Genomic DNA, 144,179 nt, shown 5'->3' with positions numbered 1-144,179 from the left:
TTGTAATGCTTTTTAAAGAAGTATCTAATGCTCATCAAGGCTATATTTACTTGATCAAAAATACAGAAAAAAAACGTAATATTGCAAAATGTTTTTACAATTTAATATTTTTTAATTTTAATATACTATAAAATGTAATTAATTTCTGTGGTGAATTTTCCTCAGCTGTTACTCCAGTCTTAAGTGTCACATGATCTTTCAGAAGTCATTCTAATATGATAAATTTATTATGTGATTTATCAATGTTGAACACTTGCTCCGTCAACTATTTTTGTGGAACCTGTGATTATTTTTTTCAGGGTTCTTTGTTTAATAACAAGGTTAAAAAAAACCTTTATTCAAAATATAAATCTTGCCTAACAATGTAAATTTGTGCTATCACTTTTTATTAAGTGAACACATTCTTGGTGAATAAAAGTATTAATTTCTAAAAAAAAAAATATATATATATATATATATACACTGACCCCAAACTTTTATTTATTCAAAACTTTTTTTTTTTTTTTTTTTAAACCTTGTTATTGAACAAAGAATCCTGAAAAAAATAATCACAGGTTCCACAAAAATAGTTGACGGAACAACTGTTCAACATTGATCATTCGCATAATAAATTTATCATATTAGAATGATTTCTGAAAGATCATGTGACACTTAAGACTGGAGTAACAGCTGATGAAAATTAAGCTTTGCATCACAGAAATAAATTATATTTTATAGTATATTAAAATAAAAAAAAAATAAAAAATAAAAATTAAATTGTAAAAACATTTTGCAATATTACTGTTTTTTTTCTGTTTTTTTTTTTTTTTTTGATTAAGTAAATATAGCCTTGATGAGCATTAGATACTTTGATACTTTGTCACATATAAATTCACAACACTTACACTTCCACTGCATCTTCTCACATGGACCTGTGAAAACAGAGCATAAGTAAACTTTTAGAAAAAGTTGCAGATAAAATTCCACTGTAAAAGTTAGGCACCAAGTAATGATCTTGTATATTCCAAGTTTCGATAAGTTTACAGCTATATAAAAAATCACTAATGCAAAACTTAAAGTAGCATTTTTTCCAATTAGTTTAAAATAAAAAATACACACGCTAGCATTAGCCACATGGAAAGCACGTGTAAGTTACATGGACTCTTAACGTTACGTGCATGAGTACGAACCAGCAGAAAAAAATAACTAAGTTAACGAAATAAACACGTTGCAGCTAAACTGTGAGCATACAAAAAACACTCTGGATAATGTTACGATATATGAAATGACAAAAAATAGCTGAATTAAAAGTTAACGTTATATCTAAACCATGAACCGACAGAAAAAAAGCGTCTATCTGCACATTAACACTTTGTCATCTTTTTAGAGTTTAACATCGGTCCATATTTTGGGTTAGCACTTTTTTTCAGAAAGATATCTGCAGATAATACTCTTTATAAACTCACCGATTCACGTTGTTTTCAAAGATGAACCGTTTGTTGCGTCTCTTCAGTGAAGCAGCTCTGCTCACTCGACCTGCTTCAAAAATCCCCTCCCCCCTTTTCAAAAACGTAACATACTGAGTGATGTCTTCTTAACTTGATCAGTGTAGTCAATTATTTGTCTAAATAGTGCAAAGAACTACTATTTTTTAGCAGTGACAACTTTTTTAAAAAAAAACAATAAAGAATACGTAATGACTGCTTAGATTTTTTGGTTTAGACAAAATCCGGGTTAAGAGTGTGGGTTCAGCCCATTGGGTCATTTTTTTGGGTTGTTTTTAATATTTTTACCTAGGTGCTGGGTTATTTTTTAAACCCAAATGCTAGGTTCAACTTGTTGGGTCATTTCATTGGGTTATTTTAAATATTCTTTACCCAGGTGCTAGGTAGTTTTTCTGTAACTAAGCTGCTGGGTCATTTTTAACACCGGGTTATTTTTCTACCCAATCGCTGGGTTGAGCCTGTCTTTGACAAAACAACCCAGCTGCTGAGTTACAGTCAGAGTGTGGGCTTTTTGAGTCCTCTAGTACAGGAGAGAGCCGATTTGGTGTACTACTTCAGCGAAATAAAGGTTTGTATACATTTTATTTCCTTTATAAAGTCTTTACTGTGCTGTAAATTGTATTATTTTACGCAACATAAGGACGAGATGTCAGTCAGCTGCGTCACTTCGCATTATGGAAAGGCCTTTTGCCTTGCATAAAATAAATGGATTTTATTCGTTATAGTACTGAGTTTAATTTAATTTGATGTTAAAATATGTTCTCTAATCTCATTACTGTTTGTTTATGGGCAAGTTTTGGAGTTTTGGAACTTACAGAGAGCAGTTAAAAGCAATTAAAAGCAATTACAGAGAATAGTTGAATACACTAAAATTGAAATGCTACTTTTAAGTGTTATATTTTTTAATGTCTTAAATGCTTATTAAATGAGTTTAAATGTATGTAATATTGTAAACTATGCTTTATTCACCCAAATAAATTCAATTTGTCTTATTTTGTCCATGTGTTCTTGCTTAATAATAAATGTTCATCCTTTGATTATTGCTGTTGCCTCTAGTAATTCTGTTTGTTTTTGTAAGTTCCAGTCCATTTTAAGCCAGTAATATAATAATTTTTAAACAATAGTTGACTTAAAATAACCCAGCATGTTTGGTAAAAACATTTAACCCAACCAGCTGGGTCAGAATAACCCAGCATGTGTTCTGTACAATATTTACCCAGCACTGAGTTGCCAAATAACCTAAGTTGGATTGTTTTTAACCCAGCACGAACCTTTATTTCGTTATTTCGCTCTCTCCTGTAGAGGACTCAAAAAGCCAGCACTCTGATTGTAACTCAGCAGCTGGGTTGTTTTGTCGGAGACAGGCTCAACCCAACGGTTGGGTAGAAAAATAACCCAATATTTCATAACCCATTAAAAATGACCCAGCAGCTTAGCTACAGAACAACTACGCAGCACCTGGGTAATACTAAAAATACTAAAAACAACCCAATAAAATTACCCAACAAGCTGAACCCAGCATTTGGATTAAAATAAAATAACCCAGCATTTTTTTTAGATTGTAACATTACAGGTGAACCACTAATGTCACATTGACTATTTTAACATGTACTTTCTACCTTTCTGGGGCTTGAACATGTCAGTTGTGTTGCTCTCTATGCAGGGTCAGAAAACTGTCGGATTTCATAAAAATATCTTGATTTATGTTCTGAAGACTCATGGGTTTGGAACGACGTGAGGGTGAGTAATTAATGACAGATTTTCTTTTTTTTTTTTTTTTTTAGCTTTCTGTCCTCTCTGAATCAAACACGCCTTTTTCTCTGAAGGAAATTACATAATGATTTTCTGGGAAATCTAATCCCATCTGAATAGGAATGTGTGTAATTTCAGATGTAGTAATGCATCTCTTTTATTTTGTTGAATACCATAATCAAAGCTAATGCTCTGTTTGTGCCTTCAAGAATGTATGGATCTTTAAATAGCAATTAGTGCAAAAATGAAAGTATTGCTGGCATTCATTTGAAATAAAGAAACTGAAAACAAGAGTCTGATCAGAGAAACCATTTAGAACAGCCATTAACTGCGCTTACATGGACGTCAGTACTCTAATTATTTATCTTATTCTAAACACAACAATATTATGAATAAGGTGTTTAAATAAGTTATAAGTTGCTTTTCGAATATTCCTTTCACGTTCCTGTTTAACGTGTTATAGTACATAGATTGATTAATGGCACAGGTCATTACATCCAATAAACAAGACATCATCCAACATCTCAACAGAAATTGTGTTAAAATTGGAATATTGTTGTCCATGTACTGACTGTAGCAGAAGTATATGTATGATCTTCACTTGAATTTCTTAAAGGAATAGTGCAATATTACAACAGAAGACTCATATTTGGTTTGAAATTAAAAGTGGCTTAGTTACAAACATGCAGCTTTTTGCTTCACAAGATATTCATGTACAGGAGTGGTGTGGATTACTTGTGGATTATTGTGATGTTTTATTAGTTTGGACTCTCATTCTGACGGCACCCATTCAGAGGATCCACTGGTGAGCAAGTGATGCAATGCTAAATTTCTCCAACTCACCTATTGTACATCCGGCCTGATTCGTTTTTTTGGCTGAACTATTCCTCAGAACCTAAAAGATCATTAGAAGAATTCTAACAGAAAGGCTTTTAATGATTTACTCCAGAAATATATTCATAGTGCATATCTTTTGAACAGGCATGAAGTGACAGCACCAGGCGAATAAAGTGTGCTCACATTTGTGTATTCTCTCCTATGCTATGCATAAATAATGTTTTATAGGTGCATTCACTCAAGCACCCGCTCGCCTGTGTGTTTGTGTGCAGTCTTGCATGAGCCAATATGGGCTGATGTGTATGTGTCTGTAAGCATGCATGTGCCCTCTGCTCTGTGCGTGTGTGTTTTATAAAGGTATATGAGGTCAGTGTTATGCACGGGAACTAGACAAGAACACAGGGATCCCATGGTCCCCTGCAGGCCCCTTGACACGCTTGACATCTGCCTTTCTGGCTAATGCCTGTAATCGACTGAGCAACTTCCAAACAGCATCTAAGCAACATCTGAACAATGTCCCAGCTGAACTCTCCTTAGGGGCTGAAGTCTGTGCTCATCTCACCTGCCACTCAAATGGATTGTGCTCTGTTTCACTAACATGATAAACACACCTCACACAACAGAACAGGACGAAGGGCAGAAAGAAAATGTTCGGCATCAGAGAAACGAAAGGAACGACGAGACCAAAGCAAGAGGATGATGAACTTGAGATTAACTTTGGCCACGTACACACTGCAGCTAAATTCGCTTGTCGGTTCACATTTGTGCTAAGTCCTGTTCTGTACACACACAGAACAAGTTAAGTAATTTACAGCAGTGGTGAATGCATTCTACAACCGAATTAGCTCCAGAAAAATTGAGGTAGTGACAACTGCATATGGGTCATTGACAGATTTTCGACAGACAATTTTATATTAAAATCAATTCCTTAACATGCTTAAGATTTTTGTGGATGTTCTTACAGTGTTTAGAAACAAAGCATCTGCATTTATTTTGAGTTTTTGTAAATAATGATCTTATATTTTTGTTTTATAATTTCAGAGATGCCTTCCTAAATCACTGTAAAAAAACAATTTGTTGAGTCAACTTAAAATAATTTGTTACCTGGGTGCCTTAAAAATTTTATGTTCAGTTTAGTCAGAAAAAGTTTATTTAACTTGAAATGTTAAATAAGATAAATAAGAATGTCATGCTAAGTGACAACTTAGAAATTTGAGTTGATTCAACTTAAAATTTTAAGGCAGCTGCGTTACTTACCCAGCTTTTAAGTTTAACAAACACAAATATCTAAGTTGTTACTTAGTACAACTTAACATTTTATGTTAACTAAACTTATTTGAGTTGACTGAACGTAAAATTTTAAGGCAACAGGGTAACAAATTGTTTTAAGCTGACTCAACAAATTGGGGTTTTTGTTTTTTTACAGTGATGTAGTTAGCAGATTTATATTTCCTGTAAATTGCATAAAGCTGATAAAAGTGTTTTAAAAATAACATTCACTTAAGCATACTGTAGCAGTGATTTATATTTCAACCACAGCAATTAGATATTTTATTTTTAATTTAATACAGTTATTCCTATTATCGGTCGCACCACATGATGAGTGGTTACTCCAAATGAAGCAAAGGCCTTATATCATTAAAAATCTATTTAAAGAGAGGTGTGAAAAGTGTAGCACATGGCATTAACAGCAGGCATTTCCTTAGCCCCAGTTATTTCTCAATTTTCCTCAATCTCGACTGCTTAATTGACCCTTCGCCAGGAGTTTGATTAAGAGTTTGACCAATCATAACAGCAAATATGCTGTTTTGTCCAGCAAACAAACCAGACAGGAGAGTAGATTAATGGCGGTGAACTTGAACTTGAAAAATTTTGTTTTTTCACAGGTTGAAACAAGATACCTTCTGATGTTCATTCATGTTTATTTCATGTTATAACTAATAAATATTAGGAGATGATCGGTTCATGCGCTGCTTGAACTAAGGTGCTACAGCGATCTATCACTACACATTAAAGTGCCACAAAACAGTATTTGTTGTTTGAATTAAAAAAAAGACAAAATTTGAACACGTACACTGTTTCATGCCTAAATTAACCAGCTCTGTCTTGTATGTCAGTGCATTGTCAGTGTCCACTTTGCTCTGTGATCTATTTTTCACTGCACGACAACATGATGTGTGGCATAAAAGTGCCATGGTTTGTCGGACGTAGCAACATTAACTGGGGGCGGGGGGTTCTTTGTGAAGGGTCAATTTAGAGTAGCAGGAGGTTGCTGGCTCAGATTCTGAGATTCTGAGATGACATCTTCAGCCGCAAATCTGGGACATTTATCTATAATAGAAAACACTCTACAGTGGTCGCACCACATTATATTTGGTCGTACCACATTATTTTCAAATTTTATCAAAATTTACAAGCACAGAATTGGCCACCTAAACAAAACAAGCTAGCTTCCCACAAAAGGTCACTATGAAATGTATAATAAAACTAAATACTTGTAAAAATAACTTATATTCATTGTTTTTTTTGAGGACATGCTACATGATATCCAAATGTGGATGTGGAACTACATACCAGCCGTTAAAGGAGAAGTCCACTTCCAGAACAACAATTAACAAATAATTTACTCACCACCTTGTCATCCAAGATGTCTTCTGTCTTCAGTCGTAAAAAGGAAAGAGGAATACTTTTTTCAGAAAAGCTTTTCATGATTTTTCTCCATATAATAGACTTCATTGGTGCCCCAATTTTGAACTTCCAAAATGCAGTTTAAATGCAGCTTCAAAAGCCTCTAAATGATCCCAGCCGAGGAAGAAGGGTCTTATGTAGCGAAACGATCTGTCTTCTTTTTTTGAAAAATAAAATTTTGTATACTTTTTAAGCACAAAAGCTTGTGCAGCACAGGCTTTGGGATGCACGTCCACGACACTATGAATTAGTAATGGGTTGTTCTTGAATGATTCTTTCATTATGAACGAATCTTTAATGTGTCGTCTCGGGAAGTGATTCGTTCAGTCACGCATGCGCAACCTTCTATTAGATTCTGTACTAGAATTATTTCACCTCTTTTGAGTCTTCGGGCTTTTTGTGTCGTTCGTTCATCTTATGGGGCTGTCACGTGATGAACAAACGACTCAAACCCAAAAACTTGTCAGATAAGAGGTGAGGTGAGCTAATCATAGACTAAAGACCCAGGTAAACAATGAATCAATCTTTTCTGTTTCTTATAGCACTATAGTTTTGTCTTGTTTGTAGTGTGATCAACGTTTGTGTAAGCAGTTAATTATATTTTGCTAAAATTAACGAAATTACTTGAAAAAAAGATTTGTTTATTTTGCTGAACAAGACTCAAAGGTCTGGGTTGATAAAATGATCCGAACTTCCCATCACTACTACGAATCACGTCTAAGTTCATCGTCTGTGTACTGAGTATGTCGATTTTGGAAGTTCAAAATCGGGGCACCAATGAAGTCCATTATATGAAAGAAAATCCTGAAATGCTTTCCTTAAAAATCATAATTTCTTCATGACTGGAGACAGAAAGACATGAACATCTTGGATGACAAGGGGGTGAGTAAATTATTTGTGAATTGTTGTTCTGGAATTTCACTCCTCCTACAAACCTACTTGATGCTTCTATTGGTCATTGGCAATTGGTATATGATGCAAAGTCCTATCTTTGAATGGATTTCAACATAAAAGTCCCAAAATATTAGTTTCTAATCTGAATTCATTTAATTTCAAAGATATTTCCAAAACAACAGTTATGGCTGGACGTTGCATCACATGATATTTTTACACTTTGAATAACAAAAAAATGCCAAATCTTTTTTGAAAAGGTAAAGTGGGTCCATACATGGGAAAGGCATACTTCATATATATATATGGCATCTTTTTTATGCATTTAAACCATTTTTTAACTGAAAAAAATGCAATCGGACAGAAAATTTAGGCGTGCACAGAAATTCTGCACAGTGTGTACAGAACCAAACTAAACTTCTACTATAGTGGAGAGTACTATATATATATATACATACATACATATATATAGCAGTAGAGAAAGTAATTTTCATGTCTAAAATGTAAGTTACTTAATATTACCTTGTTTATTTATCACACTTGCATTCATGCTTCTGGTCTCAATATAAGTCTGATTCAGTTCAGTGAGTTCAGTGTTTAGTTTTCTAAATTTGTACAAGTGCAAAAAAGTGCAAAAAAAGCACAAATGCACTAAGATACCTTTCACTGACTGCTTCACCTCCACAATAATGGCAAAAAGACGAGTTCTTTAATGTTAGCCCTCATCAGCCAGTGCTCATTTCTGAGCGTCTGACCTCCGTTCACCTTCTCTGCACTCCTTTCTGATGGAACCTGTTATGATGTCCAGAGAGATTACAGTTCTGTACCATTCACATAAACTCTAGTCAATAAATGAATCCCTGCTGCTTATAATTTGATGTGATGATTCATTATTGTTCCCTAAGCTCATCTGAAGTAGATGCACCTTCAGCTATCACTTCTAATGATATCGAGAACAGCACTTTTATAACTGCTGTTATTATGGGTCACTCATAAATGCAGCCGCAAGCATGCAAGCAAATAAACCAGATGTGGTAAACGTCCTTGCCATTAGTCTGATGGCAATAACACAGAAGATTGCTGCCAAAGAGTATAAGCGTTTTCTTAACGGGTGAATGTTTTCGCATTACTGCACATATTGACAAACATTTTCTGGGTCATTTAAGAGGTTTTTTTATATTTTACCACAAATAATCATGTTTTGTGACTGATGCTCAGAAAACAGAGAACCATACGGTTGACACAGATTTTATGTAAACCAAATGCTGGTGGTTTTGCCATGAATTTAGTTTCAGAAAATTAGACGTAAATCAGGTTTTTATTTCAGCCAAACAGCTTAACAAAAGAGGTGAAGGAAAGATAGAAGTAGGTGGGACGAAAGTTCTCAAAATTAGTTGGATCCACATTTGCACCACAGAATAAAAAAAAAAAAAAAAACATCTTTACATCTCAGAATTCCACCTTTTTCTTCTGAATTCTGACTTTATATCTCACTATTCAGTTTTTTCCAGACACAAATAAAGTTGAAAACGGTAATTGTGACATTTTACCTCGCAATTCTGACTTTTTTCTTTCAGTTTTGAGAAAAAATTACAATTGTGAGATATACATTTAGAATTCTGACTTTTTCCCCTTGCAATTCTGCTAAAAAAAGCCATAATTGTAAGAGATCAATTTATTCTTCACAATTTTTTTCTTGCAGTTTTGAGAAAAAAATAGAAATGTGAGGTAAACATTTAGAATTCTGACTTTTACCCTTGCAATTCTGATAAAAAAGCCAAAATTGTGAGATAGAAATGTAGAATTCTAATTTTTTTCCTCACAATTTTAAGAAAAATGTCAGAATTTTGAGATATAAATTTAGAATTCTGACTTTTTTCCCCTCACAATTTTAAGAAAAAAAGTCAGAATTGTAAGATATAAATTTAGAATTCTGACTTTTCCCCTTGCAGTTTGTCATGGCTGTGCCGTCAGGAACGAAGGAGAAACGAGCACTCGACGCACAGGAGATAATTCCACAAGGACATTTAATAAGTAAATACTTCAAATACTCTGGAGAAACGTAGAATCACAGGATACACACAACCACAGACACTTAAAGACCAGACAGGGAACTAAACACAAGGTGGAACTTAAATACACAAACTAATCAGTACATACAAAGGGGATGACAATGAAACAATCAGGGCGAAACAAGGACGGCGTGACTCAGGTAAGGAGAGGGCTGAGTCCATGGAGCACATGGTGAATCACAACATACACAAACACACAGTGACAAAAAGGACACGTGACACAGTTCTGATAAAAAGCCAAAATTGTGAGATAGAAATGTAGAATTCTGACTTTTTTCCTCACAATTTTAAGAAAAAAAAGTCAGAATTGTAAGATATAAATTTAGAATTCTGACTTTTCCCCTTGCAGTTCTGATTAAAAAAAAAAAAAAGCCAAAATTGTGAGATTTTGAGCAAAAAAATGGAAATGTGACGTAAACATTTAGAATTCTGACTTTTCCCCTTGCAATAGATTAAAAAAAAATAATAATAATTTTGAGATAAAAATTCAGAATTCTGACTTTTTCCCTTGCAATTCTGACAAAAAAGCCCAAACTGTGAGAGATACATTTATTCCTCACAAGTTACAAGATTTTTGTCTTGCAGTTTTGAGAAAAATTAGAATTGTGAGAGTTTAGAATTAGTTAAAAATTAGTTGTGAGATTTAGAATTCTGACTTTTGCCCTTGCAATTCTGATAAAAAAGCCAAAATTGTGAAATAGAAATTTAGAATTCTCACTTTCTCCCCTGCAAAAAACTTAGTCAGAATTCTAAATGTATCTTTCACAATTTTGGCTTTTTTGTCAATTCTGATTAAAAAAAGCCAGAATTATGAAAGCTACATTTAGAATTCTGACTTTTTTCCTCACAATTCTGAGAAAAAAATCAGTTCACATCTCTGAATTCTGACTTTATATCTCACTGTTCAGTTTTTTTCCAGACAATAAAATTGAAAAAGGTAACTTTGACTTTTTATTGCACAATTCTGACTTTTTTTCTTGCAATTGCGAGTTTATATCTCACATCCTTACTTTTTTCCTTTGATTTTTACACTTTCATCTTTGAATTCCGAATTTTATATCTCACTATTCAGGTTTTTAAATTTTTTAAATTTTGGTTTTATTAACATTTTCAATTGCTAATTAGTTTTACATACCTCATTATTTTATATGAATACAATCTGGTTGGTCATTCATGTGCCAAATACATCCAGTGCCACTTGAAGACGTCGATAAACCGAAGGCCATTTAAAACAGGACAAGACCTTCAGTATGTACTCAGCTTTTTAAAAGAAATTATATAGACACACACAAAAAAAAAATTGCAAAAAAAGTAATAACACTGCACGACTGCCACCAATAAACCTATAAAGTTTAAGATCACATTAGGTCTCTGTCCATGAAAAGCACATACAGTACATAGCTTACAAGAAAAGAGTGTGTCAATATAAATGAGGAGAAGTAATGTAAGTCACGGTATTAGCAACCTCCATAAAGTTTCCAGTGTCTAATGCATCATTCATTTATAAAGTTCACCACAGCTCTCCAGGGAATCAGGAAACTTTAAATCAAACGACTCCTCTGAAGTCATTTGGAATCAGAGGAGTTTGATGATGGTAGTTCTACAACCTACAATGACTAACGACTTAAATCGCTCAATAAATCTACCTGTGACGTTAATGTCTTCTCTCCTCATGACTTCTCACAGAAGGTACTTCATCATTGCGCCGTAACAGTCTCCCATATGCACTCTGAGCCGTTATAATTGTGAAATTAGCTTTGTGATTATGCCGTAGGTGCACCTGAGGCGTGTCGTGGAACCGCAGAGCTGAGGGTTCTGTCGGGAATATATTACTCCCACAGTGCTCTCAGCTATGGAAGTTTGAAGGTGGAAATTTTATTTTAGATTGCATTGTAATGACAAGCAGAGAAGTCTTGGGTGATAGGAAGTTTTTTTTTTTTTTAAATGATGCACTGAAAATTAACTGCAGGAAGTCTTTTAGTAATAAAAGTCACTGGCTTGGCTTTAGGGCCCAGACTTTACATTGGACATCAAGTAGTGACCAATCACTACCAAAAATGTATATCAAAACAAGCCTTACCAATGCTGCACTTATTTGAAAATCACGGTTTTCTCATAACAGTCAGACCACGGCCTTAGGAGAAAAGTTTTCGTAAGTATCTGGTGAGACATCAAGACATTATTTTAGGGCTTGAGGTATGTCACAGGTTGTGGTATGACTAAGAAGCCAGCAGGTTTGAAGTAAAAACATTAGTAACACATCACATATGCAAGAGACCGCCGTACGGTCGAGCAGAACACGACACACCGCTGAATTATGTCACATTGGTGCGATGGATGAGATGGATTGAATCATTTATCTGCCAAATGAGAAGAGGGAGACTGGGAGGAAGGAGGGGGCAGAGAAAAGATAGATGTCAGATGTGTGTATGTGTGTAAAGAGAAAGGAAAATATTGAGTGGAGCAGCGGTTTCGGTGACACTGAAGTAAATTTCTGTCAGCGATGGAGGGAAAGGAGCTGTGGAGGATGTCAGGTCTGGTACCTCGTCTTTGCAGGACGAGTCCATCAGATCAGATCTGAGTGCTGACAGACTCTTTTCAGTGGGTGAACACACGACTACACAAATTTCTACCTGAGTCATACTGAAGAAACAGGATTATGGACTGGACCAGGGGTCTCAGACTGTCAGGGGCCACCTCGTAGGACATGATGTGTGTGTCACCATTCCTAAATTTCTAAAACCATTGTGAAAAGGTATTTTTTCTTGGCTGTTGACTGTATTTTCTGATGTATGGAGTGGTAAAATGAGATATCCAAAATGTGAAACCACCCTATTCACCTGTGTTGTCTTGCCTTTACAGTTTATAGAATGCAATGCAAATTAATTTTTTAAATAAAACACTATTTTAAATGCTCGTTAAATACACTGCCGTTCAAAAGTTTTAATGTCTTTTAAAGAAGTCTCTTATGCTAAACAAAGTTCTACTTATTTGAAAAATAAATAAATAAATAAATAAATAATGACATATTATTGTAATTTAAAATGACAGTTTTCTATTATAATATTCTTTAAAATATAATTTATTTCTGTGATGCAAAGCTAAATTTTCATCAGCATCATTACTTCAGTCTTCAGTGTCACATGATCTTTTAGAAATCATTCTAATATGCTGATTTATTATCAATAATACTTTTTTTTGGAACCTGTGATTCTTTTTTTCAGGATTCTTTGATGAATAGAAAGTTAAAAAGAACAGTATTTATTCAAAATGGTAATCTTTTCTAGCAATATCTTCAATATCAAAGTCTTTACTATCACTTTTTATCATAAGGCATCCTTGCTAAATAAAAGTATTCATTTCTTTCAAAGAAAGAAACAGAAAAAATGGAACGACCTCAAACTTTGAACGGCAGTGCATAGTTCCAAAAAAATTCTATTTTACATAAATGCTGTTCTTTTTAACATTTTATTGAAAAAAGTATCACAGGTTCTGAAAATATATAAATAGATAAATTACAAAAAAATTCTATTTTAAATAAATGCTGTTCTTTTTAACATTTTATTGAAAAAAAGTATCACAGATTCTGAAAATAAATAAATAAATAAATAAATAAATTAAACAGTACAACCATTTCCAACATTGATAATGAATCGGCATATTTAAATGATTTCTGAAGGATCACATGACACTGAAGACTGATGCTGAAAATTAAAATTTTACAATTTACGTGTAAGTTCCATGGAGTAAATATGTAATTAATTAAATAGAATTAAAACCTAATATTGCTTAAATTAAGCTATTATTAAAAATATTATGCTGTCACAGCCTGTAATTTTTATTTATTTATTTATTTATTTTTTATCCTAATTGTGACATTCTGGCATCATAGACTTTTTCTTTTTTTTTTTTTGTCTTTGTAGACAAAATAAAACTTTTCTGTTATCAATATGAAAGCATTAACATATTAATACATTACCACACTGATCAATGTTTATCTGATCAATGTTCAGAAAATATGAATTTTCTGTTATGAATATCAAAATGGAAAATCTTATATTATTACAGTGTTTTTACAGAAAATATGAATTTTCTTTTATGAACATCAAAGTGGGAAAATATTAATATATTATCATACTGATAAATGTTTTTACATAAAATATTCATTTTACATGATGAATATCAAAGTGAGAAAATGTTAATCAATTATCTGCAGTAACTTTAATTTTTTTCCCCAAAGCTTTAGTAAAAATGGCACCATTTCCCAGTAATGACCCATAATGCTGCACTCAGCTGCCCAAGTGTTTCTAATGGACAAGTGCAGTGATTTATGTTGCACAATTCTCTTTTTTTTCATATAACATCTCCATTACCAAACCGCATTAGAAACCACACACACACACACATTGTGTTCTGGCCTTGCTGAAGGATTAGTTTCCTCTCCAAGTGCTGATTGATTTGTCGGAGCACAAACAAAACTCTTTTTCTGCTATTACGGTAACAGAAACAATTTAACAACCCAACAATCTTCGAAGCAATTCCAGCATCAATCAGTTGGGGCATGTTTTTTGAAGAGCGGGTTTCAATCATACCAAAGCACACAGTCTGGTTTTCTCTACAGTGCTGCCTCGTTCGTGTTTTATATTCCTTGCAAATTAACCTTTTGCTGCACCAGCCAACTGGTGGGCAACCCTGTGTTATTTACTTACCAAAGCCAGTTCTACTCACATTTTGCTCTGTGGTGAAAGTAATCTTAGACTCTGCGGGCAGCATTTTCTAAAGAATAATCAAGAAAGACATTCAAGCAGCAGAGTTTACAGGCCTCTCGTTCTTGCTGTGAATGCCCACTTGGTGTGGAGTGAAAGGTAAGCGATATGCGAAGGGTGTCCCTGTCTGGCGTAGCTTCCTGGACAGAGCAGGCCAGAATGATATTGATTTAAATTTGGCAACACATTCAGATCCATCAGCGCCTGACAAGTTAAATCCAATTTTCAACCTCTCCATGTCTGTCACTATTGTTTTCCGTTAAGCTGGACGTATAAACATTGAGAGGTTGTCTACTTACTGGAAAGGTTGTAGTTTCAGCAATAGGCTAAAATAATCACAGATGTGTCTATACATCTAAAGAACTGAAGATCAATTAGCATGATCATAAAAACTCTGGCTTTTTTTTAGTAGAGTTTACTTTTGATTTTGTAACAGGTTGCTGAAAGTCAAATACGGATGACCTCAAAGCAAACAGAAATGGACTAGAAGAAACCAAATACCAATTTCGATTTTACAGGGTCTTGTTTTTCTTGCTTGTTTGCAATAAAACAATTCAATGTACTATGCAGACTCAACTGTGCAGCTCCCTCTCCAGTCCACCCACACTATTTTACTAAACTAAAATTGCAAAAATAACTTGTCATTGTTCCCTAATGCACTGAACTCTGAAATAAAGCATCAAGCTACATGGCACTGCGTAGGTGGTACGGCATGAAAAACCAAAACACAGGCTGATCTTGTGTGTCTACATACATCAAGGTGCATAAAACGAAGGCATATCATTCAGAGAATAATCATCATGGTATGAACATTAGATATTCTTTGCAAATTTAATGATAGGAAAATTACCTTTTCGTCATGCATTTCATGTGGAGGCCAACTGGTGCATGGCAGTTGTGTTAAAGGATGTCAAGACCTTCATGTGAAGGTCTTTACAATGCAGTTATTTTCTGAACAATCAAAATGACCTTTTTTCTTGGTTATGCATTAATGTCAAGGAAACATTCCATTTTATAATTTGCAAACATTATGTAATTTTTACTTTTGAATGTTCTTTGAACATTCTAAAACTAAACTACAATTAAAAACATTTCAGAAAAAAGCATTCCATTAATGAGATTTAAAAATAACGTTTTGTTCTTACATTATGAGAACATTATTGAACAGAGAACTTAATACTGAAAGAAAAGAGAATCTTTAAAGAGAATCTTGTCAGAACGTTCTGAGAATGTTCCCTGTTAGCTGGGATCATTGTGTATTCCATTAGTTACATCTGCACCTGTTTCCAACATCAGAAATGTTCAGAGCAAAAATATCACATTATAACTCAATATTCAGCATCTGTGAAAAGCAAAGTTTAACAACACTGAAGCTGCATCCGTCTACGTGCATTTCTCCGACAATACAGATAAAACCGTAATGCATGAGTCAGGCTTTCAAACGGCTGCTGGCTTGAAAGGAGATACGCAAACACACACTTTGTGAAGACGCGACCGTGGAGTGTGTGTGTGTTCTCGCTTCACAGATGCAGTTCTGTTCTTCTTCACTCTTCATGGCTGAGCAAATAATTAACGAGAAACAGGATGGGTTTTGCTTTTCGTGACGCGCACAAACACATTCAACTCCTCCCCTCTTAACACGACCTAGATTTGAAGAGCTCATCTGGACAATTTGCATGCAAATGATGTGTCATTTTTCTTCTGATATTTATTACTTATCTTCGCATTTGCAAGTCTGTATTAAAAATCTCAGTGTGGAGCGAAAAATTACGGGAGCTGAAGCAAGAATGATTATTCTCAGAGGCTGTGAAACTACTGCGCAATTTGACGTTGTTATTATTATTATTATTATGTGGATAGGATGTAGACTTTTCTTGTTAGTTGTTGATGAGGTTTTGCAGAATTCCTGATTAGATGAGTTAAGAAGCTGGCATGCTAGATGACCTAGTAACTTCAGTAGACTTCAGTCAGGGTAGTATGGAAGCCCGTTTCTGCCACTGAAAAAAAAACAAAACAAAACATAATAATACTAATAATAATCGCAACTTTTTATCTAACAATTCTGAATTTTTTTCTTGCAATTGCGAGTTTACATCTCGCAATTTTTACCTTTTTTCCTTAGAACTGCGAGATATAAACTTACAATTCTGACTTTTTTTCTCCGAACTGAATGATATAAACTCACAATTTTGAGAAATAAACATTATTTTTTAAAAAAGAGATACTTTAAAAAAAAAAATATATATATATATATATATATATATATTCAAAATTGACCATATGCACGGAGCGTTCTTTAGAACTTCCGCGTAATGATAAGCCAGCTCGTAAACTTCCGGTGAAGCTCATTTTATATGTGCTATAAGTGGAGACTCTTTAGACTCCTCTCCTGCGTTGTTCTTATCAGAAACTGAGAAAAATAATAACAGCAACATCGTAAATAATGATAGCGGCATAAACATTCAGTTTCATTTAGTTATTTAACAACATATAAAGAGCCTGGAAATCCCAGAAGGGTACCATGACACATAGTTGTACATTTAAATGCTGACAGCTAAACACTATCATAACTGTTTAGACTAATGTTAGTAACCATCGATGCTTCTCTTCAACGACATCTTAATAGTATTCTTGATAATCAATAACTTTCCGTCATAGTCATGAACACATTTTTAAAATCTTGTAATATTTTAAAGCCTTTATTATTTTTCAACTCTACAGCTGTGCAGTAAAATTCACTTCAAAGATTCACTTTTTATTCATAAAGACGAGATGAAAAAGTGTCTTTTCACAGAAAACTATGAATTTTTAAGATGATATGAAATTACCCTTATAACCAGAAGAAGGCAGTGGATCACTCATTGGCTGTAGCTGCCATTTTAACTCCCTAATTTTTTTTCAGTCTTGCTTTTTGATTTATTATAAAATTACTAGTATAACAAATTTTAGTACTTTTACCGCACTTAAGTATACTAGTATAGCAAGTGCGGAAAGTCAATAAAATAAATAAATAAATAAATAAGCTCAGACACAAACAGATTATAAGGGTGAATTATTTAAATACTTATATATAGTTCACGACAAATTAAATAAGTTAAATATGAATGGTATAAGAATTAAATAATGCATTCAATATGAATCAATACAAATTTGAAATATTTTACATTTAATTTAATAAATACATCTTTTAAGCTTTATCTTTAATTGTAAAAGCTATTAAATAGCCAATAAACCAACACAAAATTGTTACTGTTGTATGTTACGGAGTGAAGGATGCGTGAAGCGGGCTGATCCAAATGCGAGGTTTTATTTATAAACTTAGACATGGTCATACACAGGCTTAGATCGAACAGTGGCAAACAGGTATACGGAGGGCAAGACATAAGAGCAATCCAAGACAGGCGAGGGTCGATCAACGGTGAACATAATCCAAGGAGCTAGGCAAAAGGGGAATCCGATACACATGCGAGAGTTCATACGAGGAGCAAACAGAGTCCAAAACGCAAGGGAAAGGGTGAAATCCACGACAGGTGAAAAGTCCAGGGCAGTATATATAACAAGGCGAGGATACAAGACTCGAATAACTAGAAACAGGAACAAGGCTAAACTAGAAAACAGGAATGAAATAGACTCTGGATAAACAAAGTGGCTCCGTACAGTTGCTTACACAACAAGAGTGCTAAACGCAATACAGTACTCGGCCCATAGTGAGAGGAAGTCCAAGGCTTATATAGAGTCTCTGATTGGATGCAGGTGATAAGCGCAATGGGTGATCGTAGAATGGGGAACGTAGTCTAGGGTGTAGTGCAACAGTCTGTGTAATGTGAATGTCAAAGCAACCGCTGGTGCGAGCGGACTGGCGTTCAGGATCAGATTCATGACACTGTAGTTTTCTTACTCTGAATTTAGTCTTAATCATTTAATGTACGACTCTGTTTTTGACATCGTTTTGTCAGATGTTTTGTTCGGTTATTACTGTCAATCATAGCAGTGACTCGCGCATATTTAGCGGATTTACTCACATAATTTTTTACACTCGCGTTTGTCATTCTTGTATCAGTATACATAGACATTTGGTCCTCTTAGACAAACAAAACTTTTCTTCGAATTGTAAATGGATTATGTATAGAAATAGAAAAGCAAAGGACACTCCTATTACAGCACAATACAGTTGACCGGAAATGACTGAGCTGGCTTGTCTAAAACAAGAAAGTAATCCATGCATATGATCAGTTGCAAGTTTATAACTCACAGTTCTGACTTTATAACACACAACTGCGAATTTACATCTTGCAATTCTGACTTTTTTTTTCTCAGAAATGCTTGATACAAACAGACAATTCTGACTTTTCTCTCTCGGAATTATGAGATATAAACTCGCAGTTGGGAGTTATAAAGTTATAAAGTGACTTTTTCTCAGAACTGTGTGATATAAGCTTGCAATTTTGAGAAATAAAATCAGAATTGTGAGATACTCCAGGGTTGCCAGATTTTCACAACAAAACCCGCCCAATTGCTACTCAAATGGTTGGTTTTAGAGGGGTTTTGGCCACTTCCTTAGCTGGCCAGGCTGGGAGACCAGCTAAAACCAGCTACTTCCAGCTTAAACCAGCTAAGACCAGCCATCCAGCCTAGACTGGTTTTAGCTGATTTTTTCAGCAAATATCTGCTTCTAGCTATTTTTAGCTGTACAAAACAGCTCCTTGATTTTGCAAACTGTTGTGTCTTGAATTATTTTTATGTATTATCTTAATTATGACCACAGTGGTATGTAGTGCAGACAGTTTTACCGTTCACTGCACGTTGTTATTCTTCTCACTATTTCCCTACAGTGGCTAATGAACCTGAAGTTTTGCACAGTAAACAGCTCACTTCAACATTGAAAAATAAGGTGGATACCGTGCGAGCCCTTGTAAATAAGATTGTAAGTGTATCCCTCACAGCCTTTTTCATCCGTGTTAAATACACAATGACGTCTGACTAGCACTTAAACACACAAGAACCTCACACTGATAAATCCTCATTTAATTGCAATGGTAATTCTTCCTTGTTAGCAGATAGTGCATTAATCCTACTTTCTCTGTAGCCTTAAAACATAACTACATACAGCAGCACTTACCACTGACCTTTACATCTCAAAACCTTGTTAAAGATGTTGCTTTTATTTGAATTAATCAGATCTCCCAGGTGCTAAAAATAGACCAGCATTTGCCTTGGCAATTAAAGCGCTACTTGAGCTAATCAGCCTAGCCGAAACTACCGGAAAAGCCCAATTAATTGAGCTTGTGAAATTGTAATCATAGTTTCATTCTCGTGGCGTTGAAGCCAAGTAAACTGCCGCACATTCATTTGGCTTTATTTTCATTAGCTTGCTTGATAGAGCAGCGACTAGCAGCGGAAACAGTAGCCTTTCCGTTTCACTTAGCTTTCCATTAAATCAACAAATTAAAATGGCAGGGTACTGATCAGTCAAGCCGTTGGTTTAGCTGCAAAACTGGTTAAATGGAACTTTAATGTGGTCTTTTAAACAAGCAGTCGCAAAACCATTGCAGCACTAATTTGCTCGCAGCTAATGGGCAAAGGCATTTGGATGATCGGTCATGGAGATCCATCTCGCAGTCGCTCAATCCCCAAAAGCATTCGATAACAAATCTAGCCAAGCCAAAAGAAAAAAAGACACAAGAAAGGCAATCATTTATTTGAAGCGCAGCGCACTCGCCAGAGAGGCCACAGACAGTGGCGACAGCTACACAAAAACATTTGAGCGCCTTTTAAAGGCAGACGGGTGGATCTGTTATGCTGCTGACATCTTAACCGTCAGACATCTATCACATCCGTTGAAATGACTCTCCTATTTGTGAGCACCAGCTGACGCACAAAAGACAACAATCTGTTTAGCGTGGCACTCGCTGGGCGTACGGCGGGCCGCCGCTGTGCTCGTTCGGCGGAGTAATGAGGAAGAGTTTGCGGTTATTTGTGAGTGACGGTTCTCACTTTGTCATCGTGCTGCGTGAAAGAGGTGGAAAATAGTCTACATGGAAAAAGTGGGAGAGAAAATCTGTGTAGAGAAATTACTTGACAAATCAAACTGTCACTTTGTTCAATAGTTCAATCCATTTGATCATGTGACTTTTTCTTTCTTCTGTGAACCACAAAGGATGTTTTGCAGAACGGCACAATAAAAGTAGATGGTAAAATCAGGCTCTTAAAATAATTTAAGCTTTGTGCTCCAAGCCTATGATTGACGCAAAAATATTGTGCCAGAGTCATTATTTGGAAATAAAAACCAAAAAGTGTATATTATTTTATATTTATATATTTATGTAATTATATTATATATTTATTTTATTATATGTAATATTACATTTAAATATATATATATATATATATATATATATATATATATATATATATATATATATATCCAAGATTTAGACATATATATTTCCAAGTCTTTGATTGACAAATATTTTGACTGAATGAATAAATACTTTTTTTTTTTTAGCAAAGATACAATACATTAATAAAAAGTGACAGTAAAGACTACACATAGTTTTTACATGTTTTTTTTTTTAAAGAAGTTTCTTCTGTTCACCAAGCCTGCATTTATTTGATCCAAAGTACAGCAAAAACGGTAAATATCTGAAATATTTTTACTATTTAAAATAACTGTTTTCTATCTGAATATATTTTAAATTGTAATTTATTCCTGTGATTTCAAAGCTGATTTTTTAGCATCATTACTCCAGTCACATCATTCTAATATTCTGATTTGCTGCTCAAAAAACACTTATTATAATTACTATGTTGAAAAATGCTGAGTATAATTTTTTTCAGGTTTGTTTGATGAACAGAACGTTTAGAAGAACAGCATTTAAATGAGAAAGAACTCTTTTGTAACATTATACATGTCTTTATCATTTTTTAATCAATTTTAAGCATCTTCATTCATTAAAGTATTCATTTCATTTCTATACCCCTATAAATGTTTCTTGTACAGCAAATCAGCATATTAGTATGATTTTTGAAGGATCATGTTACATTGAAGACTGTGATTGTGAAAATGTAGCTTTGATCACGGGAATAAATTACATTTTAAAATATATTCATATAGAAAATTTAAATAGTAAAAATATTTCACAATATTACTGTTTTTGCTGTAGTTTGGAACAAATAAATGCAGGCTTGGTGAGCAGAAGAGACTTCTTTAAAAAACCTTAAAAACTTACTGTTTAATAACTTTTGACTGGTATGAAGCAGCAATATAATTTTAAAATATAATTAAATAGAAAACAGTTATTTTAAATAATAATATTTCACAATGACTTTTACTGTGCTTTCAATTCAGCCAATCTCGTGGCTGAAAAATGACAAAAGGCTTAACTTGACTTTACTTGACAAATGATTATTTATGAGCTTTAAGTCGTTAAATTTGGATTTGTGTGTCTTGGCTTATTCAGAGCCTGAAATCTCATCTTTAACTCCCTCCTCATGGTGGCATTTTCAAAAATGTCACAAGTGAAAATCATATGAAGTCTCTAGCGTGAGCAAACCGAAGCCACACTGCAATAACAGCGGAAGCTTCTGTTCCTTCTCAAGGGTGAAGAAAATCTCCACAAGCACAGTTACGTAATTGCTTTTTTTGACCTATACGACCTTGTGAAATACATGACAATCACACATTCCTCTAAAGAAGGACAGAAGAGCTTGAAATCCTTAATGCCAGCAGCACATTTGCTTGTAAGATTTGATTCTTAGAATATAATCCTCACAGGCTTCCAACAGAGTCCCAGTCAACAAGTTCAAACACTAGTTTAGCATTAGTTGGCTTTGGCAAGAAAAACGCAATATTAAAGGGACATTTCAACCAAAAATGAAAATTTGATGTTTATCTGTTTACCCCCAGGGCATCCAAGATGTAGGTGACTTTGTTTCCTCAGTAGAACACAAACAAACATTTTTAACTCAAACCGTTGCAGTCTGTCAGTCATATAATGGCAGTCAATGGAATCCATGGCTTTGAAAGTCAAAAAAACATACACAGGCAAAACCAAATGAAACCCTGCAGCTCATGACGATACATTGAGGTGTTAAGACATGATACAATTGGTCTGTGCAGAAAACTGAACAGTATTTATATAATTTTTTTACCTCTAATCCACCGCAATGTCCAACTGTCCTGAGTGCGTTCACAGCAGCCGGCACGTGACGCGTCAGCGTGCTCTGGCATATACAAGAGCAAGCAACCATAACTTCAGCTGATCAGGCTCAAAAGTTGGGAGTTGGTAAAAAGTCAACAAACCCGGATGAGTTTGCGCAAGCAAACATAATCTTTTAGTTTATAATCGGTTGCAACAATCAGGATAAGCACAAGTAATTATCATTTTGAATAGCTGCCGTACCCACAATCTCACTGTGTAAACTAATGTTGTCACAACACCAACATTTTGACTTCGATACGATACCTGACTAAAATATCACGATACTACTACTGAACCGATACTATGAAAAAACATAGAACAACAGGAAAAGTAACTGAATAATAGATGATCCAAATGGAGATCATAGTTATTTTATCTATTAAAACAAAGCATTTCATCCCCCCTTTAAAAAAAAAAAAAAAAAAAAAAATAATCACATGCAAGTGCCACTACACAGGATTATGGTGAACAACTACCGAGTCTACAGGTATGTAGAGTTCTTTGCTATATTGCTAATAGCTTAAAGGATAAAGCCAAATCTTATTTCATGATATAGTCATTTTATTTCACAACAACAATTTATTTTATGACATAGTCATTTTTTATTATTTTATCTTTGTTATTAATAATAAGAACCTAGATGCAAGTAACAAACGAAAGGACAACTACAATAAAACAAAGACACAGATGAAATAAAGAGGGCCCTATGAAATTCGTTTTATTTTTTCCTAAATTCCATTTAAATTTTTCTAAACTCTATTTTAATGGTTACATAAAAAAATATTTATCAAAAAGAATGTCTAATTAATTAAAATAATGAAACTTGCAGAATTTAACAGCAATTTACTAAAAGTTGAACAAAAATTACATGTTTTTAAGGCCTTATGACAGGGGTGGCGAACTCCGGTCCTGGAGAGCCGCAGACCTGCAGAGTTCAGCTCCAACCCTAATTAAAACTCACCTGCCTGTTGCTTTCTAGTAACCCTTCAGACCATGATTAGCTTGTTTAGGTGCGTTTGATTAGGGTTGAAGCAAAACTATGCAGGGCTGCGGCTCTCCAGGACCGACGTTCGCCACCCTTGCCTTATGAAATACATTTTATTATTTTTCCCAAGTTCAGTTTTGTTTGTGAATCTCTGTTTTCCACTAATTTTCTGGATTCTATTTTAATCATTTCATTACATGTTAATAATCAAAAACATGTCTAATGAATTTATAAAGGATAATTAGATTTGATAAAGAATAATTTATTATAGGCTATTTACTTCTTTTTTTTTTTTTAAGAAATACCGCGTTGTGTATTTTCTGGCAAATATTTTTTCTGGTAAATATTTCGATTGTTTTAATAATATTTTATTATTAGTAATAGTACTATCTTTACATTAAGTAATATATTAATATATGTCTGACTGACAAGTTAAACCGAACTTTTATTTTGTCGGGTTGCTGTGAAGACCTTTAGGGTCTTCATTATATGACGATAGTTTTCCGGAAAAGAAACGATAAAATGCTCATGAGGTGACTCTCAGAGCAGTTGTAGAGATTGTTCACGTGTTCATGTACTCATATATTGAGGCGGCAGAGGCTGAAAACCGTGAGCGTCACGTGTATGTGTGTAGTAAACAAAGCTGCGTGTCTGCGCCATTCTCTAACACAGACATGCAGAAATAGGCTCTTATTAAAATGCATTCTTAAAGTACTGGTACTAGTAAAATGTGGAATCGTACAATTTTTAAAAGCAGGGTATCGCGATACTTTTTAAGTATCGGTATATCGTGCAACACTAGTGTAAACAATAGGTGTGTTCGACTTAACGCAGCGCTGTGCAGCTCGATCAAATTGTGACTTGTTAGAAATTTTGTCCGACTTGAGGCGGCTCCAACGCCTCGTGACTGTCACGTGTGGCATCAAAGTACTGCGATAGCGATTCGAGAGGAGCCGGCTGACTCAGCTGGCGCAGTTTCATCAGAGCGGCTGCAGGAGCTCTGATGACCACATGGCTGTTTCACGATTGGCCAGATTCACCGCATGACAACGATCACGTGTGTTTTGGGTTTATTCTAACATCCTCAAGTCCGATAATGCTGACAAATCTGTGTTTTTAGAACAGTAAAAGTGTTTTTACTGTAGCTGCAATGTTATATTGAGTCCGATTTATCATAAAACATGGATAAAAGCATAAATAACCCCACTTTATTAGTATTTAAATAGTATATGTTCATGTTGATCATTATTCTTGTTCAGATGGCGCTGTATTAAGCAGTATATGAAACGTATTTGTGTTGCTCTTGAAAACCCTTTTTGAAAAGTCTGTGTATTTGACCAATATTGTATTTAATTCACTTCGTCTGTGTTAATGCATGAAAATAACGGGAGAGCTTCACTAACGAAGGAAGTGTCCGACTTGACGCCTCCGTTTTCAATTCCGCCCCCGACTGCTCTCGGCTACTCTCGTTGATCACCTAATGAGTGAGGTATGCGCACGTGACTACTATGCCAGAGCACGTTGACACGTCACACGCCGGCGGTGGATCAGAGGTAAGAAATTATATAAATACTGTTGAGTTTCTTGTAAAGACCGATTGTTTTGTGTCTTCACACCTCAATGTATCGTCAAGAGCCGCAGGGTTTAATTTGGTTTTGTCTGTGTATGTTTTTTTGACTCTCAAACCATGGATTCCATTGACTACCATTATATGACTGACAGACTACAACGGTTTGAGTTAAAATTGTTCGTTTGTGTTCTACTGAAGAAACAAAGTCATCTACATCTTGGATGCCCTGGGGGTAAACAGATAAACATCAAATTTTCATTTTTGGGTGAACTATCCCTTTAAGATTGTGTTTATGGGATTTTTGTAGATGTGGAGACATATTAACACCCTGCAGTTTTAAACAGCCATTGACAGATTTAACAGCAGCGTGCATTTGGCCTCTGACGTTTAAATTTACAACGTAGGCATGCTGATGAACTTCATGTTGAAAATTTGGCTTCATGTTTAGGCTTAAATAACCTGTAAAGCTTGCAACTTGACAAAGTCAATACATAAATTTGCTCTAGCCTACAGTAAATGAAGTGCCATAGCTCGGTATTGTTAGACAAGAGCTGTCATTCACTGTCATTGGGCTCCTCTGGTGCTGACTGATGAAGGATAACGACCTCTTCCTCTTCTTCCTCGCCCATTTTTAGAACTCCATTTAAGGGTTATTCTTTAATCAGTCAGAATGAACCGTCTGGTGCTGCTCGGGAAAACAGCGGCCTGTCAGAACCGAGACCTCATCTGGATTCCCCTGCCCTCAATTTCATGTGTGACGCCGGGTCACGTATGAAAAACCCAGGATGCCTTGTTCTGCAATCTGGTTTGACAACCAATACAACAGGTTGGGCTTTGAAAATACTAGTTTTAAAATCCCATAAAAGGGAAGAACAAAAGGTGAATCTGACAAAGCGAAACAAATGTCTTGGGCATATTTCACCCCAAATCAAAAGGAAAAAATGAAATCACTTTTGCATGAAGAAAATGAAGCCTATTTTAAGATCTCTAATATACTTTGCATTCATATTTTCATTATTATTCAAGCATAATTGCAGATTCTCAATTGCATACCAGTACAACATTAAAAAAATTAAACAATGCAATACAAGAAAGGAGATTCATGTATTTGGATTGCACATATTATTTTCATTTATTTGGATTACACAGTTTTAACATAATCTAATAAACTTAATGTGATGCATATTTGTCAGTCATGCATTAATGCATTATATTTATTTATTTATTTTTTCCATTTACATTAACAAGAATTTTCAGGGAAAAAATGTTACATTAATTGTCACAAAACAAGCAAAAATTGCATTGCAATGAAAAAAAAAATCATATTGGTTCTAAACGTGCTCTTTTATCTATTGAAGCAAAATGTAACTCATTATTTCTTTCTTTTAGCATGACCTGGACAACGCTCTTGACAGGTTTCATATTTCGTATGCTGTGCTCTGGACTGAGGCTGTGCACTTTATTAACTGAGGTCAAGGCAAAGGGATTAAATAAATAAATAAACTCAGACTCAAACCGTTCCTGACCTAATTGAGGCACTGGCTTAGAAATCGTTGGTCATTAACTTCCTGCCCTCAGTGTCTTGCTAATGGAATTGTCTCATGGATTTGACGGTGGATCTCAGATCTTTGGAGTAGATGAGAATTAAGCTGCAGTGCAGAGAGAAGCCTCCTCCACTAAAATCAATCTGAATGGGGAGTTAGCTGAAGTATTGTGTGTCACGCTTATAGTATTTTGTTCCTCTGACCCAACTGTAAAGTCTTGGAGGGAAATCCCTGTATCTGATGATGTAATTCCATGAGCCCATGTCCTGAAGTGTATATGCTCTTGTCTTAAAAGAATAGTTCACCCAAAAAATTTTAATTTCCATCCAATGTATAGATGAGTTTATTTCTTCATCAGAACAGATTTTACAGAATTTTGGCTAGAAGCGACCATTTAAATTTAAAATGCTTTAATGATGGATTTGTTTCATAGACATAAGCAGCTTTTCACTTCACAAGATGTTAATTGATAAACAGTATTTGTGTGGATTAGTTGTGGATTATTTTGATGTTTTTATCAGCTTTTGGACTAATTCTAATGGCACCCATTCATTGCAGAGGATCTATTGGTCCAAATCTGTTACAATAAAGAAACTCGTCTACATCCTGGATGGTCTGAGGGAGAGTACATATTCCTACAATGTTTTTGTAGGTGTACGCTAGCGTATGTATACAGTCGTATGCGTAGCTTTTCGTATACTCCATTTAATGTTGTGTGTGAACGCGGACGGTTGACACATGCGCTCTAGAAAGCTTCATCCCTGTCCAGTATCTGGTGTACATTCTCCAATAAACCAAAGCTAAGCTGTCTCATACCCTCTCACTCACAAACGTCAATGTGAGTGTCTGTTGTTGTTGTAGTCTTCACTATTTTGTTGTTGTTCTGTCTCTTTAGTTTCGTTTTCTACTGTGAAACAACAGCCTGGGACAGTGTTGCCACCCTGTGAAACAACTAATTACTGTAATATGTGACCTGCACAGACTTTGCATTTTGAAACTGAAATTCACAGATCCTTTTTTTTTTCTAGGATAGCAAAATCTAATCCGTTTTTAAAGGGAAGGAGAAACAGTATGTAGACTGCATCTTTTGCGGTCTTTTTGCAGTTAAATTCTTTCCAGTATTTTAAAGGTACGTATTATGCCCCCTTTTTACAATAATATGTAACATAAGTCTCAGGTGTCCCCAAAATGTGTCTGTGAAGTTTCAGCTCAAAATACCCCACAGATCATTTATTATATAATTTGACATTTTGTGGAGTGGAAGCAGAGAGACGCTGTTTTCATACATGTCTCTTTAAATGCAAATGAGCTGCTGCTCCCCGCCCCCTTTTCCAGAACAGGGCTGTGCCATTACAGCTCATACCTCAGATACTCTACCAAAAAACATCTGTTTGGATTTAATTAATGTCTATTGTGCTAAAATCGTGCGGTTTAAGCCATATTAGTTTAAACTTCTGAAATAGGGTTTTCTAAGTACACACATCTGAAGCACGCACACAGAAAGTGGAGTACTAAACTACACTACTCTTTCATGTCTTATTCCGCTTAAACTGTCAAATACACACAAGTTAATGTTAAAAACACACAGGAGTTACAAAAACAGTGGGTTATGTCTGTAAAAGTAAACAGCTGGGAAATAAATCGTATGTTTATATGAGATCTATGTGTCAGCATCGTAATATACAGTAAATAAATCAATAAATCCACTGCTCTCTTGTCTCTTCTGAGGCTGGGACTCTAAATTGTGTTCTGTGCTTGTCTATGCAGCCAATGACAGAACAGTTAGCATACTTTGCTTGAACTTTTCTCATGGCGTTAGAGCTGGTACACCATTGTCGCTTGCGAAAACAAAATGCCGGTACCATGGGTGGAAATATGCAGATTAAGGGGTGGTAATATTATAATAAGATCCCCTTTCTATGTTACGGGGGGGAGCGAAATGTGAGCGGCTCATTTTTCACAGGCTTGCAGAGAAAGGCTTACCAAAACAGAGTTACTGGGTTGTCCTTTTTTTTTTTTTTTTTTTTACATTTTCTGGGTTGGTAGATGCACCAGGGACGCAATTATAGCATTTAACCATGGAAAAAGGCATATTTTCATGATGTGTACCCTTTAATAGATCACAGTTTATACCACACTGTTTTGCTCAAGATCTTATTATGATCATTATGCACAATGGCAAATGTACAAGAATGTAAAAGAATCAGACATGAATATATTTGTTCTAGTTGTTTATTTAGCAAGAAGCTGTTGAAAGAGTAAGTATAATGATGTTTGAAAGAGAAAGTACCAATATTTTAGAAAATGAGTCCCAGCAGTTAAAGGACTAAAGCGGTTCAGTTGTTGGTCGTGTGCCTAAATTCACATTTACATTATAGGAAACAACATATTCATTATATAGAAGGATAACAGACATTAGTGAGAACTATTGATTTTTCCCCACATTTTCAATTAAAGGAATAGTTCACCCAAAGTGAAATGCAGTCATTTACTAACCTTCATGTTGTTCCAAACCCGTATGCTGGTGTTTTTTTCTGAAGAGCGCAAAAGAAGATTTTCTGAAAGATCTTCGTGCAGCTTCATAGTGATCTTGTCTGTAAACCTCTAAAAAGTACACAAAAACACTATAAAAACAGCATACGCATTTAGAGCATCATGTAAGTGGGATAAATTAGATCTAAAATTTATTTTTGGATGGAATGTTCCTTTAAATAATCAGTTGTAACACATCAAGAAAAAAAACATTCTGTTTAAAACATTCCATCGGAGAACATGAACCACTGGCACACGAATGTTTCATTCAGGGTGTATTTGCCTCGTCTTTCAGCAGGACAATGACAGAGAGCTATACATTCTGTGTGTGGAAAGCTCTTTTCCATGCCAGGACGTTTACGTGTCGCCTCTTCTTTTTTTATTGCTCAAACAGTTTATGCATAACAAAGATGCAACCATTATTCAGTACAATCAAAGCAATGAGAAAATTAAAGCAGAGCTTTAAACTATATTATAATAACACGGAAAATAGATTTAATATGATAGCATGTCAAATAATACTGAGAAATAAAGACAATAAATATAATTCAATAAATATATTATTAAATAAACTTTAGCTAAAAATATTGAGAAACATATTGACACTTTAATATGAACTCTTAAACATTAGAAAAGTATATTTGTTTTTTTTATAATGAACAAATTAATAATAAATAGTGATAAATAATCATAACAACAATGTATACCATTTCAAAACAATTTGATCATTTTCTATAGAGCCAAAAAGGCCGCAGCATGCTTAAATGAACATCATACATCTTTCCCTTAAAATAAATAACTTAAAAGTTTGCCTGAAAACTCTGCAATGCTTGTTATTATTTTTTTTCTCCGTGTATAAAACTGTACAAACAGACAACATAAAACAGGCTCATGGTAAACCACACACAAGTGTACAACAACACCTACATGAACACATATTCCTTACATATATACAAAAAATATGTTGTCTACTCTGTGACAGGCAATTGAAATTTGCAGAATTCAGTGACACTGATATGATGTTACTGCATCATATTTTGAAGCACACTGAATTTTAAGAATATTTAGCTTCATTTTGGAGGGTAAACAATTGTAAACATGCAGCAGTTGAAGCACTTCGGTCTTTTGGTCCAAAAAAATCATTGTCTGTAAGAGTTCAATTACAGGAAAGCACAGTGGCAAAATGAGGAAATTACTGAACATGAAATCATCATGTCATTTTATAACATGTTCGCTAATTTCCTTAGCTCCAGCATGAAAGATGAAGTGTGTCATTTCTGCATCATTAGCGGCACCAGACAGATTCTAGTTTCTAAACACTCCCCTTGTCTACCATTGGTTGAAAAACAAAAACATATCAGACTGTGTAAAGTTCTTAAAGTGCCACAAAGCCACAGTGTTTTCACTCTTTAAGAAGGCAACATACAGATGTCTTATCATTTTTACATTGAACAAGAAGAAAGTATTTAAACATCAAAAATGACACACTTCATCTTTGATGAAAGGGTGTGAGGAAAGCTCAACTTGCTGTTGTATTTATAGTTAATTCATTCATATGTAATTTAAAGGGGTCATCGGATGCCCATTTTCCACAAGTTGATATGATTCTTTAGGGTCTTAATGAAAAGTCTATAATATACTTTGGTTAAAAATTCTCAATGGTTGTGTAAAATAACACCCTTTTTACCTTGCCAAAATCAGCTCTGCAAAAATCATCCTGTTCTGGTCGAGGCTGCTTTAAATGTTAATGAACTCTGCTTGCCCCGCCCCTCTCTTCTCTCTGTGGAGTGACGAGCATGTTTACTTTAGCTGCATTTAGCTGCTAAACTTGCTAACTAACACGTTATTAGGAAAGTTGATGGCAGAGATTCACAAAAAAAAACCTTACACTCACTCTGGATCACGAATGATTCGAGCGAACATAGACGCGTTTGTGTAGATAGGGAGGCACATTCCCTTCACAAACAAACTTAATACACTGCATCTTCAGCGGCTCAGATGTCGGGAGTAAATGACGACCACTAAGTTGATTATTACATCCAGCAACACAACACCTCAATCGCTCAATCAGAGATATTCTTGTCTAATTTACATCCCTGCTCCGACATCGAATCAATGGAGGTCAGACTATTACAGCTGATCTGAGGTAAGACGCTCATGTCAATCAACTATCATGGGAGTGGCCTCTGTCGGTCTGACGCCACAACGACAGGCATCTGAGAATGGCTTGATTTGAAAAAGGGGATATTATTTTTACAGATGATAGGGTAGATTTGTACATACACTGCCAACACACATTAATGTTTAAACAACATGAAAAAGTGAATTTTGCATCTGATGACCCCCTTTAAAAATAATGAACAAAAACCTAGAAAATACTGCATTTATGAACAATCATCAAACTTTTTTGGAAATTATCCTAAAATATTCTCAATCTCGGGACATGTGAGATGTAGATGAGTTTGTTCCTTAATCAAAACAGACTTGGAGCGATGAACACTGCTTGTTCACCAGTTTGTCCTCTGTAGTGAATGGGTGCTGTCAGAATGAGAGTCCAAACAGCTGATAAAAACATTGCAATAATCCACAAGTAATCCACAAACTAAATGTTTGTAATAAACAAATCGATCATTACAATAATACTACTTTCTCCGGTGAAAAAGTTGTCTTGTCTTCAGTCTGCAAAAGCAAAAACAGTCCAATAGTGACGGTTTAAAGTTAAAATGCATTAATAATGGATTTGTTTCTCATAAACACGCAGCTTTTCACTTCACAAGATCTTAATTAATGGACATGATTCATGTGGATTACTTCCCTCACCAAAAAGTTGTATACTTCAAGTTTATTTTAATAAGTACACTTAAGTAAAATTAAAGTATATTTTTTAGTATACTTTCTGTAGTAAGCATACAAATATCAGTGTATTAGTAGTATACTCGTAAGTGTACTATTACAGTACTCCTTGGGACTAAATTGGCCCACTTTCTAGTATATAAAAGTATACTTTTAAGTATATTTTAGGTATAACAGTAGTAAACGTTGAGTACACAACTAGTTTGCATCAATGCTTTTAGCTTGTACTGCAGCTATACTAAAAGTGAACTTATAGGTATACTGATAGTTTACTAATTAAATACTTGTACACTGTAAAAAAACAACAACAACAAAAAAAAAACAATTTGTTGAGTCAGCTTAAAATAATTTTTACCCTGCTTAAGTTCAGTCAACTAAAATAAGTTTAGTCAACTTGAAATGTTAAGTTGTACTAAGTAACAACTTAGATATTTGTGTTTGGTAAACTTAACAGATGGGTAAGTAACCCAGCTGCCTTAAAATTTTAAGTTAATTCAACTCAAATATCTAAGTTGTCACTTAGTATAATTTAACATTTCAAGCTGAATAAACTTTTTTTGAGTTGACTGAACTTAAAATTTTAAGACAGCCAGGTTACAAATTATTTTAAGTTGACTCAACAAATTATTTCAGTTTTCTTCTTCACTTTTTTGGAAATTCTGTACAGAAGATGTGTACTAGTGCCCCTTACCATATAACAATGAAAACATTGATTCTAGGAGCACAAGTATAGCTCAAATATATTTAGACTTTTGCCTAAGTCAAGTATACTTAAATGTCATTTTAAGTATATTTCTGAGAAGTACATAAAAAGTTTCCTACTTTTTGTTTAAAATAAGTATACTAATAGCACACTTGAATAAACTTCTTTTTTCGTAAGGGTTGTGGATTACTGTGATTGTTTTTATCAGCTGTTTGGACTCTCAGTCTGACGGCACCCATTCACTGCAGAGAATCCATTGGTGAGCAAGTGATGTAATGCTGAATTTCTCCAAATCTTATTTTTATATCATTTTATATAATGAAATAAATCCCCAATGGGTAAAATCAAATCCCAGCTTGCATTTTACTGTTGTTGAGTAATTTTACTCCAAAATAGGGCACATTATGGAAGTAATATGGCATGCAATTGCGGTTTCTTCTTGACTTCGGAGTTCAGGTTGAATGAGCTTCCCACACAACCCTGATACATGCTGCTGCATTAGAGACCTTTATAAAGGGATATAGTCAAAGAACTGACAGTAAACGGATCTTCCAAAATGCCGTTAAAGGAACATTCCTGGTTCAATAGAAGAAAATAAAATCACATACGGTGAAGATACAGCAATGTGTGTAAACGGTTGATTTCATGTTTTTTTTGTGTATGGGCCCAGCACAAATATCAGACCATAAGCACAAAAGAGCTTGGTCTTATAAAAAAATATTAATAGGCTACTCAAAAACAAGCACCGTCACAAAAAAGTTGAACTTGTACACCAAATAAATAAATAAATAAATCACTATAATTTGCTAGTCTATATCACAGATAGAGGTCCAAAGTCAGATTCTCACAGAGCGAAACACGTCAAACCGAACGTAACACGTCATGTTCATTTTCACTACGTACATATGTACAAAGGCAAATGTCATTTCAAAAGCACTGCTGAAAAAGCTGTAGAAAAGAGCGACGAGAGATAGAGAGAGATAGAGAAAGGCATCTTGCAACAATCCACGACACGTCTGTGTGGAGCAGATGGGAAAGAGCGTCGGAGCGTGATTATATGCAGAGTCCCTGGGTGGTTTTGGCCTAGTCTTTAGTCCTGCTTAGTGGAACCCGTCGCAACCTTGGACGCCGTCTAATTAGAGGGCACCATGTCTTTGATCACGGGTTCTCTGTTCAAATACGTCGCCCAGTAAACCAGGTTGAATGTCCCGAAGAGAACCGGGAACATGATGCGGGACATGCGGTCGATTTTACTCACGCTGTTGAAGGTTTTCTTCGCCTCGGCCGGCTTGCCGTCGGCTTTGGCCTTTCCCTGTTCGGCTACGCTTCCCTTGGCAATGGTGGGGAGGACCGTGTCCTTGGTGATGTTGGGGGCGTAGTTCGCCACCGCGACGGCATAGGCGTTGTTCTTCTTGATGACTGAAGCTTTCTCCTTTTTCTGTAGGAAAAAAGTGAGAGCTTGTCACTTTTTAAAAGAAACACATTTTTCAGTCCTGTTTGCCGTGCTTACTGCAATTGTATTTTATAACCAATTATTTTATTACTTGTTCTCCAATACAAATATCGAAACATTCTTAAATCAATATATATTTACTTCAGAAGCACAAAAACTGGTGTATACACTACCAGTCAAAGGTTTTTGAGCAGTAAGATTTTTAATGTTTTTTTTTAAAGAAGTCTCTCATGCTCACAATGCCTGCATATCTTTGATCCAAAATGCAGCAAAAACATTAATTTCATGAAATAGTTTTACTATTTAAAATAACTGCTTTCTATTTGAATATATTTTTAAATGTAATTTATTCTTGTGATCAAAGCTAAATTTAAGCATCATTACTCCAGTCTTCAGTGTCACATGATCATTCTTCAGAAATCATTCTAATATGCTGATTAAAAGTGATGATAAAGACATTTATAATGTTGCAAATTATTTCTATTTCAGATAAATGCTGTTCTTCTTTCTATTCATCAAAGGAACCTAAAAATTCTGCTTAGCTATTTTCAACATAATAATAATAATAATAATAATAATAATGTTTTGGAGCAGCAAATCAGAATATTAGAATGATTCATCTGACTGGATGCAAAAAATTCAACTTTGAAATCACAGGAATAAATTACATAAAATATATTCAAATAGATATATTTGATAAATAAAATATTTCATGATATTAATGTTTTTGCTGCATTTTGGATCAAATAAATGCAGGTATGGAGAGCAGAGGATACTTTAAAAAAAAACATTAAAAATCTTTTGAATGGCAGTTTATGTATGTATAAAAATTAAGAAATTAGGTGTTTTTTCTTTAAACAAGTGAAACATCTACCAAAAAAAAAAAAAAAAAAAGTTTTCTTTAACTCATTTATTTATTTATTGATTACCCCACTGGCAGACACTTTTCTTGTTTTAAGCAAAAAGTCACTTAATATTTATACAAAAAATTAAAAAAACAAAACAAAACAAAACAAAACAAAACAAAAAAAACACAAAAACAAACAAAAAAATCAAACAAGCAAAAAACTATTCTATATAAATAGGTAGAAATTTATTCATGTTTAATGAAGCAATGACCTATTCATCCCTCGCTGAACTGCAAATTATGTGAATGCATTACCAAAAACAACATATTATACATATTAAAATATAAGTATAAATATTGCATATAAAAATTAATACTAAAACCAATAAAACTTTTTTTCCCCCCGTAAGCATGACAAAGCAGATATTAAATATAAATATTAGAAGAAAAATGTTAAAAACTTAAAAATGTAGGGGGAAAAATAAATAAATAAATAAACAAATTATATATATATATTATTGGACAACATTGGGCAGGATGCTAAAAATTCATTTTGTATAAACAGCACAATTATCACATTTCAGTGAAAAAAAAAAATAATAATAATAATAATAAGCCGATATAAGTCTAGATTAGACACATTCCTGAATAAAACAGGATTTACAATGAGAAAAAAGAATCACACAGAATAAAGCTATATTTAATGTAAGTTTACTAAAACAATACAAAAAGCTACGTATGCTCTTTACATTCTTTAACATACTCTAACAGCTTGTACCACCTAAGTGAAGAAGAGGATTGACTACTGTCCACACTGACAGTATTCAATCTGCTCTGTCCTGTTCGTACAACAGGAGACTAATCTCAGTCTCAAACATGGATGTCAATCCCAAACACTGTGGGAATATAGCCCGTTTGTTTGTTATACATCATCCACTTGCCAGGGGAAACCACACAAGTTGTAAAACATGAGCGGTATTATGATGAGGAGTTGATGGAACAACTGGAGGTGTCGAGGATGAGCAGACTCATGATGAAGAACGGGCGGAAGATTCATGATTCAATAAGTTCTTGTCATAACAGCAGCAGGAAAATTCAGCTGTGCCGGCGCCACTCACACACAGAAAAATAACAAGATCCCACACACGGCAAACAGTCATTAATAACAACTTTCTATCTCCATTAACGTGCTCACACACACACAAAGAGGCACAGAGACACATGCAATTCACACAGACAGGCCTGGGTAATATAGGTTGCAATTTTTTATGACCCAATATATGCATTTATACAACAGTTCTTTCTGGTCCTCAGATCTGATTGGCTGATAAGAGTGCGATATTAGAGTCCAGCAGAACACCAAAAGCCATTTCACAGTTTGTAATCCAGTATAATTTTATAAATACTGTTATATACTGTTTTTGTGTCACTGAATGTAGTTTTAAGAGGTTTTCAGACGAGAATGTTGTTTATAGTTCAAATATGCAGTTTGTTAATAAAGATAACGTCTATTTGAAAATCTGTGTTTTCAGACATGTGAGCTCCAGATGGTCAGCGGCCATTCTGCGCACATGAACCCACACGTCGGCTAGATCTTCTGGAATTTACAGCTGGCTCTGATGTCTCTGTAGTGGTTACACATGAGATATAATCCATTATGGGTAAATCTGATGGTAGTCTTTGATCTCATTAATCTATTTTTTGTTCCAGAGAAGACAGTTTTGGCAAAATCTCATGTCTGTGTATCTTCAGTGCTGTATATCAGAGCACTGCCTTTGTACTTTTGACTGAATTGCAAAGCAACTTTTATGATGACTGTTGTTTCTGTTGTGGTTTATTAAATATTATTATTCAATAAATAATATTTTATATAAATAACAGTATTTAATAATAGTTAGTATTGAGAAACAGTGCATGTTCATGATGGTGATTTTAGTTACATTGTTCCGCCATTAGATGGTGACAAGAGCCTGTTTTTATGAGTCAGAATTAAAGGGTTTTTTAGTTTTTTGTTTTCTATTTTTAGTTTCAACAACAGATTGACGCAGCGAACAAATGCACTGAGCAGCAAAATCACCCTTAATAGATGACAGGATATTAACGTTACAACAAAGACAACGCTTTCCTCAGCAGATATTCAAACTGATGTTTATTGTGAATACGAGACCGTTCTGAAGAATGAATGCTGCATCAGATGCAGGTAATCACACTCGCTCAGTCCATCTCTCTGTCATAATACTCTATGTAATACAGAGAGCTTTTAATACAGTAATACTTAGTAAACTTTAGTAATACTTACTAAACTGACATTTTTGAATTTGTAACAGAGGCTTGGGCTCAGCTGTTAAACTGTCAACTTAAGATTTGAATCCGTAGCAGAAGGAAGTAGTTCTGCACAAAAGAGGGCTTTTAAAGACACTTCGTTGTTATTTTATGTATTTACACACTTATAACTGTTGTATAAATGCAATATCACACCTGTAGACGTGAGATATGGGTGTATATCGGCACGCTGTGATTACCTACTGCACTCGGCCTGTGGCCTCAGTGACATTGCTTATATATATGATGTTTTATTAACAAGGTTCGGGAGGAGCGCGTCAGATACCTAGCCTAATTAACACAACAGGAGTCCACTCAAGTCAATCAACGCTATGCATTCAAATACAGCTGACTTACCTCTATCCTTTTGACGTTTTATCAGCATCCCTCCACCACCCCATCTCCTCACTCCGAGTTCTCACTACACCTAAGGGGGGTTCTCTGGGTTCGGGCCATTCCCGAGCTCGGAGCCCTTCCCCGGACAGCACGCCAAACATGCATTACTATACTCCGGCTAATTATATGTAAGCGTGAACTCGTGAAATCTATATCTATCTATTTATCTGTTAGGGCTACAAGATAAATCGTGACAATACTGTAATCGAGTATAAGAAAAACTGCGATATTCATCTGCACATCTTGTCAGTGAAGCACGGTTTTGTGATCAGTAGTAAATCACCATTAAGTGAGTTTTAAGTAAAAACATGTTATTAAATTTGGTATTTTCAAATTTCATGCTTTCAGATTTAGCAGCATTTACGTTACTACACTAACCCTAACACCAAGAAGCTATGCAAGCAACTTTATTATCGCAGCGTGATTCGATAATATCGATGTATAATATCGATGATATTGTCGGTGTGGTTTTGCGTAGCTTGTCGGTGAACTACGGCTCTGTGTATTGACGCTGCTCTATTTGAAAGCAGGCACGTGATGGAGATTTACTGCTGATTACAGAACCGGCTTTGATGACAAAATGCGCATGGATATCGCATACGATTTATCGTGCAGCCCTACTATCTATCTATCTATCTATCTATCTATATATATATATATATATATATACATACATATATATATATACATATATATATATATATATAGTAGTCAACATTTGAAGTGGATCAAAAAAAGTTACTCAAAGTTGTCCTAAGACAAGAACAGGTATTCTTTTTAGTTTTAGGATAAATTTAATGAAAGGTTTTGATCCACTTCAATTGTTGACTACTGTACATAGATAGATATATATATACATACAAACACAAAGTTCTCTCATGAAACTTGAGATGGGGCAGGCCGATAGGTTCTAACTCAATCTGACATAATGACATAATTATTCACATGGCACAGCTGATTGGTTTATTTTCTTATCAGCAGCCAATGAGCTTGCTGCTGTTTGCTGTAGCAGTTGCAACGCAATTCAGAAACCCTCCACCTCCCCAGCTCCACCTGTATAGACCTGGTACTGGGTAATATCATGTATGTTATAAATTAATGTGCAGCAGCAGTATTTCTTACATGCTCACAGCAGCATTTCTGTGGATGTACTGGCAGTAGCAAGTTTCTGTACTTGCTCTCCCGCAGCAGCAGCAGCAGCAGTGTAGCAGATCTATTCCACCAAGACCAAACACATTAACACTGCCATGTATATTACCATGCTAAACTCTCCAAGAGTCTTCATGACAGACATAATTTTTTTTTTTCCACAGGTATCCTGTTTCACACGGAAACACGTCACAAATGGTTTGTAAATGCCATTTCATGTTGACTTTAAAGTGAAAGTCCTGCCCCGAGTGCTATGAGATGACACAGCAGTGAAGCAGAACTGACTCGCGCAGGTGTTTTGATGGCGAATGCGCTGAACGTTCAGTCTGTTTCTCCAGCTGGGTTATCGGCACATGCCTGCAGGCCTTGCTCCCATTCCCAGTGCTTCAAAACGCCACAGACAGACCTCCACCTCCCCCTCCCCAAGAGCAGCACCTCTCCTTGACGCGCTGATGAATGCGCCGCTGGAAGCAGCACTGCGGTAATTAACGAGACTGACAGGAACTAGTAATGCATCAGTCTAAACGCAGGATGGTTACTAAGCAAGGGGCGTCTGATACACTGTCACCTCACCTCACACCCTTGAAATTCAGAACTTAAACAGTGTATGATCACTGGAAATGAGGCTGACAGCTTGCTGCTTCTTAGAAGCCATTTGGATACCTTGAATGAAATCAGTGAAGATCTTCTAAAGGTTCTGGTTGGGTTGAGATTCAGTTTAGAGTGCAGTACCGTTTGGTAGCATCTAAAACCATTCAGACTACTTGTCTTGTTTAGCTGTGTATGTTAAAATGAACACTGACAACGTGAGCACATATTGTCAAACAGCCCTCAGTGAAACAAATGAAATGACACTTTAAAATCCCACAGAGCCTATTTCATGCTTAAATAATTTATTTATATGTTGTTTTAGAAAATTTATGTGGCAGAGTCTGAGTAAACAAGTCAGACACAATGTGTATATGTGAAGTGTGTTTCTGTGCCGCTTGGAAATGAATCTCACACAATCTATGAAGAAAATAAGCCAACAAATAAATAAATACATTTAACTTATTTAGCATAAATAAACAAATCTATCCATCCATCCTGTTTTTAGCTATTTAAAATATTTTTAATATTAAACCAAGGAATGGACATCTATTTTCTGTGACTGTGACAGAGGAAGACAGTGCCAAAATCTGCATAAACATGCCAATTCTACAGGCTGTCATTTCTGATTGGCTTACTGACCTTTAGTGGGAAGAATGTGATTTGTGGAGATTTGAAGGCTCATGAATAAGCAATGATCTTGTGCTACAGGTCTGACTAGGGGAAGGAAGAAACCCTATGACACTGATATTAATCAATCTCAGATAATGAGAATAAGATTCCAGATTTGATTTTGTGGACGTGGTGACGGATGGAAAAGAAGTCTGTCAAAAAGACAGGGTGACTGTAAATTTCAGGGCTGACCTCACTGGATTACAATAATTCTTTGCAGAGCACTAAAATCTCAATAGTCATTAAAATCATTTGACTGGAAAATAGCACATAATGCAGTTTTGCTTGGGCTTCATTTTAACTGACTGTGCTGTCATAAATCTTGTCTGCAAATAAATGTCCAGTATATGCTGGTCTTGGATCATCTTTCTCCCATTATTGGTTTATAAATGAGTTTTAAAGTATTAAAGTTTGGAGCGTAACTGTTCCCACACTGAATTTCAAACAAGACATTTAACACCATATCTGCACCATGAACTACATCTAGAGCATAACATCATGGATTTTTGATCTCAGCAGTAAACAACCATCTAGTTACCATCCTAGAACACCCTAGAAACATCTAGAACATGTTAGCAACCACATAGCAATGCCCTTGCAACACCTTGAATTCATAAGCAACCCACAGCAACACCAAAAAAAAGTGAACAACCCCATAGTAACACCTACCTGTAGAACTCATTAACAACCCCATAGCAACACCTAGAACATGTTAACAACACATTTTTAACACCTTGAACTCACTAGCAACCCCACAGCAACACCTAGTACATGTTAACAACCACATAATAAAACCTAGAACATGTTAACAAGCACTTTGTCACAGAACTCGTTAGAAACCCCATAGCAACACATAGAACGTTAACAACAAAGCAACAGCTACAACATGTTAACAACCACTTTGTAACACCTAGAACTCATTAGCAACCCCATAGCATCACCTAAAACATGCCAGTAACCACATAGTAACATCAAGAGCTCATTAGCAACCTATAGCAACACCTAGAACACGTTAACAATCACTTTGTAACACTTAGAATTGATTAGAAACCCCACAGCAACACCTAGAACATGTTAACAACCTTATAGTAACACACAAAACATGTTAACAACCCCATAGCCACATCTAGAACGTTAACAACCATGTTGTAACACTTAGAACTCATTAGCAACCCTTCTGCAACACGTAGAACATGTTAACAATCACTTTGTTAACAACCATGTTAACAACCATGTTAACAACCATGTAGAACTCATTAGCAACCCCACTGCAACACGTAAACATATTAACAACCACTTTGTAACACCTAAAACATGTTAACAACCACTTTGTAACACATATAACTCATTAGCAACCTCACTGCAACACGTAGAACGTTAACAACCACTTTGTAACACTTAGAACATGTTAACAACCACTTTGTAACACGTAGAACTCATTAGCAACCTCACTGCAACACATAGAACATGTTAACAACCATTAGTAAAACTCAGAACTAATTTGCAACCCTGAACATGTTAATAACCGTGTTGTAACACCTAGAACATGTAAATAACCACTTTGTAACACCTAGAACTCGTTAGCAACCCATAAAACCCAGAACATGTTAAGAACCACACAGTAACACCTACAAACTCATTAGCAACCCCACAGCAACACCTAGAACATGTTAACAACTGCATAGTAACACCTAGAACTCATTAGCAACACACAGAACATGTTAACAACCATTTTGTAACACCTAGAACTCGTTAGCAACCCATAACAACACCTAGAACATGTTAAAAACCACACAGTAACACCTAGAATTCATTAGCAACCTCATAGAAACACCTAGAACATGTTCGTAACCACACTGGAATGCCCTAGCAACACCTAGAACTTGCTAACAACCTATAACAAATCCTAGAACATGTTAGAAACCACAGGCAATTGCACAGACAAGAACCCCCATAGCAACACCTAGAACACATTAGCAACTGCATAGCAATGTTCTGGCAACACTTAGAATTTATGAACAACCCACTGTAACCAATAGAACATTAGCAACCACATAACAATGCCTCAGCAACACCTCAAACTTGTTAACAACTTATAACAAAACCTAGAACATGTTAGCAACCACAGGCACAGGCGATCACCACCTACATTTTCTTTATAAATTACAAAATTTACATTTTTCTTCTGTAATCAATCAGTCCAGATTGTTTGCATGAATAATCACCACTGAATGTGTACTAATTAGATTAGATGAACCCTCTGTATAATCTGACCCTCTTTAGTTTCCCCCAGCTCAAATGAACAGGATATGGGTGAAGTCTGCAGTGCTCCATGATAAGATCATAATGGACTAATCCATGCTTATCTCATTCTGACCTGCAGCAGAAGTACAGCAAGCCGCATGTATCATAGACAGCGCATGATTCTATCAGCATGGTTTTACAGTCAGGATATCAGTAAATTGCTGGAGACAAAATTACATTGCAGATAAAGACAATGAAGTGAGATCTTACAGCTGTTGTTTGGCATGTAATATCAACCCTTATCTATTTTAGAAAGGTAGAGTGTATTAAAAGACACATTTTTTTTCTAAGGTGCCCTAAACAGAAGGAGAAACATACTTGAAATGCAACAATATCAAAAATAAATAACTAAAAAAGAAAGTAATGAATTACATGCAAAAGCATTCATGTATCAGCTTTGTCTCAGAAGTTTCTTTGAAGATTTATAAAATACACTATAGTCGATTAGATGAATCTGACGAGAAAGGTTTTATATGGAATTCATATTGTGATCTCAGATATGTGAAACATCCGAGAACCAGGCAGTTCAGTAAAAGTCTCTGTTAAAAAAAACCTCAAAAAACAAAACAAAACAAAACAAAACTTTTTGAAGTTAAAATTATTTATTAAATCTTTTGAGAAAACACTTTAAAAAAGTGAATTTATGTTCGCAACCATCCCTTTTATGTATGTAAGCCCATTTCTGCCACTGAGTTAAAAAAAAAGGTTATTGCGACTTTTTATCTCACACTTCAGACTTTTTTTATTCTCAGAATTGCATGATACAAACGTGAGACATAAACTTGCAGTTGTGAGTTATAAAGTCCAGTTTTGAAGGGGAAAAAAAAAATACTGACGTTCTCTGAATGTGAGAATGATGTAACTTGCAATTGCATGTTAAAGTCAGAATTGTGAGATATAAACTTGTAATTCGGACAAAAATCAGAACAGTGAGTTTATATCTTGCAATTCTGACTTTATAACATGCAACTGCAAGTTTATATCATGCAATTCTAAGAAAAAGTCAGAAATGTGAGTTTATATCTCGCAATTCTGACTTTATAACACACTTTTGCAAGTTTATACCATGCAATTCTGAGAAAAAGTCAGAACTGTGAGTTTATATCTCGCAGTTCTGACTTTTTTTCACGCAAATGCAAGTTTGTATCTCACAACTCTGACCTTTTCACGCTATTGCAAGTTTATATTTTGCAATTCTGACTTTAAAACACGCATTTGTAAGTTTATATCATGCAACTCTGAGAAAAAAGTCAGAATTGTGAGTTTACATCTAACAATTCTGACTTTTTTGTTCACAATTCTGACATTTTTTCTCAAAATTGTGAGATATAAACTCGCAATCCTAAAAATTAAAAATATGTCCGTCAGAAGTCAGAATTGTTAGAATTATGAGTTTATATCTCACAGTTCTGAGAAAAAAAGTCAGAATTGCCAGTCTGTATCATGCAAATCTGAGATAAAAAATTTGCAATTACTTTTTTTATTTTTTATTCAGTGGCAGAAATAGGTTTCCATATTTATGACTCATATAGCATGATATATGAGAATATAGAGCTCGTATGAGGAGGGAAATCTCTCTCTCTCTCTTTTTTTTTTAGAGGCCCAAACTAAGCAAAAATATGCAATTGGGTGCAGATGCTTTTATTTATATGGCCAAATAAGATGAAATTCTAAAAGCTTGTAATGTTAATTTAATGATATCTTTATAACAGTATAGCTGAATAGTAACATAAAATGCTATACACATCAGTCGTTAATCATTCTCTACCAATAATATGTCATATTGTATTTTGAGAAGTAGGCCTAATGAGGTGGTTCACAATGACTGATGGGTAAATGCCTCTCCACTTTCTGTGTAAATGTGTTCTCTATGCTATTTGCAGATTGAGTTAATGCCCACCCTATGATTTGTAATCACATTTAAGATAGTCAGTTGATATGTATCCGTTGTGTGAGATTATATTGACCTCTTTCACCTGATAGCTTGTAATGTAAATCAGTGAGATCTTTGTAACAGTATAGCAGACAAGTTACATAAAAGGATACACACATCAATCGTCACTCTATATCTTCCAATAATATATCTTAGTAAGATGTAATGCTTAGTTTTATGATCAATGCTCTGTAGTTTTATTATAGGGCAAATCATATAATGCAATGCAAAACAATGATTGAAAGATGAACAAATAAACATTCATAAACAACAAAATCTTGATGATCATATTTGAACATTTTAAAATTATTTTTCTAAAAAATGATGTCTGGATAATCAAGAACACCTTAGTTGCTTCAGTCCAGTAAGTGTTTATCATGAAACATTCCTACAAATATCAAAGTTGTTCTTAAGATTTCACAGAAAAGACATGTGAACCACAACCTGGAGGTTGATGTATTTATAAGCATACTTAAAGGTATTTTACTTTCAAAAAAGTAAACTATCAATATTAATAAGAAGATAGCATATAGTATTAACTGCAATTTTTTTTCTTTATTGGACAAGGTAACTCCACATCAACCTAATGTGCTCTTGAATTCCCATCAGTCACTTCATTTTCCCCGAGACGTCACATCACTCACAAATTTACCGCACTGTCACCACGTCAATCAATCCGATGCATCTGCCACCCCGCCCGAACAACACAAAGCATGCTGGGACATGATTAATGATAATTACCTTGTCATTGACCACGCTCTTGCCATCCCAAGCCCAGCCACGCTTGGTGAAGTAGTTGACGGTGGCGAACTCAATCAGGGCAGAGAAGACAAAGGCGTAACACACTGCGATGAACCAGTCCATGGCTGTGGCGTAGGCTACTTTTGGCAGGGAGTTACGAGCGCTGATACTCAAAGTGGTCATAGTCAGCACAGTGGTCACACCTGACGGGAATACAAAGAATGACAACACGATGCAAATTACTACGATATATGAATGGAGAGCTCTATTCAACTCTTGAAGTTGGAATTTTAAGTTAAACTCTGAAGAAATCTTGCATCACATGAATGCAGCAGCACTTGATTCCATCATTACATGAAAAATAAAACCTGTTTAGCAAATGTTTGCAGAGACAGGTGAGAAAAACATGGTTTTGACCATCATCAATCACAGACACATGAAAACAAAAGCTGTATTGCGTAGCATCATGAGTAAAAATGGAACAAGAAAATATAATTTAAAACAGAACAAGAAAAATAGATAGACGGACAGATAGATAGATGGATGGATGAATAGATGAAACTTGTGGAATTTTTCAAACTGGTCAAAACGGTTCCTAAAAACATTCTACATATGCCATATATCCTAAAATACATAAATAAATAAAAACAATAAATTAATAAAACAATAAATAAACAAATAAATAAATAAAATGTATAATAAAACTATGAAAAATGAATAAAAATAATATAGAAATTAATTAATGTATATAAAAATAAATAAAGGAATAAACAATAAGTAAAACAATACATGAATGAACAAGTGGACGAATGAATGAACAAATGAATTCATGAATTATTATTATTATTTATTTATTTTTTCAAACATTTGGAACTAGTCGAAACGCTTCCCAAAAACATTCTACATCTGCCACTGTTTGTAAAATACAGATAAATAAATAAAATAATAAATACAAAAAATAAATATATAAGCAAATAAATAAAACAATAAATAAATGACTAAAACATAAAGTAAAACACTGAATGAATTAAAATGGATGGATGGATGAATGAATAAATAAATAAATAAATAAATAATTTTTATTTATTTTTTTCTCAAACTTGTGGAATTTTTCAATTTTTTCAAAATGGTTCCTAAAACATTCTATAGTTGCCATATGTCCTAAAATACAAATAAACAAATAAAACAAAAAATAAATAAATAAATTAATAAAAATAAAACAATTAATAAAACAAAAAAAAAAATGAATAAAATAATAGAGAAATTGATAAATATATAAAACAATAAATAAAGGAATAAAACAATAAGTAAAACAATGAATGAATGAATGAATGAATGAATTAATATTATATATATGTGTGTATATATATATATATATATATATATATATTTTTTTCAAACATTTGGTGTTTGTCAATCTAGTCGAAACTTTAGATAATTCCCAAAACATTCTACATTTGCTACTGGTTCTAAAATACAAATAAATAAATAAAACAATAAATATATAAGCAAATTAAATAAATAAAGCAAGTAAAATAAATAAATAAAATATTGATAGAAAAAAATAGAGAAAATGGATAAATATATAAAACAATAAAAAAAACAATAGAAAAATAAGTAAAACAATGAATGAATGAATCAATGAATGAATGAATGAAGGATGATTATTATTTATTTATTTTTTTCAAACATTTGAAATTTTTCAAACTAGTCGAAAGTGTTCCCAAAAACATTCTACATCTGCCACTGGTTGTAAAATACAAATAATAAAATAATACATACAAAAAAAATATATAAGCAAATAATTAAAATGACAAATAAAACAATAAATAAATGACTAAAACAATAAGTGAAACAATGAATAAATAACGAAAATAGATATTATAATAGATAATACTAGATAAAATAATGATACAACAAATAGTAAAACAATGAATGAATGAATGAATGATTATTCTTTTTTTTCCAAACATAGTCACAATTTTTCAAACTAGTCAGAAGTGTTCCCCAAAACATTCTACACCTGCCACTGCTTGTAAAAACAAAAAAAGAAAGAAAGAAAGAAGGAAAGAAAAAGAAAGAAATGAAATGACAACTAAATAAAACAATAAATAAATGAATAAAACAGTAAGTAAAACAATAAATAAATAAATAAATACATACATGTTGGAATTGTGAAATAAATTGTGGAATTTTTCAAACAAGTCAAAACTGTTCCCAAAAACACTCTACCTCTGCCATTGGTTGGGAAATACAATAAATAAATAAGAAATTAATTAATAAAACAATAAATTACACAAACACAAATAAATTCATTAAGCACAACAGATTTTTTATGTCAAGAGCAACACATCACCCACAGGAGAAAGTATTTTAACATCACAAAAATTACATCACGATTAATGACTTTGAAAGCCTAAACGTCTCTAAAGCTTGAGTCTGTAAGGACCCTACTGTTATATCTTCAGTGCACCACATTTTTTCCAGTCTTTGGGCTTCTAATCATCTAAAAACACAACAACCCTTTGGCCTCTAAGTGCCTGAATTACTCTCATTCTTTTACATTCCTGTTCCTTTCTAAGAACTCCACTGTGTTTACCGAAATGAAAGTATTTTTAGAAAGCGCATAGTGAATTACAAGGAAGGGCTTGAATAATTTTGTTTTTGAGAGGAATATTACAAGAAGATGACAGCCTTGTTCGGTCGTGGGACCGGGGAGACAATAACCTTAATGAGAATCCTCCGGCACTTTCACGACTTTCGGTTTGCAGTGCTCTGAACGCTCTCAGCTGAGACTCGGTGGCATCGTAAAGGGATTGTGGAGAGGAACCTGTGCGTTCCTGACTCTTGCCTGATCCAGGTCTGAAATGACAGATCGGCCTGACAGACGGCAAGCTTGGGGACGCCGATCGCGACCGAGCACGTAAACAAATGCCTCCAATTAATTTCCATCGCCGTCAAACTCTTCAGCATTCAATCCCAGGTGGGACGAGCATGACAGCAGTTTGAAACGGGCTGACAACCACAGAAGCACAGATAGGGATTGTAGGATGGATCACCTTCCCCTGACTGTCAGACACCTTCAGCCATAATGCAGATATCCATCCAGTCACAAAGTAGTCAGTGCATCAGTCAGAACTTAAAAAAGACACTACAGTGAAAGTAAATGGCGGAAGAGGTCAATATAATCTCACACAGCGGATACATTTCAACTGACCATTTTAAATGTGATTATAAATTGTAGGAAGTGCATTAGCTCAATCTGCAAATAGCATAAAGAACACATTTACACAGGAAGTGGAGAGACATTTACCCATCAGTCATTGTGAAACACCTCATTAGGCCTACTTCTCAAAATATGACTAAAGTAAATGGTTACTAGGCAAGTAAAGTGCACCAGTTATGTGATTATACTTGTATTAAAAAATGCATACAATTAAATTTGAAAGTAAAAAGACACATACTAATTTATAAGTAATTGGTCAATTAACTATATATATATATATATATATATATATATATATATATATATCTTTTATATTAAGCATCACAACCGTTAGTTGTGCTGACAGTTTAAAGAGCAACAGTTATGATTTAAAAAATTAAATAAATATAAATATATACAGACAACATATATAAAGCAAACAAAATAAATAAATAAATGAATGGATAAATAAAATAATAATTAAATGAATAAAACAATTAAAAAATAATAAAATAATAAAAGGATAAATATCAAAATAATAGAGAAACTGATAAACATATAAAGCAATATGTAAGGAAAATATATAAAGCAAATAAATAAATAAATAAATTAAATACTTAAATGAATAAAACAATAAAAAATAATAAATTAATAAAAGAAAAAATTAATAAAACAATAGAGAAATGTATAAACATAAAACAATATATAAAGAAAAAATATATGAAGCAAATAAATAAAATAATAATAAAAAGAATAAAACAATTTAAAAACTAATAAATTAATAAAAGGTTAAAAAATAAAATAACCAAGAAATTGATAAACAAAATAATTAAGCAAAAAATAAAAAATAAATGAATAAAACGATAAAAATAATAATTTAATAAAAAATAAATAAAATAATAGAGAAATTGCTAAGCATAAAACAATATATAAAATAAATAAATAAACAAAATAATAATTAAATGAATAAAATAATAGAGAAATTGATAAACACAAAAAACTAAACTAAAATAAAATAAATACAATAATTAAATGAATAGAACAATTAAGAAATAATAAATGAATGAAACAATAAAAAATACATAAAATAATACTGAAATTGATAAACATATAAAACAATAAATAAAGGAATAAAACAAATAAAACAAAGAATTATATATATATATTCTAGGTCTGCCACTGGTTGTAAAATACAGATAAATAAATGAAATAATAAATAAAACAAAAAATATATAAGCAAATAAACGACAAATAAATAAAGCAATAAATAAATGAATAAAACAATAAGTCAAATGTAAATGAAAATAGAATTAAAATACAATTTTAAACAAATAAAAGTTAACAGTAAGAAGAAGACACACATTTGCCAAATCATTGCTTTATATTAAAACTCACAGCAGTCAGTAAGTACTAAATTTAGGGAAATAAATAAATACTAGTCAAGTGTTTCAGTTTAAATTGAAATAGTTCCATGATTTGTAATAAAAAAAAATACAATTTGACAGTAAAAAGACACCTGATGTGTAAATAAATAAATAAAGTAGATTATACTGTAATTTACTAAATATGGAGTCTATTATACAGGTGTACGGGGAGCAGTGAAAAATACGCAAGAACCCTGATTGCCTGGGTAGCAGGTGATTTGCTTGCTGAAGTGTTCAAATCTTTAATCATCTCATTCGTTGAGACGCTGTCAGACTCTAAACCGCAGGATGGAGGAGTATCAGTTTTGGCATGGAGAGAAATGTAATGGAACACACTTCAGCACTTCACGGAGATGAAAGGAACAAACTCCAAACCGCCTGAAACGACTTCAAATGCTTCTGTTGGCACTTTTTAAAAAAAAGCAAAACACCATCTGAAAAACCCATCATCCTAAATTTAGGTTACAAAATGGCATGGCGACCAGCAGAATGACTGAATTTTGTGTAATTATTTTTCAGTTTCCATCAAGTATCATTATCAACCAAGCTGCAATAAACCCAGCTGAACCTGTTAAAAAATACCATCATACATGACAAGACCACCCACTTTTTTCTCCACTGGAAAGTTAAAGGAACAGTTTACCTAAAAATTTAGACCATGTAGATCAGACAAAGCTAAATTACAGATAGAAACAATAGTTTGAAGTTAAATCTTAAAGATGGAATTGTTTATTACAAACATATAGCTTTTTAGTTTGCAAGATGTTAATTGATGGACTGCAGTGGTGTGGATTACTTGTGGATTGTTGTAATGTTTTTAATCAATGGTTTGGACTCTGACGGCACCCATTCACTGCTGAGGATCCATTGGTGATGATGAAGAAACATTTAATTTACATTATGGATGGCCTTTTTTTAAAAATGCCCCAATTAAGCCATTTTTCATGTTACTAATATTGTTTTGGGTCTTCTGTGAGAGGTGTACATGCATTCAAGATTATCATTTTCATCTCCAGTGCCATGTTGTTTAACTAGCAAATGACGAGGTGTGTTTGATTGCGCCATTGACCAACTAAAACCTGATCTAAGGCCAATGGCTCAATATTTTTTCTTTTTTCATTTATTTAAAGGGTGCATTAGTAATATGCACCTATAGGTGGGTGCACAACGAGCGTACATTCTGCTTATTACACACACAAGGACGTGCACCAGCACACAAACATGCCAAATATTAAAAATAAGAGGGTTACAGTGTAAAAGATTATTATTGTGTATGCTATAACTTTGTGCATGAGATCCATTTCCTATCTGGAGAAGCATTCAGTGTTTGTTCTAGCAAATTCCGCCATGTAAATAGTGAATCCGCCATAGTGCAAGTGCAACCGGCTTTTAAAGGGAATGGGAGATGAGACTCTGGTTTATTGCACTTTATGACCATAACACACCCATGACTCATTAAGAGAACAGATACAACCCTTTTGGACCATGCGCCTGATGCGCAGAACATTTTTTTCCCGTCATTAAAAGAGAAGTTCACTTTCAGAACAAAAATTTACAGATAATGCACTCACCCCGTTGTCATCCAAGATGTTCATGTCTTTCTTTCTTCAGTCGTAAAGAAATTATGTTTTTTGAGGAAAACATTTCAGGAATTTTCTCCTTATAGTGGGCGTCTATGGTGCCCAAGAGCTTGAACTTCCAAAATGTAGTTTAAATGCAGCTTCAAAGGGCTTTAAAGATCCCAGCCGAGGAAGAAGGCTCTTATCTAGCAAAACGATATATATATATATATATATATATATATATATATATATATATATATATATTTTTTTTTAACCTAAAATGCTCCAATTTCAAAAGCATCCTGCATCGCTGCAGAAGTATTGACCCAGTGTTTACAAAGTGAATGTGTAAAGAAGATCAAACACCCTTTACAAAAAAAGGTAAAACAGCGATGTAGAACGATTTTGAAGTTGGAGGAGAAAATGAGATGGAAGTTTTTTGACATACCCTAACTGTATTGAATGCAGAGAGTAGACGCAGAGCTAGACAAGACGAGCATTTGAGGTTAAAAAGTATATAAATTTTATTTTATTTTTTAGAAAATGCATTGAAACTGCATATTCGATACTATATGGAGATAATTCCTGAAATTTTTTTTTTTCGTGGTAAACTCTAAAAATAGTTCAATCCAAAATGATTGTTTAGTGTAAAACATGCTGAAGATTAGCAGATAGGCTGTCGATTCATTAAATGATAAGCCGCTTCCTCTAAAAAGTGGTTTATTCAGAGTATTGAAGCCTCTCTTCCATTGACATCCATTCAAAGAAAACAGCCTCTGGTCTCTTTTTCCCACGTACTGCCAGACCGGAAGCGTTAGCTTTAGCCGTTACACTTTTTCAGCTAACGGTTGCAGGCCTGCCATCTAGTGGCTTTGGCCAAGTCTCTCTAAACCCTTCCTTTCCATGATCCTACTCTGCTCTGATTGGTCAGATGGCCCAGTCTGTTGTGATTGGTCTACCGCGGACAGCACATGTCAGAAACGACACGCCCATTGCCATAATTCCATATTTTGAACACTTGATAGAAAACATAAACATTTACTATTTATCATACTTACAAGTTGTGATTCAATGGAACCAGCTGGTCCAAATAAAATGGATACTGAGTCATCTTTCAAGAGCAAGCATTTTGTGAATCTGAATCATTGAACTCCCCAAGATTAGAGAAGCCGTTATCAGTAAAATGACGTGTTTGAGGGCAGGTCAAGTTGTTCGTGGCCGGTCAATGTAGAACGTAGGTGGGAATTATGCAAATGTATTACCCTGTGATGTGTAGCCATCGCAGAAATAGGATTCAAATTACTAACAACTCGTTCAGGCTATTCGGAGTTGATTCTTCCTTTTGGGAAACAATTACTTTATTTATTGTGGACTTTCGGCTACATTTAACACTGCATAAAAGGCAGTATTTGAAATAGGTCACTTTAACAAATTTTCCTTTCTAGGTAAACTACACTGTAAAAAACAATTTGTTGAGTCAACTTAAAATAATCTGTAACCTGGCTGCCTTAAAATTTTAAATTCAGTCAACTCAAAAAAAGTTTATTCAACTTGAAATGTTAAATTATACTAAGTGACAACTTAGATATTTGAGTTGAATCAACTTAAAATTTTAAGGCAGCTGGGTTACTTACCCATCTGTTAAGTTTAGCAAACACAAATATCTAAGTTGTTACTTAGTACAATTTAACATTTCAAGTTGACTAAACTTATTTTAGTTGCCTGAACTTAAAATCTGAAGGCAGCAGGTGACAAATTATTTTAAGCTGACTCAACAAATTGTGTTTTTTATTTTTTACAATGTATTCTTTTAAACTATGCTTTAATTTTCTTAAAGGATTTGACTGCATTTTGACAAAACGAATGTTCTTCTCTCATTAACTTGCACGTCGCTCCAAATCCATATGACTTTCTTTCTTCTGTGAAGCACAAAAGAAGATGTAGTGCAGAATGGCTGCTTATTTCCATTCAACAAAAGCAAATGTGTATAGACGTGCTGTCAATCTCTGAAATGAACAAAAGAGATTACTACTGAATTAGTCCACATGACTCATGCACTAAGCTTTCTAAAATCATATGATAGTTTTGTTTAGCATTTCTTCAAAAAAAACACTTCAAACCTGTCATTCACAACATGAAAAACCAAGGCATTTGGCATCACTGTCGACAAACCTGGTGCGGTGTGTTTTTTTTAGAGACCATATTTGAACTAAACGCGTTTGAAGATTTGAGCATTGTCGCTGATGGCAAGATTTTCCGCAAACGGCTTCGTAATTTTGGTGTGCTTCTTTCACAAAGATATTGCATCACATCAGAGGACTAGAGGATGTACCGCATGAGTCATACGGACTGATTTTATGGTGCTTTTTTGTTATTTTCAGAGCTCACAAGCCCCAGTCCCCATTATGAAAAGCACTCTGGGCATTCCAGCGATATAACTGCTTTTGTGTTTCATGGGTTTGCAACAACATGAGGGTGAGCAAATGAACAGAGTTTTCATTTTCGGCTGGACTAATCCTTTAACACTTTCCTAATGCAACAAACTAAAAAAAAAACCACACGGCCGTGCCGTGTACATACAAGCTTCATAATAAAGTATACATTAGATAACGCTCCGAAGCTATTTAGCCTGGAGCAAGTTTTCAATTATGTAGCTCTCGACCGCCTTCATGCTTATCTGAGCTCCATTTTAATGATATTCTCTCTATTTCAACTTTAATATCTCAACACCTCATAAAACTCTAATAAGCAATCCACAACATGGCTGTCATAGCGCTTTTTTACATATTCATCTGATGCTCTACAATTAACGCACACCATTAATACACTGACTTTTCAGGGTTATTATTTGGCAAGGCAGGATTTCTTTTAGGAGCACTAACTTTGAACATTTACGGTTGTTTAAAAGGCTTGTATAATAGTACGAGGAAGATAAGAGGCAGAAAGACAGACTGGGACAGCTGAAGAACTGCCAGAAAGACTCCGGGGACAGAGAGAGACACCGATAGAGAATAAAGACAGAGAGAGAGAGACAGACGGTAGGGGCAGAAAGACATCTGAACCTATGCCAGTAAGGCTCATCTTCTCAACGTTACCTGCTTAGCAACACAGAGCTCAGGGAATCTCCACGGTAACCGAATTGTTCCGTACCTGAGCTCCATAAATCCTTACAGAAACGCTCAGAAAGGACCGGCTTCCCCGCTAAAGTCTCTAATCTAGGGCAGAGGACTCCAGAGCCAGTGGCTCCCGGGGCTCCTTGTGCATTTTATGGCTTGAAGGTCACCTCTTCAGCTACAATAGTGTTTCTCAGTCCTGATCCTGGAGCACAGTGAGTTTTTGGATGTTTTCAATACCTAAAATAACCAATTTAGGTCATAGAGACTCTATTAGTGAACCAGAATCAGGTGTACTGCTATAGTGGAAAAACATGCTCCAGTTTTTTTTTTTTTTCTACCAAAAAGTCACGCTTTGTATTTCTTGACTATTTTCCATCATCTGTCATAAGAAATAAATAGCCTGTTCATAAACGGGTCCCCAGTGCATCTACCAATCCAGAAAATGTGAAAAGGACGACCCAGTAGCTTTGTTTTGGCAAGCCTTTTTTTGCAAGCATGTGAAAAAAACACGAGCTGCTCTTATTATAATATTATTATAATATTACACATTTCCACCCACTGCACTGCTATTTTGTTTCCACAAGCTCCAGTTTTGCCAGTTCTAATGCCAAGGTAAAAGTTTAAGCAAAGCATGCTAACTGTTCTGTCTTTGACTGCACAGATGAGCACATAAGAGAGGGGATTTATTGATTTATTTACTGTATATTACGCTGCTGCCATACAGATCTAATATAAACATGTGACCTTTTCCCCAGCTGGTTACATTCACAGACATAACCGACTGTTTTTGTAACTCGTGTGTTTTTAACAAACGTTTGTGTATTTGGCAGTATAAGTGCAATAAGACATGAAAGAGAACTTAGTTTAGTACTCACATGCCATGTGACAGCACGTTTCTTTGCACGTCCTTTAGATGTGTGCGCTCAGAAAACCCTATATCAGAAGTTTAAACTAATATGGCTTAAAAAATGCATTATTTCAGCATGACAGATGTGATAATCAAAACTAAACATGTTTTTTGGTACAGTATCTGAGGTATGAGCTGTAAAGGTACAGCCCTATTCTGGAAAAGGAGGCGGGGAGCAGCAGCTCATTTGGATTTAAAGAGACATGTACGAAAACAGCATGTATCTACTTCCACTCAAAATAGGCATTTTCAAATTGATATAACACATGATCTGTGATATGTATTTTGAGCTGGAACTTCACAGACACATTCTGGGGACACCTGAGACTTTATATTAAATCTTGTAAAAAAAAAACACCCTTTTTTTCTTAGTATGAAGGATATTTTATTATCTTAATGGGGTCATCGGATGCCCATTTTGATATGATTTAGTGTCTTAATGAAAAGTCTATAACCAGGGGTGCAAACGTTTTTTTAACCTGGTTCTCATAAGTGTACCTGGAGATTTGGTTTGGTCCTCACACTGCACATAGTGTGACCCATTACATATAACTAAAAAATAAATTAATAATAGTAATAATAATATCGACTTTATTTATATCATTTTTAAAAAAAAAAAAAAAAAAAAATATATATATATATATATATATATATAATATACAATTAGTATAATAATAAAGTGTGGTAATACTATCATATTTTAAAATAAAAAAGGAGTATTAAATAAAAATACAAATATTATCTAGTAAACTTAAAAATAAAATGAGAATATTTCCTTTTTATATGAATTTTCATTATTTTCAAATCTAAAATTAGCAAGCTTTTATTTTGGCGGGTTGCCGGCAAGTAGATATATGGGTTTAGTGCTGCCGAACGAAGAGTGTCAGTGAAGCGCATTGGTGAATGAAATGTCACATTTTTGCATTGGGCTTTGAAAACGGCAGTAAATAGCCTAAAGCTTTCAGTTTGAGAAATCTTATACAGTATTACAGTTTGTCAATCTAAAATGACAATTGTGCATTAACAGCTGGGAACCTTGTTGGTACGTGAATGCACACTCTGAACTTACACAGCGCATTCCTTATTTTGGGCATGCATGCAGACTTGCAGACCACTTATATGCACCCCTGTCTATAATATACTTTGGTTAAATTTTATCAATGGTAGTGTAAAACAACACCCTTTTAGGTGCATGACCCTTTAAATGCTAATGAGCTCTGCTCACCCCGCCCCTCTCTTCCGTGGGGTTCTTTATTATAAAGCGTTTGCTTTTTTCACACTTTTTACTTATTTAACCTATAAATGGACCACATAACATCTGGGAATCAAAGTGTGGGATTCACAAAACTATTATTATTTTATTCCAGAAAATTAAAAAGACTTTCTACAGATAGCCAAAACATCTCTTCAGTTTCCCCCTTAGAAATGAACAGGTAACTATGGTAACTGGGATTTTTCTATACCAATTAATATTTTTTGACATACATAAATTATATATAGACACACTACATACAGCACATATATCTATTATTAGAATTGCAAATCTAGACTCAATCTCAGCTATGTCAATTAATCTAAGATCAAACCTCCACATCTTTATGGAGCTCAGTATGACCTTAGTCCTCCATTAATCTGTCACAGTAAATTAATTTATGCAGATTTTCTGCATCAGTTCGGCTTGAGGCCAACAGTGCATCATAAAAACCTGCCAAAGTCAGAAAATCAGTTTGGAAACTGCGGCTGTGTAAAAAGTTTTCAATCGTAATCAACCATTTTATTCAAAAACACACTCAAAAAAATGGTTTCTGGTTTTTACAGTGCTTTCATAATATTAAAACACCTCACATTTGGATTTCAAGTAACAATATATGTAAAAATAGGCTTTTATGAATCAAAAAAGGGGTTTTGAGCCATTTGAACTGCTGTAAAACTAAAAACTGCATGCTCATTGAGTTCTTTTTAAAGTTGTCAGAATTTATTATGCTCTCACCTGTTTTTTTTTTTTTTACTTTCGTCTTTGCAGTACTAATATGGTGTCATATTTCACTTCTTTGAAGTAGCGTCCAAAGTTTGAAATATTTAAAAAACCCAAGTCATTCTGAGGTTTGTGATTAATTTTGAGATTCACTCAGAGATTAAACTTACCGAAAACAGTCCGTGCCGGAACAGACTCTCGGTTCAGCCAGAAGGACACCTGGGACAGGATGACGGTCATGATGCACGGCAGGTACGTCTGAATCACAAAATAACCGATCTTCCTCTTCAGGTGGAAGTGGGCCGTCATCACAGTGTATTCACCTGTAAGGAAATAAGAGAGTTATGGGAAACAGTGCAAAATAAGACTGAAAAATTGGCTTTGTTGAGTCAATAACACCAGCTGGCAGGAATATTTTGGATTCGCAATGTAATACATGGTTTAAACCATAATATAAGTACATTAATAATTAAATAATGTGAGCGATTTAAGTTGGACGTACAAGCGGTTTATTTATAAAGCTCAGTGACTTTCACATGACAACTTTACCTCAGTGGAAAATTCATCTGTAACACTTTAGTATATTGATCAATTCTCACTATTAACTAGTTACTTATTACCATACCTGTTATTAGCATATTGGCTGTTTAGTAGTACTTATAAAGCACCTATTTTGCACGACCATACCTGAACTTAACAACTACTAGGCTTATTAGTGAGAACTATACCTTAAAATAGAGTCTGACCAATTCATCAATCAAAAATTCATCTAGACACATTTCTATAAATATAAACTGCATAAATTTACATGAAATTGTATTTTAAAGAAGATATTAATGTTCCCTTCAACCAACAGTTTACCCAAAAATGAACAATTTCTCATTCTCGGATCATCCAAGATGAGATGAGTTTATTTCTTCATGAACAGATTTGGAGAAATATATCATTACATCACTTACTTACCAAAGGATCCTCTGCAGTGAATGGGTGCCGTCAAAATGAGAGTCCAAACAGCTGAAACATCACAATAATCCACATGACTCCAACCAATCAATGTCTTGTAAAGCAAAAAACTGCTTGTTTGCGAGGAACAAATCCATCATTAAGACGTTTTTAACTTCAAACCATTGTTTTCAACTAAAATATGAGTCAAAATATTGCTTTCTCCAGTGAAAAGTTGGTTCTTCTGAATCAGGAGAGAAATATGCAAACACTTGTTTACAAGCAAAAACAGTCCAAAACAGTGCAAAACTGATATGTCAGTGGATTTGTATGTGAGAGGACAACAGGGGATGGACTTTTTCACTGGATGAAGCAGTGTTTTTGACAGATGACTTAGCCAGAAGCTATGTTTTGAAGTTAAAAAAAAAAAAAAAAAATGTTTCACAATGCATTGGCTTCATGTGGATTATTGTGATGTTTTTATCAGCTGTTTGAACTCTCATTCTGACGACACCCATTCACTACAGAGGATCCATTGGTGAGCAAGTGATGCAATGCTAAATGTCTCCAAATCTGTTCTGATGAAGAACCAAACTCATTTACATCTTGGATGGCCTGTGGAAATTTTCAGCAAATTTTCAGCAAATTTAACTATTAAACTGCTTCAATGTATTTAAGAACTTCTGCAAATGGTTGACTGTGATTGAAGTACTTGTAAAACTGTAGTTAGATTAATACTGAGCATCAAAATCTTGATGAATCATGATATATTGACTGGAAAATATGTTTAGAGGGAAAAACAGCTAAATAATTCCTTTGTGGAGTCAACAAATGATGTAATATTAATGGAATAATGCAAAATACAGTTTCATGATCAGTAAGAAATATTCATGGCTGATGAATTTCCCCAATTTGCTCACCATCAGAAAGTGCTGACAAAAATCTAATTTTGGATTCTGGTGGGAAATCATAAGAAAAGAGCGTGCAAAATGAGAGCAGGTGAAGAAGCGGCACTCTGTAAATAGAACATCAAAGAGCAGGATTATGAAACGCATATTGCGAAGAAGGATATTCTGAAAGCTGATGTCACAAAGCAGGGGAGGGAAAGATAAATGTAATTATAAGCCGGGAGCTTTTTGAGGGATGCCACAATTACACCTCATCTCATGAAGCCTTGGATGAAAAGATCAGGTCAGTACGAAGCGACTCTATGGAGGCAGTTTGTTACCGAGCAAAATGGCATAAAGAGAGAAAATCTCCTCGACATCATCATGAGGTTTTTAACCTCATTATCACAGAGCATTATCCAAACCGCTCAAAGAGACAAGAAATGTGGCAAGCCGCCTGGAAAAGGAGAATCTCTATCGGCAAGTGGCCCGCAAGACAGAGAGAGAGAGAGAAAAGGAAGGCATAACCGAAAGATGGAGGAAGACATTGGTCGCCCATGGCAACAGAAGAGAGAAATCTATCTGACGCCTTTGGATCTTGGTGAGGACGCCACGCTGGTGCCATTTGGCAAAAGGGGGGATCTCCTCGTCCTTTCTGCAGAAGGAAGCACAGACGGATTTTAGCCAGCTCTAATCCTGCAAAACCCACTCTTCTCTTTTCGTGTTCAAGTGCACACGGCACCCTCTCAGAGTTTGTTTCCTCCTTTCACGAGCACCCGTTAGCTCAGCACGGAGCCGCGGTGGGGAAAATAAGCACAGATGAGGCTGAGCCACGTCTGATTTAATTTAATTAACAGCAGTCCACTAGAGAAGCGGCGTGATGAAATGTAAATGTGCGTAGAGAGAGACACAAAAAAGAAGGTGAGAGTTCAGGCCTGTATGTGTGTGAGAATGTGTCTCTACTGAATAAAAACATAGTATTTAAGAGACTGTTTCTTTATTGTGGAGAACAAAATAGCTTTCTTTTTCCAAAGTTAGTGTGCTGCCGACTTTGGCAGGATTTTAAAGCATCATATGCACACTCTTGACACGAGTGCTGGTCCAAATATAGGCGGCAACTTTGCTGGCTTCTTGGATTGCTTATTGTGGCCAAGTTCTGGCAGCATCACATATATCCCAGAGTTAAAACGGTAACACTTTACAATAAGGTGGCATTTGTTAACATTAGTTAATGTAATAACTAACATAAACGAACAAACAATACATTTATTACAGTATTTATTAATCTTTGTTAACGTTAATAAAAATACAGTTGTTCAGTGTTTGTTCATGTTAGTTCACTGTGCATTAACAAATGTTAACAAACACAACTTGTGATTTTAATAAAATGCTGAAATTAACATTAATTAAGATTAATAAATGCCGTAGAAGCATTGTTACTTCTTAGTTCATGTTAACTAATGTAGTTAACTATTATTATCTAATGAACTTTAAAACATGTTTGTTAATTGTTAAGATAAAGCTCAGGCAAAGTAAAATACAATATTAGACCAAAAAAAAAATTAAAATGACAAGTGTTGCTTTGCCAATCAACTGAAATAAGCTAAAGCACTAAAGGAACTAAATACATAAAAACTAAAATGGTAATAAAGCTATAATAAATAATAAATAAAAATAAATTAAACAAACTAAAAATGTAAAGATAAATAATAATAAATAAATGAATAAATTAATAAATAAATGATAAAAACAGATCATTTTTACTTTAAGGAAAAAAAAAATGTAATAATTGCCTTGGCAGCATAAAATAACAAAACAAAACAAAACAAAAAAAACAAAACAAAACAAAAACTAGAACCTGAACTAAAACTGAAATAAAACTAAATTAAACTTAAATAGCTATATTAAAACTAATAATACATAAATAAATAATATGTAATATAATTACATACAAAGATAAAATTACTAAAAAATAAACTAAAATTACAACAAAAACAGAAACTATGGGCTGAAAAAAATAGAGGAGGAAAAACAAAAAAAAAAAAAATTAAAGCACTAAAATCACTAACTGGAGATAAATAAAAATTAAAACTGAACTAGTACTAAAAAAAACTTAAATGAAGTAAACTAATAAAAATGACAAAATAAACTAAACTAAAAATGGTGGCAATTAACTGAAATAATCTGAAGAACTAAAAAGGCTAAATGGAAATAAATAAAAACTAAAACTGAAACTAAAACTAAAATGACACAGAAAAAAAAAAATAAAACCTAATGTTAAGAAAACAGTAATACAAATGACTATTTAAACTAAATAAATTAAAATAAAATGAACTGAAACAAACTAAACTGAAAATGTAAAAATAAAGCTAATTCAAAAAAATTAGAAAAACTATAATAGTATACACAAACACACACACAAACACAAAATCACACATCTGATGGTGCAAAAAAATCTAAATATTGAGAAAATCGCCTTTAAAGTTGTCCAAATGAAGTTCATAGCAATACATATTACTAATCAAAAATTAAGTTTTATTATATTTATGGTAGGAATTTTACAAAATATCTTCATGGAACATGATCTTTATTTAATATCCTAATAATTTTTGGCATAAAAGAAAAATGTTAAAGAGAAATGTTAAAAGCCAAGTTCTGTCACAAAACTCTAGATGGCACATGCTGATTGGTTAAGAAACTCCTCGGCACAAGCTGATTGGTTCATGTTGAATATGCAGCCAACGAGCTTGCTGCTTCACATTTAAATGGCTGGTTAGCATTAACTAGAGCAGTTCACAGCACGTTTTCAGAGATCCTCTGAAACCCTCCACCTCCCCAGCTCCACCCGTACAGATCTGCTACAGGTTATTATATATATATGCTCCGTATAGATCTGCTCGGGTTATTATATGATCTATGAGCAGCAATAATTTATAACAACAGCAATAACCAACAGCAGCAGCAATTCAGCAGTAGTGTAGCAGATCTATTCCACCAAGGCCAAATACATTAACATTGTCATATCCATCACCATGCAAAAATCTTCAGAATGTTGTCATGATAGAAATATTTGTATTCATTTCTGATGAAAAAAGGTTAAATATATAAATAAAAAGCACTATTTGTGCTATGCATTACATCTATTAGCGTATGTTGTTAGCTTAGCAGCATGTTAATGTTATAGATTTCATCTATCATTTTAGTGAGGATTTTGTCTATGTAGTCAACATACAGCGCGGCAGCTCACTAGGTTTTGTAGCAGAGCTAGCGTGTGTGAGTGTGTGTCCGAGCTGCAGTCTGTGCACCGTGAAGATGTTAATTAAAGCGTGAAGATGACGATCAGTCACAGGAGGTCACAGGAGATGCCATGATTCCAGAACATACACTGGCTCTGTTCCAAACACTAGTGAGCTGCTCTGCTGTCTGCTATTTACATAAGCAGATGCTTTATAAAACAGCATCATAATCAAAATCAAACCACGTGAGTGGCTGAAATAAAATGCTCTACAAATACAGTAAGTCCACTGACACTTAATTAAAAATAATGGTTTGTTTATTGGCATTGATGGTTTCATGAAGAACCTTGAATCATGAAAGTGGATACTTTAAAGTGGAAAGAGTGAGCGTGCATGATGCCTAAAAATGTTGTCTAGATTCAGTAGGCAGCTCCCTAGGGTTTGGAGCGGAGCTAATATATCACAGCAATGCTATGCTTGACACAAAGATTCTCATTAAGGAGCCTGACCTCACCCTGACCTGAAGACCAACGCAGGTAATAACAGGAGAAAGACAATTATTTTTTTACACATCATTTAATGAGGACAAAGAAATGGCCCTCTGAGACACGACTACAGGGAGGGTGTTTTAAAAGGGGTGTGACGCAGCAATAAAACATCTGCTGAAAACTGTCTTTGAACACAATGTTCAGCATTCAATCAATTATCCTGAAAAAAAATTTTTCTTACTCAGTAATTAATATTTTTGTCTTTTTTTCCATGTCTAAAATTCAACAGATTAAATCAACACACATTTACACAAAATCAGGTCTTGTTTTCTGAAAAATGTCAAATTAAGTCATCTCTCTGTTATCTGTTGACGTATTTTCTTACCCCATGACAGCTATTTTTCATAAACACTTTAAAATAAGGCCCAATTAAAGTTAGTTAATTAATCAGCTAACATTAACTAAGAATGAGCAATACATCAACAATATTTATTCATCTATGTTAACACTAGTTAATAAAAGTACAGCTATTCATTGTTGGTTGATGTTAGTGCAAAGAACGGTTAAATAATATTAAAAAGCACAACAATACATATTTGATTTTAATAATTTATTAGTATGGAGGAAGAAACCCGCACAAATAAATTTAATAAATAAACAAATAAATGACTTGATAAACCATATTTTAATAATTTATTAGTACATATAAAAAGATGCAATCCCGCACACTATCAGTACTTGCTAAATATTGAAGTTTATTGTCACAAGCAATGTTTCGGTCCACTGACCTTCATCAGGCAATAATTTATTAGTATAAAGTAAAAAACCAACATACATACATACATACATACATACATACATACATACATACATACATAAATAAATATTGTGGAGGAAAACATTTTAATAATTTATTAGTATGAAGGAAGAAACCTACACACATAAATAAATAAATGACTTGATAAACCATATTTTAATAATTTATAGTATAAAGGAAGAAACCCACATACATAAACAAATAAATAATTTATTAGTGTGGCGGAAGAAATAAATAAATAAATAAATAAATAAATAAATGACTTGATAAAACATTTTAATAATTTACTAGTATGGAGGAAGAAACCAGCGTAACTAATAAATTATTAAATTAAATTAAATGTTATTATATATATATAATTTAATTTAATTTAATTTAATTTAATTTAATAATTTATTATTAGTATGGAAAAGGAAACCTGCACAAACCAAGGAGATGTCAGTCCCAGAATGCACTGCAAGAAATTTTTGCAGTGTGAAAAAAAGCAAATTATTGTGGTATTAACGATTTCCATCGCTAAAAGAAAACTGTGGTTGGTCGCTTTTACATGTTTATCAAACAATATGTTCATATCAGAGTGGGTGTTTTTTGGCCATAATTGGTCAAAAGTCTGATTATGGCCCGCCTACACAGAAAAAACAAAAGCATTGCACTGCTAATTACCGCTAGCGAGCGTGTATTGCCCTCTCTCAAAGCAACCGTGATTCTGATCGTCATGGTGATGCTGCAAGGGCTCCAGATGTCTCAACTTCTAAGCACGATGTCAGTGACAGTATGCCAACCTCATTTGATCTTTCCCCTTCTCTCTCTCTGTCTCTCATATTCCATCTTTTCACAGGGGAAACCCAGAGACTTTGATGAAACTATCACCATCAAGCATGTTCACCAGTAATGATCTCACAAAAACACAAAGATTTCAAAGAATTTGAATATTAGGGTCAATTAAATTTATTTTGTTTTCTGGGAAACATGCAAGTATTTTCTGTAGCTTCTGAAGGGCAGTACTAAATGAAAAAAATATATGACATTTATCTTCATGCTATTCAAAAGTTTTCACCCCCCGGCTCTTAATGCATCGGTTTTCCTGCTGAAGCATCAGTTGTCCTCAGTGTTAAAAAATGGATCTCAAAGCACACAGTCATAGTTGGAAAGGGTTCAAATACACAAAAATGCTGAAAAACCAAAGAATTTGTGGAACCTGAAGGATTTTTCTGAAGAACAGCAGGCAGTTTAACTATTCAGGACAAACAAGGAACTCACGAACAACTGCCACTAAACCAAAAAAAAAAAAAAACAGTTGTGAATCTTTGAATTTTTTTTAAAATTCAACTATTATTTTCTCTTGTGGACTTTATGTAAACATCTTTTATGTGAAATATCTAATTCAGGTCAGTACTAAATAAAAAAAAAAAAAAAAAAAACATATTTTGTATAATCCCTCTTATTTTGGTTAAATAATTAACACTTTGCAGATTTTGCAAGGTGTATGGAAACTTTTGACCTCAACTGTATATGTTTTATACAGTTGAGGTTAAAAAATTAAGCCTATAATTTAAGGGACAATTAAAGGGTTAGTTTACCCAAAAATGTACATTCTGTCATCATTTACTCACCCATGTTGTTCAAACCCGATCTCTGTCAGTGAGGTCAAATATTTGGAGCCCACTGACTTTCACTGTATGCACAAAACAATGCATTTTTCAAAATATCTTCTTTCATGTTCCGAACGTCCTATTGGTTTGGAACAACATTTGTTTTTTCATTTTTGGGCAAGCTTTTCCTTTAAGCTCTGCAGCACTGTGACAATATTTTTATCATAATTAAGCATTTTCTCCTCATTATTCTCATTACTGTAACGTGTTTGGGCATTTTACTGACAATTTTTTTGTGTAATTCTCATTACTCTCAATGTAACTTCTCATTAGATTGTCAATATAACACACTGCTTGATTTTCACGAAAATAATGTCTTAAAATCTTAATGGTCTTAAAAATAGGCTTCATGTTCTTTAAGCAAAATATCACTTAAAATATATTCTTACCTGATATTTGCGATGAAATTATATGACCAGGACAGAAGATTTACTCATTGATGCACTAACGCTGAGTGCGTGTATTAAAGCCAAGGCAAGCCTGAATAACACATGGGCGTCACGCACCCTGACATCATGTTTAAGTGCCCATCTGACCCTGCGCCTTCAATTGCACTTGGTTTTTGTAAACACACCCCTTCATTGCATCATTAATCAATGCGAATCCACACACACACACACACACAAACCTGGAGTGGTTTTACTCTAAGTGGTTTCCAAGCCTGTGCCCTCAAGAAAGAAAGGTATTAAAAAAATCCTTCAGATATTACGAACACTCAAGTGTGCAAAATGCAGTGCACACTCAAGTGTGGCAGATGACCCAATTTCCTTCACACTAGACGGCATGTTCACGCTGTTGTAATGAATGATTAATCTCACATCACATGATGGGGACTTACAAGAGCCTCGGGAGAAAAGGCCCAAAGGCTCACGCATGTGTGTTTTAATGCACACATTTGTGCGTGTTTGTGCGAGCGAGTCGCCAGTACCGGTTTGAGTACATCCACTTGCTATGGATGATGTAAACAGAGCTTAACAAATGGATCTGAGCAGAAGACAGCAATCCCGCAGGACATGGCAAGCAAAGCCATTGCTCCGGCATGGAAATACTGTCTTAGGAAATGAAACGGAAAGAGTTATTGAGCATATTTGAGCCTAATGAATAGAATTAAGACTCCTCTCATTACCTACATGTCCTCACAACATCAGAAATGCAAATTCTTACATTAATTACTCACTCTCATGTTGCATCTTCAGTTCACAAATCAAGATATTTTTGATGAAATCCAAGAGCTTTCTGACCTTGCATAGATAGCAACGCAACTGACACGTTCAAGGACCATAAAGGTAGTAAGGACATCGTTAAAATAGTCCATCAGTGGTTCAGCCGTAATTTTATGAAGCTACGAGAATACTTTTACTGTTGTGCAAGAATAAAATCCCAAATGTCTTTATTTTCTTATAAGCTGTGAGTATGCTGTCCATTCGCTAAGTTAATGTTGTAAACACGACATGAAGTGTGTCTTTTGGGTGTTGCTGTTGTACAGTCCCTCTGGTTTCTCTGTGCTCATCTAAAGTGGAATATCTTGTACGTGCTCTGGCCTCGATCTCACCCCACGTCGAGGATATGTTCGCTTTACTGAGCTACCAAATGCCAACACACAAAAAATGTCACTGCAAAGCAAAGATGTGCATGAGAGAGAGAGAGAAAGACAGCGAGTGCGAACCACAGGAAGTGACAGGCAGGGTTTGTTGAGTCTTGCCCAAGGATTGTGTTAAAACACATAGCAGATTTAGCTGAACAGAACGAGTGTGTGCTTGATAAACTATGATAGAAAGAAGGACAAATTTGCTGTGACATGAGACAGTCCTTCAGAATCATCCTTCTGTGTGTGTCTGTTCACTCTCTGCGGGTTACAGAGCTTTTGTTTAAGGACAGACTTTACCAAAATGTCACTTCTGTCATCATTCACTTACTATCATTGACTTTGGAAGAAACCTTAAAGAATCTCTGCTCTTTTTCCCTCTAATGAAAGCATATCTATCAATCTGTAAGTGTCTTGACTCACCAGTGCTGGATCTGATGGTTTCGTTCCCCACGGTTTGTCCCAGCAGGTCATACTGGTTTAATCTAGAGCTCTCCTCTTCTACCACCACAGAGTTGGATGCATTCTTTGTCCAGGTGTACGTCACTTCTGTCGTTGTGTAAGCATCTGTAGGAATGATTTTAGTGGAACCACAATTAAAACTTTGCAGATGATTGTTTCAACCTTTTAATCAGTACAAAAATGACACTCCATGCTGTTACTCACAGCTGCCAAATTTGAGAGGACAGGAGTGGAAGTCCATGGGGAAATCTTCAAGATGCATCGGACACTCAGCATGCACCGTCAACCTGTGATTTACATTCACAAACACAATAAAAGGAGACATTTTATGCCACATGTATACACACATACAGTCAGATTGGAGATCAAAATTAGAGAACAGTATTTTTTTCTGAAATACTGTTAATCTTAATTGCTCAAGATTTGAAGGAATATTAGCTGTAGGTACAGTATATCACTGTTCTACTAACATGTTTGACAAAATAACCATGGTGTTTCAACAACAACCTTTTTGTGGAGAACACAGTTATCAAAATTAGAGAACAGAAACTACTGTGGCACGAAAGAAGATCACAACTAAAACTTTGGAGGGTTACAGCTGTCAGAAATTAGTAGGAGGTGTAGAGGCCCTTGCTTTGAATGACTTCAGCACATCTGTGCACTGGTGTGGTCTTGGTCCACTTCTTCCACTCTCTTCCATAATTTGGTGACTGTTGTGGGTTTCTTAGCCATAACGTTGTCACCAAGGATTTTCTAGAGATTTTCAATCAGATTTAGATCATGACTCTTTGCCAGCCGTTCCATTACTTCATTTTTTTAGCTTTTAAGGAACTGCTTCATCTGTTTTGCAGTGTGACAGGGACATTGTCTTGCATGAAAATTGCAGGCTGATTGGGCGATGAACAGGAAGGAACTGCATGTTGCTGAAGGAGGTTCTGATAAATATTTGGATTCAGTCTGCCATGTATCTGTATAAGAGACCCAACTCATGCTGCAGAAAACATCCCCCAAACCAAGACACTTTCTCCTCCACCTTTCGCTGACTTCTTTACACATTTTGGGTTCAGTGTGAGGTTGAACAAAATGTTTCCCATCAGACACAAATAAATTAATCTTGCTCTCATCACTAAGGTGAACTTTGGACCAGTTCTCCTTTCTCCACACAACATGTTCCTCAGCAAATGTGGGCTTAGGCTTTTTAATGTTTCTGCTGATGAAAGGCTTGATCACTGCAGAGTGCGCTTTCAGCCCGACTTCTCTTAAACATGCTGATGCAGATCCTTGCCCTGTTTAACACTGAACTAGCAAGCAATTCCAGCTGCAGTGTTGAACGATTTCCCATTGCGAGTCTTTGCATTATCCCGTCTTCTCATGCATTTGTCTTATGTGGATGACTAGCTTTTTGGGAGACTTGGATGAATTAGTGTCATTGTAAACCTGCAATGTTTGAGAAATCACAGATTTGGAATGACCAACTACTCTTGCTATGGCTGAAAGAGTCATCCCTTTGGCCTTTATCTAGACAACCTCCTGTCGCAGGTTTTCAGACACCTTAGAACGGCTCACTGTCTTGCAAAGTCAGTGAAAACTAGAAAGTTAGGCTGCCATTTAAAAAGGGTTTGTCAGATAATTAAGGAAATTAGCACCAGGTGCCAGATTAACACCGATAACTGTAAGTGTTTTCTAATTTTAATCAGAGATTTTATACTGTACTTCAGAATATATTTAACTCATTAAATATGCTTAAAAACTGCACATTTACTCCTGTTAAGATAATTTCAAATAGGACTAAGGACTAAGCAGTGACCTCAAAATTTAGGAAATTGTAGGTTGTTCTCTAATTTTGATCTCCACTGTATATATATTTATTTTAATAAAAATGTGACCCTGGTCGTGTAGCACGATATATATTCTGCAATAGCCAACAAAACATTGTATGGGTCAAAATTATTGATTTTTCTTTTATGCCAAAAATCATTAGGATATTAAGTACAGATCATGTTCCATGAAGATATTATGTAAACATTCTACCATAAATATATCAAAACTTATATTCAGAAATATGCATTGCTAAGAACTTTTCTCAATATTTAGATTTTCACCCTCAGATTCCAGATTTTCAAATAGTTGTATCTCGGCCAAATATCACCATATCAGTGGAAAGCTTATTTATTCAACTTTTGGATAATGTATAAATCTCTATTAAAAAAAAAACATATTTCATTACATAAACAGTTTATACATAGAAAAAAACTGAATTTTCAAATAATCAAAATATCCACCATTAGCAGCTATTACAGCTCTGCATAATTTGGGCCTAAATTCATTGTATTCTAAACTTAATTGGCAATCAATTATTGAAGGTATTAAGCTGTCCCAAAAATCTTTTAAAAAACTGGGCCAAGTTTAAACCAGTAACCAGGCATCACAGCTGGCAAAGGGGCATGTCTGACTTTGACATGTATATATTGCCATTATTATGTAATCAAAATGAAAATTATTATTGCTGGTGTTCAGTGATAATGTCAAGTTACTTTAATGTCTTTACACCAAAAAATGATTAAACAAGAATAAATAACATTTGAAAATATATTCAGAAATGGAATCGTTATTTCAGAGAGTAACAATATTATATAAGAGCGTTAAATCACTGAGATATTAAAAATGCTGCTTAATTGTATATTCCCAATAATATTGTGAATATTCAATAGATCAACAATCCCCTATTACTAGTAGTCCTATAAATGAAAGTTCATTTTTGCATCCATTTCTCCTCTGTTTCACTCTGTCTGCTGCTTTCTCTTTCTCAGTCTCTCTCTCAGTTTGCCTCCTTTTTTCTTCCTGCGCTTCACGGCTGAGTCAGACTCTCATTGATTTGGCAGCGGCAAGGAGCATTTGTGCTCACAGGAAGAGCTGGGAGCGAGAGAGCGATTTAGAAGAGAGAAAAAAGCAAAAGAAAATTGAGAGGGTACGTGTTGGAGAGTGTCATGATGTGTTCTGGAGCGGTGTCGCGATGAACAGAGGCGAGAGCGAGTCATTACGAAAGGCCGTGTTGTTTAGGGCTTGTATACACGACACACGACAATATGTCACAGATTCTGCTCTTCCTGTTTCATCTGCAGGTAATTAAGGAGATTGATGAGGATGTTCGCAGACTCTTGAATATGTCGATTATAATGAGAACTGCACTTTACGAGAAAGTCGCTGGTTTCAATGAAATCTGGTTTCTACGAAAATGTATCACATTTCTGAAAAGAGATAAAACATGTTAATTAGTGGCTAAATAAATACGGCCGTCTGTCATACTGTGGGAGCTGGTGAGGGATGAATTATTCTAATTCTAGGGAGTACAAGGTTATTCAGGGATTTACATGAGGAATGACTCCATTTGCCTCCCACAATATAAGCTAAATGGAACATTCACCAAAAAGTATAAATTCTGATAACATTATGTAAGGAACAGATCAAAATTAAAGTCATTATTCACTGAAAATTCACTGGAGGGCAAGATTTCTTCAGTTTGGGTATGTTCCTTATTCTAAAAAAAAGACATGGATTATAGTTCACAAGATCATAGGCCAGATCTATTTTTTGACAGTGTGTACAGACAATATGACCATAAATCTTATATTTGTAAGGCTGATCCGACTGTCAGACTTAATTGTACAGTAATATTAAAGGTTTAAGACAATATTCAGTTTTGCATAAAAACAAAACTTGAATTAGCATATTTTCACCCTCAGCAAGTTGTATGCTGTCCGTCATTTTCTCCGCAACAACGTGTTGTAAGCAGTGCAGGTGTTAGTTTGATATAAAAGTGAACATGAGTCTTTATTTTCTCCTGACATTAGAGTCACTGAGAACACAATGGATTACTTTTGTTTTTAATGGTAGTGAACCACCGAATACACAAAAAACAGAAGAGAGGGCAGTAGCTCATTATCATTTAAAGAGACATGCACCGAAATCAGTTGGTTTGAACAGAGCTGTTTCTGACAAGGTATAAAGGGTGTTATTTTAATCAATCATTGAGGAATTTTACCTAAAGTATGTTGCTGACATTTCATGAAGACCCTAAAGAATCATATCAACTTTTGGAAAATGGGCACACAATGTCCTCTTTAAAAGCAGAGCACTTTCCAAATGATTTTATGAGTGGTAACTTTCGAAGCCCTTGAAAAAAGCAGCACTCAGTACAAATAACACCTTGCTTACCTCATGGTGTACAGCAGGGTGCCGTCATCTTGGATCCGCAGCAGTTTGTTGGGCATGGTCATGTTGTGTGCTACAGATTTCTTTCCGTTGTGAAAGAATGTGTCTGGAGTCCAGATCTTACTGGCCATCAGGTTGTTCAAGCGCAGAATATTCATCGGTCCCTCAAACTTCAGCCGTTCATCCTTCCAGCTTTGCCTGAAGAACACATCAATAGTGTACTCCTGCAAAAATATGAAACAACAGCACATTTTAGATACATTTTATAGTTGTGTTGGATATTTTCTATTCGGATGGTGTTTTGTTTGTGTTAATTGAGCACACAATACCCTCTTACACTGACTGACTGGCAGTAAATTTGCTGTTGTGTTCACAATCCAATTAATTGGACAACCTGCGTTTGTGTTCTTCTTCAAGCAAAGTCTGTGAATGCAATTCAGATTCAAGCATTTTCTTACCCTCAAATGACCTGTGTGTAACATTTTCTATCCACTTATTTTTGCTCTGTGGATAAGCGCGGTTTCCCAGCTGATTTGCAAATGGAGTTTACTGCATTTGAGACTCAAGCACTGTAGGGAAGAGTCAATCGCTCAAACCTTTAACTAGTGCTGAGGGTGATCAGATCCCACTCTCGGCTTCATAAGAGAGATTGTGCTGCCCAGAGATGTCATTATGAAGCTCATCACGGCTGGTAGAACAGGGAAAACTTTTGAAATGCTTTAAAGAAGGATTACAAGAGGGCTTTGGCTTTAGATTGGGAGGTGAAAAGGTAACTGAGTTCTAACAACCAACAAGTTTCCAGCAACAAGCAGTAAGGCCAGAGTGAATGTGAAACTGCTGTGTGAGTTGACACAATCGCAGCTAATTAAGACACATTTCTGTAAAACTGTAAAGTGCTTTGTTCTCAATTGTTTCTATATGCTATTAGTATGTCATATGGATACTAGTCTTGCATAACTAGAAATTTAGACTGACAGTGGAAGGTCTGGGAACCTTGGCCACACTGGTTGTTTTACCTGTCAGTCATTGAATCACGTTTCGTTTTGTGCCGTGTCAGGTTTAGGGGAGTGGAAATGTCCCCACAATAATAGACCATGTGTAGATCTCTATGCCACGAACGTTACATATTTCACATACTTTTGAAACTCCAGTGTTTAGTTGTTCCTGATAAGCGCTTATTGTCACAGTTGTAAACACAACGGCTAAAAAAAAGACAATAGAACATCACAGAAAATTTGAATGGTTTCCACTACAAATACCATTACAATCCATCAACTTTTAACCATTAAAACCATTAAAAAATGATTTTCTGTATTGTGTTTTGGGACATATTCCATTAGAATTTAATGGTTTTAACAAGCCACCAATACAAGGTGACCAATTACCAGCAAATACCAACAGGGTTCATTACAGTTTCCACTAAAACCAATACAAGTCCCATTATAACCAGTAAAACCATTACAAATTTTGTGATGGTGTCTATTGTTTTTTCAGCAGGGTCTTCTCCTGTGAGGGGGTTTGGGTACGAATCATGGCATCTTTGTTTCCAGACGGAACATTAAAAAACACAACATACACGTTTCCTGGAAATTTCCGTAGAATTCAACCAATCGGATGACGACTTGAAACTCCTGAAGTGTTTCCTATTTTGTGTGCCATATGCATCAGACATTCAGTCAACGGTCCATGGATGTGACGTCTGAGGCTGAGACTACATGGATACTAAATATTAAAATATTTATAAGCAGTGCTGACAGTATCTGTTCTTTGTTCGTATGTAGTTTATGGGGGATTATTTTTGTTTCAGTGTTTTGAAAAATATAATAAAAAAACAAAATCATAAAAATGAACAAAACTGATGTTTAATATTGATAAGTGGAGTGGAATTTTGCACCAATAAGATTTCACTGTGGGCGTGGCTACTAAACACTTCAAAAAGCAGATCTTTTATTAAGAAAAAAAAAAAAAAACCTTAACCGAAAAAGAAAAAAAAAAACATATATTTTTAAAAATATTTAAACTATCTTAAAAAATTCAGCTAGTTAACAAAGCAGCATTTCTCATTTTTATTAAGTTTAACTTGTATTAAATAACAGCAACTTAAATAAAAAACCTACTACAAAAGACAAAAACTAGGGATGTAACGATTCACTCAATTCACAATGCGATACGATTCACAATACTGTTGAAATTTTATAACGCAAATAAATAAATAAAATCTTCATATAAATGAACTAAGGCTATGCCTGTGCTCTTTTCATTTAAAACTAGAGGCAACTATTATATCTTTATCATGATCCAAACAAAGATACTGCATACATGGAGCACGATCATTTTTTAATCTAAATTAGATTAAAAAATCTAAACGCAAATTCTCTCTCTGACAGCAGGTGGCGCTTATGGAACAGCAGCAGTGCAGAATTTCCTTAGTTACTGCTGTAAACAAAGCAGCGCTGCACTTATAAACACTACTTTAATTATGCAGAGGTAATATGAAAAAGAAAATACGATCTAAACTTTTCTAAAGATAGCCAGTTCCCCTCAGAGATACATTCATACAAACTCCTTCCCTCAATAGTATCGCAATTCGTTTACATCTCAACCGATTTGAATCATCGGCTCAGCTTGCGTTGTTACATCCCTAACAAAAACACAGGAAATTACTACAATTTTGACCAATACAAAAATTCGATTCTGACACTGACACTCTTCTAGACTACAAGCAAATCTGAGCTAAAAGCAGATCGACTATAAAGAATTCTACAGTGAAAGCAGTTTAGTTCTAATTTTAAAACACTTTCAGCTACAAAACAGCTTAAACTAGCAAATCTTAGTCAAAGCAGTTCTAGACTAACAGAAACTACAGAGGAAATGAAAGCATTTCAAGAATAAAAGCAGTCAGACTAGAATCAGTCCCTGATTTAAAACCAGTGCTGGGCTAAATTAAATCAGTTCTACACTGAACGTTCCAGACTTAGAGTTATTGTTTAAAGCAGCTCCAGACTGAAGTGTCACACTGTTATAGAGAAGCACTGCGACAGAAGTTTTACGACTGCTCAGGCGGTGTCCGAACACTGCAGGGACTGTAGCCAGATTCCTCCTGCCGCTGCAGGTGCTGTTTTTGATGGATGTACAGCTCATTCTCTGGCACGTCCCTCGGATCGGGACGTTTCATCCAGTCAGCATTCTGCAGTGGTTATGGCCATCTAATTTCAGTCAAGGGGCTTGTATTGTCCCGGCTGAGAAGGTTTATATGAACATTCATTAACAAGTAGAGATGAACATGAAACCCCACCAGCATGCCATCCCTGCACTTACATTATTAGACATACACCCACCACATGTACATGCACACGCACACATATCAGGGAGTAAGGGAAATAAAGATAAGTAGGTGGTGAGGTCAGGAGCGTTTATGAGATTGCTTCACAGGTGCTGAGTATGCATTTACATTAGATTAGACACACTGAAGAAAGCTACTGCTCCTCACTGTATGCCAAATAAAAAATATAAAAACAATGCCATTTGTTACCAAAAAACAAGCTAGTCTTTAAAAAAATCACTAGTCATAAAAGGTTGAAACGACACAAGGGTCAGTAAACAATGAGCTAATCTGTAAATCTTACACAACTAACAGCAGTATGTAGACTGAAAACCGTTTTATAAATGAAAGCATTTCAAGAATAGCAGCAGTTGTAAAGAGGAAACAGTTATACTATACTGAAGGCACATGGAGACTGAAATGAAGGCATTTTAAGAATGAAAGCAGCCTGACTCAAAACATTTCTATATTAAAAACCGTGTTAGATCTCTGGACTAGAAGTTCTAGTGTTCAAGCTGTTCTGGACTGCAGACAGAAGCACTGCGACACAAGCCCGAAGTTTTATTACTGCTCAGACACCATCAGAACACTGCAGTGACTGTAGCCAGCTTCATTAAAGATGTGTTGTCTACTTTGCATTATCTTTAGCAGACAGTGCACAGACGATCTCTAATCCCATTCAATTAGGACACCAAACACACAGTGCATGTAATATTACTAACTTTGCTGAGGTGCTACTGAATCTTCTATAATGCCTTAGTGCTTTACCATAAAGTAGTTTTTAGGGCTGGGTGATATGATGATATAAAAAGATGAAACAAGTGATCCTAGATTAATTGCATTTACGGCGAATCCCATGAAAAACATGACTCACGATGAAAGAGATGAAAGATGAGAGATTGAAAAACAAGCTTAAACGGCATGTTTGCGATTGCATTTTTTCATCACATTTGCTTTTGTGACACGGAAAAACCAACGTCACATAAAACGTACCATATGTACGTTCATCTGTTCATGTACGTACACAACCCTGGCATAACGACGATCGTAGAAACAAGCATAAATGACACACAAGCATATTAAAACAAAAACCAACACAGATAAGTTGTGTAAAAACAATGCAAAATCAACATTACTCACCTATTAAAGGGGTCATCGGATGCCCATTTTCCACAAGTTGATATGATTCTTTAGGGTCTTAATGAAAAGTCTATAATATACTTTGGTTAAAAATTCTCAATGGTTGTGTAAAACACCCTTTTTACCTTGCCAAAATCGCATTTAGCCGCTAAACTTGCTAACTAGCACATTATTAGGAAAGGCGATCGCAAAGATTCATAAAACACCCCTTATACTCACTTCTGCTGTAAGTGAAGCTGGATCATGAATGATTCGAGTGAACATGGACGGATATATGTAGATTGGGAGGCGCATTTCCTTCACAAACAAACATAATCTACTGCATCTTCAGCGGCTCAGATGTCGGGAGTAAATGACGACCACTATGTTCATTATTACATCCAGCAACACAGCACGTCAATCGCTTAATCTGAGATATTCTTGTCTAACTTGCATCCCTGCTCCAGCATCGAAACAAAGAGGATGGACTGTTATAGATGATCTGAGGTAAAACACTCATGTCAATCAACTATCGTGGGAGCGGCCTCTGTGGGTGTGACGCCACAACGACAGGCATTTGAGAATAGCTCGATTTGAAAAAGGGGATATTATTTTTACCGATTAATTAAAAACCACAGCATGGATTTTTATCATTCTAGGGTAGATTTGTACATGCAACACACATTAATGTTCAAACAACATGTAAAAGTGAACTTAGCATCCGATGACCCCTTTAAAAACTACACAACCTCGGCATCCTATCTGCTAATATCCGTCCTGTGCACTCAAATTGAGTACTCTCTTCTCTCTATCATTACTAGTCATGCCCCTTACTGCTGATTGGCTACAAGTGTGTTTTGGGACCCGGTCTGACACTGCGGTCAAAAGCGTATTTTTAAAATTGGAGCACATGTGGAGGACTTTTTATGATGGGTGGATGCACTTTATTTGACTTCAAAATCTCAACAGCCATTCACTGCCATTATAAAGCTTGGAAGAACCAGGTCTTTTTTTTTTTATATAACTCCGATTGTATTCCTCTAAAAGAAGAAAATCATATAAACCTAGGATGGCTTGAGAGTGAGTAAATCATGGGGTCATTTTCATTTTTTGGGTGAACTATTTCTTTAAAAGATTTATATATTGTTTAAAGTAAAAGAAAAAGTATAAATGAAAACATGATCGGATGTTGCATCTGAAAAGTCTGAAAGGTCTGTAATGTCAAGAATAATATTCTGACCCAGAATTAAAAAAAAAATGGATTCCTAGACTTCAGTGTGTGTGTGTGTGTTTGTAAGCACAGTGTGACAGCAGATATCAGTTTAGCTGAATCTCGGCTGTCCTCGTCTCACCCCAGCTTCATACGGAGACTCCTGGGGCCGTAGGGCAGTACAGGGGCCAAACAAATACTACTCCCTCCCTAACCTCCTTCTCCACTTTCCTTGTTGTCCTTCCATCTCACTCGTTTCATGTTCTATACCGTCTGCTCAATGGCTCAGAGGCACACAGCATTAATAGACATGATGACCTTCTGTGCTGGTGTGTGTGTGTGTTTGTGTGTGCATCGTGGCTTTGTTTAGCACAGATAAAGCAGCACCAGAGGCTCAGTTCAGAGCAGGTTTATCACGATACAGAACCACCAGGTTCACCCTCATCCATCACAACCGGACATCTCACATGAGGATGATGTTGGTTTAAGATTCCCAGAGCTACCCACAAGTCATATCTGTCATCGCACCGACTGACAGAAACTAATGATTATAAAGAGAAGGTGGCTTGATGGAAAAAGAGAGATGCTGTATCCCATAGGAAAGAAAAAACATAAATGAGATCTCTTAACCCTACTGTATCATATTTGATACACAAAGACCTCTAAATGATCAACATGATTAAAATTTTGCTGAAAAACTTGTTGTACACAGTCTGCTACATCCCTTCAGTCCCTTTAGCAAGTAAAAGTCCTTTTAGTATAGTTGTAAGAACATTCCCCTTCAGTTTGTGGTTCATGTGTCTTTATGCTGTGAAATCTTCTGGTCCACTGGTCTATATAAACGAAATGTTAGAATAGCTCTTAGATATTTTGTTATATTATATTGTATTATATATCATTATTTCATGATGAACAATTACTGTACTGAAGCATGTTCATGTTGAGTTTTTATGGCAGACTTTGGTAATCTGACAAATGAGCACAGTTTCAGACGTTGAGGCCTTTTTTTCTCAGGAGAAACATGAAAAGAATAAGACTTCAGCAAATGGAGTCAGCAGTATAGGAGAAACAACTGAGATATTAATGATTATTTTCATTTTGCTATAGGATGAACTAGTTAGGATGACTAACTAAAACCATAAAAAAAACTTTGCTACTTGAAGTAAAACAAATGTTACCTTTTCCTTTTTTAATCACACAATTCTGACTTTATAACTCGCAATTGTTACTTTTATCCCACAATTCTGACTTTACATCTCGCAGTTCTGACCGTATAACTTTTTATCACACAATTCTGACTTTATAACTTGCAATTTTGAAAATAAGTCAGAAAAGTGAGATAAAAACTTTTGTTTTTAATTCAGTGGCAGAAACGGCCTTCCATAGTGACCTGAAATAATATAAAATATATTTTAAAAATACATTTATTTTTCTTTCAACTATTTCCCAATTTCATTTAGTCTATTTGGCATTAAAATAACTAAAACTGAAGCTGAAATAATAATGAATTAAAACTACACAGACATATTAAAAACAAAACAATAACAAATAAAAATGACGAAACACATCGAATTAAACACAATTGTTAAGTAAAATAAGTAGTGCTGTCAATTGATTTAAAAAAAAACTAATCTCACTTTTTTTTTTCTGAAATTAATCACAATGAATTGCGATTAATGCCACGTAAATATATAAATATATTTATATATTGCAATAATTTCACATTCAAATAACATAAATACAGTATATTTTTAATATGTGTTTAATGGCATCTTTTTTTAAATGACTGAAGGCTGGTATCACTGTTACCAATACTACTGATGTCTCTATATGCCCCCCCAATATTTAACCACTGACTATAGCCATTCAACATTACAGTACAATTGAGAGCTATCAATTGTAACATTTACTAGACTTTAAAAATGTTTAATTTTTTAATTTAATTTTAATTTTTGAAATTAATTTAAAACAATCTCCACAAAAACCCAATTATAATAAATGTTAATATATAATAAATATTTAGCTATCTGTGCCCTTCAGCAAGTAGGATATACAGAAATTGAATAAAGTCATCAGACATTAAATACTAAATTTAATACAGATAATTTCTTAAAGCTATAAATGTTATTGATTTCCTCTTTTTTTCTTTTGTTCTCAGACATCACAGCAGCTGGGTTATTAGCTTATTTGACTGCTGTTACATTAAGAGCTGCCACTGCTGAACGTGACGCAGATCTGACATGCATCATATTTTCTCACAAGTCTTTATCTTTTCTGACTCTCTTCAGGTCTTAAAGTCTCTACTAACAAACTGACGAGTTGAATCGGGTGTGTAAGATGAGGGAAACAGTGCTGGGGTGTTTTGACAGTTTTGAAAACCATTTCAGAGACATATTCTTAAATGTGACTCATATATAACAAATATTGCATGCATGCACAGTTTTAAAGCAACTTTAATTGCCTTTTTGGCTTTTTTCATGACTTAACTGACGACATAACTACGACATTGCATGCACGTAGTTTCTTTGGTGCTATGATATGAAATGATACAGGCTACAGCGCGTGCTGGCAGAGTTGGAATGTGCGTCTGAAAAGGCTCCCGTTTGATGTGGTCATAAAGACGTTCTGCATCTAAATAAATGTAATCCACAGTTGTGAGTGGAGTGGCCAACCCTAGCCCCACCCCTGCGTTGCGTTAAATATTTTTAACGCCATTAAACTAGAAAAATTAATCACCTGCATTAACATGCTAATTTTGACAGCACTAAAAAAATGCTATTAAGTTTCCAAAAGCAACCTTTATTTTTAATAATAATATTTTCCTCTTGGAACAGATGATTTCCTGATGCTACCTGAAAAAAAGCATGATGTTCATTTGACATCTCTCCGCTGAATCCTTCTGTGAATGCTACTTGTGTCACCTACAATTTAAACACAATTACCCTGGTACTGCTTCACATATTCTAATAAACCCTCACTAACCGATGTCAACCTGACGGCAAACATGCTATCGCTCAGCAGCCACACCTAACCAACCTCTTCAGCTCATTACCCACGAGTCTTTTCACTCAGCTGTTTACCTGAGTGTCAGACGGTTCCCAGCAGGGTCAGCTCTAATGATGAGGGTTAGCATGGCCACAGGGCATTGTGACACAGAGAAAGAGAGACAGGCCGTCACTGTAAACCCACAGCGCAGAAAACTAAATCCACAGGCTTTTGCTAACAGCTCAAAGCTGCTGGCGATAACAATGTGACCTCTGACTTGAAATGAAATCACAAAACAACAAGCAAACGATATTGTCAGTTGTTTACCGGCTATTTACAAGCTAAGGAATCAAACTTGTACATGTTTTAGAACATGCTGCACTCGCTGTAGCCATTTCTTTGAATTATTGACATGAATTATTCATCAGGGATGACTCTAAAGAAATCAGAAATGGCTTTTCTTGAGGTGTGTATACAACAGCTCTTGAAATGGAAACTCATAGCACTCTAGGGGTGTAACGATACATGTATTCGTACCGAACCGTCACGGTCCGGGCATCTCGGGTCGGTGCATGAGGCCTTACAACGAATACAGGCAATTCACCCTCAATCCAGAAGGGGGCGCCACAAATCCAAATATTCCCTAATATTTCCATATTTGTGATGTAAATTATAGGCTTTGTACCTCAGTATTGTTCAAATGGTGACAGAATGAGGCGGGCACGCTGATGTTTGGTTCACTGTATTTTATTTTGATAAAGTAACGTTACCAACTGCGCTGTCAAGATAGCAATGCTGGAAGCCAGAAACGTATGTTTTGTGTATATGCATCAGCGCGATTTCTTAAACTGTTTCCTTATATCAGCAAAATCAACTTAAAACACTGTAATTTATTGTCTTATTAATAATGCATCACTGTAAAAGGTCTTTTGTAAAAAAGAAAACAAATAGGATGTCGCTTTTTGCCAGTTTCCTTTCTGTCACAAAAATGAACTGAAACACAGCATATAGGCTACGTTACGTGTCGCACTGTTTTTTCCCTTGTTTATCGGTTAACTAAATCAAATATATTTCAAATATTTATTCCTTCTATGTATATATATAACATTTGTTATAATATTTAGCATTTTAACATCTTGGTGGAAAAAACTGTCATTTGTACTACAGTCTGTTCAAAATAAAAAGAAATGTAGCATAGTAGATTTGTTGTTTTTTCCTGGTGTACCGAAATCGTATCGAACTGTGACCCCCGAACCGAGGTACGTACCGAACCGTGACATCTGTACACCGTTACACCCCTACTCTCCAAGTAGGCAACAACTGTGCACAGAATGATGAAAAATGAAGCAAACAACACAATACTCTAAAACAGAGGGAATTCCATACAAATAATGAGTAAAAAAGATATTTTTCAATTATTTTATTTCATTAAAAATAACTAATTGGCCTGTTTTTTTTTCTAAGTCTCTTATGCTTATCAAGGCTGCATTTATTTGATAAAAATACAGTAAAAAATAGTAAAACTGTGAAATATTATTACAATTTAAAATAACTGTTTTCTATTTAAATATATTTAATAAAATGTAATTTACTTCTGTGAAGCAAAGCTGAATTTTCAGCATCTTTCTGAAGTCTCCAGTGTCACATGATCCTTCAGAAATCATTCTAATATGAGGATTTACTGCTTAAGAAAAATTTCTTATTATTATCAATCTTGAAAACAGTTGTGCTGCTTAATATTTCTGTGGATATATTTTTTCAGCATTCTTTCATGAATAGAAAGTTCAAAAGAATAGCACCTTTAAAAAAAAAAAAAAAAAAAAAAATATATCTTTTGTAACATTATACATTTCTTTACTGCCACTTCTGTTCATTTAATGTGTCCTTGCTGATTAAAAACATTAATTTCTTTAAAAAAAAACTTAATAATCCAAAACCTTTGAAAGTTAACTTTCATTCTATCAAACTTCTTATTAAATTTTTACTTAAAGCAGTCACTGTTTTGCTACTGCTTACTCATAATTAAAATGAATTAAAATGAAATCTTACCACCACAAAACCTTTGAACAGTAGAGTAGACGAATTAATAATCTTCAAATTCTGAAACAGCCTTCACATTAAAATGCTCTCTAGGTAGGAAGGTCACTAGGTTTCGAAGCAGAGCTGAGGATGACACTGAAATGTGTATTTGCATGTTGAATTCATAATGAAAGCGTAATACAGAGAAGAGCTATGATTCAGCGAGGCAGAATGAGTTCTTTTAAATAATTGATAGTGCAAAGATTTACGTGCCGAATGAGAAAGGACTATCTGCTACTACGTTGAGAGGGAATCTATTTCAAAAGGAGCGGTGAAAAAAAAAAAAAAATTGACCGTCAACTGTCAGAGCACTTGAAAAGAAAAAAAGAGAGAGGGATGGTGCGGCAGAGGAGGATGATAAGCTCCGGGGAATGTGGAGAGGCAAAGAAATGGAACAATTTGTCTTTGAAAATGAAAAAAATATATCAAAGACTTAGACGTGCCTCTGTGAACTGCTCTCCCTCCTGCCAGACAGGGTCAGCATGCTAACGTGCAAAGGCAGGGCAAAGACGTCGCTGTACAATGGAGAATGCCATGCATTGTGTGTTTCAATACGAACTGGCAAAAAAAAGTACAGTACAGTACAGAAGAACGGCCAGTGTTACATCAACAGAAGAAAAGAGTAAAGGGTAGATGAGCAGAGGCAAAAGAAGTAGAAAAGCAAGCAATAAGGAGATGAAAGGAGGAAGTACGGTTTGTTTTCTTGGGTCTGAGGAGCAGAAGGTGTAGCATCTGGGTCTAATCTCAAAGACACAGGAGATCAGGGCTGAGACGCTCATACTGAGAAACTGATGAGTGGACACATGGACACACAGCACACACACACACACACACACACACACACGCACACACACACATAAATGTAGCATGGTAACCATAGTTTCCAACCAAATATCACAATTACTGCTGTCATCAAAAAAATATTACACAAAATGACAGACATCTTAAACAGCGAGATCCTCTCAAGAAGTGTCTTTGTATTCATTTTTGTTCCGTACTTTTATATGTAATAATGGTAATTTTAGATGTCATTTTGGATGTATTTAATTATAAAACTTTTATAATCTATAATAACATAAAACTTATTTCATATTTTCTCTAAATCTTCTTGGATATTAAGGCACCTGGAATTATGGCCAAATTAAAGATTCATTGTATGTAGTGTGCTCCTACTGAAAAAAACAAAACAAAAAACAACTTAGGAATATCTTTTGATGCATGTCAGAAATTAACCTTCCCATTATAAATTTATATATAAATTAAAAAAAAAAAAAAAAAAAAAAAAATATATATATATATATATATATATATATTTTATTTTTTTTTTTTCCAAAATTTGTTTTAATTTAACAACGAATAAAATTAAAATAATATGATACAATCAGGAAGAATAAGTTACCAGTCAAATGAAATCAGTAACAATTCCCCTTTGCACAGCACAGAAGAGCACAAATGTGGCATTAAGGAATATTTACACATTTTTTGACATGTTTCAGAGTTGCCATTATTAGCCTGGCAGCCAATTTGGCCCACTGCCCTACTTTTTTTTTTTTTTTTTTAATTGTTATTGTTCTTGTTTTTGTTGCCTGCCGAATGTACTAAAATATTTATTTCCAAATTCGCCATTCAGTAATAAAACTCTAATAAATCATGAGTCAGTTAGTCTTGACTGGCAGAGCGATTCGCCTCGCGCATAGTCCGCGCATCCTCCACAAGGATGCAAGACTCGAGAATGGAGTGGAAGTGCCGGGTGGAGCAGAAAGAAAAAACTGTCCTGTTCAGGACTTCAAGTGCAGGTCAGTTATATCTGTAAATAGATTATTGTAGTTTACTTTGTTTACTTAGTTAAAGGGGTCATCGGATGCCCGTTTTCCACAAGTTGATATGATTCTTTAGGGTCTTAATGAAAAGTCTATAATATACTTTCGTTAAAAATTCTCAGTGGTAGTGTAAAACAACACCCTTTTTACCTTGTCAAAATCAGCTCTGCAAAAATCATCCTGTTCTGGTCGAGGCTGCTTTAAACGTTAATGAGCTCTGCTCGCCCCGCCCCTCTCTTCTCTCTGTGGAGTGACGAGCCTGTTTACTTTAGCCGCATTTAGCCACGTTTAGCCGCTAAACTTGCTAACTAGCATGTTATTAGGAAAGGTGATTGCAGTGATTCATAAAAAAAAAAAAAAAAAAACTCACTTATACTCACCTCTGCTGTAAGTGAAGCTGGATCATGAATGATTCACACGAACATAGATGGATATATGTAGATCGGGAGGTGCATTCCCTTCACAAACAAACGTAAGATGTCGGGAGTCGGGAGTCAGGAGATGTCGGGAGTAAATGACAACCACTATGTTCATTATTACATCCAGCAACACAACACCTCAATCGCTCAATCGGAGATATTCTTGTCTAACTTACATCCCTGCTCTGGGACTGTGACAGCTGGTCTAAGGTAAGAGCTCATGTCTATCAACTATCGTGGGAGCGGCCAACTATCAACTATCTATAACAACAATCAACTATCGTGACGGCACACCAACAGGCATCTGAGAATGGCTCGATTTTTATCATTATAGGGCAGATTTGTACATACACTGCCAACAAACATTAATGTTCAAACAACAGGAAAAACTGAACTTTGCATCCGATGACCCCATTAAGCACTAAACTGCTAGCAAATGTTAGCAGTAGCAGACAATTACTTCAAAATTACCAAAAGTATATAATTACTATTGTAAAGAGCAGGAATTTAGCAAATATTTTATAACAGGTTTAGAAGGCAGATAACAACCGTGGTTTTACTAAAAATAAAACCAAAAACCATGGTTACTAGGCTATGGTTAAACTCTTTAAAATCATTAAAAACTGTCACTTGTCTTAGTTCATCACAATCTCACAAACTTGCTTTTTTAATTAATGAAGCTCTCTACACTGCATACTAAATTGCATTTGGATTATTTTATTTGGATTGTCTCTACACTTTGTTTGTTACAATGAATTAAAAAAACTGCAGTCTGCTTTCATGATCTGTGCTGTGAGGAGCAGGACATGCACCGATAGAGAAGCATTTCTATTGGCTGCAGTCTGTAGGTATTATGGCCAATCACAAAAGACGGTATTGCACAGCAAACCATAGACACAAAATATTCTGCTACATTTTTAGTCTACATTGCGCTATTTTTATGTGCAGAAATAATTTTTTAATTGGATAAAATATAGAAATCACTTTAATTTCCAAATAAAACTAAAGAATTGGAACTGAAACGCCGCCCCCCTAAAATCACAAGTAATTTCAGAAAAAATGTGTGATTAATTAGTTAATTTTTTAATCGATTAACGGCAAATAGTATTTACAACAAAATTTAGATGTTTTTAAATTATTTTTAATGAATAATGATTTGAAAAATGTCAAGTAATAATATATTTTTTACACAACCTTTAAAAGCAACAGTCCTTATTTTAATAATCATTACATTTTATGACATTGCCACATCATAAAAAGGATAAAATATCTGATATATAAAAAAAGCACACAGTCATAGGGTCTTCAGGGGTTCTCTCCGTGATGTCATTTCCTGTTTTAGGCATTTCTTGTCACATGACAACAAAGTGCTAATATTTATTTTGCTGATAAAGGTTTGCAAATATTTATGTCTTTTTTCTGCCACAGAAAAAAAAAAAAAAAAAAAAAAATTGTCTTACAATCCTGACTTTTTTCTTGCAATTTTGAGTTTACATCTCACAATCCAGACTTTTTGAAATATTTGTGAGCTATTGTCATAATTGCAAATTTATATCTCAAAATTCTGACTTTGTTTTCTAAGAATTGTAAGAAACAAAGTCCGTATTAAACTATTAGAAATTCAAAATAAAATTCATTGTTCATTGTTCACATACAGGATCACATGAACTGTAAAACAATAATAATAATAATAATAATACTAATAATAATAAATAAATAAAAAATGTTTTCTGAAGTTGACTATTGGAGTATGACTTACATTAAAATACTATTTCAGTCTTTCTGCTTTAAAATTTCACATTTAATTCAGTGTATTGGTAATTATTTGTAATTTTTTTGTGAAATCTACTAGGAATTCCTGAGAAAATTAAAATGTTTTTACATAATTATTGTTTTGAATTGTTTTTGACATTAAAATACATATTAATTCTGACGTTGAAAACATTCATTATACAATTTATCCATTTCATTATTTGTAAACGCTGCAAATCTTCTTTTTTTTTTCTGACTTTTTTTTTTTTTTTGCAGGATCACCTACACTGTAAATAATGATTGTAAATAAAACAATTATTGCAGTATGTTTTACAATAAAATACTATTTCAGTCTTTCTACTTCAAAATTTCACTTTTAATTCAGTGTATTGCAGATTCTTCTACTAGGAATTCCTAGTAAAAATGAAAAATAGTTCAAAAACATTCACTACAATCAGATTTATTCTTTTCATTATCTTTAAATGCTGCATTTTTATTATTGTTGACAAAAAAAATAAGTATTACATCACTGACTGTACACACTGCTGTGGTATTTTGCAGAAACTGTCTATACAACTCTGTAATGCAAAGCATGAACAAGCTAATACTGCAAAGCCAGGCAAGACTAGTGCAGCTGCATGCGCTGATTGTTAATTTGCTTTGTTAGTTTGTTTGCAGCTGAATCAAAGTTTCATTTAGTTTAATGGCTTTCGATTAAAGTTCATTTGAAGCTCCAGGGTGGTCTGTTAAGTATGCATGTAACGTACATCACTTGCGAGTACAATCAGAGCGCATATTGTTAGCGCACATATTCAATGCGGCTTACATGAGTCATAAGTTATCTCCCCAGAACAAAAACTCCATTAAGAAGCTCTGAATCCATTGAGAAGTGTCAGAACGGTGTGAGTCATGAGAGTCACAGGCACTAATTCAGAGTGTCACGGACGCAGTCAGATGGCAAAGCCTTTCATTTCCTGCCGCGGATCCATCGGATATGAAACTCATCCGGGTCGCTGTGGACCGCTGGTTATTTAGCACTGACCGCTTCCCCGAACAGAGCTTGCAGTCACAACTTGATACGGGTGGACATTAATACATTAGCAGTGGCGCTTTTCAAAAAAATGACACCTGTACAGATGGCGGCCCTCTGTAGGCAGCAGTTAGATAAAAGACTGTTCAGCTGATGTGTTATTCACATTTACATTTATGCATTTGGCAGATGCTTTCTTGCAAAGCGACTTACACTGCACTCAAGCCACATTCCCTGGAAATCAAACCCATGACCCGGCCATGATCTAATGTTTGAGCTGCGTTATGAGACATCAAGTAGTCTAAGCCTCAGACGTCATGTCTGTGGACTGTCTGATGCTCAATGCATACAAAAATAGATCCACTGGCTGGAGTGTATTATTTCGTTCTTTTTTTTTTTTTTAACAGAGTGACTGAACACTGTAATTTCACATTGATGCAGCCTGGAAAATGATTTTCCTACCCAGCAGAGCTAGTTTCTGAATGGAAATTCACACAATAAATTTTACACACATTTTGTTTTCATTTCAACCATTAGGTACATTACTGTTTAAAAAGAATATACTATTTTGTCAGTAAGGAAGCATTAAATTGATCAATAGTGACAGTAAAGAGATTTATGTTACAAAGGCTTTCCATTTCAAATAAATGTTGTTCTTTGGAACTTTCAGTTTAGTTCAAGATTCATAAAAAAATATCATTAGTTCCACAAAAATATTAAGCAGCACTGCCTTCAATACTGACAATAAAAAGAAATAAAGCAGAAAATCAGCATATTAGATTTTTTTCTAAATCATGTGACACTGAAGACTTGTATAATAATGCTGAAAATTCAGATTTGCATCACAGAAATAAATTACACTTTAATATTTTAATAATACATTATTTTACTGTATTTTGATAAAAAAATGCAGCCTTAGTAAGCATAATTGACTTTAGACTTGTTTAAAACAAAACAAACAAACACACACACACACACACACACATATATATATATGGGTCATTTACGTATAAGGATTTTCGACAGGCCAATTTTAAAATGCAAAAAAATAGTAATATCTGTTGTAATTGTTCTAACATTATGTTGTGTACACATAAATTCATATTAAAATTTAAAATTAAGTGATTTTAGTGTTTTTTTCATCTAGATGAATTGGTCGTAGCCTTAAAAAATGTCATGTGGTGCGACCATGATTTATATCAAAATTCATTTCCTTAACATGCCTAACATTTCTTAGATGTTCTCAGTAATTAAAGTGTTTAGAAACAAAGTATTTGCATTTCTTTCGAGTTTTTGTAAATACTAATCTCATATTTCTGTTTCTATAATTTCAGAGTTGCCTTCTTGAATGTAGTTGGCAGACTTATTTTTCCTGTAGACTGCATAAAACTGATAAAAATGTTTTAAAGATACCATTCACTTAAGCATACTGTAGTAGCGATTCATATTTCAACCACAGAAATGAGATACTTTATTTTTTAATATAATACAGTTATTGCTATTATTGGTCGCACCACATGATGAGTTGTTGCACCAAATGACACAAAGACCTTATATCATTTAAAAATCCTTTTAAAGAGACATGTATGAAAAGTGCAGCACATGGCATTAACTGCAAGCATTTCTTTAGCCCAAATTATTTTTGAACTTTGCCCAGTCTTGGGTGCCCAATTGACCCTTTGCCGAGAGTTTGACTAACAGTTGATCTGACCAGTCTTAACGCCAAATATGCTGTTTTGTCCGACAAACAAACCAGACAGGAGAGTAGATTAAAATCGGTGGACTTAAACTTGAAAAATTGTGTGTATTAACATCTTTTCATGGTTGAATCAAGGTAACTTCTGATGTTCATTAATGTTTATTTTGTGCTATAACTAGTAAAGATGAGGAGATAATCGGTATATGATGCAAAGTCCTATCTTTAAATGGACTTCAACATAAAATTCCCAAAACTGTAGTTTATGGCCGGTTGGTTGCACCACATGATATTTTGACACTTTGAATAACAGAAAAATTACAAATAACTTTTCTTTTTGAAAAGTTAAAGTGAGTCCATACATGGGAGAGGAACTTCATAAATATGGCATCTTTTTTATGCATTTATACCAATTTTTCACTGAAACAATGCAATTGGACAGAAAGTTTCACATCACTGACCCAGTCACATCACTGACCCATAATTTATAAATATACTATATTATTTATATATATATATATATATTTATATATATATATACACATATACACACTATAATTACTATAATAACCCTGATGTGTACTTTGTAGTCTTTTATTGTGCTGCAAATGATTTCATATTTACTAGTCCTTCTACAGGTAAACAATCTGTGGTTGGTCAGGCAGTCTGTTCCTGTCTAGGTAGGTGGTTCTTGGCTCGAAAAATCTGTGAAGTGCTGGTCCATGACGCTGATAGTGATGGCAAAGTGATGCTACAGTATCTGTCCGTCTGTGATAAATAAATGCACAAAACAGAATTCCACTCACCATGTCGGTGTCTGAAACAGGGCCAAAACTGGTGACGTAAATGTCGGTCTTCACTGTGGTAACTCGATCTAGAAAAACAAAAATAAAAGACATCAAACTCACCAATGTTATTTTCCCAGAGTGCAATGGCAACAGCCTTGTCTCATCTGCCTTGAAAGGGGCATCTTTGTAAAACCGCATTGTTTGAAAAAGGAAATGGTTTGTGAATGTCACATTTTCTTTACAATTTTACTGCAGAAAGAGCATCTTTCTTTCCTGAGATGAAAGCATGCATTAGGCAGGAGTAATGTGCTTGTGTTTACTGGCCTGGTGTTAGGATGGCTAGTAATCAAATCTTTCTGTTCCTGCTTCAATATATTCCTTTTTCTGAGCTTTCTTTCTTTCTAGCATTCAAAAGAGATCCTGATATTTCTTCTGCTCCTCTAAATAACACAGGCCCACAGTAAGTGCATTCAGTCAGTGAAATATTAAATACAGAACTATTCAAAACAGAACACAGTATGAAAAATACACACACACACTACTGCATTTTCATTGACACTTAAAAACAGAATCAAATAAATGCCAAGTTCTGTCACAAGACTCTAGATGACACAGGCTGACCTGTCCTTAACACAAACTACTGGCATTCACAGTATTAAACTACTTGACACAAGGTGACTGGTTCATGTTGTATAGGCAGCCAATGAGCTCGCTGTTTTACATTTAAATGGATGGTTAGCATTCACTAAAGCATTTCGCAGGCATGCTTTCAGAGTTCCTCTGAAACCCTCCACCTCCCCAGCTCCACCTGTATAGATCTGCTACAGGTTATTATATATGCTACTTGTGCAGCAGCAGTATGTCTTAAATACTCACAGCACTGTATTGGCGTATGTACTGATAGTAGCAAGTTCATGTACTTGCTTTGCAGCAGCAGCAATAATCTACAACTACAGCAATAACCAACAGCAGCAGCAATTCAGCAGCAGATCTATTCCACCAAGACTAAATACATTAACATTGTCATATCCATTACCATCTTAAAGTCTTTCGAGATTTGTCATGACATAATTACAAAACATAAATTTCAAATTAAAAATGTAGCAAATTTTGTTAAACACTTTTACTATAGTGCATAATTTGTAAACTATTAAATTTTGATGTCTGCATCACTTAATCCACTTCATATGGTGTACAAGTCCTGTGAAGTTGCACTAAAATCGCTCAAAGACTTAATGGTTCAAAGGCTGCCCAACCACTTGGGCTTCAGTCCTTCCTTAGTCTGACTCCAAACACAATGTTTCCTATCAGACCCAATTAAATTAAACTTGCTGTCATCACTGAAGTGAACTTTGGACCAGTTCTCCTCTGTACACACAACCTGCTCCTTAACAAAGGTGAGCCTAGCCTGTTGATTCTTTCTGCTGATGAGAGTTTTCGTCACTGCAGAGTGCACTTTCAGTGGTCCAGGCCCTGTTTAGCACTGAACTAGCAAGCAATTCCAGCTGCAGTGCTGAACTGATTCCCCATCTCTGCATGATCCTGTCTTCTAGTGCATTTGTCTTACGTGGTCGACCAGCCTTTTTGGGGGACTTGAATGTAGTGTCGTTGTAAACCTGCAATACTCGAGAAATCACAGACTTGAAATGACCAACTTCTCCTGTGAAGTTGCACTAAAAAAGCTTGAAGACCTGTAAGAAAAAAGCTAAAATGGCATGACTGCTTTAGCAAATGCATTTTTATCTTACAATTACTTTGTGATCAGACACTATCGGTTAGGTTTAGGGTATTTTCAAGTGCAACATACCATTAATATTTTAGCTTCATTCAGTGAACATTTAATTTCCACAAACATTGTAAAGAAACATTGCCATTACAAGTTGACCGACTGAACTGAAACAATCAGTTATCATCAAAAATGTATGCAAATAGCTTTTCCGGGTTGCATTCATTGCTGGAGTGGCAGAGAAGGGTCTGCTGTCATTATACAGTATAAGAGTATCCAGTATTCATTTTAAAAATATCACTTATCGGTTGACTGATCAGCTATCAGCCAGTTATTATCATTATCTGTAAAATCTTCTATTGTCCGACCTCTTTGCCACAGCTGCGTTTTACTGTTTTGGAGAAAATGACAGCTATATAGCAGCAGCTATTGACGGAAAATGTGCTACAAGCCTTGCAAAATCATTTTGCAACCATTTTTTATCCACAGGATACAAAAAAAAAGAAACATGGGGAAATATTACACAGCTTATAACGCCTCTTGTGGACGTGTCATTTAAAAAAAGTGAAGCAAAATGTACCCTACGCAGTGTATTTCAAGTTTTGCAGAATTGTAGGCAAGTTGCATATTTCTTAGTTGCAAGATACTTAGCAAAAATTGCTACAACAGCCTAAAAATTGAATTTAAAATATAAAAAAAATTACACAGCAATACAAATTCTCCTTTGCTATACAAAAAAGGAGTTACAATGCAAACAAATGCAGAGCAGCTGTCACACCCCTGTGGACTGTTTTGTTGGTTTTGCCCTTTTGTGCCCTTATTTGGTCTTTCCTGTTCCGTTTCTTGTTATGTCTTCATTGGTTAATCACTTGTCCTTGTCTCATTAGCTACCATATATAAGTTTGATTCAGTTCCTTGTTTCTTGTCCGTTCTTAATGTTAGTTTCTGTCGTGTTGGCATGGTTTTTTCCCTGCTGTTCCTGTTCCTGTGTTGGATTATACTATTAAATTACGTTTGTATTATTTCCTCGTCCCTTGGCTCCTTCCTGCACACGACCCTGACAGCAGCACTTTGTCCCAAATGTGGATAAATATCAGAATGAATGATATGTTCTCATAAATTGCCATTACAGGTTGACTTATTGATCAGTTTTATTGATTAATCTACACTGATAACCAATCACTGAAACAATTAGTTATCAGCAAAAATGCATACTGCAAGCTACTTAGCAAAAATTGGAGTCTGCTGTCATTATGCAGTATCCACTTTAAAAATATCGGTTATCGGTTATTGGCTTAATTGGCGGTAATTGGTTATTGAAAAATAAAAGCATCTGCAATGGAGAAACATTATACAGCTTACAGAGCCTCTTGTGTATGTGTGTAAAAAAAAAGTGGAGTAAAATGTACCCTAATGTATTTCAAGTTTTGCTGAATTGTAGGCAGAGTTGTATTTTCTAATTAGCCTAGTTGAAAGCTACTTAGAAAATACTGCTACAGCGGGCCTAAAAATTTATTTTGGATTTTAAAAAATCATGCAGCAATAAAAATTCTGCTTTGCTATACAAAAAAGGAGTTTCAATGCAAACAAATGCAGATTGACCGATTGATAGGTTTTGCTGATTACCTACACTGATAAGCAATTGCTGAAACTATCAATTCACAAAAATGCATACCGGTAGCTTTTCTGGGCTGAGAAGGGTCCGCTGTCATTATACAGTACAGTATCTATTTTAAAAATATTGGTTATTGGTTGACTAATTGGTTATCGGCTAGCTAGTGATTGTTATCGGTTCGGAGAAAATGAAACTAAGCTAAGCTTATAGTGCCTCTTGTGGACTTGTCGTTTTAAAAAACTGGAACAACATGTACCCTAAGCAGTGTATTTCAAGTTTTGCAGAATTGCAGACAGAGTTGCATATTTCTAATAAGGCTAGGTTGCAAGCTACTTGCAAGCTAAAACTGCTATATCAGGCATAAAAAAATGATTTTGAAATACAAAAAAATTACACTGCAATAAAAAATTTGCTTTGCCACACAAAAAAGAGGTTTCAATGCAAACAAATGCTGAGCAGCACTTCATCCCAAATGCAGATAAATATCAGAATGAATGACATATTCTCATAAATTGCCATTACAGGTTGACTGATTAGTTTTGTTTATTAAACTACACCGATAACCAATTGCTTAAGCAATCAGTTATCAGCAAAAAAGCATACTGATAACTTTTCCGGGTTGTGTTTCCTTGCTGGAGTGGCCGAGAAAGGTCCGCTGTCATTGTGCAGTACAAGACTATCCAGTATCCATTTAAAAAAAATATTGGTTATCGGTTGGCTAATCGGTTATTGGGCTAGCTAGTTATCGTTATAGTTTTGGAGAAAAAGAAACACACTATTTAGCAGCAGAAACTGGATATTTTGTTTAGAAACTGATGTGAAATGTTGCTACAAGCCACTCAATATCATTTTACAACCATTATACAACTATTTTGTATCCACAGAATACAATAAAAAATAAACACGCCTCTGCAATAGAGAAATATGATACAGCTTATAGCGCCTCTTGTGGATGTCTTTTTTTTAATAAAAAGTTAATGTACCCTAAGCAATGTATTTCAAGTTTTGCAGAATTGTAGACAGACATGCATATTTCTAATAAGCATAGGTTGCAAAATACTAAGCAAAAATGTATACAAACAAACCTAAAAATTGAATTTGAAATACCAAAAAAATTACACAGCAATAAAAATTCTCCTTTGATTTACAAAAAAGGAGTTTCAATGCAAACAAATGCACAGCAGCACTTCGTCCCACATGCAGATAAATATCAGAATGAATGATATTTTCTTATAAATGAGCTCAAAAGTTCAAAGCGAGAGCCTAGAGGTCTTCAGTGCTTCTTTAGTGCTTCAAGTGGCGAGTGTATTCTGAGCTTGGAGAGGCTGGTGTGTTATATTAATAGCTGTCTAATGTAGGGGTGGCTTATTCAGCACTGAGCAGGAGGAGAGATGCTCGGAGACACCAGGATGCTTTGATGTCTTTTCTGTGGGGTTTTTATTCACTTATTCTCAACACAAGGTGATAAAAACACAGAGTAATCAGCTGACAACAAGAGTGATCAAACAAACAAGAAGAAATTAAGACTGCTCATCTTAAAAACAATGTCACTCTCTCTTTCTGTCGGTCTGTCACGTCTCTAAAATTGCCATAATTATATAATGTTGTGCACTCGTCTGGGCGCCGACCCAACGAGGATAGAAAAGGGGAAAAAAATGCATTGATATTCATCTCTGGCTAGATTTTGCATGCCGTTTCTGCACAGAATCGATAGACTGCTGGGAAAGTATAAAAAAGCATAGAAAAATATTGAAGTTTTATGCAAAACTAGATGTTTTCGTCCTTTCAAGTCTTCTCTGTGTTGAGGGTAGTTGCAGTGGTGTTGCTATGCAGTTGCTAAGGTGTTGGGAGGGGTTTCTAGTCCATTGCTATGAGATTTCTAGATGGTTGCTTTAGTGCTGAATGGTTAATTAAAACAAAACTGAAATGCATTATGGCTTAGTCCAAACATCAAATCAGAAAGACTGCAATTTCATGTTCTTTTGCACACAAGTTTAAGGGTTAGTTCACCTAAAAATGAAAATTACCCCATGATTTACTCACCCTCAAGCCATCCTGTCCTGGTTCTTCCAAACTTTCTAATAGCAGTGAATGGCTGTTGAGATTTTGAAGTCCAATAAAGTGCATCCATTCATCATAAAAAGTGCTTCACACAGCTCTGGGAGGTTAATAAAAACCTCTGAAGCAAATCAATGCATTTGTGTGAGAATCCATATTTAAAACTCCTACGTCATCTGCTGGAACGCCACTCTCTCGTGAACGCGTGTACAACAGTTAGTAAAAGCTAGAGATTACAGTTTATAAAGTTTTAAATATGAATACTTTTCCTACACAAACGCATTGATTCTCTTCAGAAGGCCGTTTTTAACTCCCCGGAGCCATGTGGAGTACTTTTATGATGGATGGATGCACTTCATTGGACTTCAAAATCTCAACACCTATTCACTTCCATTATAAAGCTTGGAAGAGCCAGGACATTTTTTAATATAACTCAGATTGTATTCATCTGAAAAAAGAAAGTCATATACACCTAGGATAGCTTGAGGGTGAGTAAATCATAGGGTAATTTAAATTTTTGGGTGAACTATCCCTTTAAGATAAATAAAAGACATAAAATTAAATTATTATTAGTGTAGAACGTAGCTAAATGTGCCCCGGGGTACAGGGGCACCTTTGATATTATTTTCCTCTAAACCACTAGATGGCAGACAAACGCAGCGCAGCACTTTCCAAAACATCAGATTTTCAACATACATGTGCAAAATTGTCTGATCCTTAACGTGATCGTGGGCAGCAGCACTAAGTAAATTCTGTGCTTCATCTAATATTTGATGTTTTAAAAAATAATGCAGATTTAAGTAGCAAACGAGAATCGCTAAAATGATTTCGTATATCTTGAGACAAAGGTCTTAATGATTTTCAGTTTTAAAATAATTAAAACAGCAGTTTTTAAATAATGAAAGGATGTAAATGGATGGTATGTGGGGTAAAAAGCGCCCCTGCTGTTGGGGCTAAAATGCACAATAATTAACATGATAATTAATGGATAGCAGACTTTTCCATTTGTTGACTTAACATTGTTAGATTAAGACGGAAAATATGATATATTATGCTGGGTGCCCATCTTAGAGATAATCACCATGTCTAGAACGAAACAATCATATTTAAAAACATGCTATTAATCATATCATATAACAAAATATCATTTGTTGTTACCACTGTAAATCTATATTAAATTATTATGGGATCTCCTTCAATGCTTTCAGAATCTTTACATTTTAAAATGATTTTGTTTGTGTATTTTAAATATATGTTTTATATTAACATATTTTAATGACAGCATATTTATTGAACAAAAAATAATTATTTTATTTATCAAAAGTGATTGTTTTGAACAAGTATTAACTTATACATTATTTAAATATATATTATAAATAATATATTAATATTTAGAAAAATTACATTACCTTATTAAAATGTTACATTATTTAAGTATTTGTATCAGTACAAATACTGTGTGCCCCCCTTGCCACCTCATACTTTTAAACAAAATTTTTAAACAAAATAAACGACTTGTATGATTTATTTTCACTCAAGATCTGTTGTTTAATAAAATTGTATGTATTTTTCTGCAATCATACACTTTGAAAACCAAGTTTTTTTTAGGGTGTGCCTTTAGCTTGGTTGTACCCTACTATTATTTTACACTTATTGTTACTAACATTATGGTCTTGGATTTCTCCTTCAGTTTAAGTCTACGAGATTTTCTTCATCCATTTGCTGGGTGAAAATTGTAAGTCTTTTTTTCTTAGAAACTTAACCTACATAAGCATGTTTATTAAAATAAAACTATAAGCAACAATAATAATAATGCTAGGCTAGTAATGCCACTAATAATTAAGACTACTCATCTTCAGAACAATGGCTGTCTCACTCTCTACAATTGCTCTAATTACTCAATGCCACACAAGCGTCTGGGCACCATCCCAACGAGGATAAAAAAGGATGAAAAAAAAAAGAAAAATTCCACTGAATTGACATTCATCTCTGACAGAGACCGAAGACTGCTGGGAAGGCATAAAAACCCCTACTGTTTTAAGTAGCTTTTATAAACCGCAGCTTTTATTGTGCATGGCTATCAGGTGCCATTATTCTGCGGCGTTAGACGGCTGTGTTGTTAGCGGTCTGTGTGTGAGAGTGAATGTAAAGTGGCTCGGCCGGGTCTCGGAGGGACGGGGGAAGGGTTGAGAGACTGAAATGAGACTGGGGGAGGTTTATAAAGAAGTGCTCTTATATACATGACATTATTCACATATGCAGCAGAGCCACGCGTAACGTCTGAGGGAATGCCCTTTCTGTTTGACTTCACCTCTCTGTTTTCTTCCTTCAGGTTTTTCATTCATCCTGTGAGACCAAAACTCTTCTAAAACCTAGTGACCTGTCTTGCTGTTTACTCTCTACCAAGGCACTGGCTATTTTTAAGGCTGCTTTGTAATTGAAAGGGAACTTGACTGAATAAGTCGTCACTTCAGCACACTGAACATGAAGACAATATAACACTTGCATGCATATATATCTATATCTATATCTCTTAAAAGTAAAGAAATACATTACTGCTGGAATAATACTATTGCAGTGTAAAATAAAATTGTATTTAATAATAATAAAAAAAATAAAAATAAGTCATAATCAAGATAATATTATTTACAATTTTAATATTATTCAACTATAAAAATAGTATTTAAATAATACTTACTACTACTACTACTACTACTACTACTACTACTAATTATTATTATTAATTTACTTTTGACGTAAAAAAAATAAAATCAATAAAGAAATACATTACTGTTGCAATAATACTATTGTAGTGTAAAATAAAAAAGAGTATTTAATAATAATAATAATAATAATAATAATAATAATAATATTTAGGATATTTTCAATTTAATATTATAATTATTATTCAACTGTAAAAATACATTTTTATTTTATTTAAATAATCATTATTATTATTATTATTTTTGACATAATGTAAAAATTAAATTAATAAAGAAATTATTATTATATAAAAATAAAATCAATATAAAATAAATACAAAAAATCTGTATAATAATAACAATAATAATAATCATCAATATATTATTTTCAATTTTAATATTATTATTATTATTCAACTTTAAAAACAGCATTTAAATAATAATTACTATTACTACTACTACTACTACCACTAATGTATCATTATTAGTAATAATATTTTTTTACATGCAAAAATTAATTCGGTAAAAAAAAAAAAAAAAAAAAAAAAAAAAAAAAATATATATATATATATATATATATATATATATATATATATATATATATATATATATATATTATTTTAAAACTAAAATCAATAAATTAATTACTATTGCAATAATATATTCTATTGTAGTTTAAAATAAAAAAATGAGTACTTAATAAGAATAAAAAGAAGTCATAATCAAGACATTATTTACAATGTTATTATTATTATTATTATTCAACTGTAAACATTTTATTTAAATAATCATCATTATTATTATTTTAAATTTATTTTGACATAACGTAAAAATTTAATTAGTAAAGAAATTATTATTATATAAAAATAAAATCAATAAAGAATGCATTACTGTTGCAATAATATTATTGAAGTGTAAAATGAAAATCTGTATAATAATAATAATAATAATAATAATAAAATAACAATATATTATTTTCAATTTTAATATTATTATTATTCAACTTTAAAAACAGCATTTAAATAATTACTACTACTACTACTAATGTATTATTTTTATTTTTTGACATAAATTTTATCAGTAAAGAAATTATTATTATTCAACTGTAAAAAATGTATTTTATTATTATTATTATATTAATATTATTATTCTGACAGGTAAAACTTTAATCAGTAAAGAAATTAAAGGAAGAAAAACTGCAGAGAAACCTTAAAGCTTCTCTTTTGTTGACAACAGATTTATAAGATTCTCATTATAAATAAATAAGTGTATTTATTTATTCATTTACTAATTGATTTTAAGCATTATATGTGATAACTTGTTTAAAATGTGACACATAAATAATATGGATAACACTGTCAAAACACGATACACCAACATTGCCATCCATAAAGGTTCCAGTTCTTGTAGATCAAATCTTTGATTTTCAACAAATTCAAATCATCTCAGATATTTTCTGACCGTAGTCAAGCCCATTATTAACAGCCTACATACTCTTTCTCCCTGCTTCACTCTTTTTCTCGCACACACTTCTGCTTTGTCTAAACACAAGCATCAATGTTCAATTAATCAACAGTGGCAAACTCAATTAACGCCTTAAAATTAGTGATGTGGGCGTAACTCATGTAACCTCTAGTTTGTGATGTGACATCAAACACGCCTCCATACCTCCATCTCTCCTCTTTCTGCTCCTTAGGTTGCCAGGTATTCCTTCCAAGGATCAATATACATTAGTAAAAGGATCCATGTTCATTTTTCATTGTCTACAAATAAACCTTTTTGTGGCCACAGTACATTATAACAATAATAATAAAAAAGCAGCCCACAGATCTGTAATTTGTCTTGCAATGGCATTTTCAAAATAGCCCAATTGTGCATGAAAAACGAAACCCTGGCAACACTGACAGCTCACTGGGTTTTTATACAGAGCTTACATTTCTTTTGTTCACTAGCCAGATCACAGTGAATGATTCAGTTTGATTCATCTCTGTTTTTGTTTGAAGCAGAAGGCAACAAAGACTCCATCACATGCTACCAACTGCTTCTCAATCTTCATCAGCCAAGAATCAGAAAGAGCAAACATTCTCCATAACGCCTCTCCGATGTAAGAAAACGCTCGCAATGGCAATAACAACACCATGAATTCACCTTGAACTAAATCAATAGCCTCTTGAGGACGAAATGATTATCCAAGTCTGGTTTATGCTTTTTCTTAAATGCTCCCTTTATTAGGTCATTATATAGTCGTTCCAGCAGCGCTAAACTCCTCTACACGACGAGAGATGCTCTTTGATTCGCTCGCAAAAAGTTAATCAGCCATAAACATGAACGGTATAACAACGCATTCAGATTTACTGACACATTCAGCTATCCTGAGATTGACTGACTGCCGTATTGGATTGAGGAACAGGGGGTTTGTGGGAGTTTGGCCTCAGGAATGATGAGTATATCGACCGCTCGGGCTGTTTTCCCCTGGGTCTGCTGCTGTGAACGGATGGGCATAACGGAGGACGACAAAAAATATTTACATAAACAAATACAGCATTCACCAGAATAACCGTTGTGCACATAAGACACAAAAATCAGGTGACTTAAGAGATGAGGATTTTTTAACATTTCAGTAATTTTGCAATTCTGATATTATTAAATTTAATATTTTGGTAACACCATTTGTTAAGATTGGTTAACTATATTGGTTAACAATGAGAAAAAATGAGAAATACTTCTAAAGCATTTATTAATTTCAACATGTACTAATACATTATTAAAATGAAAGATTTTATCTGTTAAAATTAACCAGTGTTATTTTAGTATAATTAGATACTAGAGCTTTTATTAATATTTTTAATATATTTAATATATTATTTATATTAAATACATTAATACTATATTAATTATATAAGGGTTATATACAATTGCTATATTAAATATATTAATATTTAATATATTTTGTTGTCATTATTATTATTATTATTATTATTATTATTATTATTATGTGTGTGTAGAATTTGCATTTCTTGTTCAACATTTGTTAATAAATTATTAAAGTAAAAGGTTGTGTCTGTTAAAATGATTTAATAACCAGTGTTATTTTAGTATCATTTAGATACTGAGTTATTACTATTTTAATATATTTCATATATTATTAATATACTATTTATATTATATAAATTACAATTATATAAATTATATAAATGCTATATGAAATTGTTATTAATATAGTATATTAATGTTAATTAATAGAGTTCTTATTAATATTTTTAATATATTTAAGATATTATTAATATATTATTTATATTTTAGAAATTAAAATTATATAAATTAAAAATGTCATAAAATTGTCATATTAAATATATTATTATTTGATATATTTTGTCATTATTATTATTATTATTATTATTATAATTATAGTTATGTCTGTACAATTTGTACAATTGTACAATTAATTTCTTTTTCAGCATTTACTAAAACATTATTAAAATAAAGTGTTAAACCTGCACCTGTTAAAATTATTTAATTATTTTTGTATCATTTAGATACTGAGTTGTATTAATATTGTAATATATTTAATATATTGAATTTGATTCATATTTTTAATATTTTATATATATATATATATATATATATATATATATATATATTACTAAAATTATATAATTAACTATAAACTGTAAATTATATAAATTAGTTATATAAAATTACTTTATTTAATGTATTAACATTTAATATATTTTGTCGTTATTATTATTATGATTATGATTATTATTATTATTATTATTATTATTATTATTATTATTATCAGTTATTTGCTATGGCAACTAGCTCAAATAAAATAAGTTTAAGCTTTTTTATATTTTATTTTAGTTGATGTTTTTGTTATTTCTTATTTTATTTAAAATTTACTGACAAAATGTTTTATGCTTTTAGTTAAGAGTTGTATCTGTTAATATAATTTAATAACCAGTGTTATTTTAGTATCATTTAGATACTACTAGAACTTTTATTAATATGTTTAATTCGTTTTGTTGTTGTTGTTGTTGTTGTTGTTGTTTTTTAGTTTTTTTAATTTATTTAATTTTAGCAAATGTTTTAGTCATTTGTAATTTGCTTTTGTCATTTTTATTTAGCCTGTTTTTTTCTGTAGAATTTGTATTCATCTTTATTTGTTTAGTTTTAGTTATTTTAGTACATTAAATTAAACCAAATAACACAAGCTAAAATAAAATAAGTTTTCTATTTCAGTGTATTTCTATTTAAAGTAATGAAAATGTTTTTAATGTTTTTTTTCAAGTTTTAGTTAACTAACCCTGAAGCTAACATGAATGAACATGTATTAAGCAATGTTAAAACTGATTAATAAATACTGTAATAAACGTACTGATCATTTTTAGTTAATGTTAGTCAATGTTTTAACCAATGTTAACTAACACTGATTTAAAAAATATAAAAAAGTGTAAATTGTTTTAAAAATAAATATATTTTTTTCTCAGATGAAGTCACAAAATCATTACATTTTGCTTATAAATCATTTAGACTCAAATCTGTTCAACTGAATTGTTGAAATGAACCGACTCACAAACAAATCAAACACCACTATTACTCCAAAAGCAGTACGGTGGACTCAGATGGAACCAAAATTTGAACCCTGAGGTTTTCAAAGCATGTGACTAGTTACAGTAATTCTTGTGAACAAGTCATTGATTCGATCATTGATTTTTTGATGAAATGTTGACAGGATCCTGGTAGAAACCAACACAGAATCTTTGACCGTGAATGACTGACCTCTAACATCGAGCGTCATCACACTAATGACGCAAAACGGTTCGCTCGGTTAACACGAACAAACAACCCAGCCCCAGCCCTTGACCTCAGGATTAATGAGCCGGTCTGACCGCACCTGGGGTCAAAGGTCATGGGTCAAAACTGAGCCGAGAGAGAGCGACTGAGAGGACCAGAAGAGAATTGAGATTCAACACGTGTTAAGTGCAAACAGCTCATTCAGCCATGCCGTTAAAAACTGTTCAAAGGATGTGCAGAGATAAAAAAGATTCAGCCCTCCTCTCTCCTGAAAATATGCACTTTGTCTTTGAACAGCTGAAGCAGTATTACTTATTCATTCTGCTTTGTCTTTTCAAGCTCACGTATCATCACCAAAGTGTCAGAGGCAGGTAAGTTTTATACCAGCTGGTTCTTTAATATGCTACAGACCAGCTTGAACTTCCTTCGAGCTCTAACAGGCCCTTACCTGCCTAGAAGAATGTTTTATTGCTCATGCAGTTTAATGGCTTTCTTCAGCTATGTTTCAATTCGGTATAGTTTTTCTTTCCTAAACTGAAATGTAGATATATCACAGGCATATGACACTGAAGACTGGAGTAATGATGCTGAAAATTCAGTTTAAAAGTTGAGAAGTTGAAAAGTTACATTTTAAAATATGTGAAAATACAATGTTATTTTAAATAGTTAGAGGAGGGACTGTCAAAGCTGTTCAGAATTTATGACCAGGTCCCCATATTTGTCACATTTCCGCATTTTTGATTAAAGTTTTAGCAGCTGGAGGTCTTTCATGGATGTTGGGTTTGTGAAGTTCTCTTTGGTTGGTATTTGAGGAAGACATTGAGGTTTGCTGTCATCGTTTGGACACAATCCTTCTTAGTGTCTGACAGTCCCTATCATTCACTTTTAGTTTTTGCTCACTTTTCTTCTTCACTGTCAAGTCTTGCCGTGCTTTTTGTACGCAGTCATAATCGTTAAGACTGATGTTCTTAAAACACCGAACAAATGAGCTATTAAGGTTACAGACACTCCTGCTAAATGGACTTTTTGGAAGTCTGACAAGTCACCATTTCATCGACCGCTTGTAGCAGCTGCTGAACACAACTGATACTACACTGATATACAACCTAAAGAATATAGATAACAAAAGGTAAATAAAAATTAAAGGGGACGTTCACTTCCAGAACAAAAATTTACATATAATGTACTCACCCCCTTGTCATCCAAGATGTTCATGTCTTTCTTTCTTTGACAATAAGAAATTATGTTTCTACAGGAAAAATTCCAGGATTTTTCTCCATATAATAGACTTCAATGGTGCCCCCAAGTTTGAACGACCAAAAATGCAGTTTAAATGCAGATTCAAATGGCTCTAAATAATCCCAGCCAAGAAAGGAGGGTCTTATTTAGCAAAGCGATTGGTTATTTTCTAAACAAATTGACAATTTCTATACTTTTTAACCTCAAATGCTCGTCTTGTAATCCGGGACAATACAGTTAGGGAATGTCAAAAACTCCTGTCTCGTTTTCTTCTTCAATGTCACAGTCATCCTACATCGCTGTTTTAACTTTTTTTTTTTGGGCATTTGATGTTCTTTGCATTTTCACTTTGTAAACACTGGGTCGGTACTTCTGCAGCGATGTAGGACGATTTTTGAAGTTGGGGAAGAAAACGAGATGGGAGTTTTTCGACATACCCTAACTGTATTGACCCAGAAAAAAACAGAGTTCAAGCAGACCTAGACAAGACGAGCATTTAAAGGGGTCATCGGATGCCCATTTTCCACAAGTTGATATGATTCTTTAGGGTCCTTTTTACCTTGTCAAAATGAGCTCTGCCAAAATCATCTCATTCTGAGGGATTGTTCCTTTAAATGCAAATGAGCTCTGCTCGGCCCGCCTCTCTCTTCTCTCTGTGGAGTGACAAGCTTGTTTACGTTAGCCGCGTTTAGCCACTAAACTTCCTAACTACCACGTTATAAGGAAAGGCAATCGTAAAGATTCTTAAAAAACACTTATACACACTTCTGCTGTAAGTGAAGCTGGATCATGAATAATTAAAGCGAACATAGACGGATATATGTAGATCGGGAGGTGCATTCCCTTCACAAACAAACATAATCCACTGCATCTTCAGCGGCTCAGATGTCGGGAGTAAATGACGACCACTATGTTCATTATTACATCCAGCAACACAACACCTCAATCGCTCGATCAGAGATATTCTTGTCTAACTTACATCCCTGCTTCAGCATCGAAACAAAGAAAGTTACTGGACTGTGACAGCTGGTCTGAGGTAAGAAGCTCATGTCAATCAACTATCGTGGAAGCGGCCTCTGTTGGTGTGACGGTACACCGACAGGCATCTGAGAACGGCTCGATTTTAAAAAGGGAATATTATTTTTACAGATTAATTAAAAACCACTGCATGGATTTTTATCATTATAGGGTAGATTTGTACATACACTGCCAACACACATTAATGTTCAAACAGCATGTAAAAGTAAACTTAGCATCTGATGACCCCTTTTTCTATAAAAAAATATAGAAATTGTCAATTTGTTTCGAAAATTACTGATCGTTTTGCTAGATAAGACCCTTCTTCCTTGGCTGGGATCATTTAGAGCCATTTGAAGCTGCATTTGAACTACATTTTGGAAGTTCAAACTTGGGGGCACCACTGAAGTCCACTATATGGAGATAATTCTTGAAATTCTTTCCTCAAGAAACATAATTTCTTATAGACTGAAGAAGGAAAGACACAAACATCTTGGATGACAAGGGGGTGAGTAAATTATCTACATTTTTGTTCTGGAAGTGAACTTTTCCTTAAATGCGAACCTGCATAAACACAAAAAGCGGGATTTATCGCATGAACCAATCACAGCCGAACATACAGCACACACGCTTTAACTCAGTGGGCTCAGAGGAGGCAAGTGAGACCTGCTAGTGTCGCTGTTGGACAAAACTGAAAAAAGTTGTTTTATTTTTCGATAAACAATGCCAATATTACTCATTCAATATTTTGAAGAGGAACTGCCTCCCTTGCCTTCTTGGAGGGAAAAGTTACATTACCCAGTCTTTTTGTTTTGTGAATCTTGTTCATAAGTATTTTGCATGTTTGAACCCTTTCCAGCAGTGACTGTATGGTTTTGAGATCTTTTCACACTGACAACAACTGAGACACTCATAAGAAAGTATTAAAAAAGGTTCAAACATTCATTGATGCTCAAGAAGGAAACAATGTATTAACAGCTGGGGGTGAAAACTTTTGATCAGAATGAAGATATAAATTTTTTTTAAGAAAATTAAGAAAAATTTACATCTTCATTTAGTACTGCCCTTCAGAAGCTACAGAAGATACTTACATGTTACAGAAGACAAAATAAGTTAAACTTACCCTGATCTTCAAATTCAAAAAGTTTTTAAAAGATAAAACATTGAATTTCAAATCTAAAATTTAAATTGGCAGGCAGATTTCTAATTGCTGGTTTTATTAGTTGGATGAATATCCTTGGTTAATCAAATTAATCACAGTTTTAAATTAATCAAACTGTTCAGATGAATCAAATGAATAAAGCAACTCAAATTAATCAAATGATTTAAACTAATCAAATAATTCAAATGAACCAAGTTACTAGGATGAATCAGAATCCCTACCAGGGGCGTTTCCTCTGAGAAGGCAAGGGAGGTAGTGCCTCCTCAAAATATTTGATGAGAAAAATATTCGTAGGACAAAAATAAAACAACACCAGTGTAACAAAACGTAACATTAAAAAGTGTATAAAACACTTTTTATAAAAACGTTTTTCTAAAAAAAACATTGTACAACAATGACACCAGCAGGTAAAGTTACAGCGGGAGTCGACGTCTCTCTTGCCTCCCCTGAGTCCATTGAGTTTTAACAGACCCCCTAAAGTGTGCGGTGAGTTTGGTGGGGGGGTAACTGGTTTATGCTATAAATCCCGCCTCTTGCGTTCATGCGCATTCAGCATTCAGAAATCAGTCTAAATAAACAATATAATATGGCTTTAATGGGAAGACTAATAAAAAAAAAACCCAAGTAAACAACTCACACGCTTATAACCACTTAGTTACGTCATAATAAGACTTAAAATGGCATTAAAACATAATCTGTGGGAGTTATTAGTGAGTAATCAGCTTGGTGAAAATGCAAGTAAATCTCTGCATCTGTGACCAATATTTACAGAGCTTTGATGACTGATGATCCGTAAAAATTAAAAAAATAGCTAAAAGTTGACAATTAGAAAGAACAGCTGAACATAAGTTCACAAATAAAATATATAGTTTAAATTGTTACTGCTTTGAGTTATTATTTTGGAATAAATGTAATATGCTTAAAACACTTGATGAGATTCATACTTGGCTTTAATAAATAGAAGAAATTACATTGTAAGAAGAAATAACAGTGTAATAGAATTAAATTGTTAATGTAACAATATTTTTTATTTTATTTTATTTATTATTTTATATATTTTATAGTTTATTTTAACCATGAATATATATATACATATATATATATATATATATGTTAGGGATGCAACAATACAGTTAGTCTACGGTTCAATACGTACCTCGGTTTTTAACCACGGTTTTTGGTTCAGTTCTGATATTTTGCCACTTCAGTGTGTTTTTTTTTTTTTTTTTTGCAACAAATTAACAAAATACTGCTGTAAACCTCTGTACACTGGAAAAAGCATGGTTTAGTGTATATCTGCTTATTTTTTCTTTTGAGAGAGGTATTATTTTTCCATTTTTTACACAAAATAGAACTGGTTTCATTCATACTGGACACCAGAGATCGCCCTCGTGCAAAAAATCCACATATGCGTCAAAGAAGTATCACTGATTACCTTTCGTTCCAGCTTCTTTAATATGGATAGAGTATGGGAACGTGACATCATCAACGCACAGCATTCTGGGACTTTCGGACACGGACACTACAGTCTAGACTGGGTAATAGTGGAGGTAGATGTCAAAGTTTATATTGTAAATTTAAAAACACATTAGAATGGAGAACGCTTGCTGTGACATAAAAGTGGAGAACGGATCTTTTCAGCGTGAAACAACACAATGGCGAAAGCAGCTCAATAAAAAATAAACAACTTCAAAATCTGGCTTTGTCGTTTGTATTTATTATTAATTACAGATTCATAATTTCCAATCCACGTGAATTTGTAAATGCTCACGCTATATGAATAACACGTTTGGAAATGTAATTTAATCTGTGATATGACTCATTGCGATCACTGTCGTTGTTCATAAAGCAACTCGTGTGATTTACTGTTCAGCAGCTCTTTGTAATAAATCGTGCATTTGCTTAATTTAAGTCCAGTAAAACCTATTGGACTTCATCCCTTAATGAAATTAAGGCGATATAATATATGATTAAATACATCAGTGTTTACTTTACTTAGGAATATTCATTCATGGATTTGCACTATGCCACCTCCTGCATTCTTTACACACAGACTAAATTTACTAGAGAAGCATGACATAATATACCTCTGTAAATAAATGCAATTTAAATTCATGTCTTGCACACTTTGCACACACAGGGCGGAGAATTTAAAGTTCGCAGGGCACTTACTTTTGAACAGAACAGACATCTGAGATACACAAAATGTGCAGAGCGGTGGTTCACTTCCATGATCAACTGGCTGAGATCAAGCTATGGTGTGTTTATTTTTGGCAAGATATATCAGTGCCGTATGATTTCTTGAGCTCGTATGAGCTCGTAGAAGGCGGCCGTATGATTTCTTGAGCTCTTGAAAAATATTTTAAGTCGTTTTTTCCTCTAGTGATTTGTGTTTATTGTCATACGCTATGTAGCGTGTCCTAAAACATGGCGGCGACTACCCAGAATGCAATGTGCAGTGACGTAGATTCCCATGCTCTATAAAGGCATCGCTATTGCTGTAGCTGAATAAAAACAAGATATAACGTTAAACATTTTGAATGATGAAATGTAAGGACAATAAACACTCGTCTGCAATAATATATGGTTTATCTGTGTCCTTCAAGCCATCTCGTGTATTTTCATAAGCCATTGCTAATTGGCATACATAGAATATGAGTATAGACTTTATTGTCTGCCTCATTCTGTGTTAAGAATCCACATCAGATCACACAAGGAAGTTATTTCAAACACTCGCCTGATGTTGTGAATTAAAAACAAGTTATAATGTTTTTTATAACTTTTGTTTTTATAACTCTTTTGTTGGACAACAGGTTCAGAAAGGCTTATCCTCATTTCAGCATGTGAAATCGTGGGCACACATACATCAAATTCCAAGAGAAATAAAACAAAGAAGTTATTTAAATGCAAAACTGAAAAAGCGCAATTCACAAGCGCGTATTGAACCGTGGATGTTGTACAGAATGGTTCGATATTATATTGAGAATATATATTCTTTTTCTGTTAGTGTAAGTAATGTTTCCTTTAACCAGAAATATATGACTAGAGCATGAGTTTACATTTGACTTTACCTCCTCATTTCAGAACACCACCGAACACCACTGATCCCTACTACTACTGACCCGTTCAAGAAGGCAAAAAGCACCTCAGAACATTTGGTCTCGAAAGAATGTGATGAGAAATGTTTGAGTTCATGAGATCTGATTTTAGACCGCAGTTTAAGACATTGTAATCTCCTCTAAAACCCCAGAGTAGACAAAAGTGAGATTAGAGGTCTTGTTCTCAAAAAAGAAGTTCAACGAAAGATTTAATTTCATTGATGTCTAGGAGACATTAAAGAGATTTTCATTTGTGATTTTCTCTTCTATGATACTGCTGTGAGCTCACAGTCCTTCTACGCCTGGGATGAATGACTACAGCGACAGACAAATCCATAAGGTTCAGTGAAATCCTGCATATTGTTAGCTAAACTAATCCGCTAATGGAAAAATGTCAGTGACACTTAAGTAGTGACAAAACATTTGAATAATGCCTTCTTTTATGCCAGTCAATAGAGAGCTGCTTTATAATAGCACTGTGTACATGACCACACAAATCAATAAAAACAGGTACTCAGTATCTCTCTTTAATCTGGGCTAATGTACTTCTGTTGTCAGCATAAGCACTATAATGTGTTCCTGCCTTCATCATCACAACATCAGACACAAACTACGCTGATACAACCGCTAGAGATAAACTAGATCCGAATGCACTGAAGGTTAATTCTCAGGGCTTTTGTTCAAATCCATTATGCTACAGATGTAGTGACGCTTGAGGAAAGATAAACTCGATTCTGAAGAACAGCAGATATCAAAAGCAAGCCATTTAATTTAGCCACTACGAGCTCACCTCCCAGTCCGGGTCTCAGCCGGTTGTCGTAGCCATCCAGCAGGCGGTCCAGGATGCGTGTGAACAGGGTGATGTTATTTTTGAAGGCATCTGCTGTGGCATCTGCAGACACTGACCTACACAATAAAGTCAAGAGTGTGTGTGAACTTAACAGTCTCACGAACAGCATAGGAAACACTTCAAAGACTTCAACAACGAGGGTGGTGAAACTGCAGGCTGAGTGAAATGAGGAATTACCTGAATGTTCTTGACGTCTTTTAGCACTTTAATGATCCTAGTTTCATACGCTGTGAGTTACAGCTCTCATCTAAGATGAGAATTATTGCACAAGGTTCAAATGAAATTTTAAATCTTTTTTTCTTTTTTTTTTACTTTGAGATTCATTTTAGCTGTCAGGCTTGAGGAAGCTGCTTTGAAGTAAGCACTACAGTCAAGCTTACCTCTAAAAAGCAGTAGGCTGCAACACACACTTTTAAAAAAATGGTTTTGTGCCACTGTTAATTTTACCCAGGTATTTATTGTTAAAACAACACAAGTGTATTTGTTTTTCCACCAAAACACTATTGTATTGAGCTCTATTAATTTAAACTGTTTAAGTTTCCATTTTACTTGATTATCAATCGTTAAACTAACGTAAACGGTTTAATTTCGCCGTTCAAAAAACCGGATATGACGTTTCCAACGCATTTTATGAAGACGGCGCGAAGGAGGTGTATCATGGCGTCGGAGCTAGAAGTACCAGTCAGGTAAGAAAATCTAAAGACTTCTTTGTGTTAAGTCAAAGTCTTTAATTTCTGTAAGTGTTTTAGTATGCTTTTAGTGTTGTTTTGCAGACGAGTGTAACTGGTATATTGCGCCGTTAATAGATGATTTCGTGCGGTTGGGATGTGAACGCGCATATGGACTGTAACGTTAGTGTATTTGTACGTGTGCTTGTGGAACAGAGGATGCGGCGAAATATTAAAATGAGTGCTTTTCCGTCTTATTAATGATATATAGGCAGTTAAATAAAACCTTCCTTTGCTCTTTCTAGGCTACTCAAGTCCCAGTAAAATTAGCGTTAGCTAAAGCACGAAAGCAAGTACAAATGTTGCCACATTCGACTGCTGCATACTTTTAACATTTTATCTGCTATTCGTTTTTATAACAGCATGAGTTTGATCACGGGTTTCTTCATCGCTGCCTAATTTTGGCGAAATGAAGGAATGGCACAACTTTACTGACGGAGAAAAAAAGTTTTGGCTAAGGTAAGTGAACCGCTGTATTGCCTTTTCATCCTTTATAAACAAAAGTAATAAGGGTATTTTGCATTTTCACTTTTAGAGGAATGCACGCAGTTGTCAGTGTGAACTGGTGGATGGTTAAGAAGCTGATGTGTCTTCTAGAAATCTAAACAAGTAAGACACTAAGATATATTGATATGTTATATGTTAATAAATTTATGTATGCATGTATTTGTGCGTGTGTGTGTATATGAAGAGTTCATGTGTATATTTGTATATATTAAGAGTTAATTTGCAAGAACAGATAACTGTTTTTTTTTTTTTTTTGTTTTTTTTTTTTTTAAATAATTATTCTGCATTCCAAGTAATATCAATCAAACTGTGGTTGGTTTATTTTGAATGAATATTAATAGCTCAAAAATACAGCTAACTAGCACAATAAAACACAAAAAAACAAAAAAAAAAAAAAAAAAAACAACACACTTACAATAAAAAACGTTTTATGAATATTAATAAAAACTGATTTATTTGTTTTTGCAAATGAACTCTTCATATGTATATGTTTGTGTGTGTGTGTGTGTGTGTGTGTATTTAATGGGTACTTTTAACTCGTTCTTTTTCTTAAAAATGGTTTGAATGCAGAAATGTGATGTTTATCATTTTATAAACTTAATGTTTTTGTGAAAAGCTGTGCCTGAACTATAAATCATGCTTTTTACAGTCATTTTATGACTTTAAATATGCTCCAGATCATGTCCACCCTTTTGGAATAATATACATGACAATAATCACACAAATCTTTTGATCACTGAATTTGTCTTTGCTGTTAAACTATATATGGGTGCTCTTGTAACAAATTGTACTTCATGTGTTTACAGATTTGTGCAGAATAACCATAGGTCCATTAGTGTCAGCTGTCTTTGCCAATGGGTGGATCCACACTGCAAAACTTATGAAGATGATTGCAAACCGAAGAAGAGTCCTTGGACAAAGCATTAAACCCTCTTGGTCCCCACTACACAGGTAAGAACAGCTACACTCAACAAAAACTTTTGTAATCATGTTAAAGGGGTCATCAGATGCTGTTGATATGATTCTTTAGAGTCTTAATGAGAAGTCCATAGCATACTTTTGTTAAAATTTTTCAGTGGTAGTGTAAAAAACACCCATTTTACCATATCAAAATCAGCCCTTTTCAGAGTGGGCCATTCTGTTGCATGTTCCTTTAAATACAATAATGGTGGTCAGACTATTCTCAGCTCTCACTCAGCTCATTTAGGGCAGGTCTAAGATAAGACGGTCATGTAAATCAACTAATGTGGGAGCGGCCTTGATCGGTGTGACGTCACACCAACTAGAAGCTGAGAATGACCTGATTTGAAAAAAGGCATATTACTTATAATGATTAAAAAATACCACTGGGTGGATTTTTATCATTATAGGGTGGTTGTGTACACATACTGCCAACATGCATATATGTTCAAACAACATGTAAAAGTGAGTTTTGGATCAGATGACCCCTTTAAAACATTGTCTCACCAGCCACTGAGTTTTAGGGTTATGGTCATAGGCATTAACAAAAAAGACAGATATAATAAGAATTGGGTTATTAATATAGTAAATATAAAATATATGGTATTACTGTAAACTGACAGATATTGCGAATACATTAACTTCCCAAAAACAATACATTCTAAAGCAAGGCAGGCGTGTCAAACCTGCTCTTGGAGAGACAGTGTTCTGGAGTTTAGCTCCAACACCCCTGCCTGGAACTTTTAGTAAGACTTTGATTAGCAAACCTGTAAGACCTTCGTTCATCTTCAAAATACAAATTAAGATATTTTTTGATAAAATCAGAGAGCTTTCTGACCCTGCATAGACATCAACACAACTGAAATATTCCCAAGCCCCGAAACGTAGTAAGGACTTCGCTATAATAGTCCATGTGACATCAGTGGTTCAACCATAATTTTACAAAGCTACAAGAATACTTTTTATGGGTAAAGAAAACAAAAATAACTACTTTATTCAACAATTCTTCTCCTCCAAATCACGTATTTTGCCATTATGGAGAGTATCACGATGCATGCACATTGCTTTCCTCTGCAAGCAAACAAGGCCCAGCACATACATGTTCTACGTCAGCAGAATCACATGCATGCGTTATGCAAAGAGGTACTCTCGATAATGGTAGAAGACGTAATTTGGAGAAGAATTGTTGAATAAAGTCAATATTTTTGTTTTCTTTGCACACAAAAAGTATTCTCACTGCTTTGTAAAATTATGGTTGAACCACTGATTTTTACACTGTTTTACTGGTGTCCTTATTACGTTTCTGGGTCTGGGAGCATTTCAGTTGCATTACTGTCTATGCCGGGTCAGAAAGCTCTCAGATTTCATCAAAAATATCTTAATTTGTGTTCTGAAGATGAATGAACGTCTTGTGGGTTTGGAACGACATGAGGGTGAGTAATTAATGACAGAATTTTCATTTTTGGGTGAACTATCCCTTTAATTGGGAATATTGCTAAACTCTGCAGGACAGTGACTTTCTGTGCTGATCTGGTCCAGTACTGTTATAGTTTCATTGTCCACTGTAATGTTAGTTAGAATTCCATCTGGACATCTTGCCTGTATTTCCCGTAAGGAAATGATCAGACAGAATAATAATGACATTTTTCAAATGTGTTTTTTTTTTTTTTTTTTTTTTTTTTAAGAAAAATGAAGACACTAGCAGTGTTATTATGGAGTATATGGTAAGTTGTTTTATTTATTTATTTATTTATTTATTGGTATTTTCAAGGATGATAAATGCTAAGGTAAATTTAAGAATTTACAGTAAATTTAAGAATTTGAGTACTCCATTCTTTTAAATATCCTCTCTAGGATACAGACGTTGGCAACACTCAGGAGGTGATCCAGAGGAATCATGGGAATCTATGTCATACGATTTGAAGGTGCAGACATTGAAGACAGCACAGCAGATGTTGGAGTGTTGGAAGATAAAGTTCTTCAGGACCTTAGCAGTAAACCCTATGAAAAACATGTTGCTGGGACTGATATATGGACTAAACTTGAACTCCTGAAATCAGGTACACATTTGGAGTACTGCAGAAGTTATTTCTGGAGCCAGTTCCTGTTCCTGGATTAAGGTTTGATTGGTTACCTTTATATGCCAATTAGAAAATGACAGTAGTTTAATATTTCTGTAATTTTGTAATGTGGTTGTAACTGTAATTGTTGCTCTTGTTTAACAAATACACTTGATAATTTGTGACATCTTGTCTTTTGTGATTCATTGCAAAATAATCACACAAAAATGCTTTGTTGAAGGGAGTAACTTTAACTTGAAATCATTTAGTTAAAGTAACTAGAACCAATTGGATGGAACCGCTGTCCATAATTTAAATGAGTTGTCTGAAACAAACTTCCTTATGTTGATAAAGTGAAACATATTTAGCCAGTTTTTAATAAACCAAAACATGTTCACTAAACTTAACCGGTTTAAGTTACAGGGAAGTGAATAAATTGAGTTGGTTGGACATTACTATTTCACATAAATTCTTCCTCATTCAGCTGTGTTGTCACAACACAAAGAGTTTGCATAGATTCAAAAAATTCCATTCATGTTCATCAAAAACAATTTGGTTGTGTGGAACCACTGTCCATAATTGAATTAAGTAGGTTTAAAGAATCATTTTTTTGAGTGCAGGTTAGTAAAAACATAGCTAACTACAATAACGTTTTTAGATGTTTTGAAAAATAAGCAGTTTGTATCATTTCGAAAATTAATTAGAAAGTATTTTTTCTGACATGAAAATCATGAGGATCTTGGTATAAATGCATTAAATGTAATTAAATAGGTAAATCTAGTCAATTTTATGACTTTTATAAGTAATTATTTTTTGAACGATTCATAATGATACATGGTAGACAAAATAATTTAACAAAACATTAAAATAAATAAATAAATAAATACACAAACAATTTTATGACTTCTATAAGTAATGATTTTTAACAGCTATGTTATGAAACACTGAATCAAAGGCATAATTAAAAACTACAGAATTTACCAGAAAATGTATTTACCAAAAAAGATAAGACAAACAGACAGACAAAAATAAATAAATAAGTAAATAAATAAATAAATAAATACATAAACGAATGGATGGAGCATAATGATAAATATAATTTTAACAGATATTGTAACAAACAAACAAACAAACAAACAAACAAACAAACAAACAAACAAATAAATAAATAAATAAATAAATAAATGGATGGATGGATGGATGGATGGATGGATGGATGGATGGATGGAGCATAATATTAAATAACCTTTTAACAAATATTTTAACTACATAAATAAATGGATGGGTAGAGCTTAATAATAAATAACATTTTCTCACACAAACAAACAAACATAAATAAATAAATAAATAAATAAATAAATGAAACATAATGATAAATAACATTTTAGCAGATATTGTAACACAAACAAACTAAATAAATAAATAAATAAATAGGTGGGTGGATAGATAAATAAATAAATAAATAAATAAATAAACAAATGGATGGAGCATAATATTAAATAACATTTTAACAAATATTTTAAATAAATAAATGAATGGATGGATAGCATAATAATATAACATTTTAACACACAAACAAACAAACAAACAAACATAAATAAATAAATAAATAAATAAATAAATGGCACATAATGATAAATAACATTTTAACAGATATTGTAACAAACAAACAAACAAAATAAATAAATACATAAATAGGTGGGTGGAAGAGTAAATAGATAAATAAATAAATAAATAAATAAATAAATAAATAAATAAATAAATAAATAAATAAATGGATGAAGCATAATAATAAATAACATTTTAACAAATATTTTAACTAAATAAATAAAGAAATGGATGAATGGATGGATAGAGCATAATAATAAATAACATTTTTCAAACATAAATAAATAAATAAATAAATAAATAAATAAATAAATTAAGCATAATGATAAATAACATTTTAACAGATGTAACAAAAAAACAAAAATAGGTGGGTGGGTGGAATGATACATAAATAAATAAATGGATGGATGGATGGATGGATGGATGGATGGATGGATGGATGGTTGGATGGATGGATGGATAGATAGATCCACTATTAACTGAAACAAACACAACTTCACCAGTGTTTGAGAGAGACAAACCCATTCTAGGAGAGTGCTTTGATTACTGCCTTAGTTTGGTTGTGCACAATACAACAAAACATTAAAACAGCAAGCGTTTTGTCGAACTACATGTGCTACGTTTAAGAAAAGTATCCTCCTTTCTGGAAATATTAGTGTTGCTAACTCCCCAACACTGCTGTGATGTGATTAGAGCGTTCTTTTACTCTGTTCCACATGTTCTACTTACTGGAAAGTTTATGTGAAACGCTGCTCAGGAATATAATTAACATACTTAAGCATAATTGGCTTAATTAACATAAGCAATCATGCATGCATTATAAGCGTCAACTTGATCTGTTTGCTAGCTGACTGTTAAAATGCTTTAACTCTCTCTCTTTCAAAGCCTATGAGCGGACTATTGAAAAAGCATTTTGAAACATCGTAGGTGCATTTTTTCCAAACCTACTTTCTAAAGAGACATTTTAGCCAAATGGCAGGCATGAATGCAACAAGCTAAATAACAAACAAGAGAAAATGTCTAAAATGGCTAAAAATATCAGATAGAAGCCTCTTACAAATTTTAGGGTGGCGATGCCAAAAATAGTGCCTGTTTTGTTTGAGCATGTGCATTTCCTTACAAAAAATAGTGCATTTTGTAGCATTTTTGCTTTTGACAACCATTTGTAGAGTGAAGAAATCTTATATTATAGCATAATCAAGAGAAACCATCACAAAGACATGATTCGTATCTTCCACTGAGCCAGATTACAACTATTTGTTCAATTCTTGTGTGTATGAACGATTCTGAAACATTATTTTATTCCTATTCCTGATCCAAAAGAGATGTTTTTTAATGTTTTTGCAAATTTATTCAAAATAAAACTTTAAATGATTCCATTGCATAAGCATTCATGATTTATTATTATTATTTTTTTAATAAATTTACAAAGTTTTGACAGTTCTGTTTTTGCTTCGTAATTATGGTCTATGGAGTGTAGATTGATGTGGGAAAAAGTAATTTGAAGCTGTTTAACCTCAGGCAGCAACATTACAAAATTGGAAAAAAAAATTGAGGGGTATGAATATTTTCGCAAGGCACTGTATATCTCTTCTTTAGTTTGGAAATATGCTAACATAAAACTCTGCTGGAATCAACCATGACTCGTGAGTTGAGCTGTCGAGCTAATTTAGTTGTTGCTTACATAGAGCGTTCCAAAACAGTCAATTAGGAAGCTGCGGTGTAAGGCAGATGTGTATGTAGGCAGTAGTGAGGCAGCTCACTAGGTTTTGGAACAAAGCCATAGATTATAAATGGACATGACTGAGCAAGTTCTTCTGAACATGATTTCCGCTCCAAAGTAGTATAATTCTGCACTCTGCCACGGGGTAATACCTCATTATAGAGCAAATTTGTAGCTAATTCCTCCATAAGCCTCACATATATTGAGAGTATTTAATATGAGCTAATTATGCAGCTTTAAAACCAGTCATACTCTTACCATCTGGGGGAGCATACAAGAACCTGAAGGGACAATATCGACCCATTTTGAGTTAAAGAAAGCACTCTGTTTTTACGGTTCATCCACAGTTGGAGGACAAATCTCCCCCTAGCGCTCTTTTCGTGGGGCGCATCCATGCGTGACCCAGATTAGAGGGAGGTTTATCTGATCCCATCCCGATTCCAGTTATTCAGAGTGAATTCACTGCTCGTGGAAACCAGTAAAGCATATTTCATGAATCGACTTTGTGACACATACAGGAGGACGGGGTTGCTTATCACATGCATTATCTAGATTTATATGATATTGGTTTATTGATTGGTATGGCACGGTGTGACCATGTTCACTCCCAGGAGAGGGTCTAAGTCGATGGTTTATTATGAATAAAAAAGAAAACAGCCCATCATATTAAGTTGAAATTAAATTGGCAGTAAACCCGAGCTGAGTGTGTCAGAGTAATTATAATCCATGTGGTCACTATTTAATCATGGGTTTGCAACAAAATCAAGGTTGACTTTCTAAATTATTGTTTGATTATGATCAAAACAAGCTAGATGTCGACCAAAACACTCACTGGGCACTCCAAAACACATAGGTACTACAATTTGCACTTTCCACAGTATTTTGCAAATGAAAAAACTATCTAAACACACACACAGAATGATAGCGATTAGAATACATAAACATTAATTTGAATGACGTGTCACCTTCACCATGATACATTAGCATCTGTATCTATGAAAAGCCTTTTCTTGCTTAAAAAACATAGTATTTCATATTTTATAATCGTTAGAAACCCCTAATTTGACATTTTGGATTATTATAAAAAGGTTCTGAAATGAGGTTTAGAAATTAATGATTAGTCTATTAAGTGTCATTCACAAATGACAGGTATTCTGAAATATTCCGCTTTTTTATTACAAAATACAATTTTCCACTTGACATAAGACAGAAACATATCCATCTACATTCATATATCCAAATATACACATTTATTTTTTATCAAATATTTTGTTAAATATTGACAAATCGATATGGCAGTCCTATACCAGAGATCGCGATTACAAAAATAGGCATTTTGTATATGACTTTTGATGTAAATACGTTTAATTAGGATGTTTAATATTTATTTGCATTGTGCGTAATTAGGTATTAATGGGTACCTGTTTTTAGCTTTTAGTTTTAATTAAAAGAAAAAAAAAATCAGCTATGCACCTGTAGTACCTCCCCTGAATGAGAAAGCGCTTCTCACGGTTCCACGCTGTTCTGCACCACCTAGAGGATTCATCACTGCTCATGTACAAAACCCACCGATTTCCCGAAGCCTCTCCAAAGAAAAAAAAAAAAAAAAAAAAAAAAAAAAAAAAAAAAAAAAGGCCTTTCATTTGCATGAATTAAACTTGCATTAATTATTCCTCATCAAATAAACATGAAGCCAATCTTTGTCAGTCTTTGTCAGCGGAGCGATTTCTTTCGGTGACCACCGGAGTCGTGCGCGTAAAAGTCTCCAGTTACGCACGGGGACAAGAGGTTTCGAGTCAATCCCAGTAGCCTCAAATTAGGGTTATAGCAATTATTTTGATGTTTTATATCCTCAAACCGATTTGAAGAGCGAAGTCAAGACTGTCAGTCCTACCTGGTGTGCCAAAACAGCGTCAACACGAAGATGAGAAGATGAAACGCGAACCTCTCCCTCATTTCTGCCACTCAAACCTGTGTATAAGAAGACAAATCCACAAATCAGGTTTAGAAACTGAGGTTTGTTTTAGGAAAATACTGCGAATCACACACTACGATGACGGGTTAAGTTGGTCCATAAGCGCACGGGGGTCCGTATCCACCTGCTGATCTTAGATGATGAATCCCAGACATTTCATTAATATTTACAGCGTGTAACAATTCATGATGTGAATATCAATATCCCTTACAAACATTTCAAATCATAACATGAGAAAACCATGACCAAGTGACTATCTCACGCTGTGATGATGATGATCTCCATGTAAATGGCAACATATGGCTGAGCATCCTTTACACACATGGCCAGAAACACAAAATTCTGCACTTTATAGAGAGGACACCCACCTGTGATCCACCAGATCCGCTTTGTCCTTATGAATAAAGGCTGATAAATAACAACCGGAATGTGAAAGTTTATTCCCAGCCGATGAAACCGGATCACGAGTGTTATTCAAGAGCGCGCACGTGGATCGGGAACGAGCTTTAATGAATTTCCATTATAATTCACTACAATATCAGATGCATATGAGCATCACTGAGGGTCTCTGTTCCTCAACCGCGTCTCTCTCTCTCTTTAACTAACGCACCGACGCGCCGTGATCTCAGATCTTCTTTACTGAATCTCATACTGCTCACTATTTATTTTTTTTTTCTCCTGAAAGAAAGAAAGGGGGGATAACTACAAAGAAAGAGACAGAAAAACAACTGGGTCCTAAAGACAGTTATATTAGGGCGCTGATCGTTCACACACTCTCTCGTACACACATCATATAATGACACATTGTGTGATGTGTACTTGCACTATTACGTGTTTTTATATATAGATAGATTAGAATAGAATAAAAATATTTACACACCCTCACGTTGTTCCAAACATTTCAGCATTTTTTTCACTGAGGAACACAGAGGGCTACATTATTTTTTTTCTCCTCCATTTATCATTAAATTGCACCATTATTCTAGGTAAAGAGTGTTCATAAAACACATTGTGGCAATATTCTTAAAGGAACAGTTTACCACAAAATGAACATTTGCTGAAAATGTAATAACTTACATGCAGGCCACCCAAGATGTTGATGAGTTTGCTTGCTCATCAGAACAGATTTGAAAAAAAATTAGCATAACATCACTTGTTCAGCAATGGATCTTCTGCAATGAATGGGTGCCGTCAGAATGAGAGTCATCTAATCTGAATCAGGATAGAAATATGTAAAGATCAAGTACTGTTTACAAGTAAAAACAGTCTAAAAGAGTTATAATCAAATTTGTGGGTGGATTTTAAGATGCATTTTATGATAGCATTACATCACTTGCTCACCAATGGATCCCCTGCAGTGAATGGGTGCCGTCAGAATGAGAGTCCAAACAGCTGATAAAAACAACACAATAATATACAAGTAATCCACACCACTCTAGTCCATCAATTAACATTTTGTGAAGTAAAAATCTGCGTGTTTGTAAGAAACAAATCTATCATTTGAGCATTTTAACTTCAAATCATTGTTTATGGCCACAATACAAGTCAATAATCCAAAAAACAGCTTTTTTTTCCAAGTCATCTAATCTGAATCAGGATAGAAATATGTAAAGATCAAGCACTGTTTACAAGTGAAAACAGTCTAAAACAGTTCTAATCAAATTTGTGGGTGGATTTTATGATGTATTTTATGATAGCATTACATCACTTGCTCACCAGTGGATCCTCTGCAGTGAATGGGTGCCGTCAGAATTAGAGTCCAAATAGCTGATAAAAAACATCACAATCATCCGCAATCCACACCACTCCAGTCCATCAATTAACATTTTGTGAAGTAAAAATCTGCGTGTTTGTAAGAAACAAATTTATCATTTGAGCATTTTAACTTCAAATCGTTGTTTATGGCCACAATACAAGTCAATAATCCAAATAATAGCTTTTTTTTTCCAAGTCATCTAATCTGAATCAGGATAGAAATATGTAAAGATCAAGCACTGTTTACAAGTGAAAAAAGTTCTAAACAAATTTGTGGGTCAATTTTATAATGCATTTTATGATGGCATTACATGACTTGTTCACCAGTGGATCCTCTGCAGTGAATGGGTGCCGTCAGAATGAGAGTCCAAATAGCTGATAAAAACATCACAATCCGCAATCCACACCACTCCAGTCCATCAATTAACATTTTGTGAAGTAAAAAGCTGCGTGTTTGTAAGAAATAAATCCATCATATCATCTAAATCAGGATAGAATATGAACAGATCAAGCAGTGTTTACAATTGAAAACAGTCCAAAACAGTTCTGAACAAATTTGTGGGTGGATTTTATGATGGGTGATATTATGGGTTTTGGACTGGTATTTTAGCCAGAAGCCACGTTTTAAAGTTAAAAAACATCTTAATGATGAATTTATTTCTCGAAAACACAGCCTTTCACTTCAAAAACCTGTTTTAGACTGTTGCTTTCTTGCTTGTCATTTCACAAGATGTTAATTGATGGACTGGAGTGGTGTGGATTGCTTATGGATTATTGTGATGTTTTAATCAGATGTTTAAACTCTCATTTTGATGGCACCTATTCACTGCAGAGGATCAATTGGTGAGCAAGTGATAAAATTGCTGAATTTCTCCAAATCTGTTCTGATAAAGAGACACAAACTCTACTTGGATCTTGGATGACCTGAGGGTGAGTAAACTGTCAGCAAATTTTCATTTTTGTGTGAACTATTCCTTTAAGCATTGGGGCAGAAATCACACGCGCAAGTCACACCTTCCACAGATTGTTCTCCTGAGGAACACAAACAGAATTATTGTGAAAGTGTCAAAGCTGCTTTTTATATACAGTGAAAATACATTGTGATCACTGGCTGTCAAGTTAGGTTGCGATTTCCTTGGTGTATTTAAATAAACAAACAAGCAAAATACTCAAAGGTATACAGTGTAAAACAAAGCTGTTCTGAACAAATCATAAGCGTAAACAATGCTTGCTTTATAAATATTAATGCATTTGCATAGTTGCAAAACTTTAATGCCCTGCGACTGAAAGAACCAGCATTAACTGGAATGATAAACATCCTCACAGATGGACAAGCTGTTATTAACACTGCTCGCGTTCTGTGCTTGTCCAATCAATTGTTTAAACCCCATAAATATGCAAATAAGAATGATTACCCAGCTTTTACAAATGAAACCCTGAAACCTGCCAACCCAGGATTAATGACTAACTCAGGGTAAAGTATAAACAATGTGAAACATAGAATACGACCACCCAGAATTATGATAGCCAGGGTTAAATGGCATGACAAGCTTACATTAAGCTGCTATTGCCAAAAAAGATGATAACTATCATACTGTTTAATATCTAGAAAAATGATTTCTAGAAAATAAATATCTAGATTATAATTCTAAATTCATCACTATATGATGTGGTTGGATTCTAAAAAAATGTCAAGTCACTGGTCACTGTCTGTTAAACAGAGGTGTAAGATCAGGTCTTTGAGTTATGCATTATTAATGCTAAATAAAATGATTTCCACATAAAACGCATCCTTTATCCAAGCTCTCTCTTCAGAATATTTGATGTCCCCCTGTGATAGCAATAGCAGGGGGTTTCGCAGTAAAAACCGTGCATATGTATGTGTGTGGGAGCATGTTGCATCACTTTATCTTAATCTAGGAAATCTGCAATAAACATAATGCCGTTCAATAATATTTTATGACCCTATCTGCCTCGTAATGTTTATTTATGTTGGGGTGGCATTCATACATAAATAATCCAACAGACACAATGAGATCCTGCAAATCTAATATTAAAAACAGGAGACAGCCAATAACTTTCCCCAGCATCGGAGCGGCTTTAAAAAACCGAATGAACAAATCTCACTATATGCCAGTCCAGATATTCACTAATTTAATTGCAAATGGCTGTATTGTGGACTAATTGCGTCTGTCTGCCCACACTAAACGGGCAAGTATGGAACTTCTCTTAAAAGCATTTTATTTAGAAACCTGTATTAGCTATTGATCAGGTCCAGATGATGAATTTGTAATTGCTCCCCTGTCCCCTCCAGATTCTGCATAAATATTTAAAGCAAAAAGGCAGCCGTGTCGGCCTGCGGACCCAAGAAGACAGATGAGCGTGTAAAACTAAATGCCAAAGCATGTTTGCCAATGCAAATACACATTCTACACAGAATAAGAGGAGAAGCATTTCATGCAACATGCTGTTGCTTTGAAAACAGTGTTTCAGGGTTTGCTTTCAGCCCATCTTAAATGTTAAATTTAATTATTCTTCAATATGCCATTATTTTGTGGAGTCCATTCCTTATAATATCATTCTGACCTTCAAAAAGAAGCTTTTTGCTGCTATTGGTGACATTTGCTAGCATTCTGAATATAGCACAGTACTGCTTTTGCAGTATATACCATGCATAATATGCAAATTTTCCATATGCATGAAATACCAGCAGACAGGTGATGGACCGAGACAAGAGTAAACCGTAACAGGCCTCAATCCAGCGGCATTACAGACAAGCGAGAGATCAAAACAACAAGCCAAAATGTGGATGTGTCCCATATGCAATGGCTGATGGGGAGTGAGTTTGAGTCCGTGCGTGACATTTCCAGTATGATGAATGAACCAGAAGTAATCATCATGACACTGGAAATGTCAGCCAAAATTTGTAATATCATTCTCTTGACTTATTTTTTTCCCACTAGAGAGTTAAAGACATTTTCACACAAAATTGGTTTAGAAAGGCCAAATAACCCTTTTTATTACGGGAGTGATAAAATAAACATGCAAGTAGTAACATAATGTGCCCATAATGTATCATGCTAATGTTTCACATATTCATGCATATTGCATACTGTTTTTACCTACTAGGCAGCAGGGTCATTTCTAGCTTTTCATCATTTTCATAATTTGGATATTGTTATATAAGGATATAAATCATTTTTACCAGCAGTACAGCCGAGCCATTCAAACGGCTAAATGTGCAGTAAAGATCTGCTTCATTGCTGACAAACGATAGAACACATTTTTGTTTCCTAAAATGAATTGTGGGTATTTTAACTGCACCCAGTGCTCTTTGTATCCTGTTACTATTTCGATGCAAGCAACCACTGGAAACAATTACTGAGTCAATGAACTCTATACACTAGAAACTAGTGTGCTCCAAAGCGATGACAAAATTCACATTTAAAGGGGTCATCGGATGCCCATTTTCCACAAGTAGATATGACTCTTTAGAGTCTTAATGAAAAGTCTGTAATATACTTTGGTTAAAAATTCTCAATGGTAGTGTAAAACAACACCCTTTTTACCTTGTCAAAATGAGCTTTGCAAAATGCAAATGAGCTCTGCTTGCCCCGCCCCTCTCTTCTCTCTGTGAAATGACGAGCTGCTCTGAGAGATTGTGTACTTTAGCCGCATTTAGCGAGTTTAGCCTCATACTCACTTCGGCTGTAGGTAAAGCTGAATCACGAATGATTAGCGCCAATATAGAAGCATTTATGTAGATCGGGAGGCATTTCTGCACTTCAGCTTCTTATTAAACTTTATGTCCAATCAAATGCTCTCAAAAATCAGAAAAGTCTCGCCCCCTACACTATAAATAGATGTTGAAGCTGCAGCTGAAATCAGTCACTTGTTCACAGAATTAGTATTTACTGTACAGCGAATGGCATGCAGTGCATAACATATAGGTGATAAGGAATGATTCAGATAGCATAAATATGCTTTCTGTTGGAGGCTGGTTTCTGCTGTGTCATGCGAACCACCACAGCACACGCATGATAGCACAAAGCGAATCATATGTGTGAATCGTTGCAGATTAAAAAACGTATCAGACTCATTTGAATTCTACACAGATGAAAGAGATTGTGGCTATCATACGCTGTCAAATGCATGCAGCTTTAAACTGTGATATAAACGAAACGTTACTATTTAAAAAAGGGGGATGGAGCTGCTTGATATGTCTTACCCTGTCTTCCTGTTTTAGTCAAAATTATGTCAACACATAGAATAATGCTACGAGTTTCTAAGCACTTCAGTGGATCTTTAAAGTGCCTCTATTATGGATTTTTAAAAATTACCTTTCATGCAGTGTGTAACAGAGCTCTAAGTGAATGAAAACATCCTGTAAAGTGTTAAATCTGAAAGTGCACCATGCATAAAGTTATTGTCTCTCAAAAGAAAGAGACGACTCAGAATCATTGAAACGAGTCATATGGATTCCTGATAGCATCATGTCGAGAAGATGCTGTGCTCTGCACTGTGAGTGTAAATCTGTTAGGTACACTTAGGGTATGTCTAAAAACTCCCATCTCATTTTCTCCTCCAAATTCAAAGTCATCCTACATTGCTGCAGAAGTACTGACCCAGTGTTTACAAAGTGAACATGCAAGGATGGTCAAACACCCTTTACAAAAAAAGGTAAAACAGCAATGTAAGATGATTTTGAAGTTGAAGGAGAAAATGAAAATGTTTTTTTTTGACACACCCTAACTGTCTTGAACTGGAGTGCACAAAGTACATCACAGAGCTAGACAAGACGAGCATTTGTGGTTAAAAAAAGTGTATAATTTTTTTTTTTGAAAGAATGATCGATTGTTTCGCTACATAAGAAACTTATTCCTCAACTAGGATCGTTTAGAGCCCTTTGAAGCTGCATTGAAAATGCATTTTTAACCTTCAATCCGTTGAGCAGCATTGAAGTCCACTAAATGGAGAAAATCCTTGAATGTTTTCCTCAAAAAAAAAAAACTTAATTTCTGTGTAACTGTAGAAAGAATGACATGAATATCTTGTATGACATTGGGAGTGAGTAAATTACCAGGAAAATTTTATTCTAAAAGTGGAGTAATCCTTTAAAATTTATTGCTCTCATGTACTCTGTAGCCTTGCAAAATATGTATTTAGTTGTATGTGTTGTGTTCGCTCTGTGTAGCTTGTGGGTCTCTGGCTAACTGGCTGATTATGGATCTCTGGCTAATTGTCTAGATATGTGTCTAAGAATAGTGAATGTTTGTCATTGTTACTACTTGGAGTTCTTATAAAGAATAGAGCAATACATTGATGTACAAACTGCAGTGCTTTATCAATACCTTTCTGTGTTGGTCTAACGCATTTACAATGGTTGTTTAGGTGTTTAATGTAATGGTGAAGGGTGTTCCATTTCCGAACTTGCGGTGCACACAGTAGACCAATCACAACAGTGATTATAAGACAATGGAAGTGTTTTTTGACCTTGCATTCGTGTCAACCTGTTGTTGGGGGCTCCCAAAACCAAAATATGAACCTTTCATAATCCATAATAGGGGCACTTTAAGCTATGATAACGTTATTTCTGAATGTTCTCTATTATGTTCAAAACGTCGGGTTAGACAGATATCTGAGAACGTTCCCTGTTAGCTGATAGAAAACACTAGATGACTGCATTATCAAGGAAAATGATTCTCCGGTTGTTTAAGTGTATTGTAAATTTTAATATTATGACCTGTTTCTAACTGAACCATTTTAGTCTTTTAGCTCAATGTGGGAAATGGGTATATTATTATAGATAATTATTATAGATGATCTAAAACTGCTTAACAGATAAGCTCCAAAATGTGCCTCAACTCAACAAGAGTATTCTTACAGCTCACAGCAACAACAACAACAACAAAAAGCCAAATATCATTGATTAACTTTCATCTCGTCGACCAGGGGTGCGTTTCCCAAACATATTTTTAGCTAACTATGGTCGCAATTGCCATTAAACTCTGTTGGTAATGACAGAACTTGCGACCATTTGGAAAACCCACCCCTGAATGTTGAGAACATGGCGCACTTAAACTAATGACAACTATGTTGCCGTTATTAGCATCTTTTTGTCTCCCATTCAACTTGCTTAATCGCACCACTATTGTGTTATGAAGCACGCCATCATCATTTGAGTCATCAAATGTCCCATAAAGCCGGATGGGTGATGCTGGCATTTAATTGAGGCAGTTAATAGGATGGAATTTGCCCGGTTGTGTGTAATTTGCCTGGAAAATGCATGAGCTCAGACTGTATATAACAAAGCATGACCTGTGAGGACCTTTGCTCACAACGCCTTCCCGGCAGAAGGCTAATGTTTGGCTTCGCGGAACTAAATTCAGTTAGAGGAGATGCGCGTTTTTGCTTCGCCGCCTCAGTGGAAGTAATTCAAAAGTGTGATCTTCTGAAATGAAAACAGGCTTGTATTTACAACATCCACTCTTCTGCGGATAAAGCGGTGGTCAAATGCTCTCTTTTGGTGCAGCGAGTCAAAATGATTATACAGTCACCTGGAAACCGAGCACGCAGCTCTGCACTTGAGAAAATAAATGAGATCTTCTGTAAGCACGAGTCCCGTCAAGTCTGGCACGACCGCTCAGGTGTTCAGCTTCACACGGTTATGCACATGTCATGGTTGGCACCGAGCGTCCGACCCGCAGAGCCAGACAGATTCCAGCAGAGTTGCTCGCTGACCAAGGAAATGCCACGGGCCGCACTCTTCCAGGCATTTCCGTTGAGATAGAGGTGTCTGAAACACAACAGAAGAGTTTAATTTGAATTTATGAGCTTGTGTGGGACTATCAGGGTGCACTGCTGCTTAATAACATGCTTTATTTGGATTTTTTACCTTTGCAACACGACCGAGCTTGGTAGGAGGTGTTCTGTTTTAGCTCTCACACAGACACATTATATAAAAAGTGCAATGTGAGTCACATAGTTATTAGCCTAACAACCAGTCTGAGATCAATGAATTCAAATGTATCCTTAAAGGAACAGTTTAATTAAAAAAATAAAATTCATCAGCATTTAATCATGTACTCTCTTAAAAGTTTTTTATTGATTATTTTTTTTTATTATTCTTTATTTATATAGCCTTGATGGTTCTTCACACTAGGAAAATGTCTTTTAAGTTTACTGAGAGGTCTTTTACACTGTAAAAAGGTTTTTTTTTTTTTTTTTTTTTTTAATCCAAATGCTGGCTTCAGCTTGCTGGGTCATTTTATTGGGATGTTTTTAATACTTTTACCCAGGTGCTAGTAGTTTTTCTGTAACTAAGTCATTAAACATTGTGGTACCCCTTTAGTGTCATTTTTCAACGTGTAGGGTCCTTCATTGCTTTAAATAATAAACCGTTGGCATCATAATGCAACACGACTTGTTTATAATGTTTTAATACTGCTTGGTCTGCTTGGTCAGTTTCTGCAATAAATACCTGTGACTGTACTTATATTTGCCTGTTATGTGTTTTATATTGTTCAGAAGTGGGTACCCTGGTGAAAAAACCAGCATATGCTGGTAGGCATGTTTTGATGCTGAGATGCTGGTTAGGTATGTTTTGGTGCTGGTTTAAGCTGGTCCTTTGCTGGTTTATGCTGGTCCTTAGCTGGTTTTTGCTGGTCCTTTGCTGGTCATGTTGCTGGTCAAGGACCAGCATAAACCAGCAAAGGACCAGCATACCTAACCAGCATCCCAGCATCAAAACATGCCTACCAGCATATGCTGGTTTTTTCACCAGGGTAAATTTAGGGTAAGGGTGGGTTTAGGTGCTCCAATGAAGGTATATATTTATATAAAATTATTAATATTTTCACAAATGCATGCAAACCATTCAACAACATCAACTGAAATCAATGGAGGACCCTGCACATACAAAAGCGAGGCTAAAGGGGTACCTTGAGCGTCAAAAAGCGACGCCATCACTGGAGTTTGCCCACACACCGGCATGAGAATTAGCAATATTTTGGCACAAGTGATTATAGAGAACGGTTGCATACACTGAAATTAAAGTGCTGGTTTTAAATGTTGCTTTTATTTCAAAAATGCTTGTTAAACGGTTTTAAATGTATGTAATATTGGAAATAAATTCAATTTGTCTTATATTTGTGTCCATGGGTGTTCTTGCTTAATAATAAATGTTCATCTTTTGATTATTGCTGTTGCGTCTGTAATTTTGTATGTGATTTCCAGCCCATTTTAAGCCAGCAATATAATAATTTTTTAACAGTAGTTGACTTCAGCATATATTCTGTCTAGGGTTGAAACGATTCCTTGAGTAACTCGAATACAAAAAATCAGTCCATTTACTGTAACTACACACGGAACACTTCGTTTCCCCACGGACCATTATTACTGACGCACAAACCGATAAATGCTGGACATATTTAAGACCGTAAATTATATTTGTATTTGCATTTCGAATGTAATTTGGCATTTAAATGCATTAAATGGGTTTAGTTTTCATGGTTATTAATGTATGCAATTTCAGCAATAAAAATGTTCATTTTTCTAAAAAGGAAACAAATCAGTTGTTTATTTTAAGAGACCTATCCTATTTTCTCTTATATTCTTTAATAAAGAAAATTACTTCTTATCCGATTACTCGATTAATCAATGGAATAATCGGTAGAATACTTGATTACTAAAATAATTGATAGCTACAGCCCTAGTTCTGTCCAATATTTACTAAGTGCTGGGTTGCCGAATAATGCAAGTTGGGTTGTTTTTAACCCAGCATTTTTTCGAGTGTAGGGACCCAAAAATGGTACCCAAAATGGCATTGCTGAATGTCAACAGGATGTCAAGCTCCAATAGATAAAAACTCAATTAAAAGTATCATACAAGTTATCTGTTTGATTCATATGATGTATTTCTAAGATCTTCTGAAGCCATAGTTTGTTAGAGGAACAGACATCATTTACTAATGACTTTCCTTTCTCAAATCTCGATATATTCTGTTTATCCAAAGTTGATGTGTTGCAAAATGCAAGAACTAATGGTGTGTATGTGGCGTCACTCGATCTTGGTGTGCACAGTTTGAGAGTGTGCATGTCTGAATGACATGTGTGAGTTACAATGACAGTGTTTATTAGTGAATAATGACTTATTTTTCTCACAGAAAGATTTAGAATATTGTGCACAAGTTTTCACGCTGCTTTTCCATGGAGCTTGACAGCTTGTTGTAAGTGTAAGATTTCATTGTGTGGGAAAGAACTGCATTAACTGCATGCATTAAATAGATTAAAAGTCACAATAAATAAATTTTATATTGTTTTAAAAATATATTCTATTCATCAAATAATCACAAATGCATGTTTCCTCAAAAATACTAAGCAGCACAATTGTTTTCAACATTGATGATAATAAAATCATCATATTAAATTCATTTCTAAAGGATCATGTGACACTGAAGACTGGATTAATGATGCTGAAAATCAGCTTTGCATCACAGGAATAAATTACATTTAAAATATATTCAACTAGAAACCATTTCTTTAAAATTGTAGTAATATTGCAGAATTTTGCTATATTAATCAAATGAATGTAGCCTTTGTGAGAATAAGGGATTTCTGTAAAAAAAAAAAAAAAAACCTTAGCAACCTCAGACCTTTGAACTGTAGTGTATCATTGGCACAAATACCTGAAAAATGATTGACACTATAGGAAAGTTCTAACTATACACTGAAAATGAACGTTCCATGTGGGTGAACAATATCTATTTTAATCCTTTTACATATTTAAAATGCATGAGCTCTAAGCATTGCACACCTTTCTGCTGGAGTGAGCAGTGATATTTAAACTCACTATTTCCTTCTGAGGAACTCTGAGGAATACAGGAGATGTGCCATCATAAACCAGTGGAATCTTTCATGATATCTTGGCAATACTAAGCACATATGTCAGTTTTCAATCTGATATTTCTTTATGGCCATATGGACACATTTGTTCAGGTTCTAACAGCCCTCATAAGATTTGTTTGAGATGATTTACTGAATCCCTTTTGAGGGTGTGTTTGTATGTCTTCATCTAATTCCAGCATCTATATTTCAGCTTAAATCCCACAGGAGCTGTTTTTCTGTGCGACTCAATGCAAACGTCTTGTCGTGCCTCTGAAGTATGGTAACACACATGCTCCTTGGTTCCTGCGAGGAACGTGGGCGTCCAAACATCATATTCTCGGCTAATAAATAAGGTTTTCCCTTCCTCAAGCTCAGATGCAATTTTGATCTTTCCCTAATTACATTCTCTGATTTTTCCCCGTCTCTCCCTGAGCAATACCTCTTATCAGAAAATCTGAAGACTAATATATGAAATCTTTTATTGGTTTCTGTCTCATGCAACGGTTTGAAATTGTGTATTTTCAATGCCTGCACAGTTTTGGACTGATAAGATGAAAGATTTTCTTTGGTGAAGTCATATGCAAACACAGGCCAGAAGGTTCTTTGTGTTGTTGCCGTGGAGCTCATATGCATGTAAGCGGGCGAGTTAATTTTAGAGGGTAAAAAGAAACAGCTGACTGAAATAGCAAACTAACCCTAACCATAATGATTTACTAGTTGTGTTTGCTAAGGTGAGCATCACTATTGCTATCGCTCATGGTAAAGGTTAAAAATTCAAACAAACTATTAAACCCTAAGCATTTTAGCACGCAACTCACACTGTATTATTTTTGCTACCATTTATATACTATTTTAGTATTTATTAATCTTTTTCATTGCTTTCATTTTTACACTACTAGTAAAAAGTTTGAAATAATTATTTTTTTTTTCAATCTTATGCTTTTCAAGAAAAAATTCAGCAAAAGCAGTAATATTGTGAAATATTATTACAATTTTAAAATAAGTTTTCTATAAGAATATGCTGTAAAATGTAATTTATTCATGCGATGCAAAGCTGAATTTTGATCATCATCACTCCAGTCTTCAGTGTCACATGAACTTTCAGAAATTATTATAACATACTGATTTGCTTCTCAAGAAACTTTTATTGTTATTATCAATGCTTTACGCTTTAAATTACACTTTAAAATAAATTACAAATGAAAACTGTTATTTTAAATTGTAGTTTTCACAGTATTACTATTTTTACAGTTTTTTTTTTTGATCAAATAAAAAAAAAAAAATTTTGGTGATATATATGTAGTAATTGTGTATATACACCACCAGTCAAAAGTTTTTGAACAGTAAGATTTTTCATGTTTTTTTTAAAAGAAATCTCTTTTGCTCATCAAGCGTGCATTTATTTGATCCAAAGTACAGCAATTTTAAAATAGAAAGCAGTTGTTTTAAATAATAAACATATTAAACATAGTAAACATATTTCACAATATTAATGCTTTTGCAGTATTTTGTCAAATAAATGCAGGTTTGGTGAGCAAAAGAGAACTCTTTAAAAACATTAAAAATGTTACTGTTCAAAAACTTTTGACTGGCAGTGTATTTTTTGACTGCTAGTATAGTGGTAGTGTAGTTGTTTTTTATTTAATTTTAGATTATATTTTTAGTATGCAATGTGCTTTTGTCAATAAACTTATACTCACAAATTAAACTTATTTGATTTCAGTTAATTGCCAAGTTTTTCATTTAGTATTTATGATTTATTCCAGCTTTGGAATGTTTAAATTAATAGGAATAATTTTCCATAGTTTTATTTAACGATAACCGATGTGAGCTTATGATATATAATTTTTCAAACAGTTTGTCAGTGTCTATGTAACATAGAAACTTAGGCCAAGAATCAACCTGCTACCACATAGCAATGGCCTAACAACCCATCGAAAACATAGCAACACCAGGCAAGCACTTACTGATCTAAAACACTAAAAATCTATAGTAAAATGACAGATCACTCATCCTTATGAACCAGTTATGATGAGTAAAATAATTGAAGGATTCTTTGAGATAACTCTTTTAGAAAACCATTGAGTCTAATTGTGCACAACCGAACACATTAATCCAGCAGGGGAGAAAAATCCATTGGGTCCCATAAAAAATATGAAGCGTTTAGCATATGCAAGGCCACAATCAATTAAATGTGTTATTCAATAAGTGGAGTCAGAGGGACAGAAATCGAAGCAGGAGAAAAGAAATAGTGTCTTTAGGTGCCAGGATTAACCTAGAGCTCCTTCACTTCAATCAATGAATCAATAACAGCCACCACACACACACTACAGTCATTCCTCAGGACTTCAGCTTTGGAAGACTAAAATTTCACAATACTTTTTGTCCTGTATATCTATTGTTCTTATCATTTAAACCAACCTTACTTTTTTGGCTTGAGTGTTTGGCTTGAAAAGTGTTGCATTCGAATTGCAGTGACATTCAAAACACTTTTGGGGCCACTGCACTGATTATCTGGTCCTGTTTCTGTAGTGTGTGTGTTGTGTTGTCTGTGCTTTACCTGAAGGCTGTCTGTACCCTCAGGACGGGACGCTCCGACCCCAAGAACCTTCATTCCAAATGCTGTCAGTCACGATTCAATCAGTTCTCATGCTCCACTTCATCAGTTCTGGGTTCAGCTCGACCACTAAATCTCACAATTACACCCTCTTTCATATGAGTAGATGCCCTGTGTGACACAAGCAGCAGAAGTGCCAAATAAATAAAACATGGACCCACAGCAGATGGGGATGTTATCTTGCATTTATATCAGGTGAATCTCTAGAAACCTGTCAAGAAGAGTCCAGATCATATTTTACAGCAAATAAAAAAAAACATTTAGAATAAAAATATTTTAGGACAATTAAGATTAAGATATGACACTTTACAAATGACGTTCTAACCTTCAAATGAACGCAGATCTCTTGAAGTACAGCAACACCTGACATGTTTGCTTGATTTTGATGATTCTCTTTTATTTAAATACTGGTTTAGATGTGTCATATTCCCGCTCCGTCGCACAAATGTCAATAGACTGCATAAGCAAACACTGAACGTGAAATAATCAATTATGTATGAAATGTTCTAATCTATCCAATTACCCTAATTCACAGTGAGACGGGCTGTTTGACATCACTCGGGCTTTCTGCTGCTGCAAACGGGAAGAGCGGTGTTCTCGGGTCCAAACCCCCACCTGAGAGCCAGGGGCCCCTGCTGAGCGCATACGCCTCCTGAATACAAACACTTCGTTTGTGATCGTAAGCGTTCAGCTCTTTATACATTGCACCAAATTACATCACCATCTGCACCACTTAACACACCTGTTTGGAATGATAATGTGGAAACTATAAATACTTTGTTACAGTTTAGCAGATCACAGCAGTATAGCGGTGAGGGTCACCTCGAGATAATGGCCCACATTTCTCATTTGAGTTTCAGGCATTGGACCACTTCATGCAAATGACTGTAAATCATACAGTAAGCTCCTCTGCTGATGCAGCTACCAGTTATTAGGAAACAGTGACCTCTAGTGCTTTTACTAAAAAGTGCATATTACAAACAGACAGGACTGATTAGATTTACAATCACATGATGGACTATAAAATAGCTGAAGAAGTCCCATAGACTTATATTAAAAGAGGAACCTAAGTCATAACTAAAGACCACAAAATTATAGGGACTTATATAGAGACAGTAAACCAGTCAGAACAACCATTCAAATACCTTAAAAAGCTACCACATAGCAACAAGCCAGAAACTCTAGCATCCGCCCTAAACGCTGTAGCAACAATGTAATAACCATCCAAAACACCCTAACATCCACCTAGCAATCAACTACAAAAATCCTAACAACCACATATCAAACAACCAAAGCCCTATATAGCAATGAACCTGAACACCCTAGCAATAATCTAATAAACACCCAAACCCCCTACTATCCACTTATGAACCAGACAGAACAGTCTAGCAAAAATCAATCCAAATCACCCAAAACATCCAACCAGAAAACTCTAGCCTTGAACATCCTAGCAACAATCTAACAAACAGATAAAACACCCTAATAACCATGTAGCAACTAACAGAACAACCTAACAAAAAAAATCAAGCAATCTCCCAAAACACTCTAACAACCACCAAAACATCCAAACAACTACCTACTACACAACAAGAACACCCATGCAACCACCCTGAAAAAACTTGCAACAATCTATCAACCACCCAAAGCAACCTTACATCCACCTAAGAACCAACCAAAACACCCTACTAATCACCTTAAATGCCCTAGCAACAATCAAACATGTGAAATGCCAAACAACCGCCTAGCAACCAGACAGTGCACTGTCTGAACAATGACCTTGAAAACCTTAAAAAACACCCTGAACACAAAGCAGCAACTTAACAACCATCCAAAACACCCTACCATCTACCTAGTAACCAGCCAGAACACCCTGTCAACCGTCCTGTACAACTTAACGACAATCTAAGAACCCAAAACAGCTAGCAACCAGTCAGAACAGTCTAACAACACCCTGAACTCCCTAGCAACCAGATATATCACCCCTGCAACCACATAAAACACCCTGACAACCATGCAACCAAGCAGAACACCCAACTTATCACCATAATCGGCCTAGCAACAATTAAAAATACCTTAACAACCACAGCAACCACCCTGAACACCTCAGCAACAATCTATCAACCACCCAAAATACCCTAACATCCACCTAGCAACTAACCTGAAGACCCTAACAACCACCCAAAACATGCTAACATCCACCTAGGAACCAGCAGTAAAACCACCCAAAACACCTATTGCAACCAGAACACCCTATTAATCACCATAGCAACAATCAAACAACCATTGACAATGCCCTAACAACCACCTAGCAACCAGTACACCCTAGCAACCACCTGGAACACATAGCATTCAAAAACCATTCAAAACACCCTAACATCTACCTAGTAACCAACCAGAACACCATGTCTAGATTCTAAGAACCTAAAAAACCTAGCAACCAGTCAGAACAGCCTAACAACCACCCAGAACACCCCCAAAACCAGCTATACCACCTTAGCAATCAACCAGAACACTCTAGCAACCACTATGAACATCCTAGCAACCATCTACAAACCACCTAAAACATCCAAACAACCACATCAGTCAGTCAGAAGACCCTAACAACCACCCAAAACACTCTGACAACCACCACTGCAACCAAACAGAACACCCTATTAATCACCATAGCAACAATCAAACAACCATTCACAATGCCCTAACAACCACCTAGCAACCAGCCAGTACACCCTAGGAACCACCCTGAACACATAGCAACAATTTAAAAACCATTCAAAACACCCTAACATCTACCTAGCAACCAGCCAGAACACCTTGTCAACCACCCTAACCACATAATAATTTAACAACCACTCAAAACAGTCTAACATCTACCTAGTAACCAACTAGAACACCCTACCAACCCACCTAAACACCTTAGCAACAATCTAAGAACGCAAAACACCTAGCAACCAGTCAGAACAGCCTATCAACCACCCGTAACACCCTAGAAACCACCCAGCAGTTCCACAATAGTGTGACATTGTGGTGATCTTTGCACAAACACTTCAGCCATGGAAATCTGTAGTTTGTTTTTCATGATGGATCTGACAGGCTGCCACATATATATTCATAGAGAGAGCTACTCTAGACTGCATTCATTTGATTCCCCCAGAGACTGATGGACTACAGAATGGACTTGAGTTTGATCATTTTGTCCTGGGCTGCTACACTATATTAAACACTCAAGTACAAACTCACATGTAATATAGAACACTTTGTATTAAAAAAAAAGGTACAAGTGAAGGATACAGTGTGTCCTCTCATCACATGCTCATGTGAACAGCATGGCAATCAGCTGATCTCTGCTACTGATGCTGCTGTTTCCAGCACTGTTGCCTGGGTAACAGCATCACTCCAAGAGTGAAAGAGAAGGAGGAGGAGGAGAGAGAAAGAATCACTCATCCATAATCTCCCATTAAACTACAGCATTAGATAAACTATACCATCATCAAATAACCATAACGGCCCTTCTGCTCAAACCCAAGTACTTAACAAAAGCTATAAATCATCATTAGAAATAATGGACTGTGTTCATTCAAGATACATGTGTACTTTGTCATTTTAATGCATTACATAAAGGAGGAATAAAAAGTAAGTGATAAAATGGAGCAGGGAGTCTTGGTTACTACTATAAGAAGGGCAGGAGACTTAATCAATTTTCCTGTGCAGCAGGATAATTTTTTTAAGAATTGGTAATTCAGCACAGAGTCCAAACTGTACTCAAGACGAACAAATAAAAATAATGTTGCATATACATACGATAAAACTAAAATACATTTCCTTACTTAATACAACAAGCCTCTTAAAAATCAGTGCTCTGATAGGCTTCACTGATCATTTCCATGATTAATAAAGCTTAATAAATAACCCATAAAATCACAACAAAACTTACTTTTGTAGCAACCAAACTTATGATTTTTGCTTGGAGGACACTAAATTAAACCAGATTGACTAACTAACTAAATAGAAGTTGTAAATATGATAAAAATATTTTTGTCATCCTCAAAATATTGGATGACAAAAAAAAAAAAAAAAAGTAAAAATAAAACAACGCCAATATTACAAAATATAAGTGTATAAATCACTCGTTTTTTTTTTTTTTTTGGGAAAAAAACAAAACAAAAAAAAAACATTGTCCAACCAAAAGCGACACCAGCAGGTTGGTGGGAGGTAATTGAGAATGAATGGGGAAAGTCACGTGAGAGGAGCAATGCCTCCTGATATGATTGAATATGACTGGTTATGATCGCTTGTGATTGGTTCATACCATAAATCCCGCCTCTTGTTTTAATGTGCAATCTGCGTTTGCGAATCAGTCCGAATGAACGATATAATGGCGTTAGAAGACTAATAAAAAAGTAAGTAAACAACTTACACACTTAGATATGACCTTTTTTTTTTTCTTTTTAAAAAAAAAAAAAAAAAAAAAAAAAAAAGTTGAAAGTGAACTATTAAAAAGAATAGCTGAACATAAATTCACAAATAAAATACATTAAGGTGAGACACTGCAGGTGAATAGGGTAAAATAAATAAGTCAAGTCACCTTTATTTATATACCGCCTTTAACAATACAGAATTGTGACAAGGCGGCTGTACAGTATTAAATAGGAAACAGTACATCAACAATGCCAAAGGCAACATTAAACACTCACTTTTCAGGTAAAGGTAGTTAATCAAAAACAATAAAATAAAATGCAATATTGTGTTAATAAATAAATAAATTGTCACCTTACTTACCCAGTTGATTGATTACACTGATAATTGCAAACATTTTTTTTTGTATTACATGTTTTCTAAAATGTTAGGTTTAAATATGCAAAATTATGCATTATTTAATGAAATATGCACTAATTTGCATAAAGTACTAGTACAAAAATCTGAGTCAGTTTCAAACTTCTTGTTTATTTATTTATTTATTTATTTTACAAATGTTTTTAAAAAGGGAAAACATGGTCGAAAACAGGCAGGGTTGGACAATAGCAAACAGGTATATTATAGGCAAGACGTGAGAGTAGTCTGTGAACAGGCGAGGGTCGATGAACGGCGAGCGTAATCCAGGGGGGAAGGCAAAGGGGTGTTCCGTGAAACGAGCGAGAGGTCCACAAGGCAGGCGGCGAGACAGACGAAACAAGATGGCCAGGCGAGAAAGCTAAACTCAGGGAACAAGGGCACTAGGGAACTAGGAAACTACTAAGAAAAGGCTGCTAGCACTAGGAGAGTGCTAAAGGCAACAACTACAATTCTCCACAATGCAAATTCCACAATACTTGGTGAGTAACAGGGGGAAGCCGGAGGCTTATATAGTGTGCCTGATTGGCTACAGGTGTCCGCACAATCAGCGCGATGGGTGATGGGAAACGTAGTCCGGGGTGTGGTGCAACAGTCAGTGTAATGTGGACGTGCGAGGGTGACATCTGATGGTGAGCGGTCTGAAGGTCACCGGCCAAATTCATGACATTGGGTATCTCATTTTCCCCACTCCATAATTCAGAAAACACTTAGAACAGACAGAAAACAATATATATTTTTGGGGAGGAATAAAATGCTGTATATAATCAAGCAAATTATATATGAACAAACCCCTCTGTAAAAACCTTCAGGATATAGACAGGAATAAACATGTAAAGTTTGGTATAAGTGCTACTGAAGTGGTGATTTATGGCTCAGTGTAGGAGAAAAAAAACTCATTTTGAGAAAACTTTAAAAATATGTATTGTAATTGAAAACTATTGACACAAAGAGATACAGTGCTATAAAAGAAACACTTGGCAGTGCAATTTGGATGTTTTCTTTCCACTAGTCTGAAAAAACACTTTATGAAAAACGCAAAAAGCCCAAAATCTCATAATTGACAGGTGCAGTGTCTCCGTTTAAACTGTTACTGCCTTTAGTTATTATTTTGGAATAAACGTAACATGCTTAAAAACACTAACTTGATGAGATTCATACTTTAATAAATAAAATTCTATCTATCTATCTATCTATCTATCTATGTATCTATCACTTCAAAATTGCACTTTTAGTTCAGTGTTTGCTGTTTCTTTGTGATTGTGAAATATTTCTGACTGAAAATAGTTTCAAAGTAGATCCACACACCAATTTGCTTTTTCATATACAAGATTGTGACACCTGACGAGCATATGATATGCAAACAACCTGGTAAGGCAAATAAAAACAGAAAACAGAAAATCATTTCTGAATCTACAAAATTGGCATTTCTTTGGTCAGAACCACAGAACAATTCCTCATTGTTTGCTAATAAAAGCCACGTCCATCCACACACACAATATGCAGGCAGACCTATTCAGCGATGGGGGTTTCTCAGCACTTTTAATTGCTAATTCACTTCAGAGTGGTTTCCAGGGAAACAGTTACTATGGACTCACTGCGACTGTCAGAGTTTATCGAGCTTTGCTACATGTTGCATCACATGATAGCAACAGACCATCAGAAACAAACATGCTCATGCTACTGTAAAACATTAGAATATCACGATTTCTGACACATCTTCTGTTGTATTATAGATCTTACTGAAAGATGCATTACGTTATAAATGAATGTGGGTTTTATGCATATGCATAAGTGTTGCCATGGAGATGCAATTCAACGAAATGAGTAGAAAGGAGATATATGAGCTGTCTTCTGTGTGGGTAGTTCTGATGACTCTGTGTGTGTGTGTTTGTGAGTGGGGTTATCCTAAAATCCACATGGATATGTGTGTATGAGGGGGCAGAATGTGAGAACATGTGCTCGAACGTGTGTGCGCGCGTTATTCATGCGCTTGTGCAAGAAGGCACGGCAAACATTTCCCGCATAGAGCATAATTACCGTAAGTGAGTTGAGATTCAGACACAATCTGAAGTGCAGCCAACCTGCGCCTACTCTTGACAGCTCAGCATATGATCTAACAGAGGCAAACGCCCACCACTCTCCTCTCCCTCAGATGCCTGAACCATAAGCATTTAAAGCACAAAAATAACCTTCACAGCTGTATCCCAGGAGCCCTTTAACATCTAAATGTACAGCCGGATTGCTGTCATGGCCTATGTGAGAATACATGCTGTCAGGTTTACCTGTAGGATGAACTAGGAAAGATTAGTCTGTACTGTCATGTTTGCATATGGATTTAGTGTTTTATGTTCTTAATATATTTACAGATCTAAATGGATATTCTCTAAACATATAATTCTGGTGCTGGATGCCAACTGTTTAGTTTTCTAGCAAACAACTACGACACAAAACACCTGTTTATCAGCTGCTGTACGACTGCAGCTCCCCTAGAGGTCAACTATTTCACATATCAGGCATTATATCTTTTAGCGGAAATTACATGTACTAAGTAAAATCATGTTTTAATGTGAGTAATGTTTTTATTGCAGATGAAAGCGGAAAAGGCAGCACCTTTTTAATATAAAAACACAGTGAGTCGTGATGTAAGTACAGCCTTTTGCAGTGTAATGTTAAATTTATTAAATGACACGTCTGTATCAGCTTAGTATGAAAGCCTATATCTGCAACATAAAACAAAATCTGGTAAATCAAAATGAAATTATGAGATACTAAATCATAACTGTGAGAAAAAGTTTAAATTAGGATAAAGGATAAGTCAATTAGATTAAAAAAAGATAATTAAAATGTTGAAATTATGATATACTAAGTCATAATGAGATGAGGTTTAAATGAAAACTATGACATAAGTCTAAATCATGATATAAAGACATAATTATGACATTAAAAACAAATTTCTGAGATATTAAGCCATAATTATGTAATAATTCTTACTTTTACTTCATAAGTCACAATTAGATAACGTTTAAATGAAAACTATGACGTAAGGCTAAATTGTGATATGAAAAATCATAATTATGACAATAAAAGCCAAAATTATGATAATATAATTATTTAATAATTGCTGACTTATTTCACAAGTCATAATGAGATATGGTTTAAATGAAAACTATGACATAAGTATAAATGATATAAAAGTATTTATATATATATATATATATATATAAATTACATACAATCATAGTTATGATGAAAATTGTACTGTATTTTTTATGTCCTAATTATGAATTACCCAAACATATTTTTTCTCATGTGGCCAGAAATACACAAAGATATTATTATTATTATTATTATTATTATTATTATAATTTTTGATTTTGTCTTCTGTTGTCTTAAAGACTGCATATTATTTTTCATTTTAGACTGAACTAATGTTGTTGCAGTGCTTAATTGTAAGTTGAAATAAAACAATATGCATACAGAATACAGTATGCAAATTGTGTGTATGCATACAGCTCTGAATAATAATAATAATAATAATAATAATAATAATAATAATAATAATAAGAAGAAGAAGAAGAAGAAGAAGAAAAAAGAAAAGAAAAAAAAAAATTCAAAAAAAAAAAAAAAAAAAAAAGATGCAAATAATGCAAAGAAAACAAGTTCATAATAATTTTTAAACAACACAGTACTAATGTTTTAACTCAGTTCAGAAATCAGTACTTGGTGGAATAACCCTGATTTCCACAGCTTTAACACAGCTTTAATGAGTCTTTGCATGCTCTCCACCAGTCATTCACATTGCTTTTGAGTAACTTTATGCCACTCCTGGTGCAAAAAAAAAAAAAAACCAGCAGCTCGGCTTTGATGGCTTGTGACCATTCGTCTTCTTCTTGATCACATTCCAGAGGTTTTCAATGGGGTTCAGGTCTGGAGATTGGGCTGAGCATGACAGGGTCTTGATCTGGTAGTCCTCCATGCACACCTTGATTGACCTGGCTCTACGGCATGGAGCACTGTCCTGCCAATCACAAAGATGAATATGGCCAATTCCAGCCTTGCTAAAGCACCCCTAGATCATCACCAATCCTTCACCAAATTTCGCAGTGAGTGTGCGACACTGTGGCTTGTATTCTACTCCAGATCTAACCATTAGACAACCATGTGTTGGGCAAAGCTGAAAATTGGACTCATCAGAGAGGATGACCCAACTCCAGTCCAGTACTCAGTCTGGCACTTCTTTGCTTCTCATTGATAAAAGCCTTTTATTCTAGCTTTGCACGACTGTGCCTGTTTTGAACCATCCTCGCTGTGTGTTTCACCTAAACTGCCGTTTGCCATTGTTTTGGTAGGTCACTTGATGTCATCCTTTGGTTGTTGAGTGCTATTCAAATGAGTTGCCAGTCATTCCGGTCAGTGGAGAGTCATTTTCGCTCTCTGCCTGACTGTAGCTTTGTTGTCCCCAATATCTACAGCTTGACCTTGTTTTTGAACCGTGGTGTTTGAAATTTTAAGTATGGAAGCAACCTGACACTCATTGTATCCCTCTGCCAGTAAAGCCAGAACTGAACCCTTTTTTTTCCTCAATAAAACCTTTTCTTTTTAACTGTTCTGGTATGATCAGAAGTTCAGAAGTTATTATTTGATTTCAAATACTTTTGAAGTACCAGCACTGTTTTTGCCATCCAGCTGGTTCTATTGCAAGAGAATAGTGATTACCACAGTAGTGGGTTTTATACTTTTCCTCATTAAATGAGATTTGGTTGAGGTGATCACCTAATCAGTATTTCATTAAGCAGAATGAGGCGTGCGTGTGGCGGAATTCAGTCTGGAATGGAATGGCTGCCATACATGTAGTAGAGATCCTGATTTAAGAGAAATTTGAAGTAGTCAATTATTTTTTTATTTATTTTTTTTTTTTCAGAGCTATATACCTGAATGACTTGTTTAGGGCTCTGTGTTTTCCGCAATGCGGAAGTGCGCGTGATGCAGGGTTGCCAGGTTTTCACAACAAAACCCACCCAATTGGTTCTCAAAACTAGCCCAAAACAAACCCAACCGTGTTTTGGCAGGGATCCTCCGGTAAAAATTGCGTTCTAAGAGGTAAAATATGCATATTTTGCAGGATTCCCCTGTTAAAATTTGAATTCCAGGGGAGAAATATTAAGTTACTGGGGTTGCTTAAACTCGCGGATATGAAAAACAAACCGCAGGAACAATGTTAAAGTAGCCCAATTGGTAAAACTTTATTTTAAGGAATAATCACACAATATTTCTTTGATGTTTTAATTTTAGTAG

General features: G+C 34.5%; 1 protein-coding gene and 2 long non-coding RNA genes across 3 annotated transcripts in view; 1 reads left to right on the top strand and 2 right to left on the bottom strand.

Moving 5' to 3' along the window:
• LOC127176000 (uncharacterized) overlaps positions 1–1,689 on the bottom strand; it is a 2,520-nt gene extending 831 nt beyond the window's left edge. The window contains exons 1-2 of the long non-coding RNA XR_007829054.1: positions 1,446–1,689; positions 885–911 (exon numbers count right to left, since the gene is read on the bottom strand). This is a non-coding gene — a long non-coding RNA (uncharacterized LOC127176000). The remainder of the gene's footprint in view (positions 1–884; positions 912–1,445) is intronic.
• A 27,317-nt stretch (positions 1,690–29,006) lies between these two features.
• Positions 29,007–120,465, bottom strand: LOC127175991 (gamma-aminobutyric acid receptor subunit alpha-2). Its single transcript, XM_051127383.1, has 10 exons — positions 120,167–120,465; positions 119,718–119,794; positions 110,178–110,293; positions 89,992–90,059; positions 71,757–71,977; positions 67,746–67,828; positions 67,503–67,646; positions 57,643–57,795; positions 45,284–45,486; positions 29,007–34,316 (listed from the first exon to the last, which is right to left on the bottom strand). The coding sequence occupies exons 2-10, from the start codon at positions 119,777–119,779 to the stop codon at positions 34,011–34,013; spliced, it is 1,356 nt and encodes a 451-aa protein (XP_050983340.1). The 5' UTR covers positions 119,780–119,794; positions 120,167–120,465; the 3' UTR covers positions 29,007–34,010.
• On the top strand, positions 110,835–112,523 carry LOC127175999 (uncharacterized). The gene is made up of 4 exons (XR_007829053.1): positions 110,835–110,923; positions 111,328–111,424; positions 111,501–111,574; positions 112,279–112,523. It is a non-coding gene; the product is annotated as an uncharacterized LOC127175999 (long non-coding RNA).
• Positions 120,466–144,179: the final 23,714 nt, after the last annotated feature.

This window comes from Labeo rohita, chromosome 14 (assembly GCF_022985175.1).
Source record: "Labeo rohita strain BAU-BD-2019 chromosome 14, IGBB_LRoh.1.0, whole genome shotgun sequence".
Lineage (NCBI taxonomy): Eukaryota > Metazoa > Chordata > Actinopteri > Cypriniformes > Cyprinidae > Labeo > Labeo rohita.
Note: the sequence above shows the minus strand (reverse complement) of the source record. Positions and strands in the feature narration are given on the sequence as shown.

Excerpts from the sequence above, each read along its gene's own strand:
- LOC127175991 (XM_051127383.1), bottom strand. The coding sequence starts at position 119,779 with ATGAGGGAGAGGTTCGCGTTTCATCTTCTCATCTTCGTGTTGACGCTG. Across the intron at positions 67,647-67,745 it reads TCCTCTCAAATTTGGCAGCT|ATGCTTACACAACGACAGAA; the intron begins GTGAGTAACAGC and ends TCATTCCTACAG. Across the intron at positions 45,487-57,642 it reads TCCGGCACGGACTGTTTTCG|GTGTGACCACTGTGCTGACT; the intron begins GTAAGTTTAATC and ends TATTCCCGTCAG.